The 125,207-nt window shown below is 36.3% G+C and overlaps 5 protein-coding genes, 3 long non-coding RNA genes, 1 other non-coding gene and 1 pseudogene across 16 annotated transcripts; 4 read left to right on the forward strand and 6 right to left on the reverse strand.

Annotated features, from left to right (window-relative positions):
- Positions 1-9,604: 9,604 nt before the first annotated feature.
- LOC114314498 (ethylene-responsive transcription factor 1A-like) lies at positions 9,605-10,871 on the reverse strand. The gene has a single exon (XM_028260982.2). The coding sequence runs from the start codon at positions 10,509-10,511 to the stop codon at positions 9,738-9,740; it is 774 nt and encodes a 257-aa protein (XP_028116783.1). The 5' UTR covers positions 10,512-10,871; the 3' UTR covers positions 9,605-9,737.
- A 4,965-nt stretch (positions 10,872-15,836) lies between these two features.
- Positions 15,837-19,891, reverse strand: LOC145805403 (uncharacterized). The gene is made up of 2 exons (XM_082900534.1): positions 19,736-19,891; positions 15,837-16,283 (listed from the first exon to the last, which is right to left on the reverse strand). Exons 1-2 carry the CDS (start codon positions 19,889-19,891, stop codon positions 15,837-15,839), a joined length of 603 nt encoding a protein of 200 aa, XP_082756660.1.
- Positions 19,892-23,525: 3,634 nt separating this feature from the next.
- On the reverse strand, positions 23,526-24,125 carry LOC145805404 (uncharacterized). Its single transcript, XM_082900535.1, has one exon. The coding sequence runs from the start codon at positions 24,123-24,125 to the stop codon at positions 23,526-23,528; it is 600 nt and encodes a 199-aa protein (XP_082756661.1).
- A 4,006-nt stretch (positions 24,126-28,131) lies between these two features.
- LOC145806164 (uncharacterized) lies at positions 28,132-29,498 on the forward strand. Its single transcript, XR_014348887.1, has 3 exons — positions 28,132-28,251; positions 28,341-28,545; positions 29,141-29,498. It is a non-coding gene; the product is annotated as an uncharacterized LOC145806164 (long non-coding RNA).
- Positions 29,499-32,430: 2,932 nt separating this feature from the next.
- LOC114314536 (ethylene-responsive transcription factor 2 pseudogene) lies at positions 32,431-33,625 on the reverse strand (annotated as a pseudogene). The gene has a single exon (XR_014348886.1). The product of XR_014348886.1 is annotated as an ethylene-responsive transcription factor 2 pseudogene (transcript).
- A 9,262-nt stretch (positions 33,626-42,887) lies between these two features.
- LOC145806166 (uncharacterized) lies at positions 42,888-43,880 on the reverse strand. Its single transcript, XR_014348890.1, has 2 exons — positions 43,702-43,880; positions 42,888-43,253 (listed from the first exon to the last, which is right to left on the reverse strand). It is a non-coding gene; the product is annotated as an uncharacterized LOC145806166 (long non-coding RNA).
- On the forward strand, positions 43,542-50,270 carry LOC145806165 (uncharacterized). Its single transcript, XR_014348889.1, has 4 exons — positions 43,542-44,308; positions 46,591-47,495; positions 47,718-47,780; positions 47,879-50,270. It is a non-coding gene; the product is annotated as an uncharacterized LOC145806165 (long non-coding RNA).
- A 5,863-nt stretch (positions 50,271-56,133) lies between these two features.
- On the forward strand, positions 56,134-79,769 carry LOC114298713 (casein kinase 1-like protein HD16). 7 transcript variants are annotated; one of them, XM_082902271.1, is made up of 16 exons: positions 56,134-59,278; positions 67,822-67,941; positions 68,034-68,105; positions 69,646-69,699; positions 69,821-69,896; positions 74,543-74,677; positions 74,969-75,529; positions 76,074-76,152; positions 77,437-77,505; positions 77,723-77,845; positions 77,924-78,270; positions 78,382-78,487; positions 78,632-78,864; positions 79,062-79,156; positions 79,272-79,331; positions 79,421-79,769. In XM_082902271.1, the coding sequence occupies exons 8-11, from the start codon at positions 76,093-76,095 to the stop codon at positions 78,122-78,124; spliced, it is 453 nt and encodes a 150-aa protein (XP_082758397.1). In that variant the 5' UTR covers positions 56,134-59,278; positions 67,822-67,941; positions 68,034-68,105; positions 69,646-69,699; positions 69,821-69,896; positions 74,543-74,677; positions 74,969-75,529; positions 76,074-76,092; the 3' UTR covers positions 78,125-78,270; positions 78,382-78,487; positions 78,632-78,864; positions 79,062-79,156; positions 79,272-79,331; positions 79,421-79,769. The 7 variants fall into 6 exon arrangements, 6 of the variants coding, with proteins under 6 accessions (XP_082758397.1, XP_082758400.1, XP_082758395.1 ...); XM_082902272.1 differs by having other exon boundaries at positions 56,954-59,278; positions 74,543-75,529; positions 78,793-78,864; XM_082902269.1 differs by having other exon boundaries at positions 56,954-59,278; positions 74,543-75,529.
- Positions 72,791-72,895, forward strand: LOC114279037 (U6 spliceosomal RNA). The gene has a single exon (XR_003635145.1). It is a non-coding gene; the product is annotated as a U6 spliceosomal RNA (small nuclear RNA).
- Positions 79,770-116,851: 37,082 nt separating the features above from the next.
- On the reverse strand, positions 116,852-118,106 carry LOC114278980 (ethylene-responsive transcription factor 2). The gene has a single exon (XM_028221130.2). The coding sequence runs from the start codon at positions 117,834-117,836 to the stop codon at positions 117,054-117,056; it is 783 nt and encodes a 260-aa protein (XP_028076931.2). The 5' UTR covers positions 117,837-118,106; the 3' UTR covers positions 116,852-117,053.
- Positions 118,107-125,207: the final 7,101 nt, after the last annotated feature.

A 125,207-nucleotide genomic window follows, 5' to 3' on the forward strand; every position in this document is an offset into this window, starting at 1 on the left:
CTAGAGTGCTAACTGATCTTGAGCAGTGGCCAAAATTAGCCATTGTTTCCCCACTGGCGGCAAATGAAATGATAATGACAAATAAACTTGGCTCACCTAGTGTTGATCAAAGGAGAGAAGTAATTGGCACCAAGCAACATAAGAGTGTTGAAAATGTGCGAGCTTGCAGAAATGAGGATTTGGTTGAACTACATATGGAAGACACGCAATCTGGCAAGGGTGAATGCCTTGATGGTGATACAGCTGCTATATCAGGTAAGCCTCTACAAGCTTGGAGCTCTTTACTTAAAGAAGAGATTAACAAGGGGTCAAAAATGAAGTATAAAATAGGAGCCCATAAGATTGAAAACCTAGTAGATGGCATGTACAATGTCCCTATAGAGATCTCAAAAAAAGGCTTTTCTCATTGGGAAAATGCCTTGGTTGGATACTTCATTGATAAAAGATTCTCTTTTCATTATGTGAAACCTTGGGCAGAGAAACTTTGGAGAAATTTGCTTGAAGATGTTGTCTCCATTGATAATGGGTTTTTTATTTTTAAAGTAAAAAGTGAAGAGGCTATAGACAAAATTTTGGAAGATGGCCCCTATTACGTTGGGGCTAGATTGATTGTTGTTAAAAAATGACAACCTGGACTAAAACTAACAAAGTGTGAATTTTCGAGTGTGCCGTTGTGGGTGAAGTTGTATAGTGTTCCTTTGGAGCTTTGGACTGAAGAAGGGTTTGGGTTACATTGCTAGTATCATGAGAACTCCTCTTTATTTGGATGAGCCTACGTTCAAGAGAAGCAGACTTATGTTTGCGAGAATATATATTGAAGTGCCAGCAAATAAAGAGATCCCTGAGTCTTTCAAAATAAATCTTGGTTATGGTGACCCATATGAGATTCAAGTTGAAGTTCCATAGAAGCCTCAAAGGTGTGATGTTTATAAGACTTTTGGTCATACCACTAATTTGTGCCCTTAAAAGCCAAAGACTTTGAACCCTCCGTCTTCCAAACAAGAGTGGAGAGTCAAGGAGACTAACATACAAGTTCCAACTGAGTGGGAAGTGGTGAAGAAAAAAGGAAGAGATGATGGGCAAGGTTCAACGACAGTGATAAACAAAGAGGGAGAGATGCAGTGTTTCACTCCATCAACATCTAATACTTTTGATGTCCTTGAATCATGTGATATGGAAGAGTTGGGGAATGGAGAATTAAATCAAGAGTTGTTGTGTCAAACGAAGAGCCGAAAAAGTAGAGAGAGTCCATCTCCAAGTGATCCCATTAATGGGGAGACTCCAAAGGAGGATAACAGAAGAAAACTCAAAGCGAAACTTCATTACTTGAAGAGTGCTAGAGGGAAATTTTGAATCTTTTGTTGTGTATGTTGTGTTTGTCGTCTATAGGCTTAGTTTGTTTCTTTTGATGGAGTAGTTTGTTTTTGTTTATGTTTATTCTCCCTACAAAAGATGTGTATTGAACTTTATTGTATATCTTTCTTTTTGGTTATAATATGACTTGCTTATCCAAAAAAAAAAAAAAAAAAGAAACATTTTTCCACTAATATTGATATTAGGTTTATGTTCAGTCAATTATGGATCACTTGAATGTTTCGCATAATTGATCTGGATATATTATTTATTTTTTTACATTATGTTATTATTTGTGAAAATCATCATAATTCACGATTTTAAATTATGAAGGTTATTATATAAATAATACCATAAATTTTTTACATAACTATCCAAATAAATAAAAAAATTTCCTACTCTTATTATTTTTTTTTTTATTTTCTCACCAAACACTTCCATCCAAAAGAAGTTCAAGTATAATTACCCTTTACAAAAATAATGAAGAGGCATTGAGGATGCTAGCGGACTTGGGGGCATTTTGGAGAGGTTTTGCGGATGCTAGTGTACTTTTTTTTTAGAAAATGATGTGTGACTGCATCAATTATTAGTCTGAGATTAAAATAGTTAAGGTGAGAGGTTGTTTGGAGTGTTCTAAATAAGTATACTTTTTATTTTTTTGAACTAAAAAATTGAGGAGAAAAATATGGATGTTTGGATTTACTTTTTGATTTTTTATGAAAAAATGTATATTAAAAAATTGTATAAATTAGTGTGGGGGAAAATTTTGGATTGGGAGTTGTACAGTCGTAATTTTTTACTTTTGGTGAATAGTGATAACTTTTTAACTTTTTGAGTAACTTTTTGACTTTTTTAATTTTTTTTCAACTTACCAAACTTGACCTAAATTAAATATAGTGTAGTGGTAAAACTCCATATTAAATAAGATTATGATATAGTTAACATAAAAAGTCATGAGGTTGATTGATAAAGAAGCATGCTAGTTTTGTCCATGAATACGTAAATTGCGCAGCACAATATGCAGCAACAAATTGGGGGTGTTTGGTGGAGCTTTTTTAAGTCAATTTATGGCTTCTGACTTTTAAAAAGTTTATTTTAGACTGTTTGGTTAAACTTATTTCAAACAGCGTCTTATTCTAACAACTTATTTTAAGTCAAAAAAGTTGATTCTGAGAAGCTGCTCTCCCCTTACTTCTGATTATCAGTTTCTGCTGTGGACATATTAATTCACGGTTATACTCTTAGTTTTTTTATTTTTTATTTTTTTTAAAATAGAAAAAGACCCAAATGGACAATTAAATATTATTATTATTTTTTATGAAAAATGTAGACAAATAGTGAATAATAAAAAATAAAAATTAATTGAAAAAACTACTTCACAACTTATTTAACAAACACTACTCAGCAACTTAAATCTATAATCCAACAGCTATACCAAACAGATTAATAGCTTCTGATTAAAGTCATAATCTATAATCTGTTAAGTTATAATTTATAATCTGTTTTAACAGCTACACCAAACAGCACCATTGAACATTTTGCGGTAAAAAATCGAGAATTACAATTCAAGAGTAGGACTCACTACAGGAAATATATGATTTTACAGCGTTTATTTAACGGCGTTTTTTTAAACGTCACTATTTCTAACATTTAACGACGTTTTATAAACGTCACATTTTATTTTAATTAAAACGGTACCGTTTAAGTAATCCAAGTCGTTTGACAAGTGCCTCCAAATGTGTTTCTCTCTCTCTCTCTCTCTTCAAACCCTCAAATCTCTCACCAACGTATTTGAATCTGAGAAACCCTAGATTCTTAGAGAAACCGATCCCTCAAATCTCTCACTCCCTCTCTCTCTAAACCCTTCAGCTCCTTCAACTCAATTCAACCTTCTTCACTCGGTGATTCATCATTCGGTCGATCCAATCTCAGAATGATTTTGATTTCGAAGCTCCACAGTCATCGCCACCACCATCTGCATCTGCATCTGCATCGTCTACTAACCATCTGCACGATTTTGATTTCAATCCAATCTCAGTTTCGTCGATTCTTCTCTCTCTCTCTCTCGATCTCTACCTGTCTCTGTCTCCCTCTCTCTCGATCTCTCAATCTCTCTCTCGATCTCGTTCTCTCTCACACAATCTCGTTCTCTGCGTACACATTATCTGTACCTTTTTCTGGATAATTTTTTTGTCCTAAAAATATCTCTATACAAGTATATATATGAATTTTTATATGTATCTCTATGTCTTAATTGAGTAATCATCTTTATTTTGTTTTCAAGCTGTCGAATGATCCAATCGTTGATCGGCAGTGATGGAAAAAATCAACTCCTGTGAGAAAAGAAACCCTAGCTTTCTCATTGGAGGTAAGTTCTAATATATTTGTTTACATGTTTGTTCTTTTTTTTATCTTGTTTAGATTTGTATTGAACAACTCTATTTAGATTTGTTTACTCGATATACTTGTGAGAATCTACTTGAATTTGGTTTCTCTTACTTTTCTGGAGCTATATTCTTTTGTCTATAATGCTTCTAAATATGAGGATACATTCACCATTATCTCAATTTCTATATATCAAAATATATTTTGGTTTATTTAGATGATAAACATTAATTGGAGAACTCAGTAGTGATTAGCAGTCTGTCTATTGGTTAATTTGGGTATTGACTTAAATTTGATTTTTTTTTTTTTTTTCTATCACTCATCTATCTTTCGTTATATTTTTTCACAATATTGTATTGAAGGTCATCAGCCAAAGTTGGGTTTGGCTGGAACATGTTTGTCATTGATTTATTGATTGAAAAGGAATTACATAATAAAATGTTGATCTAGAACCAGGTTCCTCCTTCCCGTTCTCTTAGTAGCATCATAATAGTGCTATTATTTATCTAGCTTGTTTGTGTTTGTATTTTTTCTTTTTTTTTTATTTGTTTTGGAAAATAGATTATGCAAGAATACAAATATGGAGCACAAATACAACACCATCAAGATGATTTAAAAAAATAAATAAATAAAAAATCATGACACTGTCACGAAGATAAATAGGACCTTGGCTTCATTATTCAGTGGTTGCTTCTTTGATCAAATTTTCCCTTAATTTTGTTTTCTCTTCGTGGTTCACTTTAGATGTGAAATTTTCTTAGATCATTATAGTCTTATCAAATGCTATTGGTGTTGGCAGCTTCACAATAAATGTTGGTCCAGTTTCAAGCATAGTCATTTCAAATAAGTTGAATGGCGTAAACATCTTGAAGGTAATGCAGTCATTTTGTTTTAAGAGGAAGTTTACCTTACTGTTTGTATTTTTTAGGTAATTTGTTGGATGTTGTTGTTGAGAAGGTACAGGTACAGGTACTGTTTTAGGTAATTTTCTCTGGTTCTTCCACACTTTTGTCTATGCTCTGAAGTCTTTCATATGTAGGGCTGTGAGAGAGAAGTTGTAGAGTCTGCAAATGGTGTCTCAGAAAGATAGATAAAAAGAACAGAGAAAAAGAAAATGGTTCATCTGACTAGTACCCTTCATATATTGGATTATCGAGAATATGCATAATCACTTAACAATAACTAAATTTGATGACTAGAAGGAAGAAGTTGAGTTAAATGGTGAAATAATAACTGAATGGAGGAAAATGATTTACTTACTTTAACTCAAGTTGTTGGGATATATGATTTGTTGAGTAAATTTGTATACTTAACCTACCAGGTATATGATGGTGCATACAATTGTGTTTATACAGTTGTTTTAGACTAATAGTCATCAATAGATCACTCATTTGGTTTATTATTTTGTAGCCAGCTTCACCTACCACCCTTGGAAAGGAAATTGCAATTTTTGCTGTCAGATTAAGCAGGGAAAGAAGGGATATTTCTCAAGTTGAGATAATGGGGAAGTTTGCCGGTGCAGTTAGAAATTACAATGCACATCTTGTTGCATACCCTGATATTAAATGGCCTCAAATTGCAGAGGAGTTCATGAAATCTCTTGGATTAAGTTTCAATCCCTGTGTGACTCAGGTGTGTTCCATGCACAAGATTTCTTCTCACTTAAGTTTTTATTAGGTTTCTTCGTAATTCTTCACAGATCAGAGTAATTTTTAGAAGTTTATCAACAAGTTCTAAGTTAAATGGAAAATGCCTGCTCTTTAAATTTAAAACAAATTGGATTAGAAAAAGCATGCATTTAATGATGAATCAACTTTGTTCATTTATCTTTCTTCACTTCCTTTGTCCACAGATATGAAACTGGGGACCATGTCGGTGTGTACTGTGTCTGTGAGAATGTGATTGACATTGTGGAGGAAGCTAAAAGGTTAATGGATTTATCACCAGATACAAATTTCTTCATTCACACCGATAAAGAGGATGTCACTCCATTTGGTGGTAGCTCATTGCTGCCTCCTTTCCCTGCATGTACCATAAGAACGACACTGACTCGATATGCGGATCTTTTGAGCTTTCCGAAAAAGGTAGGGCCATTGTTTGTTTAGTTATGTGTTGCTCATAATATTATATATGTGAACTCTCATTAACTAATTTGTTAAATGTATGTGTTTTCCAGTCTGCATTACTTGCCCTGGCAGCTCATGCTTCTGATCCAAGTGAAGCCGAGCGATTGAGGCATGTTGCATCTCCTGCCGGAAAGGTTTGCAATTTTTTGGTTCAGAGTTTTCATAATAAAATGGTTCATCCATCATAGTTTTTAACGTTATCTTTCCTATCTACAGGATGAATATGCACAATGGGCAGTTGCAAGTCAGCGAAGCCTTCTTGAGATTATGGCAGAATTCTCATCAGCCAAGCCTCCACTTGGTGTTTTCTTCGCATCAGTTGCCCCACGCTTGCAGCCTAGATATTACTCAATTTCATCCTTCTCAAGGTGAATAATACCACAGCCTAGATATTACTCAATTCCAATCTGCTAAGCCTTCTTGAGATTTTGGGTCAGTTGCTAGTAGTCCTGATTCAAATGAAGTGAGAGAGAGGGAGGGAATCCCTGATTTGGAACATGAAAGAGAGACTGAGTCTTTTAGAGAAGTTCACTTGGGGAAGAAGTTGAATGAAGAGATGAAGAACTCGGGAGGGTACTTCCTCCAGGGAAGTGTTATCACAGAAATTCACTGCGATTACAAAACAATGAGGGGACTTCAAAAGAAGTACCAGAAGAACAATATTATGAGGCAGCACATTCTGTTGATGTGAAAGAGGATAAAGGAAGTTCCGATACAATCTCACGTGAATTGGCATGACCAAAAATTAAAAAAAATGGTACACCCAACTTATATATTTTTTCCTTTTATTTTTTGGTTGCATTTGTTGTTTGATTTTGGTTTAGAAATAGTCATGTAATGTTTGCTTAAATGTAGTCAATATATTAAAATAGCAGTAAAGTTTTATCCATATTATTGTTATTTTTCAGCTTTATTACAGTTATGTTTTTTAGTTAAACCTAACAAAATTAGCACAATTTAAAAATAAAAAAAATAAAAAAAAAGAAGCTATAACGACGTTTTTCCAAAACGTCACTACAGTGTCAACGGTCATTTTTAAAATAGGAAAAATCTATCACGGCATTTTTTAAACGTCGCTAAATATTGGATGACGTCATTTTTACCATAACTATCACATTTAGCGGCGTTTTTTTAAAAAAACGCCGCTTATACTAATTCTAGCGACGTTTTTAAAGCGTCATAATGCTATAGCGACAGCTACATCTTCGACGTTTAGTACAAAACGTCACAAAAAGAATTAGCGGCGTTTCTTACACCTATAGCGGCATTTTTTAAATGCCACTAAATATAAAATTTCCAGCAGTGACTAATAATATTAACAAAATATGGGATTTTAAGTCATCGTGTGATGGGGTGCAAGTCAAACATTCATTTATGTTTGTGTATTTGTTTTTTTTTTTTTGTTTTTTTTGTTTTTTTTTTTTGTCTCACTATTTTGTAGGTCTCCCTAAATTAAAAAGCTAGTATTATTCAAGGCAAGTATGCTTGGAGTTCTGGTCAAATGATATAGATTTAATTTTAGATAAATTACATCTAGACCTTACAAATATGATTTTTATTTTTCTTGTCACTCGTTAAAACTTATTCTAGTCTACATCCCAAAAAAAGGAAATAGGATCATTCCAACATACCCTATATAGAAATTGAGCTCACTTAGCATACAATTGTGATACGATAAATAAAATTGGGTAAGTTACACTTTATTCTTTTTATGTTTAATTATTTTTTTATTTTGATTCTTTTTTTTTTTTTTCAATTTGGCCCTTGATGTTTCATTTTTTTTAGTTTACTTCTAAAATTAATTTTTGTTCAAAATTAGACAGAAAACGCCATAATAACTGTCACATAACATAAAAAAATATTATTATATTGAAATTTAAGTTTATGTTAGAGATGCAAGTTATATATAATAAAAAAAAATTTATCTCACATGATTGATAATGTGTCATTTTTTGTCTGTTTTTAATAGAAATTTGTTGTAGAAGTAAATTGAGACAAACTTGAAACATGAAGAGCCAAAATAGAAAAATAAAATAAATAAATAAATAAATAAAATTTAAGGGCTAAAGTGAAAAGTGGTCAAATATAAGGAGGCAAAGTGTAATTTACCAAAACAAAATTACTATTCACTTGTATAAGATAATCATCCTTCTATAAAATTTAAGGAAAAATTAAAAATATATTTTCTGAGATTTGTTTAAAATATGAATTATCTCCTATGATTTGAAAAATTACAAATATCCCTTGTAAGAATTTTTTATTTAATAGAATTAACTGAAAAAATGAAATGCTTAACTGCTCTCCTATACAATAACAAAATTGTCTAAATTATTAATTGAAATAGGTTTCTAACATTATTAAAACCTATTATTAATTTGATGATTTATTAATAAAATAGTTATTTGTTCTGAAATTAGAAATTTCAAGGTACGGGATGTAATTTTCAGAATCACAAAGAACAATTTGTATTTTAATCAAATCTCAAGGGGTGTGATTGTAATTTACCCATAATAAAATAAATACTTAAGAATATAATTATTTGGAAAATGATAAATAACCCCATTTTCTAAACCTACCTTTTAGATGAAATGATGTGTTAATAGGATGATTAATTGATGATTAGAGAAGATACGAAAGAAAATATTGTCTTAAATATTCTAATTAATTGCTATATTTTTAAATTTAAAAAACAAATTTAATTTTTGTACTTGAATAATAATATTTAAATCGTTTTACTCCATTATAAATCAAATGGAATTGTAAAGAAAAGCAATGAAAAGATAAAATGATAAGATATGTCGCATTGCAAGAGGCTGAAAAGATCATTCATTTTCATGAGATGAACAAATGTTTTCCATAAGAACAAAACACAAAAAAAAATTATTCTGATCCAAGAAAAGAATCAATTAAACAACAATAGAGACTACTAATTTAGTGACTTTAAACCCACCACTAATAAGATAGTAAAACGAAAAAAAAAAAAAAAAAAACAAACAAACAAACAAACAAACAAACAAACAGACACAATACAAACTGTGGCAGCGAGATCACTGGTGGTAGCTCTAATTAGAGCTCCCACTCATTTTTCAAAACCATAAATGCACAATCCCAAGCAGACATTAGTCAGAACTCAAAAGCCATGAACCAAATTCAGTTTAGAACAGTTGGTATTTAGATAAAATTTTATACTAAATTGATAATATTAGTTTTATTATACTGAGAATCGATACAGACTGATTTTTTTACTAAACCATATCAAATCACACCAATTCAAATGGTTCAATTCAGTACAGTGTAACCGGTTCAAGACATTTTAAATTTGAGTTACTTTTTAAATTTGTAATATAGTAAATAATTAAATAAAAATATTGAAGTAGAATTAGAAACAAATATAATCTGAAAATTAAAGTTTTGACACCAAATAAAAAACTAAGTTTAAAACTATCATCCCATAAGGTTAAATCACAAATCTATCAAGTAGAATTAAAATAAAAAATTAAAAACAACATAAACATCTGCTATGACTACATTTTTTTTGATCAGCATCTGCTATGACTACATAAGCATAATAGTAGCAAAACTTAACTAAAACACATATAATAATTTATCACATTGCCAATATTTATTATCAAACCTGAAATATTTATAAAAAAATAAATAATTAAGCGAATTAATTGAACTTTATACTTAACAGACTATATATTTAGGTCAAGTTTGAGAAGTCTCAAAAAGTCAAAAAGTTACTCAAAAAGTTAAAAAGTTATCACTATTCACCAAAAGTCAACAATTATAGCTGCACAACTCCCAATTCAAATTTTTTCCTACAAACTAATTTTTACAATTTTTTATTACACATTTAAAAAAAAAAAAAAGTCAAATAGGACCGATTTGGTTTGGTTCTGCGCAACCGATTTTGTCCATTTTTTTGATTTTTTTTACCTCTCTAATCTCCAATCGACGCTCTCCTCCTTCTTCCTCCAACTTGGGAACCACCACCACCGGCTCCTCTTTCGCCACCACCTTCTTCCTTCTCCTCTTCCCAGAACATCCATTCTCCGATGACGGCAACGAACTCGCGGGCGACGATGAAGATCGATCTGCCGATGACCTTTTTCCTGTAACCCGCACCGGCTCCGGCTCACCTGAATTAATCCGGAGCGGAAAATTCAGAAGCGCACGTGACCCGCGCATCCTATACGCCGCAATGTCATAGGCCACGGCGGCGTCCTCCGCCGTCTCATACGTCCCCAGCCAAACCCTGGCCCCATTCTTCGCCGGATCCCTAATCTCCGCCGCGTACTTCCCCCACGGCCGCGTTCTCACTCCCCTGTATTGCCTCCCCTTCGACTCCACCGCCGCCGTCACAGGTGGCGCAACAGATTTCGAAAAGTTACTCATTTCGATAGCAGCTGCGGTGGTGGACGCCACCGCCGGAGTTGGAAGCCTGCCAATGTCCTCCGAATGGTTCTCCTTCAGAGGCAGATCTCCCGAGTTTTGGGCCAGACAAGGGAACAAGTTGTTAACCCAACAGTACTCTACGGGGTTATTGCCCGAGTTCATCGCCGGAGCTTCAAACTCTCCCTGCAAGTCACGATGTATCGAGCACAGCAGAGCGAAATTGGCATTGAAATCACCTTCTGCGTACATGATCGTATCAAAAACAAACACGAGTATTATTTATAGAATTAGAAGTGTAATCGTTTGTGTAGAAATTGAGTTGTGTGCGTATAGGATAAGAGATAGAGATAGAGATAGTGAGCTGATATTTGGGAGAGAAGATGCGTGGGAAATTTATATAGGGGTTGATGGGTTGGGTTTGGGAAAGTTGGTTCATGAACTTGGTTTTGATTTTTGGATTTTTATTTCCCAATTGGGAATTCTTTAATTGTTTTTCTGGATTTAGCTTTACTTTTGTTTTTTCAACGCAAAAAGTATGTATAGATTACGAAAAGAAGAGATTACAAGTTAGGAGATAGTAGTATTAAAGAGGAAACGAAAGACATCGTTTAGGATAGGCATTAGCTCCCCCAATGGGCTATCCTATTTGTAGATCTCGTAGACCATGAGAAAGTCCAAGACCAGCTGCGGCCAAACTGATGAACATCCGATACAACCGCCGTAATCTCCCATGCTAAACTATGTCTTCACTTTTTTTTTTTTTTTTTTTGAAAGTTCTTCTGCAATGTCAGAGTATGAGACTCAGTTATTTAAAAAATATTTAATTTAATTTAGAGCAATGGTAGAGGGCTCAAATTCTGTGGCTCAAATGTGGCTCAAATAGCCAAAACGACGTCGTTTTGAGTACAAAACAACATCAAAATGGCCAAAACGACGTCGTTTTGGCCATTTGAGCCACAGAATTAGGACCCCAAACATTATTCTTTAATTTAATGTTAGTTATAATATATCTGTCATATATATGTGACTTTTAAAAACTCAATAAAATATTAAATTCTGTTTGTTGCGGGAGTACAAGGGATATCACTACCACTCCAATAAATTAAACTTTTGACAATTAAATTTGGTAATTAAAAAAATTTTAATCACCAAAAATTATAAAATTAGCAATTCAAAATTATATTTGTCGGCAAAAATATAATATTTAGCGATTAATTTTTTTTAGTCAGGATATATTGATTATTGGCGACTAAAAAAAATTTTTGTCTCTAAAAATGTCACAATTGACTATTGAAAATTTTTTTAGTTGTCGAATGAAAATCAAAATTTTACTTTTTTGATCGTCAAAAAGTTATTTTCAGCGACAAACAAATATTTTAGTCGCTGTATAGTTAGTTTGGGCTATTAACATTATTTAGTTGCCAAATAAAAAACGTTTTGTCTTTGGCAACCAAAAATTTGGTCACAAAAAATTTATTTTCAGCGACTAAAAAATATTTTAGTCGCTGTATAGTTAGTTTTGACTACTAAAATTATTTAGTCGCCAAATGAAAAACTTTTTTATCTTTTGGCCGCCAAAAATTTATTTTCACCGACTACAAAATATTTTAGTCAATGTATAATTAGTTTTGGCTACAAAAACTATTCAGTCGCCGAATGAAAACAAAAATTTACTTTTTATCTTTGACGGCCAAACAAAAATTTATTTTCAACGACTAAAAAATATTTTAGCCGTTGTATAGTTAATTCTGACTATTAAAATTATTTAGTCGCCAAATGAAAAACAAAAATTTACTTTTTATCTTCGGCGACTTAAAGTTTGGTCACCAAAAATTTACTTTCAGCGACTAAAAAAAAATTTCGTCACCAAAGAACTAAAATATTTAAAGAGAGACATTTCAAATTTTGAAGAGATTTATGAAATTAATTGGTGACCAAAATGTTTAGTCACCAAATAACTAGAATAATTATTGCTATTAAATTTTGGTGACCAAACTTTTGGTCGACATATATTTATATTTTGTGACCAAAAAAAAAAATCTAATCGTCATATACCAATTTTTGCCTACTAAAAAATTTAGTTGTCAAATATTAATGAATTTTTTTTTACTTTTAATCTTTGCCAACCAAAAATGTGGTCGGCAAATACTTATTTTCAGTGACAAAAAACAGTTAGTCGGCAATAAAACTAAAAAATTTCATAAAACACATAGATTTATTCTTTGGTGGGAATACTTTCACATTACCGCCCACTTTATTAATTATGATTTATTTTTATTTTTTTTCATATTTTTCTCTGTCTTTACATAACCCAAACAAGTTCTCTCTCTCTCTCTCTCTCTCTCTCTCTCTCTCTCTCTCTCTCTCTCTCACACGGACTCACCATCGCTGATTTACCATTCATAGTCACTGTTGGTCATCCAATGTGAGTATTCCACCGTCGCTCACTGTCGATCTTCCACCGTCAATCTTCCACCGTCGAACATCATTACATCGCCATCGCCGCTCGCATCGCATCATTTCAACATTGAGGTTTTTCTCTTCCTCTCTTTATTTCTCTTCTTCTCTTTATCTTTGTCCCTCTCTCTTTATGTTGCTCCGTTTCCCTATTTTCCTCTAGCTCCAGTATATATATATTTATGTATCTAGAAGGGAAAAAAAGGAAAAAAAAAGAAAAAAAAAATGAGCTGTTCCATGTGTACATATTTGTTAAATAGATTGGGAAATTAAATAAATTCGATTTTAGATTCTTTGGTAAAAATCAGAATAACTTTCCATATGTGTATATATGTATCTGTTTGCAACATTTATGACATTTGTAAAATAAATAGTGTTTGTTTGCAATATCTTGAACATAATTATTGTACGGGGAGCAAATATTCGTCACTGCCCGTATTCCTCATTTCCAAACTTTGTTTTGCTCTGCACAACTTGAGAACACAATGACAGTGAGCTATCCGGTGGGTGTTTTACCAAAAAACCCCTCCGACGGTCAAGTTAGCACCCTTAGAGAGGAGGAGAAAGAGAGAGGGAGAGAAAGAGAGAAAGAGAGAGAGAGATGAGAGAGAGGTGAGCTCTGATCACCAGATTTTCATACCTCTGCATGGAGGCGCAGCATCGTTTATATAGTTTCTATGCACGCTTCTGCGTCCATTCTCCTCTGGACGCATGGACCTACTCTTCTCTTACGTTCCCCCACGTGTTAACGCTAATACAGCTAAATGTCAAATGACAAAACCGCCAAACAGTATTGATGCGTATGGACAACGAAATCTTCTTTTTGTAGTCTTGTCACGCTGCATAATACCTCTCACCGAGCTATACTTAGTGCGGTACCACGCCATCACCATATAACCGTGTTACTTGTCCGGTCCCCTCGGTAATTATTGATCGTGGGCTCAACCGAGCTCCACAGTCACGACCGAGCTTCAATCCAGTCGAACTTGATCTTCCGAGGACTAATCCCGTCCAACTTAACTGAGCACACATCTCCACCAGGCTGGTACTCCAAAGTTGTCCCAACTTGACTGGACTAAGCCCATGGTCCAGCACGCACCCAACGTCTAACCAAGCAAGGACCCTTATTCCAGTCCAAATTAGCTCGGCCCACTATTAGGTCATAAGCCTCCCTCTCAATTGCCTCTTAATTCTGTCCACACTAACATGACCGGGATTACATTCAGCGATCAAACTGGAACCGATTCTTGCTTGGCAGCCGAGGTTGAAATCCTAGGGAGGCCTTATCCCGGCCAATGCTTCTGTGAAGGGGGACAAGGAACATCTCATTGCCTTTGATCTTTCTAAATCCCTGTTTCTGCCAACAGATATGATAGAGACCAAGCACGCTCCAGACACCTGGCTTCTCAGGTCTGTAGTGAAATCGATGGCGAGGGTAAGAGCTTCAAATTTTAAAATCTTCCCAATTGTCTTCCTAGTTTGTTTCTTGCTCGGTCTAAACTTCTTCTGGTTTCCTGCAATCTATTTAGAAGACCCATCTTGTCATGGACCTCATTGTCAACTTGCAGCAAAATGTAACCAAGCTGAACGCTGCCAGGAAGAATGTCTCGGCCGAGTTGGGCCGAGCTAAGGCTTCGCTCGAAATCGCGAATACTGATAATACAAGGCTACGTGGTTAGCTCGAAAAGGCCAAGCAAGAGAGAGATGCCTTGAAAGCCGAGCTCAAGGAGGTGAAAAAGGCAAAGGACAAGACGGTAGATGAAGCCAACAACCTCGGTTTCAAAGAGGCTGATGAGAGCTACACAAAGCAAGTCGAAGCCACCAAGGACATCTTCTTCAAGTCTAGTTGGAAGGTAGCTTGTGAGAAGCTTGGTTAAGGACTTAAGACCGAGGTGTTCACCTCTGTACCCCCCGCCTTCGTACTGGGCTACATGGTGCCTTATGCCAACGACGTCTTCAATTCTTTGCAAGAGGGAGCAGAGGCGGACGCCGAGGCCAAGGAAGAGGGCAGTCTAGATGAAATAGACCAAAGGGAGCGTGGCGATGCAACCGCCGTAGTTGACCTGGAGGCCATGGCTGGGGGCATGGACGAATTTGCTGACCTTTCTTCTTTAGTCTAATCTATTTATTTTCTGTCTTTCTGGGTTGAACTTTTGTAACCGGGCTGCTAGCCCCAACTTTTGTACTTTGTAACCTCAATCAATGAAATTTTTTTACAACTTTAGTCTCTTGCAATTACATTGTATTCCTTCTTTACAACCATGCAATATTCTTGAACAATGCATCTATTCATTTTACCGGACAGAGATCTCGACCATAAATCATAAGTTAAACAAGAAATTTCCTCTTTAGCCAGGCAAAACACCTCGGCTACAACCTGGAGTCGAATTGGTCATCAACTCTTTTAGCCGAGCAAAACACCTCGGCTATGAACTTGGAGTCGAAGAAGTTATTGATTCATTTGGCCAGGTAAAACACCACGACTAAGAATTTGAAGTTGAATAAGTCATCAACTCTTTCAACCGAATAAAACGTCTCGGCTATACACTTGGAGCTGGTCATCAACTCCTTTAGTCGGGCAAAACATCTCGGCTAAAACTTGAAATTGAACAAGTCATCAACCCATTTAGCGAGGCAAAACACCTCGACTAAAGATTTGGAGTTAAACAAGTCATCAACTCTTTTGGCCAGATAAAACATCTCAGCTTAACACTGGAGTTGAACTAGTCATCAACCCCTTTAGCCGGGCAAAAGGCTAAAGATTTGGAGTTAAACAAGTCATCAGCTTTTTTGGCTGGATAAGACATCTCGGCTTAATGCTGGAATTGAACAAGTCATCAACTCCTTTAGCCGGGTAAAATCACCTTGGCTTAGAGACAACTGCCTCTTATTCAGTTCAAACCATCAATCATGACAAAATTTTCAAGTACAGTAATTTGATTTATTTCCACATCTGAAAGAATTTTATTGAAAAATGGAAAGGTATGTCTACTTTCTATAAAAGTAATACAATTTTAAGTTGGCTGCGTTCCACGGCCGAGGTATGACTTGGCCGTCCAAATCTTCCAGACGATATACCACTTTGCCTGCTAAATCGGTTATCTTGTAAGGCCTTTCCTAATTTGCCCCTAGCTTCCCTTCGCCAAGTACCAGAGTATTGTCCATCACCTTCTGTAGAACCCAATCCCTAACTTTGAACTGTCTAGGGTGAACCATCTTGTTATACTTCTTAAACAGTTCTTGTTGGTACGCCGCAACGTAAACCAGGGCTCTTTCTCTACATTCTTCAACGAGGTCTAATTCAAGGGCGATGGCTTCGGTGTTCAGATCTGGCTTAAAATTTTCACTGCGAATGGTGCGCATACCAATCTTCAATGAGATGACCGCCTCCATACCGTATGCCAAAGCGAAAGGCGTCTTCCCAGTTGAGCATCTCGGCGTTATTCGATAGGCCCAAAGGACATTTAGAAGTTCCTCAGTCCACTTGCCTTTAGCTTTCTCTAGCCTTTTCTTCAGTCCATCTAGAACAGTTTTGTTTAAAACTTCGGCTTCGCCATTTTGGGCCTGTTTAGGGTGTCCTAAATAAGTGCACTTTTTGTTCATTTGGACTAAAAAGTTGAGGAAAAAAAGATGGATGTTTGGGTTAACTTTTGATCTTTTTACGAAAATATGTGTAATAAAAAATTGTATAAATAAGTGTATAGGAGAAGTAAGTGTAATAAGCTATACGACACCTTTTTCTGGGCAGAGTGCAGGAGATAATGACTTGATTGCCTCCTTCGGGGGCAACCATTTAAACTATGTTGTTCGGCCCGTGAAGCCCACCACGAGACCCATTTTGATAATTTGAACCATCCAATATGTACAACTCGTCGAGTACTATATGCTTGTAAAAAATCATATTAATCGGATATCAAAATCACATTGATTGGATTAATTTTTGTTCATCAGTTAACTATAACACTATCCGTTTTTTTTATACAAAAATGATTTGATCATATAGTTAGCGATATCCGATCAACGTGATTTTTTACAGACATATAGTACTCAACAAGTTCTACAAATTAATGATTCAGATTATCAAAATGTGACCCATGGTGGCCCCCACGGGCCGAACAACACAGTCTAAATGGTTGCCCGCGAAGGAGGCAATCATTTCTAGACCAGTACAGTAGACCAATCACACGGACAGCCCATCACTTCAGCAAAAAGTTGAGTTGTATTTTTTTATGTGTAATTTTTTTTTGTGAATAGTGATAACTTTTTAGCTTTTTAAGTAATTTTTTGACTTTTTGTCTTTTTCAAGACATGCCAAACCAGGCTTAAGGATAGGCCGGTGTTAAATTGTAAAACTCTATTTTTAGCTCTTCACATAATCCTCTGAACAACCTTCCATCAAATTGGGTGCCATTGTCAGAGATCAAAGCTTTGGGAACTCCAAATTGTGTTGTTACACTCTGCGAGACGAATTTCTTTACGTCATTTTCTTTGATTGTTACCAGGGGCTCAGCTTTGACCCACTTAGTGAAGTAATCTGTCGCCGCGATAAAGAATTTATGGTTGCCTGGTGTAGTTGGGAGTGGGCCCACTATGTCAAGCCCTCACATTGCGAATGACTAAGGACACGTGAGAAGAAGCAGCTCTTTGGCAGATTAATGAATTTGGTGGGCAAATTTCTGGCATTTTTGACACTTTCTCACATACTTCTAGGCGTCGGCCTGTATGTACGACCACTAATATCCTTTAGAGATAGCACAGTAGGCCAGAGATCTTTTCCCAATATGGCTTCCACACATTCCTTTGTGGATTTCAAATAAAAATACTTCAACCTTGTTTGAATGGATACATTTCAAGTAAGGTTTTGTGAAAGACTTTTTATACAAAGCACTAGATGGAGAGAGTCAGAACTGTTCAGACTTCACCTGGACTTTGTATGCCTCTTTTTTGTCAGTTGGCAAGATTCTTTTTTTTCATAAACAAAATGAAGGGGTCCATCTAGGAAGGACTTAGCTCGGCGCAGAGGACTTCAGTCTTCTCTGGTTCTTCTATACTAGGTCTAGGAAGGAATTTAATCAAGAGAGGGCTGGGGGTTGATTTGTCGGCCATGGAAGCCAGACCGGCCAACTTGTCTGCTCGGCTATTGTCTTCTTGGCCTATTTGTTGGACTCTTATGGCTTGAAACTTCTTGATCTACTTTCTCACCAGAGTTTTGTATTTGGCCATTCTGTCATCTTTGGCTTTATATTCTCCAGACACTTGGTTTACAATGAGTTGGGAGTCATTGTAGACCATTAGCTCAGATGCTTGCAATTGGAGCGTGTTTTTCAGTCTGGCTATTTGTATTCAGCCTCATTGTTTGATGCTGAAAACCCAAGCGTGATGGAATGTTCAATGGTTAGTCCTTCTAGTGAGATCAAAACTATGCCTAGCCTGGCTCCATGCCTGTTTGAAGCGCCATGGATAAAAAGTTTCCACATTTCGCCAATAAAAAGCTTCCAACATTCTGGGGGGTCTTGGGACTTTTGGAGGTTCAAGTGTTCTGAGTTGCTCGGCTATTTTAGTGTCAAGCGCGCCAGTGATGATTGCAACTTGCATGCTTTCATTCCTCCCAGGTGATGCGGTGTTAGATCCAATAGGTTGTCTTATTATTTCCAAATCCATCAGCGTATTGCCAAGACGTGGTTATTTTTCAAGTGACTGGTCTCTGCTCGGGCACTTAATTTTTGCATCACCTTCCATATTCAGTTTGTTAGAAGGGTTGATAGAGGCCAGAGTGGGAGTTGGCTGTGCCATTGTCTTGATACTTACCTCTCTCGGCCCGGTTGCGTCGGTAAAGTCCACCAGGTAAATTGAGTGAGTCCTTGGTAAGAATTCTGCAACGAAGTCGGCCAATGCCTGGGCCTTGATGGCAGTTCAGGGTTGAAGCTTGACGTCGAACTGTTTCAACTCTACTACCCACTTCAGGATTCGACCGAAGAAGTCTGCTCGCTCAAACAAGGCTTTCAAAGGGAACTCAGTAAGCACCACAATCGTGTGAGCATGAAAATAATGTGCCAACTTCTTTGAGGCTATCATTAGTGTTAAGGCAAGTTTCTCGAGCGACAAATATCTCGACTCTGCCGGGAGCAAGTTTTTGCTCACATAGAAGACCAATATATGTTGGATGCCTTCTGTCCAAACAAGCACCACGCTTACAGCATGTTGAGAAACAACCAGATAAAGATAAAGTTCCTCGCCGTGCTTCGGCGTAACCAAGAGTGGAGTGGAAGATAGATATGTCTTTAGTTTGGTTAAGGCTCTGTCGCATTCTTCGTCTCATGAAAACTTGGACTTCAAGGCTCGGAAGAAAGGGCGGCAACGATCTGATGATCGGCTTATAAATCGATCAAGCGTGATTGCCATCTCGGCAAGATGTTACACGTCCTTTGTTGAGGTGGGCTGCTTCACTTCTTGTATGGCTTTGATTTAAGAGGGATCTGCTTCAATCCCACGGTTAGTGACCAAAATACCCAATAACTTTCCTGACCCCACGTCGAAGGCGCACTTAGATACGTTCAAATGCAACTTGTGTTGCTTAAGAATGGTAAACATCTCTGCCAAGTCAGCTAAGTGGTCGGTCTCACATTTGCTCTTCACGACCATGTCGTCGATATAGGCTTCTATCGTTCGGCCAAGCAAAAGAGAAAACATCTTCGTGACCATTCTCTGGAAGGTTGCTTCGGCGTTCTTTAGCCAGAAGGGCATAACCTTATAACAGAACAAGCCTTTTAGGGTCGTGAAAGAAATGATCTCTTTGTCGGGCTCGTGCATGGCAATATGGTGGTAGCCGCAATAGGCGTCTAGGAAGCTGAGCCGGTTATGCCCGGCCGTCAAGTCCACCAATTGGTCGATTCTAGGCAAAGGGAAACTGTCTTTAGGGAAAGCTCAGTTAACCGTCTTGTAGTTGACACAAACTTGCCATTTTTCATTCTTTTTCAGACCACGACCGTGTTGGAAACCCACCAAGGGCAGTGTACCTCCTGGATAGCCCTCGCTTCAAGCAAGTTCTTAACCTCCTCCACCATTACCTCGGCATGATGAAGCGCTGATCTCTGCGACCTTTGAATTACAGGCCGGGCATCTAGAAAGACGTTCAATTGGTGGCAGATGAAGTTCGGATCGACGCCAGGCATATCGTAAGGCGTCTATGCGAATACGTCAATGTTTGCAATAAAAAAACCCACCATGTCTAACAGTTCTTGGGCGACTAGGCTAGATCCCAATAGAAAGAACTTCTTAGGATCATTTTTGTTGATCCGCACCTCAAACAAATCCTTGACAGCTTTCTCCTCGGCTTGGGTGCCCACATTGTCTAAGACACTTTAATCTTCTGGTCCTTCGATCATCTGCACGAAGCCTTTGGCAGCCCGGCTCTCGTTCACGGCCACAAAACACTGTTTGGCCATAACTTGATTATCACAGATTTCTTCTAGCATCCCGGTAGCAGATCAAAACCTCATGACTTGGTGGTAAGTCGATGCCACTGCTTGTGTAGCATAAAGCCATCCTCTACCCAAGATAAGGTTGTAGGTAGAGGGCACTTTCAATACCCAAAACTCGACTTGCTTTATAATGGACCCTGCCTTGACTAGTAGGATTATTTTCCCGAATGGCCATTCTGGTTGCGAGTTGAAGCTGACCAGCGGTGATGTTTCTAGGGCCAAATCTTTTTCTTCGAGCTTGAGCTACTTGAAGGCATCGTAATACATTATTTCAACCGAGCTGCCCTGGTCGATGAGAATGCGCTTACATCAAAGTCCTTAATGCGAAGTGTGACCACCAGCACCTCATTTTGCGGTGTTTGAATACGTTCATGATCTCGGCTTGAAAAGCTGAGAACATCATTCATTTCAGTTCTACCCTTTTTGACCGTAGGTTGGACTGATAGAACTTCTCGCATGTGCTCCGCCTTCTTTATTATTACCTGAGCTCACATACCCGCACTGGCTCAACAATTCCATGGATCACGTTGATTACACCTCGCGGGGGCTCGTCTAACGTGGCTATACCATTTGGTTCTGCTGGAGCTTGGGGCGCTGCCTTGACGCCTCCCTCAATGTAACGGTCCAAGTGGCCAGCTACCACCAACTCCTCCAAATGTTGTTTTAGAGGCAAACAGTCCTCGGTACGGTGCCGTCGCTTATCATGAAAGGTACAGCGATACCGCGGATTGAAGCCCCTTTTTGTGTTGCCCAACTTAGCTGGAAACCAGACGTATGTGTCACGACCCAAACCCGCCCCTATAGGTTTAGCATAATGACCGGCCAGTGATCCTTGGATTACCGAAGGCCTCTAAACAGATTAATAAGATTAAGGGGCTAGCGAAAGCACATACATAAATATAGTTGCCTAATGAGTTGTGCTGACTTAAATGAAACAGAATATTTAAAACTTTATATACATAACCGGTAGTCATACATTATACCCACACACATTACAGTATTTTAAGTACAGCCAACGATACCAAATTAAGTCTTAAATAAATAGAACCCACAGAACTTAAACACCAGACGCTTTAGGAACCTCCACGTGAGGTACAATGGTTGGCTGACAATAGAACACAGATCCAGACAAAAGCCTTCAGGCTCAGGCTCCAAAATGCTCACCTATACATATATATACACATAATGAGCTAAAGCCCAATGAATAATATTAAGGTAAAGGGGTTAGTGAACGAAATCCGAATATATCATAAGCAGAAAACAGACCAGAGCATAATCATTCTCATATCAGAACATAATAATTGTACAACCCATAGAACACATCATAGAACGTCTTCCGACTAGAGTAATCGGTTCCGGATACCGATTAAACACATATCACCACAATGAAGTGGCTAACGAGATCTCGTAATTACTTGTATGTCATGGACCCCCATTTTCATGTCGTCCCCCATGACTTGGGACTATCTATGGATGCCATAATAGATTTCAAACTTGGAATATTCGTTCACGAAAACAGATATCATTTCAGAAATCAGAACTTATCATATTTCATTTGAAACGTAATTCATATGAACGTATCTTTACAATAACGTTACTCACAGTGGTTCCCGTAAATGGCCAATCAATCCTCGAACGTTGACCTACAACACAAAGGTACATAACACAAGCATATCTTATCATTACACATTCAAGTGGCCATTAAGACTTAACTTTCATTACATTGGTTCTTATTCTTTCTTATCACATTGCCTAACACACACACACTTGCAGTCTCGGAACTTAGTACATTCATTCCTTAGTGTGTTTCTAATCCATAACCTCATTACTATGCCTTAATTAAGGCTTAGGAATGCCTAAAATGCAATGAGGATGCCAAAACATGCCTTGGAACACTTAGGAAAATTTCTGAAAATAAGGTCCATGCTCAAATGTAGATTTCCTCGCTCGAGCGGACTTGCAAATATGAGAGGGGTCGCTCGAGCGAGACTTCCTTCGCTCGACTGGTCTGCAAACTCGGAGAAAGTACTAGTTGGTCTCAATCTATGCTCGAGCTACAAATTACACGCTCGAGCAGATCAACAATATACAAAGGGTTCGCTCAAGCGTGACTTTGGTTGCTCAAGCAGAGCGCTCATGCCTGCAAAAATACTGAGGGCTCGCATTTTTCGCTCAAGCATAGGTTTCCTCGCTCGAGCGGACTGTGAAATTCTGGGTTTCCAAAAACAGAGTTTTGAGCTTCAAAATGCCATTCAATGGCAAATTCGTGCATGGCTTGTTCATAAACTTGGAAAACTTATTCATAAACATGAATATATGATTTTCACCAATTCTTTTTAGTCAAAACCCAAGAATTTCCCAAAATTAGAACCAAAACTTTAATGCATGTAGAACATACAACTCTTTTCTCCAAAACTCATGAAGTTAGCAAATTGAGCTTCTAAGCTCCATGCATGTAAGAAATTCTTCCCAAAACATGATTTCATGTGATTAAACATGGTAATCCTAACATGCATGTACGTTACAACCTCCAAATTCAACACAATTGATGCAACTCATAGCTAATTTGGTAGGTGTTAGCAATTTAACACCTACATGAGCATGCATGTATGAATTGTAACTCAAATCTTCATTCTAAGCTTAATGTACACATTTAAGCTCATAATCTTCATGTTGGTGACTTAGATTCATAAATTAGGGGTTGAATTCATACCTATAGTCTTGAATTAATCTAGCTCTTGCACAATATTAATGAACTCAAGCAAAATCTTCAACTTCTACATTAAATCTACACTTTCTCTCACTAAAATGGAGTCTCTCTCTCTAGGATGTATGAATTCATGTTTTGGCACTCAAGATGGGCAAGAAATGAGCTCAAATGAGCTTAAGGGCTCCTATTTATACCTATGATGCTATAATACATTAATTAGAACATTTGGCTTGCCAAACGCAACTTAACGAATCAGACTGAATCAATTTTTAATAAAACTTGCCATATGGCTCTAAAAATTCCAATTAACACATCGGTGTAATCAATTTCAGTTTCGGATGCCGATAAGGCTTTCAATTTACATATTAAAGTGGAATTCCAAACAGATATTTCTATAAGTAACAGATAGAAAGCCAAAATCATACAAAGTGCAGAATAAACACATAGTTTATTTTAATCCACTCATTAACATCATTAAATACAAATTAGTGGCTAATTACGGATAGAGGTTGTTGCAGTATGTCTCGTCGCAAATCTCGCTAAGAATGCGGTAGATTGAGATCTTGAAAACAGTGGTGATGCCTGTTTGGGTGTTCAATTTTCTCTTCACATCTTCTACGGCGTCACAGGGATAATCAGCTCAGTCATTGCAACGACCCTTACCCCGGTTGTTACGATTTGCACCGCGGTCTGATTCTCTTTCGCGGTTGTCGGACGGTTTGCCTCATGTCCGACCGCATCAACCTTTTTGGCCACTATTTTGTCTGTTGCCACCAGATTCGCCTTCGCGGTGGCTGCGACAGCATCATCCTCTACTCGAATGTGCTCGTTGATGCGTTGCATTAGTAGCTCTATGGTCATCGGTTGGTTCACGGTGAGCGAGTCTCTCAGTCTATATCTGACCAAGAGACCGCACTTGTATTGGGTGATCGCCAAGTTGGTCGAGCAATCAAGGATTTCATTGAAGGTTTCCCAATATTTGGCGTTGTACGCTTTGAGTGTGTCGCCCGGTTCCATCTTGACGCTCAGAAGGTGGTCGACTTCTTTGGGCGTTTTGGTGTTGGTTTTGAATCGGGTCACAATTGCTTCTGCCAACTGCTGCCACCTTTCGATACTTTCCTCCGGTAGCCTCTCGAACCATATCAGGTCCAACTCACCTAAACTTGACGGGAAAATAAGGTACATAAGTGTGTCGTTCCTCTTGTAGCCAGCCATAACCTATCGGAAGTGGCTCACATGCATGTATGGATCGGTTTTTCCGTCATAGAGCGTGAACTTGGGCTGGTGAAAGCCCGCAGAGAGCGGTGTGGTCTCTATCTCAAGGGAGAAAGGGGTGGCGCTCAGCCTCGCCAAGTCTCTGTCTAAAGGGACATGTATAGCTGGGCGTGGTGGCGGCATTACAACTTTTTCATTGGTGCGACCTCTATGGGACAGCAGCTGTAGTGCCGGCAGCCTTTGTGCCTCCCGCTAGCGTGCTTATTCTTTCAAGACGTCCCTCAAGTCCTTTGAACAGACGGAGTAAAAGTATCTCGACATCGTTGACGGACGTGAGGGACGGTAGCTGTTATCTTGTGTGCACGACTTTTCCACCAACGGGTCAGAGTCACCAACCCCATAGCTCCTAGTGATTGAAAAAAAAGGCGTCATTCGTTGGTTCTGGCTGCCTGAGCGACGGGGTTGGGTGCGTTCACTGTGGTTTCTCACTCCAGTAATACCCTTCCCTTTGACTTGCCACTTCAGGCCTCCATCTCTGCCGCCACCGGCCGAATGATGGCATCTTGGTCTTTCAATTTGTGCTCCAAGCATTGAGCATGCAACTCTCTATGTCGTCGGTGTCTGTCTGGACTCTGAGAGTGATCGATGCTCTTAACGCGCTTATCTCGTGCATCTCTGGGGAGCTCTCTAGATGAAGTCTCCAGGCCTACTATGTTCGGAATGACGGGGGGTTCGTCTCTCTTCCAGACTGACTCTGGGGTGATGTCGCCGACGACAGACAGCGGAGTTTCGTCGTTGTTCGCCATAAGATGATCGGACGAGCTTGGAGGACAAGGTTTTGACTATCAAAACTTCCCACAGATGACGCCAATTGTACAGGAGCAAATATTTGTCGTTGCCCGTATTCATCGTGTCCAAGCTTCCCTTCGCTCCGAATAACCTGAGAACATAAGGACAACGAGCCACTTGGCGAGTGTGCTGCCGGAAAACCCCTCTAACAGTCAAGTTAGCACCCTTAGAGAGGAAGAGAGAGAGAGAGTGGTAGATGAGATCAACAAATTTTTCAGACCTAAGTATGGAGGCACAACATCGTTTATATAGTTTTTGCGCACGCTTCTGCGTCTATTCCCCTTTGGACGTATGGACCTATTGTCCTTTTACGTTCTCCTACGTGTCAGCACTAATATAGCTAAACACCAAATGACGAAACAGCGAAACGGTATTGATGAGTACGGACAGCGGAATCTTCTTCCTGCAATCGCGTCACGCGGCGTAATACCTCCTACCGAGCTATGCTTATTGCGATGCCACGCTATCACCTTATGACCGTGTTACTGGTCCGGTCCCCTCGGTAATTCTTGATCGTGGACTCAGCCGAGCTCTATAGTCAAGATCGAGCTTTAACTTGGTCGAGCCTGATCTTCCGAGAACTAATCCCGTCCAACTTAACTGAGTGCAAATCTCTACCAGGCTGGCAGTCCAAAGTTGTCCCAACTTAACTAGACTGACACGCACCCAACGTCTGACCGAAAAAGGACCCTTACTCCGGCTCAAATTAGCTCGGCGCACTGTTAAGTCATAAACCTCCCTCTTAATTATATTCTTGTATTTGTACCCTATTATTATTTAATGTTTATCCATTAAAAGGATGTAGTTCTTATCTTCAAAGAGATAACTCTGTATATGTAGAACAGTCTATGAGGTTTTGTTTTGTGCAAAAATCATTTTTGTTCAAACCGTTCAACACTTTTAACAACTGGAAATAAAAATATGAAGGGTGGAATGGTTGAATTGTGAGAATAATATCTTATTTGTAGAGATCAATACATGTTTTATGTGTTCAATAATCTGAATTGGGACACAACCATATCTTATAGGTTTTTCTTCATGGTGGGCTAGTTGTATTTTGGAAGAATCAATGCAAGTCGTAATTTTTTGCTTTTACGATTTTCTTTTTTTGTGTGTCGTAAATAATATCCTAACCACGACATGATAATTGTCTATGCCGTTAATGATAATAATAATAATTTTTTTACGACTTATAATATTAGTCGTAAATAGTTAAACTCTCTACGACACGTACGGATGTAAGAAAAATCGAAAAAATCGACTATATTTGGTCTGTTTTTTAACAAGAATCAGTCTGTGCGGTTTTTAAATTTGAATTTTTTTGGTTTTCGGTTTGGTATTGGTTTAAGTACTTTGTGCATCAATCTAAACCGAAACCGACAGTTTCAACATATATTATATTTATAATATATATATATATATATATATATATATATAATCTAATAATCTAATGATATTAATAAGGCCTCGTTTGGCAAGAGGCTATTTTAGCCAATTAGCCAAAAAGTTACTAAATTAGCCAAAAAACCAACAACCCATACCAAAAAGTCAAAGATTCTCTTTTCTCTCTACTTTTTGCACATCTTTTCGTAATTAGCCAAAAAGTCATCCCAAACATACAAGTTTTTTTTACCTACCTTTTTAGCCAAATAGCCAAAAAGTTACTAAATTAGCCTGTTCCCAAACGAGGCCTTATTAATCTTAATTAATTAACCTTATCATCTTTATAATCTAAGTTTGTAAACTCTTATTATATATAATCTTAACTCTAACTCATTATTCTTGAAACTTTAGTATTTTTACACTTTTTTTTTTGTTTTTATTTTTGTTAATTTAGGAATTAAAAAGTATGTATTAAATGGATGGATTGAATATGTTTGAAATGGTAAACAAATAACTAATTTAATATTTTTATATAGATTGATGATTATATTTAAAAATGACTCAAGTTTGAAAAATTCTAAATTGATTAAACCGTACCAAACTGAACCGTTTCAATTGGTTCGGTTTGGTGCAGTTTAATGTGAGAAGCGGTCTGTATTAGTATTCAAAATAATAAAATCGATATTATCAGTTTGGTATAATTTTTTACTTAAATACTGACCATACCAAATTGATTACATCCCTAAATATGAGAGATGGCTTGAAGAAGGATAGTAAAGCAGTAGAGGGTGGAGAGAAAATGCTAGAGTAGCAACAATTTCAACTCTTTTTCAAAACTTCATTACCAAACACAAAGTCCACTAGAAACACAAAGAGTGTTTCTCTCCCTCTTCTTCATGTGACTTTTGATGAACCCTAGCCTCATGTTCCTTTTGATTAGAAAAAGTAAAGAGTTGATGTATTTTGATTTTTTTTTTTCTTAATTTGTGTTTTGGTGTTTGGCATTAGAGTTTTTTTTTATTATTTATTTTGACAATACTTTTTTTTTCGATCATAGATTTTATGGCAGAAATTACATATTGTGTAAAGTGAAATATATTCAACGACAGGTATACACGCGCTGTGTATATTTAAACTATTAACAATATGTCTTACGTGTGTCATTAGGGATGTAATCGGTTCGGTACAGTCAGTATTTAGGTAAAAAATTACATCGAACTGATAATGTCGGTTTTATTATTTTGAATACCGATACAGACCGCTTTTCACATCAAACCGTACTGAATCGAACCAATTAAAACGGTTCGGTTTGGTGTAATTTAATCGGTTTAGAATTTTTCAAACTTGAGCTATTTTTAAATATAATCATTAATCTATATAAAAATATTAAATTAGTTATTTGTCTACCATTTCATACATATTCAATCCATCCATGTAATACATACTTTTTAATTCCTTAATTAACAAAAATAAAAACAAATTTTTTTTTTTAAAAATATTAAAGTTTCAAGAATAATGAGTTAGAGTTAAGATTATATATAATAAGAGTTTATAAACTTAAGTTATAAAGATGGTAAGATTAATTAATTAAAGTTAATAATTTATTATACTTATTAATATCATTAGATTATATATATATATATATATACATTATAAATATACAATATATGTTGAAGCAGTTGGTTTCGATTTGGATCGGTGCACAAAGTGCTTAAACTGATACCGAACCGAAAACTAAGAAAATTCAAATTTAAAAACCGCACATATCGATTCTTTTTAAAAAACAGACCAAATATAACCAATTTAGTCAAATTCAATAGAATTAGTCATTTTTTCCATTTTTCCTACCTCCCTGCTCGTACCCATTCTCAAACCTCCCAAAAAACCCTACCTGGTAAGCTAATCCCTTTCAATCCCTCTCTCTCTCTCTCTCTCTCTCGCTGTCTGTTTTTGTAACCCTAAGTTTTGTGATTTGGAGTATAGAGAAGGACCAGAAATGGAACGTGTTGTAGAGCCGAGTTCTCTCAAGACGTGACATTCACTGTTGTAATCGGCGCTTGCATTCTCAATTCGGTCTTCTTTCCGTTCACTTCCGGTTCTGAAGATGACGACCAAGGCGACTCCTTCATCGATTCTACTGATGCGAGGTTTGCTGTTCATGAGTTTCATTCCTTACTTCAATTGGCCGGTGAGACTTTCTTACACACTATAACTATACACATACATTCATATCTATGAATTTCAAATTTTATTTCTCATTGAAAGGTTAATTTCACTTTTTATCCCCTAAATTATCCCTCCTTTTCTATTTATGCTGCTTTAAAGTTTCTGATTTATGTTATTTTGGTCTAATTGAAGACATTTATTCAAATTAATAATTGTTGAATCCTAATTTGATGGGAAAAGGTTTATTCAGAATGTGAACAACTTGTATGCTACAAAACAACCCATTTTTCGTACTATTTTGAACAAATTATACCTCACAACCAATTTAATGGGTGTTTGATTATGATTTAAATTGTCCAAATTAAAAAATTACCTTTTTAATCATTAAATTGGACTTTAATGGTTACTGATTTGTACAATCATTTCTAATTGGACAAACCTAATGAACAGAGATTATAAAGGACTAAATAAATCAAATCAATAGTTTAGGGATGAAAAAAAAAAAAAAAAGAAAAAAGAAAAAAGAAAAAAAAGAGGTGATAGTTTTGGGGATAAAATAAAAGTGAAATTAACTCATTGAATTTGTTCTTCTTGTTTTGATTTTTTTTTTTGGACAGAGCTGGGTGTTTGCCTAGTTGGATACTGGGAAGTGTATATCGTGTATTCACTTGTATACTTGGCTTCCTACTTGAGGTTTTAATCTCACCTTCCAATGGATTTCACTTGCCATAGTCCAATTACTCCAAACCTATCTTACTTGAATTGAATGTGTTTAAGTTGACTGGGAAATCTTTTTGGCTAGTGATTGTAAGGCAGAGACAATGACTTAGTAATTGGCTCATAAATTAACTTAAAAATGGCGAAGTAGTTTGTGAACTTAGGGGTGTTGATTTGGTGAAATTGATGGTCTGATTCCTGTAAAAAAAAAAGATTTTTTGGGGTTAATTATGATGATTTGGTAAGTATTTATAGTTGCAAGTTATGCTTATTTGGATATTTAATTTAAAATTAGCTGAATTTGCTTATTGAGCTTATAGAATTAAGTTGAAACCTATCTAATTTGGATGCACTATATGCACTTTGTTATGTAACATTATTTTAGTCGTAGTAAATGTTAAATAATTTTTTGGTAGAGTTGAAATAATTTGTGATTCAGAAAAATGAATAAAATTTATGGTTATGACAATTTGTGGTTCAAAATTATTTCAATGAAAAATTATATAACATTACTACACAAAATAGATAACTTTATTTTTATATCACAAACTATCGTAACTTTTCTAAAAAATCATTTGACAAAGTGCATATACATACCAAAGGGGTTCCGTACTATCTTAATAATGTTAATTACGAACCATTGTGGTGTGATTGTAAAAGTTGATTTGATATGGATTTTTCTTTGGAAATGTGGCCCATAACATTATTCTGTTAACAATTGTCCTAGACAGTTATAAACTAATTGGTTTCCCATCTTTGATCATCAGTGAGGACATTCTTTGTGGTTATTAAACCTCCTTGATATGGCATCTTCACTTGTGAAAGATGTCTACAAGTTTCTTGGAAGTATGTAGTCATTTTTTCTCCAATTTGTCTCTTGATAGTTTACACTTGAAAATTATCTTAGTTTAATACTCTTGTGTTAAGGTAAATCAAATTAAAGTCATTGGCTTGAAAATTGAATTATTTATTTATTCTTAAATGATGTCTCGTCAGCTTGTTTAATTTTTAATGTATTTCCTCCTCTATAATATGAAGGTTGTGTTGATAGGACACAGTTAGTTATGTAGACAACAAAATGTTATGAAAAAAGGCGAAAACGGGCTGTTTGGGGGCAAAAATTAGAAATAGCATCGAAACACCCCCGAAATCATAATGGTCACCTCTGCCCAGATTAAAGAAATTGTGAGAGTAAGCAGTGTGTCAATAGGATGCATAGTTAGAGATTTAGACAAAAAAAATTGTGAGGAAAAAATGCAAAAAAGGGCCGTTTGGGGGACCACAAATGAAAAACTCCGAGGATGAGGCCAATGCAGTTGGTATTTAAAGTAGACGACAAACAACATTAGAAATGATTGTATTGATAGAATTGTAATGTTGGTTGGATATATACATATGAATGCTGTTGTTTTATTTATAAAATGGTATTGATAGTCATTTAATTTGTTCATGTTATCTTTATTGAAATTGGACATTTTTCATTTTTTGTCCAATTTTACAATCATTTGATGTGTAAATTTTTTATAAAAAATTACCTGACATTATTTTTTTTTCTTCTTTGGTGTAAATGGATGAACTCGTGCACGAACTTGAATGTATAGGACTAGTTGGCACTTATTACATTTTTGGAAGAATTATATATTTTTGACTAGATGTTTTGGTGGAATATATTTGGGTAGAATAGTAGTTATATTCTTGGATGGATGTGTATGAAAAATATTTGACTAGACTACTAATTATATTTTTTTGATAGATGCGTATGGATAAAAACGTAAAACATAATAATAAGTACTTGTTATGTTTTAAATTTTTATATAGATTACAAGTAGATTTTTAATTGAAGGAATATGTAGTTTGGAATTACTTATGGATGAAAACTTATAATAGTTGTTGACTTTCATTAAACAGGTTCAGGATTAGATGATTTATGTATTTTGTCGAATGTTGATAATTCAGTTGATTTTAATGATTTTTGCAAATTACATATTATATTGAATGAATTGGATGGATTATTATGAATTATAAGTTTATTTTGTTGGATGTTGGTGACTAAATTTTGATTTTGTTTTTCATTTTTTGGCGACCAAGTGATTAGTCGAGAAAAATGAGTAATACTTTTGCTGACTGAATAAGGTAGGCGAGATGGTACATTTGGCGATTAAATATTTAGTCCTTAAAATTGTCAATTTTGGCAACCAAAGGATTTGGTCGCTAATAGGTCTATTGCCAATTAAAGTTTTAGTTGCGTAAATATTCTTTTTGGTGACTAACATGTTTGGTAGTGGAATGTGACAATTGATGACCAAATTTTTTGGTCGTGGAATGTGACAATTGCCAACCAAATGTTTTAGTCGTTTAATGTGACAAATGACGACTAACATGTGTGGAATGTGATAATTGGCAACTGACATGCTTGGTCGGGAAAATATGACTTTTTGCGACCAAAGTATTTTAGCTACTAAATGGATTAGTCGTAGTAATTATATCTTTAGCGACTAAAATTTTGTCGGCAAATAGAACTTTTTTTCAACTAAATTTTTTTTTTGTCGTTAATTACTTTTCACGGCTCTCAATTTGTGACCAAAGTAGCGATCAAAAAAATTAATCACAGATAACTTTTGCATATTCAAAATAAACTTTTACCGACTAAATTTTTAATGGACAAAAATACAAATTCCTCGTGTGCACTTTGCATTGATTAGTGCTACTGATATATCATTTTGGTGGAGTGGCTTGGTGTGTAAATTCCAATTAGGTGAGTTTTGATCAATAGTAGTGCTGTGTGTATTTGTCTTTGTGCTACACTCTTCGGCCCAAAAAAAGTGAGGAAAAATTAGACGACAATGATAAACTTCTACAAACTGAGCAATGGAAAATATTCGAATATTGCTTCTCAAAATTGTTTTCTAAATATACAATGGGAAAGAGATTTTTGGTTTTCAGCGGTGGTTAAATTGGAAAATTGAAGGATTATAATTATTTTATACCATTATAATAAATCAAAATCAATAATTTTACGCATTAACAATCCTACTAAAAATACAAATGGTCAAATGTGATTATTTGTTAAAAATATAATAATGTTTAAAATTTCAATAATATTTAGACATTGATACTTTTAATAAGATCGTTAATAAAATTTTAATTACATGCAACATTGTTCAGGGATAAAATGATGAGAGATATCGCATTTCAAATGCTCAAAAGGATCATTCATTTTCATGAGATGTACAAATGTTTTCCGTAAGAACAAAAAAAAAAAAAACAAAAACAAAAACAAAAAAATTCTGATCCAAGAAAAGGATCAGTTAAACAACAAAAAATCATATATGCACAATCCCAAACAACCCTTGGTCAGAACTCAGAAGCCATGGACCAAGTGGAATAATTGGGGCCAAATTGTATTTGTATAGTCTCCAATCCACTCTCTCTTCCTCCTACTACTACTTCCTTCAACTTAGGAGGTGGAACCACCACCACCGGCTCCACTTTCGCCACCACCTTCTTCCGCCTCCTCTTCCCTGAACAACCATTCTCCGATGACGACGAAGAAGATTGATCCGGCGATGATCTCTTCGATGTCACCCGCACCGGCTCCGGCTCACCCGAATTAATCCGGAGCGGAAAATTCAGAAGCGCACGTGACCCGCGCATCTTATACGCCGCAATGTCATAGGCCACGGCGGCGTCCTCCGCCGTCTCATAGGTCCCCAGCCAAACCCTAGCCCCATTCTTGGCCCGATCCCTAATCTCCGCCGCGTACTTCCCCCACGGCCGCCTCCTCACTCCCCTGTATCGCCACCCCTTCGACTCCACCGCCGTCGTTTCAGGTAGCGCAACAGATTCCGAAAAGTTACTGATTTCGGTAACAGTGGCGGTGGTCGCCACCGCTGGAGTTGGAAGCGAAACTATGTCCTCCGACTGGTTCTCCTTCAGAGGCAGCTCTTCCGAGTTTTGGATCAAACAAGGGAACAAGTCGTTAACCCAGCAGTAGTCTGTGGGGTTATCGCCGGAGTTAATCGACGGAGCTTCAAACTCACCAAGCAAGTGACGACTTATCGACTTCATGAGAGCGAAACTGGCATCAAAATCATCTTCTGCGCACATTATTAGCGTATGTGTATACAAATAGAAGTGTAATCGTGGGTGTATAGAGTTTGAGTTGAGTGAGTGAGTGAGTGTAATAGGAAGATATGATGAGAACGCAAAAGAGAGTGAGTGGTTTGGGGAAAAAAATTGGGGTGGGGAAGTTTATATAGGGGTTGATGGGTTGGTTTTGGAAAAGTTGGTTCATGAACTTGGTTTACATCTTTTGGATTCATGTTTCCCAATTGGGAATTCTTTAACTATTTTTCTGGATTTAGCTTTACTTTCTTGGAAAGTTCCTGTGCAACTTGAGAGAGGAATCGACTTTGAATTTAAAGGAAGTACTGGAACGAGAGTTTTATGTCACGTGTGTAATTATGGGGGGTTTGGATAAAGACGACCTTCAGTCAATATTCTCACCCGCATCAGAATAGTTTGGAAAATAGTTTTTTGTTTTTTTCCATTTTTTAAAATTTTTTTTTTCAAATTCATTCAATAAGTTAAATTAAAAGCTTGATTTAATATAGTTCACTCAAATAGTGAGAATCAAAATTTTTATTTTTATTAAATTGAAAAAACTACTTTATTCTATCCCAAAAACATTCTTTAACAAATTATGGTGCAAAAAAATTAATATGAAATTCTTTATCTTTTAACATTTTGATCATATTTAAGTAAAAAATAGTTGTATGAAATTTAATGAAAGATTTGATTCATTCATGAAAATTTTGGTGAAATTTTAAATGGATTGAAGTTTGATGAATGGATTAAATCTCATATTTATTAAAATTCTCATCAAATTTAATTTGATGAAGGATTTTGTTGAGGATAGGAGATACTCTAATTGTAACGTTTTTAAATTGTAAAACCATGTGTGATAAATTAAAAATATTATGCAAATAAAATCAACAATGTCTACAATATATAATAATTTACAAAAATAAAAATAAAAATAAATAATTGATGCTGGTATCTAATTCAGTTGTGACGGAATTTACAAGTAATAAAACTTTAAACAATATATCAATAAACTTTTTGTGATTTATTTAGTATTTTTATTTTATATTCCTAATATTATTGAAATAAAATAAGTCGATAAAAATTAAGTGCTTATATATGTCACCACATACAATTTAGTGATATTCCTAGTTTTTCATTTTTGAATTTTTCAAATAATAAATTTTCAAAATGAAACCAAAGTAAGGACTGGTTTGGCATTCCCTAAATAATCCATCTTTTTATCTTTTTTCCATCACATCACCTCTCTACTTTTTTGTACATCTTTTTGTAAAAAGACAAAAAGTGTACTTATTTAGATCATCCCAAACAAAGTGAATAAGCCATACACGTGCCTATTTTTTGTGTCCACATATGAGATCAAAAATAGTAAAATTTATTAGGATACAAGCTCAAAATTATTATTTTTTTCTAAAATAATATCGGGATGGCTTTGTTGAAATTATAAATCAAAATTGTTAGTTTTTTTCCTCCCTAGAATGATGAGGCAATTTTGGAACACATCATTTTGTATAAAAATTATATTTTAATAGTAATATGTTGACATATTTTAATAAATAGGAAGTGGTGATTTTATAGTTGCGGTTAGGGGTGTGCGCGGTGCGGGTCGGTGTGATTTAGGAGAAAAATAGAAACCGTATGGCGGGTGGCGGATTGATAAAAATGTCATTAGAATTTGTCATTTTTCTTACCAAAAATCAACGGTTCGGTTGGCAAATAATGATGGATTTGCCTTGGCAGTTCCGGTGGATTGGCAGTTTATAAAAAAATATAATTAAAATTACAAAACTTAAATCAAAGAGTAAAAAGATCTAATTTATAAATTAACTAAAATAGTCAAAATTAAAATTTTCATCTAATATAACATTAAACATTAACAAACTAGTAAACTAAAAATCCAACACTCTACACAAATTATACAATAGCAATTTAACAAGGTAATAAATACTAAAAAACATAACATCATCCAACATTTAATATAGTTTTAAAAAAAGGTTCTGAAAAGTTAATCAAAGTTCACAAACAATCCAAAAGTTCAAAAGTTAAACTAAGTTCAACATCTAACATGGTTCTAAAAAAAATTCTGAAAAATTAATCAAAGTCCACAAACAATCCTAAAGTTCAAAAAGTTAATCTACTTATTAAACTCCACAATAACTTCAATCCTTCACAATTGCTTCAACCAAACTCCAAAAACTTCATTAATTTAGTAGGCATAAGCAAAAAAAACATAAACAAATTTTTGGAACAATCTTCTATGTAAAATAAATAAGTTGAAACCAAATCAAACAAATAAAATAAATTACTTACTGAATTTATTTATCGAAATGAAAAATACAAAATAGATCAAGTTAAGTGTGTGACACTCTGTCCTTAAGACATATTCGCCCCACTACGGTGCTTACGGATAAATGACGTCTATCTCCCAGGATACAATAATCTTCACAAATTGTAGTAGCACTCCAAACAATTTGTACAGCGAACAAAAAACCTGTGTTCTATACTTTCAGAAATTTTCCTAAAATAATATATAGAATATATATGCAAAAGAGCATAAAAGAAGGGAAAAAAAAACAGATTTTCGAAATGTAGAAATCTGCTAGAATATCTTGGTATTTATAGGACTGAACAGGTTTGATTTTCATACCGAACAGATGAGTTTTTGAAATGAACAGGTGCAATTCAAATTTCAATAGATCTGCTAGAATTATTTGATCTGTCTGAACTGTTGGAATTGTATGAATCTGTCCGAACTGTGTAGTTTCAAATCTGTTGGAAATTGGACCGGTGGAGGCTTGTTTTGGATAGAAAAGTTTTGGCGCAAAAATTAAATTAATTTCGTTCTGAAATTTAAATAATTTTTCTCACAAGAATTTGAAAAAATTCAAATAAATTTTGTCCAAAAAATTAATGTTGAAACCAACCCGACCCACAACCCACACCCACGCCCACGTCCGGTCAGACGGTGGCGACGTGCGCGAGTGTGATGGTTTGAGCCAAGGTTCACTTTGTCCATAATTCTTTATTTTTACAAACTTGGGGTGCTCCTTGGGGCCCAACCCAAGTGTTGCCACTTAGAACCTATATACACACATAAGTTCTCTTAAGTTTCCAATGTTGGATAACCATTTCAAAGAAAGCCACATTTTACTTCTTCAATTTCTTATTCTACGAACCCGAAAACGACGTCAACTTCCCATTCACTCATAAATGGTTTTGACGAACCATCTTCACCGTGTGACTTGCTATGAGACAAGGAACACGTCACCTCTATGGACCCACTGTAAAAGATGTGTGGGACCCACTCAATTTTCGGCTCAAAGTTAGCCCAAAATAAGCCTATAAAAACCATAAATTCCAACAATCCCCCGCATGAATGGAATTTGATGGAGAGAAAATGAAATAACATAATCTAATTACAGAGAGTATAGAAATTAGAAATATTCTACAAAGGATAAGTAGGTTTTGGCTTTGAACCTTCCCTTGTGAGACACTATCGGATGTACTAGATAACTAGTGAACATGATGTCTTGAACTGTTCAGCCATTTGTGTAAACCAAGACAATAGAACTCATACAGTATATTACCAAACACAATATAGTTATCACTATTGTGTTCATTTTGGTCTTAAACAACCTGGTCTTTCAAGAGTACTCTAAAGAATTGTAGCCTTTCACAAATCTCATAGAACCGGCTCAGTTCATACTCACATAGGCGAATCTTATGAAGAGTATCCTACCATACTCTACTAGGTAATCCTAGATATAAGAATCATTAAAAGTATTACTTAACCTAAAACGCTGCAAATATCACTATTTCATCAAAGAAATGGGTAGGAGTTTGACTCTCCAGTGATCCTTGTGAGTCATACACAACTTGGTTGTCCCTTTGAACCTAGATCTTGGGATCTCCAGTCAATTAGATTGGGTTTCCATTGTGGTAACTCTTATTTAATAGGCTTAAGTCCCATTTCCCTCGATGAATTCTCAACTAACTTTCTTGCTAACCATTTGGTTTGTGGATTCGCTATGTTATCTTTAGACTTCACATATTCAATGGAAATAATTTCATTAGATAGTAGTTGTGTTACGGTGTTATGTTGACGACGAATGTGTCGCGACTTACCGTCATACATATGACTCTGTGCTCAATCTATTGCTGATTGACATCACAATGTATGTATATAGCATGCACCGATTTTGGCCACATTGAAATATCTTCAAGGAAGTGGCGAAGCCATTCTACTTCTTTTCCAGCTTTATCTAAAACTATAATTTTGATTCCATAGTAGACCTAGCAATGCAAGTCTGTTTGGAAGATTTCCAAGATACAACTGTCCCACCAAGAGTAAAGATACACCCACTGGTGGATTTTGAGTCTCTAGTATTCGATATCCAATTAGCATCATAGTATCCTTCAAGTACTGCTGGATATCTAGTATAATTAAGCTCAATGTTACGAGTAAATTGGAGATATCTTAGAACCCTTATAATAGCTTTCCAGTGTTCTACTCCTAGATTACTCGTATATCTACTTAATTTACTTACTGTATAGGCTATATCTGGGTGAGTATAGTTCATCAAATATATTAAGCTTCCAATAATTTGGATATACTCTAATTGAGAAATACTTTCTTGAACATTCTTAAAAAGAAACAAATTAACATCCACAGGTGTTCTAGCAAGATGACTATCATCTTTGCTGAATTTATCAAGTATTTTCTCAATGCAATGAGATTGTGACAAAGCATAATCTTATGATATTTTGGTAATTTTCATACCAAGAATTACATTAGCAATGCCCATGTCCTTCATGTCAAAATGTTTATTCAATATTTTCTTGGTAGTTTTAATCATGTCATTGTTACCACATATGATGAGGATATCATAAACATAAAGACATACTATAACATAACTGTTGTTTGTATTTTTAATATAAACACATTTGTCACATTCATTAATTTTAATTCATTTGACATCATTGCTTTATCAAATTTCTCATGCCATTGCTTTGGCGTTTGTTTTAAACCATATAATGATTTAACCAATTTACACACTTTTCTTTTCTTTTCCTGGAATAGAAAATCATTCTGGTTGTTCCATGTAAATTTCTTTATCTAACTCACCATTTAAGAAAGCGGTTTTCATATCCATTTGATGAATTTCTAGATTGTACAAAGATGCAATGGCAATTAGCATTCTAATGGATGTTATCCTAGTAACTGATGAGTATGTGTCAAAGTAGTCAAGACCTTCTTTTTGTCTAAAACCTTTGACCACAAGTCTTGCATTGTATTTTTCAATTGATCCATCCGCTTTCATTTTTCTTTTGAAAATCCATTTATATTCAAGAGGTTTACAACCTGGTCGCAAATCCACCAATTTCCAAGTGTGATTTTGCAGGATAGATTCAACTTCGCTAGTTACAACCTCTTTTCATAAAGGAGCTTCAGGACTGGACATAGCTTCTTTGAAAGTTAAAGGCTCATTTTCTAATAAAAATGTAAAAAAATACGAACCAAAAGATTTTGAGGTTCTACCATGTTTACTACGCCTAGGTTCCTCTTCTTCATTTTGATCTATCTCGTGCTCTTGTCCTTGATCATGACTAGTAATAGCATCAAAAGATCTTTTGTTAATACTAGTCTCTTGTCTAGCTTTATTCGGAAATACAAGTTAAAAGAAAGACGCATTCCGATATTCAATAATAGTATTTACATGCATTTCGGAATGTTCTGACTTATGAATCAAAAATCGATATACACTACTATTCATGGCATAACCGATGAAAATGTAATCAACAGCTTTAGGACCTATTTTAGTCTTTTTAGGACTAGGAATAGACACTTTAGCCAAATATTCCCACACTTTTAAGTATTTGTAGGACAGTACTTTCCCATGCCACAATTCATCAGGTGTTTGATTCACTTTTTTTCAGGATACTTTATTTAAAATATAATTAGCAGAAAATATTGTTTCCCTCACATGTTCTGAAGTAATCCAGAACTTATTAACATGGCTTTCATCATTTCTTTTAAACTCCTATTTTTCCTTTCAACAATTCCCTTTTGCTGAGGTAAGTAAGAAGTGGTGGTTTGATGAATTATTTAATGTTCTTTACAAAACTCACCAAAAGGTGATTCATATTCACCACCTCTATCACTTCTAAGTTTTTTTTAATTTTCTTACCATGTTGATTTTTAACTTCATTCTTGTATTCAATGAAAGTTTCCAAAGTTTCATCCTTGGTTCGAATTAAATAAACATAACTATATCTAGTATAGTCATCTATGAAAGTAATAAAATATTTTTTCCTACCTCTAGTTTGAATTGATTTAAAATCACAAATATCACTATGAATTAATTCAAGTGGTTTCGTACTTCTTTTAATTGAATGAAAATGAGTTTTAGATAATTTTGCCTCAACACAAATTTCACATTTATGATTTAAATCAATGTCAAATTTAGATAAACATTCCATATTAATTAATCTACGCAAAGATCCATAATTAACATGTCCAAGTCTACCATGCTATAAATTTGAACACTGAAACAAATAAGAAGAAGATGTACTTTTATTAATAACAGAGGGTACGATAGTCATTGAAAAGGCCATTAGATATGCAACATTTTCCTACATACATCTCGTTTTTGGTATGTACAAACTTGTCACTTTCAAAAACTAGCCTAAACCCATTTTTACTCAACAAAGATTCGGAAACAAGGTTCTTGCGAATGTTCGGTACATGCTGCACATTCTTGAGAGTGAGTTTCTTTCTAGATGTCATCTTTAGAATAATCTTTCCTTGTCCTTCAACTTTAGAAGTTGATGAGTTGCCCATAAAAAGTTGTTCACAGTTGTCTACTATAGAATAAGATGTGAACATTTTTTTGTTGGCACAGATGTGGCGAATAGCACCAGTGTCAACCACCATTGTTTAGGATTTTTGACAAGGATTGCCTCGGAAATAACTGCAGAAAGATTTATGTCATCTACACCATTGGAAATTTTTTCTACTTCGATCATATTGGCTTGAACAGGCTTCTTGCTTGATCTTCATTTGCTTTTGCGTTTGCAATGGAAATCTTTGGCCTGATGTTCCTCTTTGTTACAGATGTAACATTTTTCATTAAACTTGTACTTCTTAGTTTCCCCAATTTTAGAGCCTTGTGAGAAACTTTCTCCAAAAAACTTCTGTTTCTTTGCTTTTGGAGCATATTCCACCACATTTTCCTTAGACTTCATTGGATGCTTACCAACCCGTTTCTCTGATTTACGGTTGTCCTCCTCAAACACACAATCAATTCCTCTAAAGACATTTCTTTGCGCTTGTGTTTGAGGTAGTTCTCGAATTCCTTTCAGCCTTATCGTAATTTTTTAATTAAGGTAGCAACTTGAAAGGAATCACTGAGAGACATGCCTTTTGCATGAATGTCATGTAGAATGAGTTCAAGATCTTGAACTTGGCTGATCACAGTCTTAGAATCAACCATCACAAAATTCAGGAATTTGCCAACCACAAATTTCTTTGAGCTAGCATTTTCTGTTTTGTACTTTTTCTCCAAAGACTCCCAAAGTTAATTTGCCAGTTTGATAGGACTGTTGACGTTGAATAATGTGTTATCAAGTCCGTTCAAGATGTAGTTCCGGCAAAGGAAATCAATATGTTTTTAGGCATCGACCGCAGCAACCACTTGCCGGTCAGTTTCATCCTCGTTCAGAGTAGGAGCACTCTCACGGAGGAAACGTGACAAGTTTAGAGTATTAAGATAGAATAGCATTTTCTACTGCCATATTTTAAAATCAGTTCTTGAGAACTTATCTGGCTTCTCACCGTGATTGACAAGCACAGTCACAACAGAATGAGGGGTTAGCATAATTGTAACCACCGTACTAGTACTTGTTTGAGTATTAATTTGACCAGTTTCAGTAGCCATGAATTCTAAATTATAAAACAAAATTATAATTAAAATTTTACACTAGACAAAAAATTAAACCAAACCTACAGAATTAAATTCTATAAAAATAAAAGAAACAAGAATTGTAACTTTTATTTTCAATTAATTTGAAAATAAAATAAAATTTTATTTAAACAAATTAATTCCACACAGAAAATTAAATTTCTGTAACACTTCATTAATTAAAATACTGAAACAGAATTTTAATTAATGAAAACTCAAAAATTATTTCTGAAAACTAAAATTAATTTCTGACAAACTTCACAAATAAATATTATGAAATGTTAATGACACCAGTATATTACTACTAGTTGTCAAAGAAAATAAACAGTATATTACTACTATTTGTTTTTCCAACCAGAATATTTCTTTGTAAAATCACAGAAAATAATTTCTATAAGAAGAAGAAAAGAAGAAAAGGAAACGAATTAAAAATTATGTATAAATAGATTAATTCGAATATGTCTTAAGATTGTTGAAACAATCTTATGTGTAAAATAAATAAGTTGAAACCAAATCAAACAAATAAAATAAATTATTTACCGAATTTATTTACCGAAATGAAAATACTGAATAGATCAAGTTGAGTGTGTGATGCTCTGTTGTTAAGACATATTTGCCCCGCTACGGTGCTTACAGATAAATGGCGTCTGTCTCTCAGGATACAATGATCTTCACAAATTATAGTAGCACTCCAAACAATTTGTATGGCGAACAAAAAACTTGTGTTCTATACTCTCAGAAATTTTCTTCAAATAATATATAGAATAGATATACAAAAGAGCATAAATGAATGGAAGAAAACAGATTTTCATAATGTAGAAATCTACTCGAATGCCTTGGTATTTATAGGACTGAATATGTTTGATTTTCAAACCGAACATGTGTGTTTTTCAAATGAACAGGTGCAGTTCAAATTTCAACAGATCTGCTGGAATTGTTTGATCTGTCCAAACTGATGGAACTATATGAATCTGTCCAAACTATGCAGTTTCAAATCTGTTGGGAATTGGACCGGTGGAGGCTTGTTTGGACAGAAAAATTTTAGAGCAAAAATTAAGTTAATTTTGTTCTGAAATTTAAATAATTTTTCTCGCAAGAATTTGAAAAAATTCAAATAAATTTTGTCCAAAAAATTAATGTTAAAACAGATTTGACCCATAACCCACACTCGTGCCTGGCACGGCTGGTCAGCGGCGGCGGCGTGCGCTCATTTAGTGGTTTGAGCCAAGGTTCACTTTATCCATAACTCTTCTCTTCTACAAACTTGGGGTGCCCCTTGGGATCCAACCCAAGTGTTGCCACCTAGAACTTATATACACATATAAGTTCTCTTAAGTTTCCAATATAGGATAACCATTTCAAAGAAACTCACATTTTACTTCTTCAATTTCCTATTCCACGAACCTGAAAATGACGTCAACTTTCAATTCGCTCATAAATGGTTTTGACGAACCGTCTTCATCGTGTGACTTGCCATGCGGCAAGGAACACGTCACCTTCTTGGACCCACCCAAAAGACGCGTGGGACCCACTCAATTTTGGGCTCAAAGTTGGCCCAAAATAAGCCTATAAAAACCATAAATTCCAACACAAATAACAAAAACTATCATTAAAATCATTATAAAAAATAATACAACAAAATAATATAACAAAATAATATTCAAGAGTAAGAATTAAGTCCAACCTTAAGAACTTTAAAACCAAACTAACTTAGAGACAAATTAGCCCTCAACAATAGTTGCTTCTTGTGTAGTAGATGAAATGTTCCCAATCCTCAGATTTTTTTTTTATCTAAATTAATACTAGGGCATGGACGAGTTTTACTAAAATTTTTGGCAAGCATTGTGATAGTGGTAGAATTAGCAAAAGTAGTTGATTCTGAAATTAGTGTAGGAGGGTTTCCACCAGCAAAGCAGCCATCATTTGTATTTTCCCCATCATCCATTCTCTATAACAAAATAAAAAATTTACATGATCAGTAAATAAATAAAAATTATCAACATGACTTTGCATATAAATAAAAATTATCAATGATGATAAGTACATATAAATAAAAATTATTAGTAAGTTACTTTTATATATAAATATCAATGATGTAGGAATCCAAAAAAAATTAAGGAATCCAAAAAAATATATATCAATGATGTATACAGAGGCTAATAGTGTGGAAGTAAAGAATAGAGATTATCATTGAGTTGCTGTTAGAGGCTAACAGTGCAGGAGTAAAGAACAGGGAGAGTAAAGAGAGTAAAGAACACAAAGAGAGAGATCAGCAAGACAAAAGAAAAAAGCAGAGAAAGAAATATCAGCAAGAGAGAGAAAAAAACAGCGAGAAAGAGCAGAGAGAGAAAGTAGCGAGAGCGAGCACAGAGAGAGAGAGAGAGAGAGCCATGTACCGACGTGATGAGTCGGCGACGACGAGTAGGCGCCGATCGGCAAAAGAGGAAGATAGTAGCAGCGATAGTGAGGAGAGGCTAACAGCGGCAGTGATGAAAGCCGATCGGCGAGGTAAGGAAGGAGACCAGATGTTTGTGATAGACAGCGACGATGAATCAATATGAATGAGATGAAATGTGGGTGTCAATTAGGTTTAATTAAGGAATTATTGTATCTGTGTGAGTATATGTCCGACAGATGTGTGTGCATGTAATCTATGGCTGGGATTTCTTGCTCTCTGTGTGTGTGTAATAGAGGATGTTTTTTGCATCAGAAAACTGGTTGCGTTGGTTAGAAATGCGGTTTGGCAAAATTCCACCAGCCACCCGCACCGACCCGCCAGAACTGGGACTCCAACCTGCCCAATCTGCCCGCCAAAGTTGAAAAATTGTGTGGTTCGGAGCGATTCGGTACGATTTTGGCAGTATTATGCACATCCCTAGTTGCGGTGAGAGGGCTCTGCTTTTAGTGATGCGGTGTAATTATTTGTCGAACCGGATTGAGCAGATATAGAGGCTTGATGTTAAAGTCGGACCGAATTTGAACAGACACAAAATTCCTTGTGAGGTAATATCAGTTCAATCCGAACCTATCTCGCCCATCTTTGTCCATCCCTAATAATTAGACTTTAAAAAATAATTAAGAGGTGTTGAGGACGATGCTAGTGTACCAGCGATAGTACTTCATTTCTAATGAACATATATCTCAACTATAATTTGCAAAATGATATGTTATTGCATCAAGTATTAGTATGAGATTATAATAGTTAAGGGTGAGTAAATTAAAGATAATGTAGTCGTAAAACTCCATTATTAAATAAAATTATGACATAATTAACATAAAAAAGACATGACGTTGATCGATAAAGGAGCATGCTAGTTGGGTTTGGGGTGGGCGCTGTGTAGCCAATGAGACTTTTTTCGAGCTCATTTCTGACAATTCAAACCATTCACTTTTTAGAAGACATCGAGTAGACACTACAAGAATTTTCACTTTTGGCGATGAAATTTTTAGTCACCAAGAGTCACTATTTGGTCGCAGAATTAGTCGGGGAAGAATTGTCGGGAAAGATCATTGGCGACTAAAATTATTTTTGTCGCTAAGTATACATCATTGCCGAAGTTGCCAAAAGGTTTGAAATAAAATTAAATATCATATTTTTTGCAACTAATTTTTTTGTCGCTAAAAGTTCAGTTATTTTTAACGATTAATCATTTAGTCGCGAAAAAGAGTTTTAGCTACTAAATATATTAGTGGCCTAAAGTAAATAACAATGTTTTGGCTACTAAGATTTTAGTCGCCTAAAGTCAAATTTTTTTTTTTGCCTACTAAAGGTTTAGTCACCTCAAGTCTTATGTTTTTAGCTACTAAGATTTTAGTCGGCAAACATTTTATGTTTTGGCTACTAAACATTTGGTCGCATAAAGTTTCACATTTTTTTTCAACTAAAGTTTTAGTTGCCAAAAGTTTTTTTTTTTTATTTCTTCAGCTTATTTTTTTAGCTACGACATATTTTAGTCGCCATATGTTTGATTGTTTTTTGCTACAAAATATTTTGGTTGCCAAATGTTTGATTGTTTTTTTTGGCTACTAAACTTTTAGTAGCCAAAACTATTTTCTGAATTTTTTTTTAGCTACTAATAATTTAGTCGCCAAAAACATGCTCTTATGTTTCATCGCAAAATTATAATTTATTCACAACCTATCTATAATCCATGCGACCAGTAATACGTATATAAACAAAATAATACATATACTATTCATCATTTCACAATGTAAAATTATCAATCATGCCACAGTCTATATTAGTTCCAACCATCCAAAAATAAATAACTTTAAATGTATATATTCCATACAAACCAACTATTGTCCAAACTAAAATTATATTTCCATACAAAAATCCAACCCGTCATATACAAAAAATATATTTACTACCATGCGATATGGCCATTTGGCATGGTACAACTTACCATCGTAATCTGTACCACGACAAAAGGTGATCTATATGCCACATCAGCAACTATCAGTTGGATTACAAAAGTTATATGTATCAGTAATGCTAATATTCACAAAAGCAGAGGAAGACGTAGTTAGCAGAATTATATAAAAGTGTCAAGTGTCCTCCATAAACAAAAATGTAGACTATCCATAAGTCCACGCCAAAAGCCATCTACAAAAAATAAAAAAATAATTGCACCTATTACAAAATATCAATTCATTCAGACATAGGAAAAAGGTTGTAATAACATGCATTTAAGGTAGAACAATCTATAAAAACCTTTTTTCGAAATACAATCATATGTATGTATCATGAAAGATTTATTCCAAACTTGATTTCAATTTACAAATAATACAATTTTTAGGAGCATACCTCTTCATAAAATAAATTTTTATGAGTAGAATGTTTTGGTGGTAAATTTACTTTAACTCTTCTTCATTCTCATTTTCCTAGTCAAAGTAAAATGATTGAGTAATCTACGGGGTTATCTCCATAACCATATCATGCTTTATTAATACGTTTACCACCCAAATGACCACCGTGTGTGATGAAACAATGGCATCATTTACAATGAAAATGTTAAAAATTTATTAGATGCCAAACTCTCCCTTTTTCGAATAAGTTTAAGTCATTTCTGGCTCTAACTTCCAAACTACGTGTGCTAATGACATTCCGTCTATTGTCACAAGTCCTATATGTCACGGGGAAGTTGGCCTTGACATCCCTACAGTGGTTCCGGGGTTGTTTCTCTTTTTTGCTCCCTTAACATCCTTTTTTAGTTAAGCTTAAGACGTTTTTGGCTCTAACTCTCAACCTACACATGCTAATTACATTTCATCTATTGTCACAGGTCCTATTTGTCACAGGAAAGGTGGCCATCACATCCGTACGGTGGTTCAGGGGCTGATTTGCATTTTCGCCCCTTTAATGCCCTTTTTCGGTTAAGTTTAAGGCGTTTTCGGCTCTAACTCTCAACCTAAACATGCTAATTACATTTTGCCCATTGTCACAAGTCCTATTTTCCACGGGGAAGGTGGTCGTGACATCTGTACACTGGTTCAGAAGTTGTTTCGTATTTTTGCCCCTTTAACGCCCTTTTCCGGTTAAGTTTAAGGCGTATTTGGCTCTAACTCCTAACCTACTTGTGTTAATTACATTCTGTCTATTGTCACAGGTCCTATTTGTCACGGGGAAGGTGTCCGTGACATCCATATGGTGGTTCGGGGGCTGATTCACATTGTTGCCCCCTTAATGCCCTTTTTCGGTTAAGTTTAATGCATTTTCAGCTCTAACTCCCAAACTATGTGTGCTAATTACATTCTGCCTATTGTCACAGGTCCTATTTGTGATGAGGAAGGTGTCCATGACATCTGTACACTGGTTCAAGGGCTGTTTCGCATTTTCGCCCCCTTAACGCCCTTTTTCAGTTTTGTTTAAGGCGTTTTCAGCTCTAACTCCCAACCAACACATGCTAATTACATTTCACCTATTGTCACAAGTCCTATTCATCACAGGGAAGGTGGCCGTGACATCCGTATGATGGATCGGGGGCTGATTCGCATTTTCGCCCCCATAACACCCTTTTTTCGGTTAAGTTTAATGCATTTTCAGCTCTAACTCCCAAACTATGTGTGATAATTACATTCCGTATATTGTCACAGGTTCTATTTGTGATGGGGAAGGTGACCGTGACATCCGTACGGTGATTCAGAGGCTTTTTCGCCCCTTTATCGTCTTTTTTCGGTTAAGTTTAAGGTATTTTTGGCTCTAACTCCCAAACTACGTGTGCTAATAACATTCCATCTATTGTGAGAGGTTCTATTTGTCATAGGGTAGGTTTCCATGACATTCGTTCGGTGGTTCGGGGGCTGTTTCCCATTTTCGCCCCCTTATCGCTCTTTTTCGGTTATGTTTAAGGCGTTTAAGGCTCTAACTCCCAACCTACACGTGCTAATTACATTCCGTCTATTGTCACAGGTCTTATTTTTCATGGGGAAGGTGGATGTGACATCCGTATGGTGGTTCGGGGCTATTTCGCATGTTTGCCCTCTTAACGCCTTTTTTCAATTAAATTCAATGTGTTTTCGGCTCTAACTGCCAAACTATGTGTGCTAATGACATTTCATATGTTGTGATAGGTCCTATTTGTCACAAGAAAGGTGGCCGTGACATCCGTACGGTGGTTCGGGGGCTGTTTTGCATTTTCGCCCCCTTAATGCCCTTTTTCAGTTAAGTTTAATGTGTTTTTGGTTCTTACTGCCAAACTACGTGTGCTAATGACATTTCATCTGTCGTGGCAGGTCCTATTTGTCACAGGGAAGTTGGTCGTGACATCCGTACGGTGGTTCAGGAGCTGTTTCGTATTGTCGCCCCCTTATCGCCTTTTTTTTTTTTTTAGTTTAAGGCACGCTAACTACCCATCTCTTTACCAACCTCATCATTGACCTAAGACTATCACACTCCCATAAATTTACTTAATTCTACATCTAGAATCTGACTTGAGACTGGTTTGATCACTACATCTATAACAGTTGAAATGATCAATTAAGTAAACGTATGTGGGGGCCGAATAATGGAAAGATCAGATGGTGTGTATCTTTGGAAGACTGATATTAATCGACTATATCCTACGAGAGCGGGGAGCTGAATAGAATATATGTGCCGAATAAAGTATAAGTACTTAGAGCCGAATAAAGGAAAGGACAATGATTAAAAAGTAGGCCCTGGCCCCGAGGATCAAGAAGAACAGGTATAAATACAGGAACAACGGTTATAGAAATGTATGTAAGAATCACTTCACAAAACTGGTAAATAGGCTATCCTGAGCGTCTGAACTAACTTGTCCGTCGGAGTGCTAATTCCGGCACCCCCAACAGGAGTGTTTATTTCTTTTCAGGTGACTAGTTGAGGATCACTAGTGTCTCCCAAGATCCGAAGAGTATTTCCAAACCACTTCCCCACAATTGGCGCCGTCTGTGGGAATACTCAAATACATCCATGGCAGGCGTGACTGAAGATCCTCCGGTAGCCATTGACGAGACCGCACAGGGAGATGACCTCACTCCAGCAAATATGCTTAGAAAAGAAACCATCGCTGCAAGATGCGCCTTGAACTTCGACTCACCAACGACCTCAACGCAAGAGACAATGCAAGCAATCATCGAACAAACAAAGCAGAGCGAACAAAGGCTGGAGAACATGATCGCTGAAAAACGAACGTCTCCATTAAGATTTGGCCCTCGAAGTCGCAAAATCGAGAGAAGCCATGCGCCAAGATCCCGAACGACCTCTGAGGGCCGGTGGACAACGACCTCGAGCCCGACCAAAGGATATCGATAGCGACTGCAACTCATTAACCGCATAGCTCAACAAGAAAGGACGATCCGAAACTTCCAGCTCCTCCGAAAAGAGTCCGTATACAAGGAACAAGCGTAGGAGGAGCAGTTCAGATGAAGAGGACCAGCACGATCCTTTTGTTCGATGGATTGCAAGGGCAACCCTGCCTAAGAAGTTCAAAGCTCCGTCATTCACTCTTTACGATGGAAAATCAGACCCCACTGATGATATCCATCACTACAAGCAGGCCATGACATTGCATGCAGACAACAAAGCCCTCATGTGCCAAATATTCCCTAGCAGCCTGGGGTCGTTAGCTGTCAGGTGGTATTACAAGTTGGAGCCGGCCTCGATCAAAAGCTTCCATCAATTACAGAAATCCTTCAGGGCCAGGTTCATCACCAATGAGGTGCAGCCGAAACAGGCCGACTCTCTCTGGGCTATGTAGATTCAGTCAGGAGAAACGCTCAGAGCGTATTCAGCGTGCTATTGGGAGTGCTTTAACCTCGTCGACGACGCTTGTAACGACTCCATGGCCATCACTGCCTTCAAAATGGGACTACATCCTGATAGTCCCCTTCGCAGTTCCTTGACCAGAAGACCCCCCAAAACAGTATGGGCGTTGATGAAGAAAGTTGAAGAGTATTGCAAAATGGAAGACGATGCCTTGAGAATAAAAGCTGGCCAAATGTCCAACAAAACGACCCCCCTTGAAATTGCACAACCAATAAGTTTCATGCCACCTCTTAGCCCAAAGCCTTGGCAACGCGCTAAACGAGACAAAAGAAGGGATACTCGTCGATCAAGTGATCAATGCTCCCATCGGACGAATGAATTACTGCAAGTCGACAGCAGGCGTTCGAGACATGCCGACAAGAAGTACACAGAGTTGTTAGAACCGATCGCTGCAATAATGACCAAAGTCCAACACCTTCCATTCTTCAAATGGCCGTCAAAGATGGTGGGGCCGCCCGACATGCGAAGAAGGGATAGGTAGTGCGAATATCACAAAGATCACGGCCACGAAACGGAAAGTTGTTACGCATTAAAAGATCACCTGGAAGAACTGGTGCAAGACGGCCGACTGCAACAGTACGTGAGAAAGGGAAAGCCAGCCACGGCACTGGCCTTGAGGCAGGACTCACCTCCACTTGACGTGATCCATATGATCTACAGCCTACCTGAACCCCCAGCCATGCAAACAATTCAATTGCATCTAATCCCCCAAAAGCAACGTATTCCAATTGAATGGCCCAAAGAAGCTCCAACAATTACTTACAATGACTCCGATCTTAGCGGCACAACAGCTTCCCACATCGATCCGTTGGTCATTAAATTACGCATAAATCGGTTCACCATCGAACGCATTCTCATAGACCCGGGGAGTACTTCAGAGGTTATGTACTACCAAACTTTCATCAAACTCGGCCTCAACAAGTCAGATCTGTCTCCGTCGCCTTACCCATTGTTCGGCTTTAATATGAATCCCGAATATCCGTTAGGGAAGATCATACTACCTGTTCGAGTGGGTTCCAGAACGGTCGAAGTAGAATTCCTGGTCGTAAAGCTCCCTTTGCCGTATAATGTCATCATGGGGCGAACCTAGATACATATGATGAAGGCTATTCCAAGCACTTATCATCAACTTGTGCGCTTCCCGACAACCCATGGCATTGAAGAAATCCGTGGCTCCCCCCAATCGGCACAAACAGAGACTTAATGAAAACCCTATCACTGACCCGATCTGTGGGCTTTGATACTTGTATATGTATCGCTTCTGCAATGTAAATCATTTTTTTTCGTGGCTCCATTCATCTCTCAAAGTCTCCGGATTCGGAGCCCCTTTTGGTGCATGACACCTTAGGGCCGAACAAAATCTCCGAATTCGGAGCCCCCTTTGGTGCATGACACCTTAGGGCCGATTAAAGTCTCCGGATTCGGAGCGCCTTTCGTGGATATCACGATTGGCCAAATAGAGTCTCCGGATTCGGAGCCCCCTTTGATGCATGACACCTTAGGGCCGAACAAAGTCTCCATATTCGGAGCCCCCTTTGGTGCATGACATCTTAGGGCTGAACAAAGTCTCCAGATTCGGAGCCCCCTTTGGTGCATGACACCTTAGGGCCAATTAAAGTCTCCGGATTCGGAGCGCCCTTCGTGGATATCACGATTGGCCAAATAGTCTACGAATTCGGAGCCTTCTTTGGTGCATGACACCTTAGGGCCAAACAAAGTCTCTGGATTCGGAGCCCCCTTTGGTGCATGACACCTTAGGGCCGATTAAAGTCTCCGGATTCGGAGCGCCCTTCGTGGATATCACGATTGGCCAAACAAAGTCTCTGGATTCAGAGCCCCCTTTAGTGCATGACACCTTAGGGCCGATTAAAGTCTCCCGATTCAGAGCGCCCTTCGTGGATATCACGATTGGCCAAACAGTCTCCGGATTCGGAGCCCCCTTTGGTGCATGACACCTTAGGGCCGAACAAAGTCTCCGGATTTGGAGCCCCTTTGGTGCATGACACCTTAGGGCCGATTAAAGTCTCCGGATTCGGAGCACCCTTCATGGATATCACGATTGGCCAAACAAAGTTTTCAGATTCGGAGCCCCCTTTGGTGCATGACACCTTAGGGCCGATTAAAGTCTCCGGATTCGGAGTGCCCTTCGTGAATATCACGATTGGCCAAACAGTCTCCGGATTCGGAGCCCCCTTTGGTGCATAACACCTTAGGGCCGAACAAAGTCTCCGGATTTGGAGCCCCCTTTGGTGCATGACACTTTAGGGCCGATTAAAGTCTCCAGATTTGGAGCGCCCTTTGGTGGACGACACCTTAGGGCTGATTAAAGTCTCCAGATTCGGAGCGCCCTTCATGGATATTACGATTGGCCAAACAAAGTCTCCGGATTCAGAGCCCCATTTGGTGCATGACACCTTAGGGCCGATTAAAGTCTCCAGATTCGGAGTGCCCTTCGTGGATATCACGATTGGCCAAATAGTCTCTGGATTCGGAGCCCCCTTTGGTGCATGACACCTTAGGGCCGAACAAAGTCTCCGGATTCGGAGCCCCCTTTGGTGCATGACACCTTTAGGCCGACTTAGTCTCCGGATTCGGAGCGTCTTTTGTGGATATCACGATTGGCCAAACAGTCTTCGGATTTGGAGCCCCCTTTGGTACATAACACCTTAGGGCCGAACAAAGTCTCTGGATTCGGAGCCCCCTTTGGTGTATGACACCTTAGGGCCGATTAAAGTCTCCCGATTCGGAGCGCCCTTTGGTGGACAACACCTTAGGGCCGATTAAAGTCTCCGAATTCGGAGCGCCCTTCGTGGATATCACGGTTGGCCAAACAAAGTCTCCGGATTCGGAGCTCCCTTTGGTGCATGACACCTTAGGGCCGATTAAAGTCTCCGGATTCGGAGCACCCTTCGTGGATATCACGATTGGCCAAATAGTCTCCGGATTCGGAGCCCCCTTTGGTGCGTGACACCTTAGGGCAGAACAAAGGCTCCGGATTTAGAGCCCCCTTTGGTGCATGACACCTTAGGGCTGACTTAATCTCCGGATTAGGAGCGCCCTTCGTGGATATCACGATTGGCCAAACAAAGTCTCCGGATTCGGAGCCCCCCTTTGGTGCATAACACCTTAGGGCCGATCAAAGTCTCCGGATTCAGAGCCCCCTTTGGTGCATAACACCTTAGGGCCGATTAAAGTCTCCGGATTCGGAACCCCCCCTTTTTTTCGGTGCATGACACCTTAGGGCCGACTAAGACTCCGGATTCGGAGCGCCCTTCGTGGATATCACGATTGGCCAAACTAAGTCTCCGGATTTGGAGCAACCTTTGGCACGAACAAAACAAAACTCGCCAACATCGCAAATAAGGTGCTTAACTAAGCATATAAAAAAAAATTCAGAATAAGACGCAAATGTTCAAAATAAAGCTTTTTGTTCAATCAAGCAGTTGTTACATAAACACAACCCGCATTTGAGCGTTACAATTTTTATTTAATCACACAGTTGTTACATAAACGCAACTTGCATTTGAGCATTACAATACCCATCTCCAAACTTAAAAGCTAAAAAAGGGAGAAGACGCATTAGTAAAGCGGCAGCGCCGAATCACCTCCCGTCACCCGGAAGTCCTCCGTGGTTTGCAATGCCTTGAGCCAACTGTGCCCAAGTCCTCCACTGATACCATTGACAATGTCAAGGCAAAGATCCAGGACAAGGAAGGATAAAAACCCGACGGTCGTTGCTTTTCCTTTCGGGGTGATCTACTTCGATGACTCGAAGATTCATGCCAACATTTGGACGCCCTACTTCCCATATGGATGGGTCCTCTGCCGCACTCCATGGCAACACCAAGATCGGCTGAACTCCAGTCTCTCTAACTAACATCCCCACTTATTCCACCACACATGAGTGATTGTTTATCTGCGCGAAGCGCCCACTCCTTTTATTTTCAATACTGGCAGCGATCTCGAGGCCCCAATCCCGAGGCGATTTCACTAACTCTAAACTCCACGAGAAAAGCGTAGGTTGACATTCGCCACAACGTAGTTATCCAAACTACTTTTTGAAGCACGTGCACCGTCTGAAAATCTAGGCCCCGAGCCGAGTTGAATTTGCCGCAGCCACCTTACCCGCTGGCTTTTGGCTTCCTCAAGTTACAATAGCCTCATTCAGGGATAAACGGCTATCACGTATGGGTCGACCCTGCCGATCAACGTTTATACATCCATTCAAACATATACAGAAACGAAACGCATACATACCAAATACGAACTGCAACAAAATATTTATCATAAAACGCTTTTTATTTGATAAAACAGGCAATATATTACATAGTTTTCAACGTGATCTGCGTTTCAACCTTACAACAAGTACACTTATACAGCGTCACCCTTATGCTCACTCTTCTCAACCTCAAAAGAAGAAAATGAAAATGTTTACTATGGTAGAATGGCGATGCCGAATCAATGCCCGACGCTCGAAGAGCTTCTGCGGCTTGAGATGCCATGATCCAACCGTGCCTAAATCCATGATTTTCACATCGGCAAACTTCTTCGACAAGTTTTTCCTTCGTCTTTTTGATTCCAACTTTTTGGCCGTCATGAAAGCCTTTCTCATAGGCCCTCCCCTTCGCGTTCTCCAGTGCGAACATACTCGCCATCTCACGATCGGCAAGCGCAGAACTGATGAACCGACTGGTAACCCTTTCTTCGATGATTGGGTTTCCGTGCCCGGCAGTTTGTGCCTGGGCCGCCTTGGTCTTCCCTAACTCGCGCTTAGCCGCCTTCGCCCGAGCCTCCAAACTTCGAATACGTTCCTCTTTCTTCTCCATCTCTCGGCGGGCAGCGCGTAACCGCATGCCGATTTCATAAGCAGTGTAAAGCCCCTTCACTGCCCCGTGAATGCCTTCGTGAAATACTTTGTAGTCCTGACAACCTACCATCGATTGCTGAACCTTAGGAGGAAAAATTTATCGAGCAAACTCGACCGCTACATTTGGGTCTCGCACGATCGAATCTGCCTCTGTCATGGGTCTGTTCCCCATAAACGCCGTAAAGCTTAATGGGCACGGATTCGAGTCAGATCCCTTCTCAACTCGAGGTTGAGAAGACCTGCCCTGCGACTGCTTGTCCCGCCTAGGCGACCTGCTCCGACATCGGGGAGACTGACGCCTCTCTCGATCCCTGGAACTCTTACCCCTGGTGTGCGAAGGGTCACCACCTCGATGCATGTCTCCACCCAGCCCAGCTAGCGTCTTCGCTTCCCCTCTGCTATTAAAGAAAAGTCTGTTCGACATTCACACGATTCCTTCAAAAGCTGGAGTCAATTGTTTACTGTATTCATAAAAGTTGTACCCATAATCATTTATCCTTCACAAAGGCAGCACCTTCGAGGCAATTTCATTAATTGTGAAAACCTCAATCACCCAGCGCCGACTGGATAGACCCGCCGGCACCTGAATGATCATGCCCACCTGGGGCAAGGGCGGGATAGATTAATGAATCCATTCGGCTTAGGTGCCCTAGTCGGCTCATGAATCGACTTCAGAATGATCATGCCCAGCCTGGGGCAATAGCGTGATAGATTAATTAATCTATTCGGCTTAGGTGCCCCAGCCGGCTCACGAATCGATTTTAGAATGATCATGCCCAGCCTGGGGCAAGGGCGTGATAGATTAATCAATCTATTCGGCTTATGCACCCCAGCCGGCTCACGAATCGACTTCAGAAGGATCATGCCTGCCTGGGGCAAGGGCGGGATAGATTAATGAATCCATTCAGCTTAGGTGCCCCAGCCGGCTCACGAATCGACTTTAGAATGATCATGTCTAGCCTGGGGCAAGGGCGTGATAGATTAATGAATCCATTTGGCTTAGGTGCCCCAGCCGGCTCACGAATCGACTTCAGAACGATCATGCCCAGCCTGGGGCAAGGGCGGGATAGATTAATCAATCCATTCGGCTTATGTGCCCCAGTCGGCTCACGAATCGACTTCAGAATAATCATGCCCAGCCTGGGGCAAGGGCAGGATAGATTAATGAATCCATTCGGCTTAGGTGCCCCAACCGGCTCACGAATCGACTTTAGAACGATCATGCCCAACCTGGGGCGAGGGCGGGATAGATTAATGAATCCATTCAGCTTATGTGCCCCAGCCGGCTCACGAATCGACTTCAGAAGGATCATGCCCGCCTGGGGCGAGAGCGGGATAGATTAATGAATCCATTCGGCTTATGTGCCCCAGTTGGCTCACGAATCGACTTTAGAAGGATCATGCCCAGCCTGGGGCAAGGGCGTAATAGATTAATCAATCTATTTGGCTTATGTGCCCCAGCCGGCTCATGAATCGACTTCAGAATGATCATGCCCCGCCTGGGGCAAGGGCGTGATAGATTAATCAATATATTCGGCTTATGTGCCCCAGTCGGCTCACGAATCGACAACAAAACTAAGTTTGCCTCCTCAGGCGCACGAATGATCATGCACCGCCTGGGGCAAGGGTAGATTAATCATGATATTCAATCATAGAAAGGTCAACAGAGTAGTCATTCTAACTAAAGTAGTGAAAGGCAAACATTCTACACCAACATAACATCACAAACTGCGCATTAGTAGGGACGCGAGAAGATAATTTTCATTAATAAATGGAGCACAGACAATAGCCAATTTATACATGAAAACTACTCGGAACCAACAAAAGTCCTAAAAACAAAAACATACATTAAAAGGGAAAGTATTTCATAAAATTCGACTGACTCCCAGATCAATCCTCGGGGTCAGACTCAAGTGGCTCAACGTCCACCTGCTCATAAGGAATTGGCAAGGCCAATGTAACCCCAGCGGCACCAAGGGCCTTGAGCCACCCGTGTTTGAACCCCCGATTCTCAAACCTGGGGACTTCATCTACGTATTCTTTGAAGGCGACGCCTTTTCCTGCTTCGAATGCGGCAGAAGCCTCGGATTCTGCCTTTTCCTTGGCCGCCTTCAACTCTGCTAACTCAATCTCCATCCTGGTAAGCGCCTCCTCGACTAGCCTAAGCAATTCTTTGCTCACGTTCGCCCTATCTTCGGCTTCAGAACGGTGCTGATCGGCAGCTCGAGCCCTTTCCGCTTCGGCTTCGGCTTTGGCTCGCGCAGCTTCCATAGCGGCCCTCATTATCTTAAACTCGGCCCTGCTCTTTTGATCGACCACTTCCGACTACAAACGGTCAATCCTCTCAAGGGCGTCATGTAGGCGGCGGCCTAAGTCGGCGATCCTGCCAATCGTCTGCAAAACGACTTGCGATCGTTAGATGCCATAGGCAATCAAATCAAAACAAGTCAAAGTTCACCTACCAAAAGGGCCGACTGCGCAGATAGGGCTATGGCCACCAAATTCGGCACGGCATGAAAGGACGCCTTATCAGCTGGTAAGGAGACTGACGCTGCCAGGCTCAAGGCTACCGCCGGGTCGGTAATGATGGATGCATCAGAAGGAATCGGCATGCCTCTAATCTTTGGCTGAACAATAAAAGGGACAACCACGTCCGATTCTTCTAAGCAAGGCCTTTTGTCGGCAAGACTATCTTTTGAACCCGCCTCTCCCTCGGTGCTACGCTTCTTGCCCCGCTCTTCTGGAATCAACCGTTCATCAATGACCAGTTGTTCGACCTCTTTCGCCTTTTCGGCCTCAACAATCTTAGCAGACTCTTCAATAATGGGTTCGGAAGACTCAACCAAGGCAGGTCCAGAACGAGCAGCCTCGACCTTTTTTCAGGCGGCCATACGTTCGGCATTTTTCTTTCGAGCCATTTGCGTGAGGCTTTCCCCAGCCATACCTTCAAAAAAATCACCGGGTAAATCTTCCAAACCTCCAAAAATATCTCCAAAAGAAAACTCAGCCCGACTCGAAGTGGACGGCGAGGTAGGCTGACTACGTGTGGCTGCCTCAAACGCTGAGTTTAGGGCCTCGCCAACCTCTTCGACCTCCTCAGCGAACTCTCTGTCTAGTTCGGCGACTTCCTCTACCACGGGCTTGACGTCTTGCCCCGAGTTAGAGGCCTCGAGGCCAACTTGTCTGAGACTCTTGAAGCTAGGGAAAATAAGAGCCGCAAGCTATCGATCGCCGGATAGAATTGGAATATTGTCAACGGCCGAAAAAGTAGTGTAAGTAGGCTCGTATCGAAGAAGTATGTGGGCCGCTCTCCCTTGCTTCTGTAAGTTCGGACGACCGAAGTATCCGAGTGCAGTCGCAACCTGCGAAAGGACCGCGTCGTCGGCAGAAACCAGAATCTTCTTCAAATTACTGCCTGCAAAGGCAAGGGGTTAGACACAGAGGGAAAGCCGAGTAAAAGAAAAGTTCAGTAAAACACGACAACCTGGTTCACCTCTTCGTCTGGGAATAGGGTCTAGGTGATCCTCGCCTTCACCAAATTCCCAGTTCCCTTGGATATTGACCATTACGTCATCCACACGCTTGCCAGAACTGGCGAGCATGGTTACCAAATGATGGTCAGTATCCTTGGCCCTAAGAAAGTACTGCCCAAGCCGACCGGAGGATTTGGCTAAAGCATAGCAGTGCCGAATGGCCGGAACCCCAAGGTCGATCTTGAGGTGCCGGTTCAACTCTACGATCCCCATTATGATCCGAAAAAAGTTCACGTTGGGCTGAGAAGGAATTAGACCCCAATAGCGGAGGACGGCCCTAAGGAACGGATGTAGGGGAAAGCGAACCCCGCCCTCTGCAATGGATAGGAGAGGAAAGACGATTGAATTTTGATCCTCTCTCTCCATATCCAGACTGTTGTCCGTCACTAGAGATAGATGAACATCGTCGTGGATGGAAAAGTGTCGCTGGAATCCGGAGACACGACCCTCAGAAAGGAGGTCTTTCAAGTGTTTGGCCATTTTCACGGGGAATAAAGGGTTCACCAAAATGAAAGCGATAAACAAAAAGTAAGATTGCAAAGAAAAGAGAAGAAGACTTACGAGGAACAAGGGAGACGAGGGTAGATGGAGATGAGTTGCAGAGAATGCGAGTCAGAGAAGGGATATCTGCTGGCGGTCTAAGAGTCTTGAATACTCGATGAACTGTGCATTCGAAAGGATTGAAATTTCAAATCACAATAAATGCGAGATGCAAGGTTGAGGCGGGAAAGCGTAATGATGAACGAAAAGGTGTGCGCATCCTGACATATATATTGGGGTACGCAAAGCTGCCTGACCTATTTTAACCTTTCCAATTCAAAACCGAACACGCCGATTAACATCCGTCAATGGGGAGTTCGGGGGGGCAATTGTGGGGGCTGAATAATGGAAAGATCAGATGGTGTGTATCTTTGGAAGACTGATATTAATCGGCTATATCCTACGAGAGTGGGGAGCCGAATAGAATATATGTGCTGAATAAAGTATAAGTACTTAGAGCCGAATAAAGGAAAGGACAATGATTAAAAAGTAGGTCCTGGCCCCGAGGATCAAGAAGAATAGGTATAAATACAGGAACAACGGTTATAGAAAAGTATGTAAGAATCACTTCACAAAACTGGTAAATAGGCTATCCTGATCGTCTGAACTAACTTGTCCGTCGGAGTGCTAATTCCGGCACCCCCGACCGGAGTGTTTATTTCTTTTCAGGTGACTAGCTGAGGATCACTAGCGTCTCCCAGGATCCGAAGAGTATTTCCAAACCACTTCCTCACAACGTACATGAGGTGAGGATCACATGCATATTTTTCCTGTACGTGCAATGCTGCACCATTGATAAAAGCGTTGAACCAAAGTCCAAACAGAGTTTTATAAGCTAGAAAGTGTCATTTCATCAACTCTAAGCACTAGAAATGCAAATAGACTCAAACCTTGACGGCCAAAGTAATTTGTCCACAAATTTTTTTAGTAATTTTCAAATAATGTTTGACAACCAAGAGTAGAGTCACAAGTTCATATAATTAATTTGATATAAACATTTAAGTATTGAGAAAAATGAAGAAAATGAGGACATGTTGTCCCGACCCAAATCCACCCCTATAGGTTTAGCGTCGTAACTGGCCCGTAATCCGAGATTACCAAAGGCCTTCCTGAACAATCAAAAATAATCGGGGCTAACAGAAGCGATATTCAAAAATACACCAATAGTCCAATGAGCTGTGCATCTGTATGAACAAATTTTTATCATGCAAAAACGTTAATTTACCCACATTCAGTACATAACTTATAACTTAACATTTTATACATAACGTAAGCACATAACAAAAGTGTACTTCACGATCAAAAGCTTGACAACGGCCTTTCAGGCCTAGCCCCAACTCAGAGGCACACAAAACAACTCAGTAGGCTTTAAAAGAGTAGCTTGGCTAAAGACCTCTTCTAGACTTGACTTCCAGAACGCTCACCTATACATACATACATATATATATATATATATATATATATAAATAGCGAGCTAAAACCCAGTGAATAACATTAACGTAAAGGGGTTAGTGAACGAATTCCAAATATATCTTATCCGTAAAACAAATCATGACACAGTCATTCATATCAGTCTCATATCAGAACATAAAATAATGGTACATCTCACAGAACATATCACATATCGTCTTTCGACTAGAGTAATCGGTTCTGGATACCGATTAAACACATATCACCACAATGATGTGGCTAACGAGATCTCGTATCACATATGTGTCATGGACCCGCATTAACATGTTGTCCCCCACGACTTGGGACTATCTATGGATGCCATAATAGATTCACAAATAGGACATTCGTTCACATAATTAAAATAACATTTCAGAAGTTATAACTTATCACATAACAGTTGAAACATAGTTCATATCAACATATCTTTACAGAAATATTACTCACAGTGGGCTCCTGAAAAACACATCTATTCATTCGGCGTCCGACCTAAACAAATAAGTCAAGCACAACATGATTACAAGTACACTCTTACAATCTATTTAATTCGGTTACTTGTTTGTCTTTCGGTTTCTCTCATTTAATTCTAATTTTTCATTCGGTTATTCCTATTTATTTTTCTTCCATTCCTTTTAAATATGGATGACTAGTATTAGGAATAAATTAAATTATTAACCTTCAATTAAAATATGTTTAGCTATGTATTAACCAAACTAATTAAATATAAATAATTTAATTATAAACCAATCCTTATTAAGTTCAGTAATTATACAATTAAACTTAAATTAGGCTCATACACATTAAATTACAATTATTTAGTCATGTTTAAATTACTGAATTAGAAACTCATACACATATTGTTAGGTTTTTATTCTTGGCAACTCCATTTGACAAAACTCCTTTCAGTTGTATTTGTTTTCGCACTTTTTATTTCAGTGAGGCTATGAGTTTTTAGATGTGAATCCAACTCGAATTGTGCCTTGCAGAGAAGTTTTGTGATGTTAATTCTTTCAGGATTGTCACTTTGCTGATTATGATGGGGATCGAGCTGCCTGGTCAGGTCGCGGGGGCCCAGGGAGCAGTGCCCCTTAGCGGGTCCGGGGCAGCGCCCAGGCGGGGTCGAGGGGCAGCGCCCCCGAAGCAAAATACAAAAATACATTCAAAGTTGCCTGTCCGTTCGACTGGACATTCCCCCGCTCAAGCGGAGATTGGTGAGTTCTAGAAGTATGTGTGTTTGCAAAAATACTGTGATCCGTGTTTTCACGCCCGAGCGTCAAAATCCCCGCTCGAGCGTACATCCTGGTTTGGAACACATCATATAGTGTCCCCGCTCGAGCATCCATTCCCAAGCTCGAGCGGACCTCGCGATTTCAGATTCTATAAATTCGCATGTTGCTCCAAATCTAGGGTTACGCCTCCAGATCTTTTTCTTGGGTTCTAGGTTTTATATCTGGGGCTATTTTGCTAGTTTTCTTTGATGTTTCATTAAGTATTCAACTCATGGTTTAAGGAGGATACATCAAAGGATTGTTTGTTCATTCTATACAAAAGAGAGAGTTATTTTTCGGTGGATTCTGAAGAATTTGAGCCTGAAGCTTTGGTGGATTCTAGAGTGGCTCATTGTCAAGACAATTCCGAGGTGAAGACTGGGTTGGAAAAGGCACATAGGGGTTGGTTCAATTCGGGCATGGATTCGCTAGGTAATTGAGAGTATACTTGTGTAATTCCTTTATATCTTCTTAGTGGATTGTTTTGTGGCTGTTGCCTGTGATTTTTTTCTTTCACAATTGGAGGTGCTCCAATTGTGATTTTTTCACGTTAAAATCGTTGTGTCGATTTGTCTTGATTGTTTGATTGGGATTGTTTTATTGCTTGAAATTGATACATAATCATGAATCAATATCTAGCGGATTTCTAGATTTTTCAATTGGTATCAGAGCGGGTCGCTCTTTTGTTTTTTTAAAACTTTTGAGTGAGATATTGTTTGATTTGTGACAATGGATTCAATACGTGAGGGAAATTCATTGGTTCGACCACCCCTACTTGACGGATCCAATTATTCTTTTTGGAAAGCTCGAATGAGATTGTTTTTGAAATCTATTAATAAAAAAGTTTGGCAATCTGTCATGTATGGGTGGACCGAACCAACGATTATCGTTGATGGAGTAACTTTTCCCAAACCAATTGATAAGTGGGACACAATTGATTACCAAAATAGTAGCTAGAATAGTAAAGCTATCAATTCTCTTTTTTATGCTGTCACACCTGAAAAGTTTAGTCGCATTTGCAATTGTGAAGTCGCAAAAGAGGCTTGGGATATCTTACAAACTATTCATGAGGGCACTCATTTTGTTAAACGCTCAAAACTTCAAAGGCTCACGTCTAGTTTCGAAAACCTTCCAATGAAAAATAGTGAGACCTTTGATGAATTTTATGCGAAGTTGAGTGACATTGTAAATTCCAGCTTCAATTTAGGTGAAAAAATACCAGAATCCAAGATTGTAGGAAAAATTTTGAGGTCCTTGCCCGATCGGTTCCAACCAAAAGTTACGGCTATTGAGGAGGCTCAAGATGTTGATAACCTCAAGCTAGATCATTTGGTTAGAAATCTCCAAACTTATGAGGCACATAGGAATTTCAATAAGAAACAAAAAGATGTTATTGTTTTTAGTAGTGCTTACAGAGTTGGAGTAGATTCTGATGAGGACTGTGAGATAGATTCCAAGATTACGAATGCTTTTGTAAAACAATTTAAAAAAATCTTTTTTGAAAAAGAATCCTAATCTTTTGGACTCTACTCATACTCATAATTCCAAAGGCAAAGATAAACTCAAAATGAATTCTATAGCCAAGAAGGAGAAAAGAAAGATACAAGGGAACTCTGAAAGAATCCAAAGCTATGAATGCCAAGGATTTGGCCACTTTGCTCAAGAATGCCCCACTCGTTTGAGGAAGAAGAAAGCCCTCGCTATCACTTGGGATGATGAATCAGAATCTGATAAAGATGAAAGTGACAACGAAGGCGAAGAGGGATACAAACAATTCCTTGCCTTCATGGCAGCTTCTGAAACTGATAGACGAATAGAGTATCCAAAGAGCCCGATTAAGAATGCCACTGCTGATGAATCCTCGGGGAGTGAAGATGAAGAACTTCAGCAAGCATATCAAAAGTTGTATAAGGAATCTCTTAACTTATCCAAATTGAATGACAAACTACTACAAAACTCAAAGCATGTGAAAGCGAGAATGTCAAATTAAAGAAAAAGATTTCCGAGGCTAGGAATGATGCCTTTAAGATTTCTAATGATCGACAAGCTCTTTGTACAAAACTCTTGACTTGTGAGACAGAGAGGAATGAGCTACAACAAATCTATGCAACATATGAAGAAAAAATTGAAACTCTCGAGATGTCTCAAGTTGCTTTGGAAGAACTAATGATCAAGAAAGAGGAAGAATTCAAGTGTGCTATGGCTACCATTGGTCTTTGGAACAGAGGATCAAAGACTTTGGAAAATATCATTGGGTCTCAACAAATTTGTTCTGACAAGAGTGGCATTGGCTTTGGTGGTAAGAAAGAGCAAAAACAGAGTGCTTCCACATCTCATGATATAAGAACTCAAGGAACGGGAGAACAAAAAATTCAACATGAGGATGGACTTCTCAATCTTCCTAGAGTTGGTAAGGTCAAAGAAAAGAAGGTACATCCTGTACACCCTGTTTTTATTTGTCATCATTGTGGTTTGGCTAGTCATGTTCGCCCTTATTGTTATGAGTTGCATGGGAGAATGTCTCATAGAGATGGAAGAAATTCCAACATCTCGTTGGGTAAGGGACTTCATTGGTGGTAATGAGGTTAAGGGTCATATTAGACCTTGTTATTTTGATTTGCTTGAGACCAAACATGGAGCGAGTTTGTATTTGCCTAGACCTAGAAATGGGAAGTTGGAAACCATGTCGAGACAGGTTCCCATTGAAAGGGAAGGGAACCCCACAATGTCAAGACACCACCCAAGAACCGTCATTCTCACAACTTTGTTCATACTAAAACAATTTGGGTGAGAAAACTTGACTTGTGTTAATTTGTTTCTTAGTTTTAGTTTTTGGGTTTCTGTATGTTTTTTTTTAGTCATTTAGTGTGTGCGTGTTCGCTCTCTGACTTGCTTTGTTTAGGAAAAAAAAAATGTGTGCATGTTCGTTTTATGTCTTGCTTTAGAAAAAGAAAAAAAAAATCCAAAAAGATTTTCTTAGTATGGTTTTGCAAGCTTGAAATTTTTGAGTTGTCCTTGGTGCATATTGGAATTGATGAGAATATCCATTACATGTTAATATATGTGTGCTTTCTATGGTCATTACTCATTTCAGAGTGTGTGTTCTTTCATTAGTATGTCTCATTTTGTACACACTCTTGGATTAGCAAATTTTGGAGTCTTCCGCCTTAGTGATCATTTTTCTCTATGGACTTCTGGCATTATATCTTTTGCTTTTCTAGAGGAATTGACCTATACTAGAACATCATGGGTGATGTTGAGTCTCTTAGCCACCTTCCATCTTTTTGCATCTCCATGACTTTCCCCTCTATTCTTTGTAATCCAGCCATAAGGAAAAGACCACCTCAGAGTCACCAACCAGGCTATCTTTATTATATCCATGCTTCTCTGGTTCGGTTTCTATATTCTTGAGCGTGTTAGCCACCAATGAGTGTGCACAAGAAAAAGAAAAATAAAAAGAAAAATAAAAAAAGAAGAAAAAAAAAATGTGCAGAAGAAAGGAAGAAAAAAAGAAGAAGAATAGATTCATTGATTGAGGGGGAGCCTCCGCTATTACTCAACAAATACCCCTTGATTCCTAGTGGTTTGACTTTCCTAAGTTGTGCTTAGATTCTCTTGTCAGAGGTCCAGCTTACTAGGATTTGAATCTAGTGTTTGTCGATCTCCAAGAGTCACACACCCACTTTTCTCATGGGATCTATGCTTTTCACATAATGCATCACTTTCTTTTATGAGGAATTTTCTAGAAGCTGTGCACATTGTGTTTTCAAGTGATTGTGCTTCTTGGATAGTCTTGTGTGTTTTAAGGTACAAATCTGAAATTTCCTGCTTGCTCCACCATATTATTTTTGTCGTTTTCTTCTTGTTCATTTTTTTTAATTTGTGTGTTGCTATCCACTACTTGTTTATTGCTTACATCTCGAAGGTTATTAATTTTTCCATCATCTTGTCCCTGTTTGTGTGGTGTTTGATCTTGCTTTAGTTGATTGAGGTTCCTTTGTCAATTCATGACAAAAAGGGGGAGAAAGTTGTTGTTTATGTTTTCATGCATATGTGTCGTAGTTTGATTTCATCCATTCATGTGTCGGGTGCATGTGTCTTAGTTTTCATGTTTTCATGCTACATGTTCTTAAGATCTCTAATTTCCTTCTATTCATTTTTTTATCTCATGCTTCAAGGTAATCTAGTCATGTGTTTATTGTTTTTTCATATACTCTTATGGCACTAATAGTTGTTTTGGAAATTGTGGCACTAATAGCTGTTTTGCAGGTCATGACCTTGAGAAAGAAGTTTGTGTTTGTTGGCTGTATTGGGTTGGGGTGATTAGGATTTTATTTGTTAGGTATGTTTTGTCACGGCATTGCCAAAGGGGGAGATTGTTAGGTTTTTATTCTTGGCAACCCCGTTTTACAAAACTCCTTTCAGTTGTATTTATTTTTGCACTTTTTTATTTCAGTGAGGCTATGAGTTTTTAGATGCGAATCCAACCCGAATTGTGCCTTGCAGAGAAGTTTTGTGATGTTAATTCTTTCAAGATTGCCACTTCGCTGATTATGACGGGGATTGAGCTGCCTGGTCAGCTCGCGGGGGTCCAGGGGGCAGCGCCCCTTGACGGGTCCAGGGCAGCGCCCCCGAAGCAAAATGCAAAAATACATTCAAAGTTGCATGTCCGCTCAAGAGGACATTCCCCTGCTCGAGTGGAGATTGGTGAGTTCCAGAAGTATGCGTGCCTGCAAAAATACTCTGATCCGTGTTTTCACGCTCAAGCGTCGAAATCCCCGCTTGAGCGCACATCCTGGTTTGGAACACGTCATATAGTGTCCCCGCTCGAGCATCCATTCCCACGCTCAAGCGGACCTTGCGATTTCAGATTCTATAAATTTGCATGTTGCTCCAAATCTAGGGTTACGCCTCCAAATCTTCTTCTTGGGTTCTAGGGTTTATATCTAGGGCTATTTTGCTAGTTTTCTTTGATGTTTCATTGAGTATTCAACTCATGGTTTAAGGAGGATACATCAAAGGATTGTTTGTTTGTTCTATACAAAAGAGAGAGTTATTCTTTGGTGGGTTCTGAAGAATTCGAGCTTGAAGTTTTGGTGGATTCTGGAGTGGCTCATCGTCAAGACAATTCCGAGGTGAAGACGGGGATGGAAGAGGCACATAGGGTTGGTTCAATTCGGGCGTGAATTCACTAGGTAATTGAGAGTATACCTGTGTAATTCTTTTATATCTTCTTAGTGGATTGTTTTATGGCTGTTGCCCGTGGTTTTTTTTTATCACAATTGGAGGTGCTCCAATTGTGGTTTTTCCACGTTAAAATCGTTGTGTCGATTTGTCTTGATTGTTTGATTGGGATTGTTTTATTGCTTGAAATTGATACATAATCACAAATCAATATCTAGCGGATTTCTAGATTTTTCACATATAAATTTCGCAATTCAACTTCAATTTCAAGGCCCGAAACTTCTTCAAAAACACTTTGAATTCACAATTTCCAACTTCAAACAAAAATCATGAGTTTAAAACAACCTCAAATTGCCATGAAGAAATCAAACCCTCACTTTATTATGTACATGTATGTAAATGTATAAAACATACAAGTGTGTGCTCTAAAACTCAAGCTTCCATGGAATTCCCTCTCAATTGAAGACCCATGCAAGAATTCAAATGGATAAAAACAAATTTCCATAAAAATCATGCCATGCATGTAGAATTTGGGAGCTAAAACACTCATTCTTCACATATGAACTCATGCATGTAACAAGCTTTTCATTACACAAACCCACTTCAAATAAGTTCATATTTTCTTGCCTAATCTTAAATTCTTTAACTTAAGGGCATAATTCTTCAACTACATTCTAATTCATGAAATTAAGGAGAAGAATCCTTACCAAAAGGGAGTGAATTGTGAGGGGTAGAGTGTAGCAGCAATGGTTTCTTCACTTCACCTTCTTTTCTTCTTTCTTCCTGGGTTGAGTTTACACTCTCAAGTCTCTCTTCCTCTGTCTCTACGTGTATAGCGTGAAGCCATCCAATAAGACCCACTAGCTATCTCATCTAATTTCATTTGATGAGTATGAAAGACACTAGGCTCAAATTAAATAGATTAATAAATTAAGTAAAATTACCTAAGGCTAAGAGATTAATTAAGATTAATTTGACTCAAAGTAAATTAGTCTCAACATCTTAAAATCTTAATTACACTAAATTAAATTATACTCATGTGTATTAAGCTCTAATTCCTATTCAATTATTTAATTCCAACCTATTAAAATTAGCAATGTGAGGCTTTGGAAAGGCTAAATTAAATTATACTCATGTGTATTAAGCACTAATTGCATTTGTAACATAGCATAGTTTCATTCTTCCTGACACTTCATTTAAATCAAGAAATTAGAGTGAAGCAACTAATTTTAGGACTATGCATATTTATTATACTTCTTAATTGTTAATTGAAGTCCCTATGTGACCATCCGGTACATTTTCTGAGAAGATCTTGATCTAAAATTTCAATTGAGATGAATTTGTCCCATTTGCATGCTTTGTTACAAGTTCACAATCTCTTATTTCAGGGAGATTGTGGTGCAGTTCAATGCTGATGTGGCTGATGGAATGCAATGGAACCTATTGGTTATGTGCCGGCGTTGGTGGATGAGGACATTGTGCTTTCTGACTCTTTTGCAATCTTAATGGTGAGTGGTTGGACCTTTATTGTCTTCACCCCATTGGATTTGATTTTATTAAAAAATTTCAACATTTCTAACATGTGCTTAGTAATTTACAGTATTTGGAAGAGAAGTATCCTTAACATCCATTGTTGCCTCGTGATCTTCAAAGAAGAGGCATCAACTACCAGGTATAATGCATGTAATCTCTTATTTTCTTGATCAATTGATATGAGTTGTTTATTATTTACAACAACATTTTTTAGCTCTTTTCCATTCACCAGTATGATATTTATTGGATTCAATGTGTTTGAACCTAAGCATCTCTGGAAAGGCTAGTATTTCACTGCTTGCATAATTTTTATGTTGTCATATTTTCTACGAGTTCACACTAAAATTAGCACACTTTATTTAAACCAAATATAGTTACAACTAATATTAGCAAACTTTATTCAAACCGAATATAGTAACAAATCAATTTTTATGAGGAATAAGCTAGAAAATTCAGGCCTGGTGAAGAAACGCTAGTTGACTTAAAATTGATTATGTGACAACAGAGTTAACATTATATTGTTATGGAGTTGTACTATATGCATCTTATTACTCTCACAGTTGAAGGTGTTTAAACTAGGAAAATTTAATTAAAATATCCTACAAATGTTGGGTTGCTATATTGCTTGATGAAGGTCTTGTCAATTATATGGAGGTGATTACTATCTTGGTATTGGTCAATGACATGCCTAAAGAGTCATATACACATCATAAGCTCAAATGTTCTCTTCACAAGCCCACTCATTTTTTAGCAAATTTAGTTGAATTGGGCTAACCAGCATGTACGCATGTTAATTGCTTCAAATGCTAATAGCCTCTCTTTATATAAATCATAATAAGGGTAGAAATCTCTTCTTTCGACAGAATCCGACACCTCATGCATGGGTGTGGTTGCCTCCACGGACACTATGAAAAGTTATTGGCCAAATTAATCACCAATGGTAGTCATTTTCCACAAGGATATTCCTCATACCAAGTTCGCTTGTATTGTTTTGAATAGGTTACCCATTGTTGTCAAATTGCGAATCAAATCATGAATCATATCGAATCATGAATTGTACGATTCTAACAACCATACCAATATAACTATCGTCAAAGTTAAACTTTCAAACGACTTGATTATATTCATGTGAGGAGTACAATGAGATCAAATGGTTCTCAATCACAAAATAATGAACACAGGAATTCTTTGGACTGCTTGGCAACAGAAAATCGGTGATCTAAGCTTAGTGGTATCTGTTTGACCTCTCATCTTTGATGTTCGGTGCTCAAATCCACTTGTTGGTATATATGTGATTTTTTGTGATCAAGAAATGCACCTTCTGTGGTATTTTCATTTCTTAGATAAGATAAGGATCTTATTGAAAGATAAGGGAATTCTTGGGAGGATGGAGTATAGGTTATAGCAATGCTACTGAAAGTCTGAAAATGGACCTTAGCGGGTCCAACACGTACATGCAACTGTCATTTTACATGGAAAATGATATCATTAGAACACCCTTGCTCTAGTTGAAGTGCTTTATGTGGCTTTAAGGGAATAACATGTTAAAGTAATAAAACTTTAGGTTAGCAGAACTATTCATTCATTCCTTCTACTTTCTCAATTTTTTTTGTTTTTTTTTTCCATCCTGTTCTGTTCTGATTAACTAATCCTCAATGTATTTATTATTTGATTTATAGGCTGCAAATATTGTTTCCTCAAGCATACAACCGCTTCAGAATATAGGTGTACTGGTGAGTATTGGAGTGAGATCACTGCTTTAAAATTTCTGTTTCATTGCTAAAATTCATATAATGCTATCACAACATTTTTTTTAGCATAGTGATGGGTATTTCCCTGCTTTTTAATGTACAGAAGTATATTGGGGAAAAAGTTCATCCTGATGAGAAGCTTGTTTGGGTTCAGTATCATATTGGCAAAGGCTTTGCAAGTAAGCTTTACCTAATGAACTACAGATTATGGATTTTTATTTTATTTTTTCATTTAAAGAAATCTGTCATACCAGTTTGAATACACAAGTTGGTTGTGTGTAGCTTGCTAGTGCTGACTACTTGACGTTTCACCTTCTTAACCTGTTGCCTTCAATCATCCAAGCAATACTTTGTTTCCTTGTTCCTATCAAAGAGCAAATGTGTGCAACCCATGGACATCACAGTTTGATCCAAACTCCTTTATGATAATTTTGTTTTAATAATGTATTTTAATTGTTTTGCTAGTATCAACCAAATAATAGCTGGATCATTGTTAAGAAGAAGACTTTATGAAGTGACTGGAACCTTTTTCCTCATGCCAATTACTTAATTAATTTATTAGTAATTGATGTTAGCTTACTTTTAAAACATGTCTTGTGTTAGGATCATCAAATAAATACATAAAAAGTAGAAGATATGATCTTGTTATCTATTCAAATCTTCACTTTGTCCTCTACCAAAAACCCTATAATCTAGTAAGCATGGACATGGACACCGATACAACAGTTTTCAAAAAAAATGCAGGACATTACGTGGGGACATGAGTAAAATATAATTTTTTTATATTTATCATATGTTATATATATAAATATTTCAGTCAAAGTTAATAAAAATACACAACATAACACGCATTTCCAAAGTTCAAATGAGAATGGATTAATGGGTATAAATTTACATTTTTTTTATAATTATTAGTTTCTAATTTATTTTGTTCAAATTTGTAATGTTTTGTGTCCCTCAAATTTCCAAAGTGTGTCTGAGTTTAAATTTTAGTTGATAATAATAATCATCATAATAATAATAACTGGACGTGTTTGACACGTGTCAGAAGTGTCTAAAGACAAGTGCTGGAGTCCAACAAATGAAAATGGGCATGTCATTAATATACCTTGTTTTAGTATGCCTTATATTGAAAAGATGGAACTTTTTTAATACAACCTATGGTTCAGTCCAATGGAAACATGTTCTATCCTTTTTTCTTTTTTCTTTTTTTCAAGCCGGACAACTTATGTGCAATGCAAGTTAAATTTGAGGCAACTTTATATTTTATGCCATGAGGATCTACAAACCATTCAAATGATCTTAGTATTGTATCAAATATAGGACTTTGCACAGAAGTTCTGGTGCTTTAAAAGGATTAATCAACGCATTCAATAAGAATGCATCAATTTATCTGATTGAACATACATAATTAGGATTAGCATATTCAATAGGTAATCATCTCCATGAATGTGGGGAGTGGATTGAAAGTGCATCATGGCTTCCTATTGGTTTAAGTTTCAATTACCATGAAGTTAGGTGAGAATTTGATCTTGTACTAAGCATTAGGAAAAAAATCACTGCTGATTTAAATTCATCATCGATAGGAGTTTCTTTTTGTAGAATTCCTCTGAAAAAATCCTAACCTATTTTAACTTTTAAGTTGGGAAATTTTCCATTAGAGTTTGGTAATTTCTGGGCAAACAGTGACCAAAAATCAAGTTTGCTATGATATGATTAAGGTTGCTTTGAAAATTGAGTGTTGAATTTGAGTTGATTTCTATGTACACACATTGTAGCTCTTGAGAAGCTATTAAAAGATTATGCTAGGAAATATGCCACTGGAGATGAAGTCTGTCTGGTTTGTTTTTTCCCTCCCTGCTCTCTGTGTTCAAGCCTATATGCGTACTTTATGTTTAGGGGGAATCCATTGCAGAGTGTGAATATCTAAGCCCTAATGAAATTTTAAAATATGAGACCACGCTGGCTGTGTAACCTGAATAGATAGTTTTTTTTTTTTTATACCAAACACACGTCATTTCGAAACAAATTTCCCAAACTCGAGCCGTTGTGAAATTATATACCAAACCAAGTTTGTTTTTGAAATCATGTTTTCAAAACATGACTTTAAGATAAAAACGTTTTTTGAAAATATGATTTTAAAAGCAATGGAGAGTTAATATGTGTATCGATTTCACGATTTCATTGAAATCGTGTGATCAATGCACGACTTCCATGGCTAAAACCCTTCCCTAACATAAAAGCCTTATTTCAATCAATGTTAGTTAACCAAATAGACAGAAAAAAAATTAGTCATTAAAGGGGAAATTTTAGTCGACAAATGTGTGAATTCTTGTAGTCGACTAAAAATTTTAATTCTTGTAGTGGAAGGGTTTTAGCGACCAAAAAATTAGTCGCTATATATTTGAGATTTTGCGACAAAAAAAGAATTTAGTCGTTAAAGGCAAAATTTTTTTAGAGGGAAATCACGCGCCCACCCCTGTTCTACCTTGTTTCTTAAACTATTTTAGCAGCGATTTGTTCTACCCTGTTTCTTAAACTATTTTATCTTTCATAAAAGATTTAGTAGAAAATAAGAGAGAATAGAATTTTGAAAGCAGTATGAGGCCTTCAACTACGGCTTTTTTTTTTTTTTTTCTGTTGAATGATTGAATCAACATTTCACTTTAGCATTGCATTTCCTCTCCTAGTATATTGATGTTCAATCTTATTGCCCTTGATTGGAATGGTCCAACCCCAGGCCAAAAACATCTCCTTAACTATTCTGTCATCTTGCCACTCTTAAGTCCATTTCTAGAATGGACTCTGCTAGCCACAGCCCAATGGGGTGTTGGTTATGGATCAAATAATGTAAAAAATAAAATAAAATAAAAAATAGAATGGTAATACACATCTTACATGTTTTATATATTGTTAAATATTTTTATACATTTTTTACATATTTCAATACATTTTTTACATATATTCCAACTTTAGCATTTCCCTTCTAGTATTCATACTGGCATCCTATTTTTGACTTGCCTTGACACTTGTTTGTCCTGAAATTATCACTTGAATACTGCTTGTTTCATACTCATGATGTTTTTTGGATAATCAACATTTCAAAGCATAAAGAGAAGATTAGCACTGATCATGCGCAAGAATGACACAAGCATATTGAGATAAAGCATCTATATTCCAATGTATTTTGACTTTTCCTGCCACTTATCTGTTGTGAAATTATCAACTTAATAGTGCTCGTTTCATACAAATGATATTTCTTGGATATTCATCGTTTGAAGAGTAAAAACATGTTTCCTCGCATATGCAATCTTAAATCTCTCTCCTTCATTTTAATCAGCATACATCAATTGCACATAGCATGCTTCACAAGTTTGATAGTCTGATAGTTGGTCCAAATATATTGCATCCTAAGAGTGCCTGTAATGCTTCTCCGATACACTTTTCGATCTAATAAAAATAATAACTAATACTAATAATTTTTGCATCCTACTTCCCTAAAGTTTCTCTTACTCGAAATAATATAATTATGTGAAGTTATCCATGACATCTAAGCTCAGTAGTATCACTTAGCCACCTTGTACCCAAATCCCCTAGTCTCTATTGTCTAAATTTTTAAAATCAAATCTCCACATTTCTCTAAGGGGATTATCTCTTACTGGATCTGAAGTCGGAGTACCAGTCCAATGATTAAATTCCAGCTTCATCATCAAACATAAGATTATAATTAGTAGGAACCCTTCAAGAAATTAGGAGGCTAATGAGTATGATCATCAATGGCATCTAGTCTGATCAAACCTAAAACAAAATAGATTATTTATGACATGAAAAGGAGGTTTAACGGCCCATGTAAATTTACCCTTCAGCATCTTTTCCATGCTCTTAATTTACAACGTTGCCGCAGATGCCCCTGATTAGAGTAACCGGACCTGCGAACCCAATTAGTATTGTGTGTTGGGCGTGAAGTGTTTGAAGAAAGGGATGAAAATGGGATGTATAAATTACAGTTGATGATTATTTTGAACATAGTTTAATGGGTTGATTCTTGATACTGTAATTAATGGGTTATAGAATGGAAATAAGTTATTTTTCTCTAGCTTAAGTACTTAACTATAACTGTGTCGGGCATTGTAAACAGAATTGTGATGTCTTCTCTTTTAAGTAATACATCTAATCTTTTCCCCCAAGAAAGATCTTCATGAATCTCATTTACTGGGGAGTTTGGACATCCAACAAAACTGCTACCAAGGCCCAATTCTTCAAATAAGATCCATTGCATAACAAATTAGAGGCGCAGCAAATAACCAGAGTGACTTAGATGATCTCAGCACTTTATTTCATAAATTTTAGTCATACCTACTTACTTTTCCTTAGGAAATTCTGGGGGCATGAAGTATTGGTTTTAGTCAAAACTTGTATTCCTTCCTGGGATCCTGCACTTGGAAGGTGGCACTTCATAATGTTCTAATGGTTACCCATTGCCTGAAAAGCTATCATTGTAACTAGCACATATTGTTTGATGAAACTTGTATCCTTCTTGAGATCCTTCATGGACCATAGGCTTGTGTGTTCATTTATCTGCCTTGGGGCTGCTATCCATTTGGTTTTGAAGGCATGTCTAGAAGAGTTTTAGATGCATAGATTATTGTTATTATTTTTCTATCTAGCTTTATTTGACTACAACTTTTTGAAAATTTTAAAATTTAATAAAAATTCAATTTATTTGGACCTTATTTTGCAAAATATGGTTGAACAGAAGTATATTGTTGCGTGCCATTATCTGTTTAGTAACTTATTGACAGTGTTGTGTTCTTTTGATATGTAGGAATTGATTGTGATTGATGATCTTCTGTCTTCTTTGGTTGGAATTGGAGGACGATACACTTCAATCAAAAGAGTCCGAGGGAAGGATGTTAATTTTGCCTTCCAACTTGATGCATCTATGGATTTAGCACTTCAGGTTAGAATGCTTTCTTTGTGGTCTTCAGATCTGGTGGTTTAAGTAAATTGACACTTTTGTAAAAATTGATCTGGTTTAAGTAAAAATTGATGTTCATTTTGATGTTTAAGTAAAAACAAGATCAAAAATTGACACTTCAGGTTAGAAATATTTTATTTGTAATTTGTGATGTTTATTTTGAACTTCCTTGCTTTATATCATGGACTGGAATAAAGATTTTGGGTTTTACCGTTTCATTGTTGAATTTCAAAGTTTAAGGGAATATCTATTATTATGTATATATTGGTGCAGTGGTGTGGTGTGGTGTGGTGATGGACTACACAATGGTCCCGTAACTCCCCCAATTGGATAAAGCTGGATTCAATGGCAGACTTGTAGTATCACATTAAGAGACTTGCTATTGGATTTTCACTAAGAGTGTGATTGGGTATGAAAATAGGTGTTCAATCTACCAGTCATAAAAAATAAAATAATTAAAACAAAATCATTTGAGATGCTTATTTTCTACATATGTAGTTACTGATATTTGCTCCATTCATAACTCTAAAGTTAGGTGATCATAATGTCATTACTTCTATCAAGTTTCCTTGTAAGTACTACAGGTTTTGACCTAGGTAAAGGGCAAATTTGAAATGTGGTCTCATAAGTACTACAGGTTCAAGTAATTTTAATTATTATGGTGTGTTCCCGTTGAGAGGTAAATTGCCTAATGTGAGGGAAGCAAGCCATAAACAGATCATGGAGAACGCTGAAATTCAGAGCATCAAGCAGATTCTTGGACTTCAGCATGGAAAACAGTATGACAGTGTGAAGACTTTGAGATACGGTCATTTGATGATCATGGCTGATCAGGTTTAAAACATTTAACTTCTTGTTTTGTTTTTTCTTTTGGTTCTCGAAAACCCATGTACTGCACACTGTTTGTTTCAATAAGTCTTTATCAATGACTTTGGATTGAAGGCCTAATTTTAATAACATACAGTTTCTCCATATATATATATATATATATATATTTTTCCGACGTGGTATGTGCACTGTGTAAATGGGATCTATTCTTGGCTTCCATTTCATTAAACTTCTTTTACTGTCTGCTTCATTACTCAAGATTTACATTAGATACTAAGTATTGAAAAAATTCATTTAAATGTCAAAAACAACGAGTATTTTACATTTAAATGTCATCAAGAATTCAATTTAGCAAATTCACTTCACTTCGATTGCTCAAGTATTGTTTCACACTATGTTATGTATGAACCATGATTTCTTTTTGGTCATTTTTTAGTTATTTTTTCCATCCACACCCTCTATACTTTGAATTAAGATTATTTGTTCTATGCTTATACAAAAAGCTTTATGCAGTCATATGTGATCCAAGTGGACCGCTTTATTTTTGCAGCCAGGGATATGCATATGGTATGAGAAGTTTCCAGCTCTCAAAATCAGAGATTTGTTTCTTACATGAGAAAGTTGTGCAGGTAACAAAATAGAGAATACAGTCCCTAGTCTAGTGGTGGACTTCTTCAATGAAAAGTGTGCAAGACCGAGGAATTAGTGACTATTTAGGTTGCGTTTGATGTTTGGGATATGTAGAATTAGTGACTAATTTGTTTCTACATTATATCCCAAATTTGTTCAACTTGTAGTCTTTGGACCTTGTCTTTTTAAGGAATCAACTTCTTTTTATATTAGATATACAGCTTTATTAGCTCTGTTCTTTTTCAGATACTCTTTGGTTGATGTAGGGTCAACAATTGATATACAAGTAAGTTTAGGAATACAAAAATTGATATATGAATAAGTTTTGGTGTGAGTGCAATGCTTGCCAATTTAATGGGTCAACGGGATACATTTATTGGGACTTACAACTACATGTTGGTAAGTGGAGTTATTGTCCTTGTATTTGCAGCAGAATTTAGCTGGTCTAGTTATTTAGGTGGTTATCATTCTTCTCTTGTTTTGTAGTTTAAGAATATTTTGGTTTTCTCCAAACTTTTTATGCAAACTAGTATGCATTTCGTAATTTGAAGAATGCCACTAGTGATAATGTTTTTCCTATCTTTTGTCAGCCCGAAAGAATTAGTGGAAGAACTTATGACTATAAGAGTGATATTTGGAGTTTGGGCATGGTAATTCTAGAAGTTTAGAGAAGTGTTTTTCCTATCTTTTCCACATAGGTTGCATCCATGAAGTTCAGAGAAGTGTTTGCGAAATGTTTGGAGTGCGCAAGTTGCATTTAGAAGAATGCCAAACATTGTTACTATTAAGAGATTCACCGATTAAATTGCGTCCATGAAGTTTAGAGAAGTGTTGCTGCAGTATTGGCAAAGTGTTTGAAATTAGGAAATTGATTGTGTGAAATTTTATTATTACTAATGAATTTATTATTACTAATTGAAAAATTGATTGTGTGAAATTTTACTTCGCTACATGTGTTTTAGGAAAAATAACATGGGTGTTTATGGAATAATATAATAAATATAACATAGGTTTGGCTATAAATAGTTGAATTCTTTTTGTCCTTTTTAAAAAGTGAAAATAAAAAGCATTTTGATGTTTCTCTTTATTTATTAGGAGCTTTTTAGAGTAGTGTAGATTAGCTTGTCATGCACTCATATATACTTGGAGCTGATACTAGATCCTTGACTAGCCTTTATTTTTTTTGTGGGTTTATGCTGATCAGTTGATACTTTCAATTTCTTTTAGGCTTTAGTCAAAGATAATATGTCTAAAAGCCATTGTAATAACCATTGACTTTGCAGGATACGAATCCATTGCTACCTGTGAAAATGGTTGAACATCTCAAAAAGGGCATTGGAGCTTACGGACAGGTTTCTTCATTTGTCTCTTCCTTTGTGGTTATTCTCTCTTTTTCTTTCATCTTGTCTGGGGAGGAGCTTGGGATTGGAGGTTAGGAATAGCTAACTGAAAAACATTAAACTAAGAAGACCTCTTTGGCCTGGGGACCTTCGATGCGGATATAAAAACCACCTTCTATTTAAATCTTATGTGGGATGTTGTGCTGAGTGCTGGACTATTCTGATGTAGATGGTGCATGTTGAAAAAATTAGTGCCAGGGTTGCCTGCCATGTTGAAATCCCAAATGAACTGTTAGAGAAAATGAAATTTGCTCTGAAATGTATTGGAATTACTAGGTTGTATAGCCACCAGGTATGGATGTTATCTTGAACTGCAATTCTTTTCTGAGCCAAAATTTTGAATGAACTTTAATTCTTCTGGTATCTGCAGGCGGAGTCTGTTCGGGCTTCCCTTGCTGGCAAGCATGTAGTTGTGGCAACAATGACATCCAGTGGGAAATCTCTTTGCTACAATCTGCCAGTACTAGAAGTATTGTCCCAGAATTTGTTAGCGTGTGCTCTGTACCTCTTTCCGACAAAGGTTCACAGGAATAGATCTCATGCTTTAATTTTATTGTATTATTCTTGGTGATGTGCCTTGGTTCTATTGAATAAAATTGAATTACAAAATGCCTTGGTTCTACTGAATAAAATTGAATAAAATTGGGTGTCAATAAGAAAGGAGATGCTGTTGGACAGTTAAAAACATCCAATCCAACTGAACCTGAAGACGTTGAGGTAAATCTTTGATAATTTTATTTTAGCTATTTGATGTTTATCCTTTTCCTTGTTTGTTCTTATCAACCTAGCACTGAATGTTACACTATTGCGTGTGCTTAATACTTGCAGCCGGCTGATATGAGTCTTGAAGAGATTGAAAGCAAAATAGGTTCTCTTATAAATGCTGATAGTGTTTCACAATTGAAGAGTGCTGTATGGAAAGAACGGCTGGAAGGTTATTCTCTCTCCATGTCCAATGTTTATACTTAGTTTTTCTGATTTCTCTTGAACATGTACCATGAGTTTTGGTGATCATGAAGGGAAGAATGAAAGAGCGTCAGTATAAGTAAGCTATAATGAAAAACCACTATAATTGCAGGTGATGGATATGCTTGGACCTAGTTTATGGGATGTTTGGAATAACGACTCCCACGCGCAGGCTTCTTCTCAAATTTAATTTCTGAAGAACATACCTTTTATCATAGTTTCTTGTTCCAATTGGCACATCTATGAATCTTCTGTTATGTTTTCCAACTTCAGGATGTCCATTGAAATGGTTGCCTACATTGCCATTGAAGCAATCTCTATATTAGAGAAGATGCACTCCAGAGGGTGACTTTTTTTACCCCATTTACTTTTGAATTTTGCTTATATTCTTTTTTATTTCCCTTGATGTGAGGAGAGGTTTTTCTTTCTTCCCCTTTCTATGTTTGTAAATAAACTTAGAATCCAATTATTATTATTTAGCTGTAGCGATTTCCACTTGTTAAAGTATATGGTCTGTATATGACTGCTACAACTTTATGCAGATATGTGCATGGAGATATAAAGCCTGAGAACTTTTTGCTTGGTCCGCCAGGGACACCTGATGAGAAAAAACTGTTCCTTGTTGACCTTGGATTGGGTAGATTTTACCATATACATTTGTTCTCTGCTATACAAATATAAGACACAGTACGATACTGAATTATGCCAGTTTTTCATTATTCTGACAATACATTTTGACATGCAACAACCAGGTGGCGTGATGGTTCTACTGGTCTACATGTTGATTATGATCAACGGCCAGATGTTTTTAGGTAAGCTAATGTTTCAATAATTTATTTTAGTTCTTTTCTACTAATGTTTCACTTACTATTGTTCTCACTTTCACTACTTTAAAACCTAGGTACCTAGTATTTACAGCAATCCTATAAAGTGAGCGAGTCATTTCCATTCAAGTGGATAAATAAAAAATGGAGGGAAGGATTCTATGTAACTGCCATGGCTACTGCAGGAAGTAGATGGCCAATTGTCATGTCTCGTAGAGCAGGATTTTTTGATCAGGTTCAGTTATAATTTTTGGAGCTTTGCTCAGTTAGAAAGCCAATTTTCTGGTGAAGAAAACTCATGGTAAATTGTACAAGACTACTTGGCAGTATAAGCATTTTTGGGAGGATTAAATATTTTTGGATGGATGTGTATGGATAACAAATATTAATAGTTTTATTTATTGATAGCTGTGCATGGATAACAAATAGTTATGTTTCAAATTGTTATGCTAGATGAATGTGACTTGTGAATGAAAACTTAGAATAGTTGTATTGTGTCGAATGTTAATGAATTATGTATTGTGTCGAATGTTAATGATTCAGTTAATTTGAATGATGCTTTAAAATTATAGGTTTATTATGGATTGAATGAATTATTAGGAATTACAGGTGTATTGTTTTTCTGTTTTGGCGACCAATTTATTAGTCGCGACATCCAAAATAATTTTTTTTTGCAAAAAATGACAATTGCCGACCAAGAGTTTTGGTCGCAAAAAATACATCTATTGCCAACCAAAACAGCTCTTGGTCGTGGAAACTCACTTTTGCTGACCAAAAGTTTTGGTCGCGAAAAGTAACAAAAGGCGACCAAATTTTTTGGTCATGGAATGTTACAATTGGCGACCAAACTTTTTGGTCATTGAATGTGATAATTGGCGACCAAACTTTTTGGTCGCGAAATGTGTCAATTGGCGACTAAGATATTTGGTCGGGAAAATATCACTTTTTGCGACCAAAGTGTTTTCGTGACAAAATGAATTAGTCGCGGTAATTAAATATTTAGCGACCAAAAATTTGGTCGGCAAATCCAACTTTTGCCGACCCTCAATTAGCGACCAAAGTAGCGACCAAAAAAATTGGTCGTGGATAACTTTTGCCGACCAAAAATAGACTTTTAGCGACCAATTTTTTTGTTGCCAAAAGTGTTAATTCTTGTAGTGAGAGTGAGTGGTTTGGGGAAAAAGATTCGGGTGGGGAAGTTTATATAGGGGTTGATGGGTTGGTTTTGGAAAAGTTGGTTCAGGAACTTGGTTTACATCTTTTGGATTCATGTTTCCCAATTGGGAATTCTTTAACTATTTTTCTGGATTTAGCTTTACTTTCTTGGAAAGTTCGTGTGCAACTTGAGAGAGGAATCGACTTTGAATTTAAAGGGAAGTACTGGAATGAGAGTTTATGTCACGTGTGTAATTATGGGGGGTTTGGATAAAGACGACCTTCAGTCAATATTCTCACCCGCATCAGAATAGTTTGGAAAATGGTTTTTTTTTTTTTCCATTTTTAAATTTTTTTTTTCAAATTCATTCAATAAGTTAAATTAAAAGCTTGATTTAATATAGTTCACTCAAATAGTGAGAATCAAAATTTTTATTTTTATTAAATTGAAAAAACTACTTTATTCTATCCCAAAAACATTCTTTAACAAATTATGGTGCAAAAAAATTCATATGAAATTCTTTATCTTTTAACATTTTGATCAGATTTAAGTAAAAAATAGTTGTATGAAATTTAATCAAAGATTTGAATCATTCAGGAAAATTTTGGTGAAATTTTAAATGGATAGAAGTTTGATGAATGGATTAAATCTCATATTTATTAAATTCTCATCAAATTTAATTTGATGAAGGATTTTGTTGAGGACAGGAGATACTCTTATTGTAACGTTTTTCAATTGTAAAACCATATGGGATAAATTAAAAATATTATGCAAATAAAATCAACAATGTCTAGAATATATGATAATTTACAAAAATAAAAATAAAAATAAATAATTGATGCTGGTATCTAATTCAGTTGCAACGGAATTAACAACTAATATAAACTTTAAACAACATATCAATAAACTTTTTGTGATTTATTTAGTATTTTTATTTTATATTCCTAATATTATTGAAATAAAACAAGTCGATAAAAATTAAGTGCTTATATATGTTACCGCATACAATTTAGTGATATTCCTAGTTTTTCATTTTTGAATATTTTAAATAATAAATTTTCAAAATGAAACCAAAGTAAGTGAATAAGCCATACACGTGCCTATTTTTTGTGTCCACATATGAGATCAAAAATAGTAAAATTTATTAGGATACAAACTCAAAATTAATTTTTTTTTTCTAAAATAATATTGGGACGGCTTTGTTGAAATTATAAATCAAAATTGTTAGTTTTTTTCCTCCCTAAAATGATGAGGCAATTTTGGAACACATCATTTTGTATGAAAATTATATTTTAATAGTAATATGTTGACATATTTTAATATATAGGAAGTGATGATTTTATAGTTGCGGTTAGGGGTGTTCGCGGTGCGGGTCGGTGCGGTTTAGGAGAAAAATAGAAACCGTATGGCGAGTGGCGGATTGATAAAAATGTCATTAGAATTTGCCATTTTTCTTACCAAAAATCAACGGTTCGGTTGGCAAATAATGATGGATTTGCCTTGGCGGTTCCGGTGGATTGGCAGTTTATAAAAAAATATAATTAAAATTACAAAACTTAAATCAAATATCTAATTTATAAATTAACTGAAATAGTCAATTAAAATTTTCATCTAATATAATATTAAACATTAACAAACTAGTAAACTAAAAATCCAACACTCTAAACAAATTATACAATAACAATTTAACAAGATAATAAATACTAAAAAACATAACATCATCCAACATCCAATATAGTTCTAAAAAAAGGTTCTGAAAAGTTAATCAAAGTTCACAAACAATCCAAAAGTTCAAAAGTTAAACTAAGTCCAACATCTAACATGGTTCTAAAAAAAAAAATTTGAAAAATTAATCAAAATCCACAAACAATCCAAAAGTTCAAAAGTTGATCTACTCATTAAACTCCACAATAACTTCAATCCTTCACAATTGCTTCAACCAAACTCCAAAAACTTCATTAATTTAGTAGACATAAGCAAAAAAAACATAAACAAATTATTGGAACAATCTTCTATGTAAAATAAATAAGTTGAAAGCAAATCAAACAAATAAAATAAATTGCTTACCGAATTTATTTATCGAAATGAAAAATACAAAATAGATCCAGTCAAATGTGTGACACTCTGTCCTTAAGACAGATTCGCCCCACCACGGTGCTTACGGATAAATGACGTCTATCTCCTAGGATACAACGATCTTCACAAATTGTAGTAGCACTCTAAAAAATTTGTATGGCGAACAAAAAACCTGTGTTCTATACTTTCAGAAATTTTCCTAAAATAATATATAGAATATATATGAAAAGAGCATAAAAGAAGGGAAAAAAAAAAGATTTTCGGAATGTAGAAATCTGCTAGAATATCTTGGTATTTATAGCACTGAACAGGTTTGATTTTCAAACCGAACATGTGTGTTTTTGAAATGAACAAGTGCAGTTCAAATTTCAATAGATCTGCTGGAATTATTTGATTTGTCCGAACGGCTGGAATTGTATGAATCTGTCCGAACTGTGCAGTTTCAAATCTGTTGGAAATTGGACCGGTGGAGGCTTGTTTGGACAGAAAAGTTTTGGCGCAAAAATTAAATTAATTTCGTTCTGAAATTTAAATAATTTTTCTCACAAGAATTTGAAAAAATTCAAATAAATTTTGTCCAAAAAATTAATGTTAGAACCGACCCGACCCACAACCTACACCCACGCCCACGTCCGGTCAGACGGTGGCGACGTGCGTGTGTGTGGTGGTTTGAGCCAAGGTTCACTTTGTCTATAACTTCTCATTTTTACAAACTTGGGGTGCCCCTTGGGGCCCAACCCAAGTGTTGCCACCTAGAACCTATATACACACATAAGTTCTCTTAAGTTTCCAATGTGGGATAACCATTTCAAAGAAACCCACATTTACTTCTTCAATTTCTTATTCCACGAACCCGAAAACGACGCCAACTTCTCATTCACTCATAAATGGTTTTGACGAACCATCTTCACCGTGTGACTTGCTATGAAACAAGCAACACGTCACTTCTTTGGACCCACTCTAAAAGATGTGTGGGACCCACTCAATTTTGGGCTCAAAGTTGGCCCAAAATAAGCCTATAAAAATCATAAATTCCAACAATCTTCCCCATGAATGGAATTTGATGGAGAGAAAATGTAATAACATAATCTAATTACAGAGAGTATAGAAATTGAAATATTCTACAAAGGATAAGTAGGTTTTGGCTTTGAACCTTCCCTTGTGAGACACTATCGGATTTACTAACTAACTAGTAAACATGATGTCTTGAACTATTCAGCCATTTGTGTAAACCAAGACAATAGAACTCACACAGTATATTACTAAACACAATATAGTTCTCACTATTGTGTTCGTTTTGGTCTTAAACAACCTGGTCTTTCATGAGTACTCTAGAGAATTGTAGCCTTTCACAAATCTCATAGAACCGACTCAGTTCACACTTACATAGGTGAATCTTATGAAGAGTATCCTACCATACTCCACTAGGTAATCCTAGATATAAGAATCATTAAAAGTATTACTTAACCTAAAACGCTACAAACATCACTATTTCATTAAAGAAATGGGTAGGAGTTTGACTCTCCAGTGATCCTTGTGAGTCATACACAACTTGGTTGTCCCTTTGAGCCTAAATCTTGGGATCTCCAGTCAACTAGATTGGGTTTCCATTGTGGTAACTCTTATTTAATAGGCTTAATTCCCATTTCCCTCAATGAATTCTCAACTAACTTTCTTGCTAACCATTTGGTTTGTGGATTCGCTATGTTATCTTTAGACTTCACATATTCAATGGAAATAATTCCATTAGATAGTAATTGTCTTACAGTGTTATGTCAACGACGAATGTGTTGCGACTTACTGTTATACATATGATTCTGTGCTCTACCTATTGCTGATTGACATCACAATGTATGCATATAGTGGGCACCAGTTTTGGCCACATTGGAATATCTTCAAGGAAATGGCGAAGCCATTCTACTTCTTTTCCAGCTTTATCTAAAACTATAATTTTGATTCCATAGTAGACCTAGCAATGCAAGTCTGCTTGGAAGATTTCCAAGATACAACTGCCCCACCAAGAGTAAAGACACACCCACTGGTGGATTTTGAGTCTCTAGTATCTAATATCCAATTAGCATCACAGTATCCTTCAAGTACTGCTGGATATCTAGTATAATTAAGCCCAATGTTACGAGTAAATCGGAGATATCTTAGAACCCTTATAATAGCTTTTCAGTGTTCTACTCCTAGATTACTCGTATATCTACTTAATTTACTTGCTGTATAGGCTATATCTGGGTAAGTATAGTTCATCAAATATATTAAGCTTCCAATAATTTGGACATACTCTAATTGAGAAATACTTTCCTGAACATTCTTAAAAAGAAACAAATTAACATCCACAGGTGTTCTAACAAGATGACTATCATCTTTGCTGAATTTATCATGTATTTTCTCAATGTAATGAGATTGTGACAAAGCATAACCTTCTGATATTTTGGTAATTTTCATACCAAGAATTACATCAGCAATGCCCATGTCCTTCATGTCAAAATATTTATTCAATATTTTCTTGGTAGTTTTTATCATGTCATTGTTACTACCTATGATGAGGATATCATAAACATAAAGACATACTATAACATAACCATTGTTTGTATTTTTAATATAAACACATTTGTCACATTCATTAATTTTAAATCCATTTGACATCATTGCTTTGTGAAATTTTTCATGCCATTGCTTTGGCGCTTGTTTTAAACCATATAATGATTTAACCAATTTACACACTTTTCTTTTCTTTTCTTGGGACAGAAAATCCTTCTGGTTGTTCCATGTAAATTTCTTCATCTAACTCACTATTTAAGAAAGCGATTTTCACATCTATTTGATGAATTTTCAGATTGTACAAAGATGCAATGGTAATTAGCATTCTAATGGATGTTATCCTAGTAACTGATGAGTATGTGTCAAAGTAGTCATGACCTTCTTTTTGTCTAAAACCTTTGACCACAAGTCTTGCCTTGTATTTGTCAATTGATCCATCCGCTTTCATTTTTCTTTTGAAAATCCATTTATATCCAAGAGGTTTACAACCTGGTCGTAAATCCACCAATTCCCAAGTGTGATTTTGCAGAATAGATTCAACTTCGCTATTTACAGCCTCTTTCCATAAAGGAGCTTCAGGACTGGACATAGCTTCTTTGAAAGTTAAAGGCTCATTTTCTAATAAAAATGTAAAAAAAATATGGACCAAAAGATTTTGAGGTTCTACCATGTTTACTACACCTAGGTTCCTCTTTTTCATTTTGATCTATCTCTTGCTCTTGTCCTTGATCATGACTAGTAATAGCATCAAAATATCTTTTGTTAATACTAGTCTCTTGTCCAGCTTTATTCAGAAATACATGTTCAAAGAAAGACGCATTCCGATATTCAATAATAGCATTTACATACATTTCAGAATGTTCTGACTTATGAATCAAAAATCGATATACACTACTATTTATGGCATAACCGATGAAAATGTAATCAACAGCTTTAGGACCTATCTTAATCTTTTTAGAACTAGGAATAGACACTTTAGTCATACACTCCCACACTTTTAAGTATTTGTAGGATAGTGCTTTTCCATGTCATAATTCATAAGGTGTTTGATTCACTTTTTTTTTGGGGTACTTTATTTAAAATATGATTAGCAAAAAGTATTGCTTCCCTCCACATGTTCTGAAGTTATCCAGAACTTATTAACATGTCTTTCATCATTTCTTTTAAACTCCTATTTTTCCTTTCAACATTTCCATTTTGTTGAGGTAAGTAAGGAGTGGTGGTTTGATGAATTATTCAATGTTCTTTACAAAACTCACCAAAAGGTGATTCATATTCACCACCTCTATCACTTCTAAGTTTTTTTTTTAATTTTCTTACGATGTTGATTTTTAACTTCATTCTTGTATTCAATAAAAGTTTCCAAAGCTTCATCCTTGGTTCGAATTAAATAAACATAACTATATCTAGTATAGTCATCTATGAAAGTGATAAAATATTTTTTCCTACCTCTAGTTTGAATTGATTTAAAATCACAAATGTCACTATGAATTAATTCAAGTGCTTTCGTACTTCTTTTAATTGAATGAAAATGAGTTTTAGATATTTTTGCCTCAACACAAATTTCACATTTATGATTTAAATCAATGTCAAATTTAGATAAACATTCCATATTAATTAATCTACGCAAAGATCCATAATTAACATGTCCAAGTCTACCATGCTATAAATTTGAAGACTCAAGCAAATAAGAAGAAGATGTATTTTTATTAATAACAGAGGGTACAACAGTCATTGAAAAGGCCATTAGACATGTAACATTTTCCTACATACATCCCGTTTTTGGTATGTACAAACTTGTCACTTTCAAAAACTAGCATAAACCCATTTTTACTCAACAAAGATTCGAAAACAAGATTCTTGCGAATGTTCGGTACATGCTGCACATTGTTGAGTGTGAGTTCCTTTCCAGATGTCATCTTTAGAATAATCTTTCCTTGTCCTACAACTTTAGAAGTTGATGAGTTGCCCATAAAAAGTTGTCCACAGTTGTCCACTATAGAATAAGATGTGAACATCTTTTTGTTGGCACAGATGTGGCGAATAGCACTAGTGTCCACCACCATTGTTTAGGATTTCTGACAAGGTTTGCCTCGGAAATAACTGCAGAAAGATTTATGTCATCTATACCATTGGAAATTTTTTCCACTTCGATCATATTAGCTTGAACAGGCTTCTAGCTTGATCTTCATTTGCTTTTGTGTTTGCAATGGAAATATTTGGCCCGATGTCCCTCTTTGTTACAGATGTAACATTTTCCATTGAACTTGTACTTCTTAGTTTCCCAAATTTTAGAGCCTTGTGAGAAACTTTCTCTGAAAAACTTCTGTTTCTTTGCTTTTGGAGCATATTCCACCACATTTTCCTTAGACTTCAATGAATGCTTACCAACCCGCTTCTCTGAGTTACGGTTGTCCTCCTCAATCCTCAATCCTCAAACACATAATCAATTCCTCTAAAGACATTTCTTTGCGCTTGTGTTTGAGGTAGTTTTCGAATTCCTTCCAGCCTTGTGGTAATTTTTCAATTAAGGTAGCAACTTGAAAGGATTCACTGAGAGGCATGCCTTTTGGATGAATGTCATGCAGAATGAGTTCAAGATCTTGAACTTGGCTGGTCACAGTCTTAGAATCAACCATCACAAAATCCAGGAATTTGCCAACCACAAATTTCTTTGAGCTAGCATCTTCTGTTTTGTACTTTTTCTCCAAAGACTCCCAAAGTTAATTTGCCAGTTTGATAGGACTGTTGACGTTGAATAATATGTTATTAAGTCCGTTCAAGATGTAGTTCCGGCAAAGGAAATCAATATGTTTTCAAGCATCGACCGCAGCAACCACTTGGCGGCCAGTTTCATCCTCGTTCAGAGTAGGAGCATTCTCACGGAGGAAACGCGACAAGTTTAGAGTAGTAAGATAGAATAGCATTTCCTGCTGCCATCTTTTAAAATCAGTTCTTGAGAACTTATCTGGCTTCTCACCGTGATTGACAAGCACAGTCACAATAGAATGAGGGGTTGGCATAATTGTAACCACCGTACTAGTACTTGTTTGAGTATTAATTTGACCAGTTTCAGTAGCCATGAATTCTAAATTATAAAACTAAATTATAATTAGAATTTTACACTACACAAAAAATTAAACCAAACCTACAGAATTAAATTCTATAAAAATAAAAGAAACAAGAATTGTAACTTTTATTTTCAATTAATTTGAAAATAAAATAAAATTTTATTTAAACAAATGAATTTCACACAGAAAATTAAATTTCTGTAACACTTCAATAATTAAAATATTGAAACAGAATTTTAATTAATGAAAACTCAAAAATTATTTCTAAAAACTAAAATTAATTTCTGACAAACTTCACAAATAAATATTCTGAAATGTTAATGGCACCAATATATTACTAATAGTTGTCAAAGAAAATAAGCAGTATATTACTATTATTTGTTTTTCCAACCAGAATATTTCTTTGTAAAACCACATAAAATAATTTCTATAAGAAAAAGAAAAGAAGAAAAGGAAACAAATGAAAAATTATGTATAAACAGATTAATTTGAATCTTTCTTAAGATTGTTGGAACAATCTTATGTGTAAAATAAATAAGTTGAAACCAAATCAAACAAATAAAATAAATTACTTACCGAATTTATTTACCGAAATGAAAAATACAGAATAGATCAAGTTGAGTGTGTGACACTCTGTCCTTAAGACATATTTGCCCCACTACGGTGCTTAAGGATAAATGGCGGCTATCTCGCAGGATACAATGATCTTCACAAATTGTAGTAGCACTCCAAACAATTAGTATGGTGAACAAAAAACCTGTGTTCTATACTCTCAGAAATTTTTTTAAAATAATATATAGAATAGAGATACAAAAGAGCATAAAGGAATAGAAGAAAACAGATTTTCAGAATGTAGAAATCTACTTGAATGCCTTGGTATTTATAGGACTGGATATGTTTGATTTTCAAACCGAACAGGTGTGTTTTTCAAATGAACAGGTGTAGTTCAAATTTCAACAGATCTGCTGGAATTGTTTGATTTGTCCGAACTGCTGGAACTATATGAATCTGTCCAAACTATGCAGTTTCAAATCTGTTGGGAATTGGACCGGTGGAGGCTTGTTTGGACAGAAAAATTTTAGAGCAAAAATTAAGTTAATTTCGTTCTGAAATTTAAATAATTTTTCCCGTAATAATTTGAAAAAATTGAAATAAATTGTCCAAAAAATTAATGTTAGAACAGATCCGACACACAACCCACACTCGTGCCCGGCACGGCTGGTCGGCGGCAGCAGCGCCCGTTCATTTAGTGGTTTGAGCCAAGGTTCACTTTGTCCATAACTTCTCCCAACTACAAACTTGGGGTGCCCCTTGGGACCCAACCCAAGTGTTGCCACCTAGAACTTATATACACACATAAGTTCTCTTAAGTTTCCAATATAGGATAACCATTTCAAAGAAACCCACATTTTACTTCTTCAATTTCCTATTCCACGAACCTGAAAACAACGTCAACTTCCAATTCGCTCATAAATGGTTTTGACGAACCGTCTTCATCGTGTGACTTGCCATGCGGCAAGGAACACGTCACCTTCTTGGACCCACCCAAAAGACGCATGCGACCCACTCAATTTTGGGCTCAAATTTGGCCCAAAATAAGCCTATAAAAACCATAAATTCCAACACAAATAACAAAAACTATCATCAAAATCATTATAAAAAATAATACAACAAAATAATACAACAAAATAATATTCAAGAGTAAGAATTAAGTCTAACCTGAAGAACTTTAAAACCAAACTAACTTAGAGACAAATTAGCCCTCAACAATAGTTGCTTCTTGCGTAGTAGATGAAGTGTTCCTAAATCTGAGATTTCTTTTTATCTAAATTAATACTAGGGCATGGACGAGTTTTACCAAAATTTTTGGCAGGCATTGTGGTAGTGGTAGAATTAGCAACAGTAGTTGATTCTGCAGGTGGTGTAGGAGGGTTTCCACCAGCAAAGCAGTCATCATTTGTATTTCCCCCATCATCCATTCTCTATTACAAAATAAAAAATTTACATGATCAGTAAATAAATAAAAATTATCAACATGACTTTATATATAAATAAAAATTATTAGTGAGTTACTTTTATATAAATATCAATGATGTAGGAATCCAAAAATAATTAAGGAATCCAAAAAAAAAAATATCAATGATGTATACAGAGGCTAACAGTGCGGAAGTAAAGAACAAAGATTATTAGTGAGTTGCTGTTAGAGGCTAACAGTGTAGGAGCAAAGAACAGGGAGAGCAAAGGGAGTAAAGGACAAGAGAGTAAAGAACACAAAGAGAGAGATCAGCGAGACAAAAGAAAAAAGCAGAGAAACAAATATCAACGAGAGAGAGAAAAAAACAGCGAGAAAGAGCAGAGAGAGAAAGCAGCGAGAGCGAGCACACACACACAGAGAGAGAGAGAGAGAGAGAGAGAGAGAGAGAGAGAGAGAGACATGTACCGACGCGATGAGTCGGCGACGACGAGTAGGCACCGATCGGCAAAAGAGGAAGATAGTAGCAGCGACAGTGAGGAGTGGCTAACAGCGGCAGTGATGACAGCCGATCGGCGAGGTAAGGAAGGAGACCAGATGTTTGTGATAGACAGCGACGATGAATCAATATGAATGAGATGAAATGTGGGTGCCAATTAGGTTTAATTGCGGAATTATTGTATCTGTGTGAGTATATGTCTGACAGATGTGTATGCGTGTAATCTATGGCTGGAATTTCTTGCTCTGTGTGTGTGTAACAGAGGATGTTTTTTGCATCAAAAAACTGGTTGGGTTGGTTAGAAATGCGGTTTGGCAAAATTCCACCCGCCACCCGCACCGACGCACCAGAATTGGGACTCCAACCTGCCCAATCCGCTCGCCAAAGTTGAAAAATTGTGTGGTTCAGATCGATTCGGTGCGATTTTGGCAGTATTATGCACATCTCTAGTTGTGGTGAGAGGGCTTTGCTTTTAGTGATGTGGTGTAATTATTTTTCAAACCGGATTGAGCAGATATAGAGGCTTGATGTTAAAGTCGGACCGAATTTGAACAAACACAAAATTCCTTGTAAGGTAATATCAATTCAATTCGAACCTATCTCGCCCATCTTTGTCCATCCCTAATAATTAGACTTTAAAAAATAATTAAGAGGTGTTGATGACGATGCTAGTGTACCAGCGATACTACTTCTCCTTTCTAATGAACATATATCTAAACTATAATTTGAAAAATGATATGTGATTGCATCAAGTATTAGTATGAGATTCTAATAGTTAAGGGTGAGTAAATTAAAGATAATGTAGTCATAAAGCTCCATTATTAAATAAAATTATGACATAATTAACATAAAAAGACATGACGTTGATCGATAAAGGAGCATGCTAGTTGGGTTTGGGGTGGGCGCTGCGTAGCCAATGAGACTTTTTGCGGGCTCATTTCTGACAATTCGAACCATTCACTTTTTAGAAGACATCGAGTAGACACTACAAGAATTTTCACTTTTGGCGACTAAATTTTTAGTCGCCAAAAGTCACTATTTGGTCGCAGAATTAGTCGGGAAAGAATTGTCAGGAAAGATCATTGGCGACTAAAATTATTTTAGTCGCTAAGTATACATCATTGCCGACTAAATTTTCAGTCGCCAAAAGGTTTGAAATAAAATTAAATATCATATTTTTGGCAACTAATTTTTTTGTCGCTAAAAGTTCAATTATTTTTAACGACTAATCATTTAGTCGTGAAAAAGAGTTTTAGCTACTAAATATATTAGTGGCGTAAAGTAAATAACAATGTTTTGGCTACTAAGATTTTAGTCGCCTAAAATCAATTTTTTTTTTTGCCTACTAAAGGTTTAGTCACATAAAGTCTTATGTTTTTAGCTATTAAGATTTTAGTCGGCAAACATTTTGTGTTTTGGCTACTAAACATTTGGTCGCCTAAAGTTTCACATTTTTTTCCTACTAAAGTTTTAGTTGTCAAAAGTTTTTTTTTATTTCTTCAGCTTATTTTTTTAGCTACGACATATTTTAGTCGCCATATGTTTGATTGTTTTTTGCTACAAAATATTTTAGTTGCCAAATGTTTAATTGTTTTTTTTTGGCTACTATACTTTTAGTAGCCAAAACTATTTTCTGAAATTTTTTTTAGCTACTAACAATTTAGTCGCCAAAAACATGCTCTTATGTTTCATTGCAAAATTATAATATATTCACAACCTGTCTATATTCCATGTGACCAGTAATACGTATATAAACAAAACAATACATATACTATTCATCATTTCACAATGTAAAATTATCAATCATGCCACAGTCTATATTAGTTCCAACCATCCAAAAATAAATAACTTTATATGTATATATTCCATACAAACCAACTATTGTCCAAACTAAAATTATATTTCCATACAAAAATCCAACCCGCCATATACAAAAAATATATTTACTACCATACGATATGGCCATTTGGCGTGGTACAACTTACCATCGTAATCTGTACCACGTCAAAAGGTGATCTATATGCCACACCAACAACTATCAGTTGGATTACAAAAGTTATATGTATCAGTAGTGCTAATATTCACAAAAGCAGAGGAAGACGTAGTTAGCAAGATTATACAAAAGTGTCAAGTGTCCCCCATAAACAAAAATGTAGACTATCCATAAGTCAACGCCAAAAGCCATCTACAAAAAATAAAAAAACAATTGCACCTATTACAAAATATCAATTCATTCAGACATAGGAAAAAGGTTGTAATAACATGCATTTAAGGTAGAACAATCTATAAAAACCTTTTTTCGAAATACAATCATATGTATGTGTCATGAAAGATTTATTCCAAACTTGATTTCAATTTACCAATAATACAATTTTTAGGAGCATACCTCTTCATAAAATAAATTTTTATGAGTAGAATGTTTTGGTGGAAAATTTATTTTAACTCTTCTTCATTCTCATTTCCCTAGTCAAAGTAAAATGATTGAGTAATCTACGGGGTTATCTCCGTAACCATATCATGCTTTCTTAATACATTTACCACCCAAATGACCACCGTGTATGATGAAACAATGGCATCATTTACAATGAAAATGTTGAAAATTTATTGGATGTCAAACTCTCCCTTTTTCGAATAAGTTTAAGTCCTTTCCGGCTCTAACTTCCAAACTACGTGTGCTAATGACATTCCGTCTATTGTCACAAGTCCTATATGTCACGGGGAAGCTAGCTGTGACATCCCTACAGTGGTTCCGTGGTTGTTTCTCTTTTTTGCTCCCTTAACATCCTTTTTTAGTTAAGCTTAAGGTGTTTTTGGCTCTAACTCTCAACCTACACATGCTAATTACATTCCATCTATTGTCACAGGTCCTATTTGTCACAGGAAAGGTGGCCGTCACATCTGTATGGTGGTTCAGGGGCTGATTCACATTTTCGCCCCTTTAATGCCCTTTTCGGTTAAGTTTAAGGCATTTTCGGCTCTAACTTCCAACCTAAACATGCTAATTACATTCCGCCTATTATCACAAGTCCTATTTTTCACAGGGAAGGTGGTCGTGACATCTGTACACTAGTTCAGAAGTTGTTTCGCATTTTTGCACCTCTAATGCCATTTTTCAGTTAAGTTTAAGGTGTATTTGGCTCTAACTCCTAACCTACACATGCTAATTACATTCTATCTATTGTCACAGGTCCTATTTGTCATGGGGAAGGTGTCCGCGACATCCGTATGGTGGTTCGGGGGCTGATTTGCATTATCGCCTTCTTAACGTCCTTTTTCGGTTAAGTTTAATGCATTTTCAGCTCTAACTCCTAAACTACGTGTGCTAATTACATTCCACCTATTGTCATAGGTCCTATTTGTGATGGGGAAGGTGTCCATGACATCTGTACACTGGTTCAGGGGCTGTTTTGCATTTTCGCCCCCTTAACGCCCTTTTTCAGTTTAGTTTAAGGCGTTTTTAGCTCTAACTCCCAACCAACACATGCTAATTATATTTCACCTATTGTCACAAGTCCTATTCATCACAGGGAAGGTGGCCGTGACATCCGTACGATGGATCGGGGGCTGATTCGCATTTTCGCCCCCATAACACCCTTTTCCGATTAAGTTTAATGCATTTTCAGCTCTAACTCCCAAACTACGTGTGATAATTACATTCCGTATTTTGTCACAGGTCCTATTTGTGATGGGGAAGGTGGCCGTGACATCCGTACGGTGGTTCGGGGGCTGTTTCGCATTTTCGCCCCCTTAACGTCTTTTTTCGATTAAGTTTAAGGTATTTTTGGCTCTAACTCCCAAACTACGTGTGCTAATAACATTCCATCTATTGTGAGAGGTCCTATTTGTCATAGGGTAGGTTGCCGTGACATTTGTTCGGTGGTTTGGGGGCTGTTTCTCATTTTCGCCCCCTTATCGCTCTTTTTCAGTTATGTTTAAGGCATTTAAGGCTCTAACTCCCAACCTACACGTGCTAATTACATTCTGTCTATTGTCACAGGTCTTATTTTTCATGGGGAAGGTGGATGTGACATCCGTATGGTGGTTCGGGGGCTATTTCGCATTCTTGCCCCTTTAACAGCTTTTTTCGGTTAAGTTCAATGTGTTTTCGGTTCTAACTGCCAAACTACGTGTGCTAATGACATTTCATATGTTGTGATAGGTCCTATTTGTCACAACAAAGGTGGCCATGACATCCGTACGGTGGTTCGGGGGCTGTTTTTGAATTTTCGCCCCCTTAACGCCCTTTTTCGGTTAAGTTTAATGTGTTTTTGGCTCTTATTGCCAAACTACGTGTGCTAATGACTTTTCATCTACTGTGATAGGTCCTATTTGTCACAGGGAAGTTGGCTGTGACATCCGTACGGTGGTTCAGGAGCTGTTTCGTATTTTCGCCCCCTTATCGCCCTTTTTTTTTTTTTTTTTTAAGTTTAAGGCACTCTAACTACCCATCTCTTCACCAACCACATCATTGATCTAAGACTATCACACTCCCATAAATTTACTTAATTCTACATCTAGAATCTGACTTGAGACTGGTTTGATCACTACATCTATAACAGTTGAAATGATCAATTAAGTAAACGTACATGAGGTGAGGATCACATGCATATTTTTTTCTGTACGTGCAATGCTGCACCATTGATAAAAGCGTTAAACCAAAGTCCAAACAGAGTTTTATAAGCTAGAAAGTGTCATTTCATCAACTCTAAGCACTAGAAATGCAAATAGACTCAAACCTTGACGGCCAAAGTAATTTGTCCACAAATGTTTTTAGTAATTTTCAAATAATGTTTGACAGCCAAGAGTAGAGTCACAAATTCATATAATTAATTTGATATAAACATTCAAGTATTGAGAAAAATGAAGAAAATGAGGACATGTTGTCACGACCCAAACCCGCCCCTATAGGTTTAGCGTCGTAACTGGCTCGTAATCCGAGATTACCAAAGGCCTTCCTGTACAATAAAAAATAATCAGGGCTAATGGAAGCGATATTCAAAAATACACCAATAGTCCAATGAGCTGTGCATCTGTATGAACAAACTTTTATCATGCAAAAACGTTAATTTACCCACATTCAATACATAACTTATAACTTAACATTTTATACATAATGTAAACACATAACAAAAGTGTACTTCACGATCAAAAGCTTGACAATGGTCTTCCAGGCCTAGCCCCAACTCAGAGGCACACAAAACAACTCAGTAGGCTTTAAAAGAGTAGCTCGGCTAAAGACCGCTTCTGGACTTGACCTCCAGAACGCTCACCTATACATATATATATATAAACAGTGAGCTAAAGCCCAATGAATAACATTAACGTAAAGGGGTTAGTGAACGAATTCCAAATATATCTTATCCGTAAAACAAATCACGACAATCATTCATATCAATCTCATATCAGTACATAACATAATGGTACATCTCACAGAACATATCACATATCGTCTTCCGACTAGAGTAATCGGTTCTGGATACCGATTAAACACATATCACCACAATGATGTGGCTAACAAGATCTCGTATCACATATGTGTCATGGACCCGCATTAACATGTCGTCCCCCGTGACTTGGGACTATCTATGGATGCCATAATAGATCCACAGATAGGACATTCATTCACATAATTAAAATAACATTTCAAAAGTTATAACTTATCGCATAACAGTTGAAACATAGTTCATATCAACATATCTTTACAGAAATGTTACTCATAGTGGGCTCTTGAAAAACACGTGCTATTCGTTTGGCGTCCGACCCAAACAAATAAGTCAAGCACAACATGATTACAATTACACTCTTACAATCTCTTTAATTCGGTTACTTGTTTGTCTTTCGGTTTCTCTCATTTGATTCTAATTTTTCATTTGGTTATTCCTATTTATTTTTCTTCCATTCCTTTTAAATATGGATGACTAGTATTAGGAATAAATTAGATTATTAACCTTCAATTAAAATATGTTTAGCTATGTATTAACCAAACTAATTAAATATAAATAATTTAATTATAAACCAATCCTTATTAAGTTTAGTAATTACACAATTAAACTTAAATTAGGCTCATACACATTAAATTACAATTATTCAGTCATGTTTAAATTACTGAATTAGAAACTCATACACATATTGTTAGGTTTTTATTCTTGGAAACCCCATTTGACAAAACTCCTTTCAGTTGTATTTGTTTTCGCACTTTTTATTTCAGTGAGGCTATGAGTTTTTAGATGTGAATCCAAGCCGAATAGTGCCTTGCAGAGAAGTTTTGTGATGTTAATTCTTTCAAGATTGCCACATCACTGATTATGACGAGGATTGAGCTGCCCGGTCAGCTCGCGGGGGTCTAGGGGGCAGCGCCCCTTAGCGGGTTCGGGGCAGTGCCCAGGCGGGCTCAAGGGGCAGCACCCTCGAAGCAAAATGCAAAAATGCATTCAAAGTTGCCTGTCCGCTCGAGCGGACATTCCCCCGCTCGAGCGGAGATTGGTGAGTTCTAGAAGTATGCGTGTCTGCAAAAATACTGTGATCCGTGTTTTCACGCTCGAGCGTCGAAATCCCCGCTCGAGTGTACATCCTAGTTTGGAACACATCACATAGTGTCCCCGCTCGACCGTCCATTCCCACGCTCGAGCAGACCTCGCGATTTCAGATTCTATAAATTCGCATGTTGCTCCAAATCTAAGGTTACGCCTCCAAATCTTCTTATTGGGTTCTAGGTTTTATATCTGGGGCTATTTTGCTAGTTTTTTTTGATGTTTCATTGAGTATTCAACTCATGGTTTAAGGAGGATACATCAAAGGATTGTTTGTTCATTCTATACAAAAGAGAGAGTTGTTCTTCGGTGGATTCTGAAGAATTCGAGCCTGAAGCTTTGGTGGATTCTGGAGTGGCTCATTGTGAAGACAATTCCGAGGTGAAGACGGGGCTAGAAGAGGCACATAGGGTTGGTTCAATTCGGGCGTAGATTCGCTAGGTAATTGAGAGTATACCTGTGTAATTCCTTTATTCTTAGTGGATTGTTTTGTGGCTGTTGCCTGTGATTTTTTTTTATCACAATTGGAGGTGCTCCAATTGTGGTTTTTCCATGTTAAAATCGTTGTGTCGATTTGTCTTGATTGTTTGATTGGAATTGTTTTATTGATTGAAATTGATACATAATCACAAATCAATATTTAGCGGATTTCTAGATTTTTCAATTGGTATCAGAGCGGGTCGCTCTTTTGTTTTTTTAAAACTTTTGAGCGAGATCTTGTTTGATTTGTGATAATGGATTCAATACGTGAGGGAAATTCTATGGTTCGACCACCCCTACTTGACGGATCCAATTATTCTTTTTGGAAAGCTCGAATGAGATCGTTTTTGAAATCTATTGATGAAAAAGTTTGGCAATCTGTCATGTATGGGTGGACCGAACCAATGATTACCGTTGATGGAGTAACTTTCCCCAAACCAATTGATAAGTGGGACACAATTGATTACCAAAATAGTAGCTGGAATAGTAAAGCTATCAATTCTCTTTTTTGCACTGTCACACCAGAAGAGTTTAGTCGCATTTGCAATTGTGAAGTCGCAAAAGAGGCTTGGGATATCTTACAAACTATTCATGAGGGCACTCCTTCTGTTAAACGCTCAAAACTTCAAAGGCTCACGTTTAGTTTCGAAAACCTTTCAATGAAAGATAGTGAGACCTTTGATGAATTTTATGCGAAGTTGAGTAACATTGTAAATTCCAGCTTCAATTTAGGTGAAAAAAAATACCAGAATCCAAGATTGTAGGAAAAATTTTGAGGTCCTTGCCCGATCGGTTCCAACCAAAAGTTGCGGCTATTGAGGAGTCTCAAGATATTAATAACCTCAAGCTAGATCATTTGGTTGGAAATCTCCAAACTTATGAGGCACATAGAAATTTCAATAAGAAACAAAAAGATTTATTGCTTTTAGTAGTGCTTATAGAGTTGGAGTAGATTCTGATGAGGACTGTGAGATAGATTCCAAGATTACGGATGCTTTTGTAAAACAATTTTAAAAAATTTTTTTGAAAAAGAATCCTAATCTTTTGGACTCTACTCATACTCATAATTCCAAAGGCAAAGATAAACTCAAAATTAATTCTATAGCCAAGAAGGAGAAAGGAAAGATACAAGGGAACTCTGAAAGAATCCAATGTCATGAATGCCACGGATTTGGCCACTTTGCTCAAGAATGCCCCACTCGTTTGAAGAAGAAGAAAGCCCTCGCTATCACTTGGGATGATGAATCAGAATCTGATAAAGATGAAAGTGACAACGAAGATCAAGGCGAAAAGGGACACAAACAATTCCTTGCCTTCATGGTAGCTTCTGAAACTAATGGACGAATAGAGTATCCGAAAAGCCCGATTGAGAATGCCACTGATGATGAATCCTCGGGGAGTGAAGATGAAGAACTTCAGCAAGCATATCAAAAGTTGTATAAGGAATCTCTTAACTTATCCAAATTGAATGATAAACTCACTACGAAACTCAAAGCATGTGAAAGCGAGAATGTCAAATTAAAGAAAAAGATTTCCAAGGCTAGGAATGATGCCCTTAAGATTTCTAATGATTGACAAGCTCTTTGTGCAAAACTCTTGACTTGTGAGACAGAGAGGAATGAGCTACAACAAATCTATGCAACATATGAAGAAAAAATTGAAACTCTCGAGATGTCTCAAGTTGCTTTGGAAGAACTAATGATCAAGAAAGAGGAAGAACTCAAGTGTGCTATGGCTACCATTGGTCTTTGGAACAGAGGATCAAAGACTTTGGACAATATCATTGGGTTTCAACAAATTTGTTCTGACAAGAGTGGCATTGGCTTTGGTGGTAAGAAAGAGCAAAAACAGAGTGCTTCCACATCTCATGATACAAGAACTCAAGGAAAGGGAGAACAAAAAATTCAACACGAGGATGGACTTCTCAATCTTCCTAGAGTTGGTAAGGTCAAAGAAAAGAAAGTACATCCTATACACCCTGTTTTTATTTGTCATCATTGTGGTTTGGCTGGTCATATTCGCCCTTATTGTTATGAGTTGCATGGGAGAATGTCTCATAGAGATGGAAGAAATTCCAACATCTCATGGGGTAAGAGACACTTCATTGGTGGTAATGAGGTTAAGGGTCATATTAGACCTTGTTATTTTGATTTGCTTGAGACCAAACATGGAGCGAGTTTGTATTAGCCTAGACCTAGAAATAGGAAGTTGGAAACCATGTCGAGACAGGTTCCCATTGAAAGGGAAGAGAACCGCAATGTCAAGTCACCACCCAAGAATTGCCATTCTCACAACTTTGTTCATACTAAAACGGTTTGTGTGAGAAAACTTGACTTGTGTTAATTTGTTTCTTAGTTTTAGTTTTTGGGTTTCTGTATGTTTTTTTTGAGTCATTTAGTGTGTGCGTGTTCGTTCTCTAACTTGCTTTGTTTAGGAAAAAAAAATGTGCGCATGTTCGTTTTATGTCTTGCTTTAGAAAAAAAAAATCCAAAAAGATTTTCTTAGTATGGTTTTGCAAGCTTGAAATTTTTGAGTTGTCCTTGGTGCATATTGGAATTGATGAGAATATCCATTACATGTTAATATATGTGTGTTTTCTATGGTCATTACTCATTTCGGAGTGTGTGTTCTTTGATTAGTATGTCTCATTCTGTACACACTCTTGGATTAGGAAATTTTTGAGTCTTCCGCCTTAGTGATCATTTTTCTCTATGGACTTCTGGGATTATATATTTTGCTTTTCTAGAGGAATTGACATATACTAGCACATCATGGGTGATGTTGAGTCTCTTAACCACCTTCCATCTTTTTGCATCTCCACGGCTTTCCCCTCTATTCTTTGTAGTCCAGCCATGAGGAAAATGCTACCTCAGAATCACCAACCAGGCTATCTTTATTATATCCATGCTTCTCTGGTTCGGTTTCCATACTCTTGAGCGTATCAGCCGCCAATGAGTGTGCACAAGAAAAAGAAAAATAAAAATAAAAAAAGAAGAAAAAAAAATGTGCAAAAGAAAGGAAGAAAAAAAAGGAATAGATTCATTGATTGAGGGGGAGCCTCCGCTATTACTCAACAAATACCTCTTGATTCCTACTAGTTTGACTTTCCTTAGTTGTGCTTGGATTCTCTTGTCAGAGGTCCAACTTACTAGGATTTGAATCTAGTGTTTGTTGAACTCCAAGAGTCACACACCCACTTTTCTCATGGGGTCTGTGCTTTTCACATAATGCATCACTTTCTTTTATGAGGAATTTTCTAGAGGCTGTGCACATTGTGTTTTCAAGTAATTGTGCTTCTTGGATAGTCTTGTGTGTTTTAAGGTACAAATCTGAAATTCCCTGCTTGCTCCACCATATTATTTTTGTCGTTTTCTTCTTGTTCATTTTTTTTAATTTGTTTGTTGCTATCCACTACTTGTTTATTGCTTAAATCTTGAAGGTTATTAATTTCTCCATCATCTTGCCCTTGTTTATGTGGTGTTTGATCTTGCTTTAGTTGATTGAGCTTCCTTTGTCAATTCATGACAAAAAGGGAGAGAAAGTTGTTGTTCATGTTTTCATGCATATGTGTCGTAGTTTGATTTCATCCATTCATGTGTCGGGTGCATATGTCTTAGTTTTCATGTTTTCATGCTACATGTTCTTAAAATCTCCAATTTCCTTCTATTCATTTTTTTATCTCATGCTTCAAGATAATCTAGTCATATATTTATTGTTTTTTCATATACTCTGTGGCATTAATAGTTGTTTTAGACATTGTGGCACTAATAGCTGTTTTGCAGATCATGACATTGAGAAAGAAGTTTGCGTTTGTTGGCTGTATTGGGTTGGGGTGAGTAGGATTTTACTTGTTAGGTTTTTATTCTTGGCAACCCCGTTTGACAAAACTCCTTTCAGTTGTATTTGTTTTCGCACTTTTCATTTCAGTGAGGCTATGAGTTTTTAGATGCGAATCTAAACCGAATTTTGCCTTGCAGAGAAGTTTTGTGATGTTAATTCTTTCAAGATTGCCACTTCGCTGATTATGACGGGGATCGAGTTGCCCGGTCAGCTCGCAGGGGTCCAGGGGGCAGCGTCCCTTGACGGGTTCAGGGCAGCGCCCAGGCAAGGTTGAGGGGCAGCGCCCCCGAAGCAAAATGCAAAAATGCATTCAAAGTTGCCTGTCCGCTTGAGCGGACATTCCCTCGCTCGAGCGGAGATTGGTGAGTTCCAGAAGTATGCGTGTCTGCAAAAATACTGTGATCTGTGTTTTCACGCTCGAGCATCGAAATCCCCGCTCGAGCATACATCCTGGTTTGGAACACGTCATATAATGTCCCCGCTCGAGCGTCCATTCCCACGCTCAAGTGGACTTCGCGATTTCAAATTCTATAAATTCGCATATCTCTAAATCTAGGGTTACGCCTCCAGATCTTCTTCTTGGGTTCTAGGGTTTATATCTGGGGCTATTTTGCTAGTTTTCTTTGATGTTTCATTGAGTATTCAACTCATGGTTTAAGGAGGATACATCAAATGATTGTTTTTTTTGTTCTATATAAAAGAGAGAGTTGTTCTTCGGTGGATTCTGAAGAATTCGAGCCTGAAGCTTTGGTGGATTCTGGAGTGGCTCATCGTTAAGACAATTCCGAGGTTAAGACGGGGCTGGAAGAGGCACATCGGGTTGGTTCAATTCGGGCGTGGATTCGCTAGGTAATTGAGAGTATACCTGTGTAATTCATTTATATCTTCTTAGTGGATTGTTTTGTGGCTGTTGCCCATGCTTTTTTTTTATCACAATTGGAGGTTCTCCAATTGTGGTTTTTCCACGTTAAAATCGTTGTGTCGATTTGTCTTGATTGTTTGATTGGGATTGCTTTATTGCTTGAAATTGATACATAATCACAAATCAATATCTAGCGGATTTCTAGATTTTTCACATATAAATTTCGCAATTCAACTTCAATTTCAAGGCCCGAAACTTCTTCAAAAACACTTTGAATTCACAATTTCCAACTTCAAACAAAAATCATGAGTTTAAAACAACCTCAAATTGCCATGAAGAAATCAAACCCTCACTTTATTATGTACATGTATGTAAATGTATAAAACATACAAGTGTGTGCTCTAAAACTCAAGCTTCCATGGAATTCCCTCTCAATTGAAGACCCATGCAAGAATTCAAATGGATAAAAACAAATTTCCATAAAAATCATGCCATGCATGTAGAATTTGGGAGCTAAAACACTCATTCTTCACATATGAACTCATGCATGTAACGAGCTTTTCATTACATGAACCCACTTCAAAGAAGTTCATATTTTCTTGCCTAATCTTAAATTCTTTAACTTAAGGGCATAATTCTTCAACTACATTCTAATTCATGAAATTAAGGAGAATAATCCTTACCAAAAGGGAGTGAATTGTGAGGGGTAGAGTGTAGGAGCAATGGCTTCTTCACTTCACCTTATTTTCTTCTTTCTTCCTGGGTTGAGTTTACACTGTCAAGTCTCTCTTCCTCTCTCTTTACGTGTATAGTGTGAAGCCATCCAATAAGACCCACTAGCTATCTCATCTAATTTCATTTGATGAGTATGAAAGACACTAGGCTCAAATTAAATAGATTAATAAATTAAGTAAAATTACCTAAGGCTAAGAGATTAATTAAGATTAATTTGACTCAAAGTAAATTAGTCTCAACATCTTAAAATCTTAATTACACTAAATTAAATTATACTCATGTGTATTAAGCTCTAATTCCTATTCAATTATTTAATTCCAACCTATTAAAATTAACAAATCAGACGGAATCAATTTTTAATTAAACTTCCCAGATAACTCTAAAAATTCCAATTAACATATCCTTGTACTCAATTTTGATTTCTGAACCTATTTATGTCATCAATTTCAATTCCAAAGTTGTATTCTCAACAAATAATTTCCCAATTTGGACAAATATACACAAATTAAATCATATAATCCGCAATTAACACATGTATAATTCAGATAATTATAATTTACATTTTTGGGGTGTTACACATGTTTACCATGAAAAGGCAAAACACATGCATTGCATTATCATCGTTTGGAGAGTTCTTATCTTTATTAGTCAGAAGGGTTTGGTTTATTTTATTTTCTTGAACATAGTTAACTTAGTTTGGACTACAGACTAGGTTTGCTATTGGGCTTGACTTATAGTACCCAAAGACTTGTTAACTAGGCCTTGTGCATTACATGCAATAAGTGGGTACACAAACACAAACCTATGTGGCATCGACCCATGAAGGAAGAAGTCTACAACCACAGTAAGGGAGATGACAAGCAGCAGCAGTAGTAGCTGTGAAAAGATGATGAAGAAATAGAGGAGAAGAAAATGCAGAGAAAAATGCATAAAGACGTGTGTGGGCAGTCTCAATCAGTCATCCCTAAAATGAGAAAGGATTCATGGTTAAGAAACTTAAATTAAACCCTAGTTCCTTGAAGTGTGTACTCCTGAAGAATATGAAGACCATTTAGCATGCCTTTTAAAATTACTAAAAATTGAAGTTTATTTTTTTCTATAAATGTCACCAAGAACATGATTACAGGAATGCAAATGAATTATTATGAGGTTCATAGATAATATACATAACCACAAACTTACTTTGAGAATTTAACAGTGTTGGCAGAGCCACCATTAGATATTGATAGGCTGGTCCCAAAGAAGGAGAAATTTTCTGTCCCACAATTTGGACAAGGGCCCTGAAAATTAATGGCATTTGTTAGTTTACAATGCACACCAAACATGGCACAGTTGTTAGATATAGAACCTCCTACATGATGACATCAAGGTTCCTACCCTCAAGATCAAAGAGTCTTTTACAAAGAAGTTTGTAATTGATAGAGCTAACCACAATATGAGTGGCAACGCAGCAAACCATTTGAAAATGAAACTGAATGGCTCTGGAAGCTACAAAATAATAATTGAAATAATTAAGAAAAAAATAAAATCAAAGCCAAGAAGCAAAAACCAAAAATTTATTCGTGAGAAAAGGAGAAAATACTTCATATAATGTTGAACAAGCTTTGTCTCACACCATCATATCAACTTTGCTTTCAAGTTGTAACTTACTTCAATTGAGTTCCCCAGCCCTAGAAAAACTGTAGATGATAATATCTAGCCATTACTTGCCATTGTAATGACCAGAAATTCATAATTTAACCAAGAGTAATGATTCGGAATTGTACACATGCATGGTAATGATAAGGAATAGTTGAACTACTAATGTATTTGAAAGAGTAAAACTCATTTTAGCCAAGAACTGACAGCAGAAACCATTCTTTTTGGACGACTACTAAAAAAATCCCAACCTAATCAATTGAACCCTCACTTTCCCATTAAGTAAATGTGGAAGAACTTGCTGTCCAAATAAGGTTCTCAGCAAACTGAGATGGTAACTTTACTGGGAGATCAATAGCCCACTCTTATCCCTATTCTTGAAGGAAAATAGTCAACTCACTCCTCTTTCTTCCAAAAAGAGAACCAAAAGCTTTTACAAATACAGAATCACAAAAGCTGTTACAATGTGTCAACGTGTTTAACTTAAAAACCATTCAGTGTGTTTGGTTTGAGTTTTTTGAATTAAGTTTTTTAAAAACTGAGTTTTTTGGTTTTCTTTTTTGTTTTTAGTGAATATTTTTAAAATTTTATACATTTTTTTTTTACTTTTTTAGATGCACCTTACTTAGATGTATCTAAAAAGTAAAAAAATTGTGAAAAAATATTTTTAAAAAATTAATAAATACATAAAAATACAAAAAAATGTACTGAATTCTTGTATGTTTTGTATTTAGTGAATTTTTAAAAGATTTTTTTACAATTTTTTTACTTTTTAGGTGTATTTATGTTATGTGTGTCTAAAAAGTAAAAAAATTGCTTAAAATATTTAAAAAATTCAGTAAAAACAAAAAAACACGGAAAATAAGAAAGTAGAATTTTCTGAAAAGTGTTTTTGAAAAAATGGAACCAAGCAAGCTGAATTCATTTTTTTTTTCCCTGTTCACAAAGCATAATTAATCTCTAATAAACTTTGGTTGTAACAAGGCCAATTATCATCCTATGAAGAACTAACTTTGTTTTTATAGTATTTAGAGATGCTGAGAAACTTCAATCTACAATGAAATTAAATTCTGTAGAAAGTTATGACTAGTTGCCTAGAGAATTGGTCGAGCAAACTTGTTTAGCTGTGATTTGACTTGATATAATCCTATTGATGAACAGGTTTCATCATGTATCAAAATTGTGGTCACTCAGAAAGGCCAAAGTACATCTCAAAACTGTCAGCCAACTGTGTATTTCAAACAATTTGCATCTTACCACCTCAGTGTTCCATACAATTCCATTTGAGAACGAGAAAAAGCTATAAAAATAAAAATTTACTTCCAAAAGATATGTGATCTTAAATCCAATCGAATTATCTAGAAAGAAAAACCTGTTAAAACAAGAAAGATGACAAAAACCTTCTTGAACATCAAAAAATGCTGTAAATTCAGATCCACAAAAATAGCCTTCTGCCATCACTACTAGATGAATCTTCATTAGTGAAGAAAATTACAAAAATAAAATAAAATAAAATATAGAAGTGTGCACATTTTTTAACCTCCAACAAATGTACAGTATGCTTGTTATTTATAAATGTCGGCAAACAACGACCTTTAGAAAATTAAATTCAAGAAAATTAGTTCCCTAGAACCTTCGAAAAGAGATCAGATCTCAGTCTCATACCTTGCCACTGATAACACTTATATTTGATCATTTCTATTTTTGAATACATGAGATTACATACAATGGATTAGAGCTTTGAAACTAATGAGAGAGAAAGGAAAAATAGGGGCAAAGGTATCAAACCCTAAAATCAAACCTATTTACAACATTAAACCCATAAAACTCTAGTAATGAAATCACTTCAAACAAACCCATTTAAAAAATAAAGACAATTAAATTGAATGGGCATATTAAACAACCCTAGAGTAAGAGTTCACAGTTGGGGAAATAGAAGAAGTGAGTGTGTGTGAGAGAGAGAGAGAGAGACCAAAAGCGAGAGAGCAACAAAGTGAAATGGAGTGAGAGAGCGAACCAATTAGCGACGGTGGCGATGCTGATTTGCGGCGTACGAGGACCGACGGTGCTGAGGATGCGCGGTCGTGAGGTTTGTTGATTTGTGGTGGTGAGGTTTGCTGAGAGAGAGGTTCTGTGGCTATGGTATATACACAGAGAGGGTAAAAGTGTGAGATAGGGGCGCGAATTTGAAATTATTCCCTCTATAAAATTTTGAGCTTCCACGACTAAATGATTTCTTTGTCGGGAAATGTATATAAGGAGTAAATAATTTCATGTCATTTGGCGACTAAATATTATTTTGGTCGCTAAAAAGAGTGTGAAAAATCTAATTAATAAATATTATTTTAGCCTAAATTATATATTATTGGCGACTAAAATTGTTTTAGTCGCTAAAGGTAGTAATTTGGCAACTAAATATTTTGGTCGCCAATTAATTTTATAAATCCCTCCAAAATTCGAAATTTTCCCTCCAAATATGTTAATTCTTTGGCGACTATAGACACCCCATTTTTGACCGATCTTGAGACTCAGACGTCACCAGTTGAGCATTTGGTGATATTGCATAATGTGCTCGTTCAGAAGTTTCAGAGTCGCGGCCGTGAGCCCTGCCTCCGGACTTCCGAACCTTCTTCTGTGCCTTGTCTCGGTTTGCGAACCAGACTCGGTTTTCTCTGTTTCTTTTCCTGAGGGGAGGGAGAGGTCCCGTAGACCATCTCTCAATGTTCGTAGGCTACATTTGGTGGTCGTAGGCCATTTTGCCCATTTCGGAGTCCGGTTTCCGGTTTTCGGAGCCGTCAGGCCGTGTGCCTCGGTTCGGGACCGCTTAACCATCTCTTATTGTTCCATTTTTTGGCATACTTCCTATTTGATCCCTTTTTAGGGACACTGGGGTTTCGGAAACCCACTTCGTGGTCGAACGCCACTTTCGGTGCTTAACAGCCCATTTTTGGGATCCCGAACTGCGTGTTTTGGCTCCCGGACATTCGTTTTGCAACGGTTTTCATTCATTTTTGGCAGGTACCTCTGTTTTATCACGGGGAAGGTCACTGAAGGGTGGGAGGCCAGCAATTGTTGCAGCAACCAGTTATCTCTCCTCCGGAGCCTCCCGGCGCCCGTTTTTCCAACTTCCGGGCTAATGTTGAACACCTTGGAGTTAATGTTGCCAACTTTCAACCACATATCTGTGATCTACACACATGAGAGGCCCCTAAAAGTTGGTGGCCGGCCATTAAGGTTACCTGACCCTTTTGACCCATTTCTTCCGGGCTAATGTTGAACCCCTTGGGCCCACATTCTTGAACTTTCAACCACATATCTGTGATCTACACACATGAGAGGCCCCTAAAGTTCATGGCCGGCCAGTAATTCAACTTGACCCTTTTGACCCCCTCTTTCCGAGCCAATGTTGAACCCCTTGGACCCACTTTCTCTAACTTTCAACCACATGGTTGTGTTGTACACACATAGGAGTACCTCCCCAGTTACTGGCCGGCCAGAAAATATGATTGAACCTTTTGACCCCTAGCCGGCCGGCTAGGGGGTGTGGCCGGCCGGCCACCTGCAACAAAAGTGATAGGCCGGCCGTGTTCCTTGCACTGTGCACTTTACAGCTGTGGGGCAATATCCCCCAGATATTATCTGTATCCGGGGGATATTTTGTGGGGGAGTTTTGCTCTCCTTTTCCCCCACCTTTACACCCCCTTTTGGACCCTTATAACCAGCTGGTGGCCTCCTTTGTTGGGGTTAGAAGACTTCATCTTCAAGCTTCCATACTCAACTCCATCTTCATCCCTCTCAATTCTTCAAAAAACCCTAAGTCCTTAACTATCATTCCTTCTACACCACCAAGCTCTACCACCACCATCTCATTTCCAGCAACAAGGAAAGATTCTTGAAGGCCAAAGCAGCTGCAAATTCATCCAAGAAGCAACAAAAGTTTGAGTCTTCAAGGGTAAGTAATACTTTTACCCTTTTGACCCTTTTTCTTGATCTATTTGTAAGCCCCACTTGCTTTTTGTTTCAAGCTCCGGCCCTAACTGAAAAGGCCCCTATTTTGAGCTCATCTTCACCTTTCATTAAGGGCTCAACCCTGTTTGAGCCCTCCATGACACACTTGCTTCATTGATCCTCTTGTATGTCACAATCTTGCATGCTATGTTTGACCCATGAGAAATTTATTTTCGATCATGTTGTAAACTGATATTAGGCTTATTTTGAGCCCCTCTTCAACATTGAAGAAGGGCTCAACACCATTTGGGATTTCCATGTTATACCTACCTTTATACTCCTCTTTTCTTCCCCATTCTTGCATGCAATGGCAGCCTACCATGCTTTTGTTTTTGGCCATTTTACAGTTCTGAAAAAGTGCTTATTTTGGTCCATACTTCATGTTTCATTTAGGTCCTTTCATGGTTTGGGGCCTCCATAGGTCACTTCATGTTATATCCCTCTTTTCTTCCCCATTCTTGCAAGCAATGGCAGCCTACCATTCTTTTGTTTTTGGCCATTTTACAGTTCTAGAAAAGTTCTTATTTTTGTCCATTCTACATGTTTTATTAAGGGTCTTTGGCTGTTTGGTGATTATTTTGTATACCTCATGTTATAGCCATTTTTGAGCCTTATTTTGCATCACATTTCTATCATGTTTTTATACTGATTTTGAGGCTGCCATATACTGTAAATATTCATATTTTTGGTCCCTCTTCAGTGTTGTAGAAGGAAATTTTTCAGTTTGGGTTTTGCTTGTATCACTTGCTTCATTACCCCTCTTTTGGCCCCTATTCTTGCATGCTATTTTTACCATACCTATGCTTGCTGTTTGGCCATGTTTATAACTGTGAAAGTGCATTTTTTGGGACTGTCTAGCTTCTGTCTTTGCATTGCATGTCCATATTGTGCATATTTAGCATAGCTATAGGTCATTTCGGGTGCCTAAATTCACATTTCGGGACAATTCCATGCATTTCATGTCATTTCGCCTCATTTCGGGACTGTTTTCCCCTATATTTTAGTGCTGAAATTCCATTAGAATGTTTGCATATCATGTTTCCATGTCATTTCATCACATTTTGCCATCGCCTCGGTTTGCGTGCCCGTGTGCACGCATTTCGAGGCACCTCATTTTTTTATCCGACGGCATCCTATGTGAGTGTGGCTGAGGCTCACTCATGTTGGTATAAGCCCATTTGTCATTTCCATGTCATTTCATCGCATTTTTGCATCGCCTCGATTTGCGTGCCCGTGTGCACGCATTTCGAGGCACCTCATTTTTATCCGCCGGCTTCTTATGTGAGAGTGGCTGAGGCTCTCTCATGTTGGTATAAGCCCATTTGTCATTTTCATGACATTACATAACATTTTACCATTGCCTCGGTTTGCGTGCCCGTGTGCACGCATTTCGAGGCATCTCATTTTCATTACATAACATTTTACCATTGCCTCGGTTTGCGTGCCCGTGTGCATGCATTTCGAGGCATCTCATTTTCATTACATAACATTTTGTCATCGCCTCGGTTTGCGTGCCCGTGTGCACGCATTTCGAGGCATCTCATTTTCATTACATAACATTCTATCATTGCCTCGATTTGCGTGCCTATGTGCACGCACTTCGAGACATCTCTTTTTTCATGTCATCCGCATTGTTTCTGTCATTTTCTCGGTTTGCGTGCCTGTGTGCACGCATTTCGAGGCATCTCGGTTTGCGCGCCCGAGGGTACGCATTTCGAGACATATCATTTTCATAGCATAGTGCATACTAGGTTGTATCTTAGATTGCATTCCGTCATTTTCTCGGTTTGCGTGCCCGTGTGCACGCATTTCGAGACATATCATTTTCATAGCATTGTGCATGCTAGGCTGTATCTTAGTCGCATTTCATCCATATCATGCATATTGCATCATGTTCGGAATAGGAGTTAGCCCGGGCACGGGAAACGAGGTACATTTCGTACTCCGAGTGACGGAATGTGTCTCAATTCCCCAGTCACTGACACTCCGGATTACCCATGATGGAGTTAGGTTTTAGCTGTAGTTTCATGTGCATTCATCCTATATTGAATTGTGCATTTCGACTCCTCGGCCATCATGCCTCGGTACGCGTGATTGGTGGCACGAGGATCGAGACATGCATATATCTGTGCAAATACATTGCTATGCCCCTTTCCTGCTCTCTGTTGCAGCAAAACGAAGAATCAGCGACCTTTTGGGGCTTGGCACGCATTTCAAGAACAGGTGTAAACAGAGGCTAATTGGGGCATTCCGGTGGATTTCCGCGCAAGACAGTCCGGACATGCATCATCCACCAGAAGCAAGGCAGTCCCTGGCTTGCACGTCAGTTTTACTTGCTTTCTAGTTAATTCATTAATTAATTAGGATTTTGTAATATTTTGGACTGTAATATTCTTTTATTCGGGACTGTAATATTTGGACTGTATATTTATTTGGACCCTCTGCACGAGGGCCACAACTGTAATAAGTGTGCGTGAGTGTGATGTATGTCTTCCAACCCCACGTCTTTCTCCCTTTTATTTATCCGCTTATAATGGTTAGATTAGGGCATATTTCAATTAGCATACAGTATGACAGCATGTTTGCATTCATTCATCTGTATTGCATGCACCGGGCTCGGCGCATCATACTAACTGCATTGTACTTTCAATTCCAAATTGAATACATGATAGTTGTAGCATTTCATATACCATCTTAGAATAGCCGAGCCTGCTATAGTTGCATTTTGCATGTGTTGCATTAGGCATTTTTGTATACTTAAAATTCATGCATGATTTCTAATGAAGTTTCTATTTTGGCTTGGAGTACTCGGTAAGCTTTATGCTTTAGCATCCTTGCATGCGTGTGAGTGAATGCCATGATAGCATGCTTACCATGAGGCTATGTGCTTATGTGATATAACTGCCTGAATGCCTGTGGGTGAAGGTTGGGTTATCTGAATTGGAATAAATCATCAAATGTTTCAAGCCTACCTGCGGGTAGCAAACCCTTTTCAAAAACAAGTATGAAATGTTTTGTTCCAATTTGGGCGACTCGGTCTATACTTATATGTTGTGAGCATCACATAGTAACCTAGGCTAATAAACCGGAATAAGAACACACAAAGTTTTCAAAAATTGATATCATGGTTAGTAGAGGCCGGTCTATGACCGGGCGAGCGGGGGTGCTCACGAAGTGACCTTCCCTAATCGTACCCAAGTTCCCGAGCCGAGGCAACTTTGGTGATGACGGACACGTGGCCTTTTGGCACTGAGTCAGGGTTTCCTAAATTTCCCAAAATAAAATATTTAGGTGGCGACTCTGTATCTGGCAAAGCAGTCCATGTTTGGCACTACTTTTTCAAAAATCTGTTTCTCAAAACGATTTGCCGGATTTGGACTCTTTAGTTCAGATTAGGAACCGTGACATTTTAAGAGTCCGAGCTGTAGTGACCCCAAAATGAACAGAACGGGAGCTTAACCCTCCCGGGGCGTTCGGGGGACATCTACAGCGACCAAAATATTTTTTAGTCGCTAAAAATAAATTTTTGGCCACCAAAGATAAAAAGTAAATTTTTATTTTTTATTCGGCGACAAAAAAATTTTAGCAGCCAAAACTAGCTATGTAGCGAATAAAAAAATGTTTTAGTCGCTGAAAATATATTTGGTCATCAAAAGTCTGAAACTAAATTTTTATTTTTCATTCAGCGACTAAAAAACCTTAGTAGCCAAAACTATCTATACAGTGACTAAAACATTTTTTAGTGGCCAATTGTGGAATTTGTAGCGACTAAAATATTTTTTAGTCGCCAATAATCAATATTTCCCGACTAAAAAAAATTAGTAGCTAAATATTGTACTTTTGCCGACTAAAAAAATTTTTGGCCGCCGATTCCACAAGTTTTGGCAACTAAATTTTTTTTAGTCGCCAAATTTAGTCTCCAAAAATGCATTTTGTTGTAGTAAGAGTATACTTGAAAAAATTCAAGTTAATCGAAAATGGATAGAAGTTTTGGTGAAATTTTAATTGGATAGAAGTTTAACGAAAGGATTGAATCTCATATTCATTAAAATTTTCATCAAATTTAATTTGACGAAGGATTTTGTTAAGGACGGAAGATACTCTAATTGTAGCATTTTAGATTGTTAAGCCATGTGTGACAAATTAAAAAAATTATGCAAATAAAATCAACAATGTTAAGAATATATAATAATTTACAAAAATAAATAATTGATGCTGGTATCAAATTCAATTACAATGGAATTTACAACTAATATAAATTTTTACCAATATATCAATAAAATTTTTGGGATTTATTTAGTATTTTTATTTTATATTCCTAATATTATTGAAATAAAATAAGTCGATAAAAATTAAGGGGCTTATATATGTTACCACATACAATTTAGTGATACCCCTAGTTTTTTTTGTTTTTTTATTTTTCAAATAATAAATTTTGAAAATGAAACCAAAGTAAGTGAACAAATCATACAAGTGCCTACACTACAAGAAAAAGCACCTTTGGCGACTAAATTTTTAGTCGCCAAAAGTCTGTTTTTAGTCGCCGAAAGTCGAGTTTTTACTTTCAGCGACTAATTTTTTTAGTCGCCCGTTTTGTCGTATGTATATATGGTCGCTGGAGGTATTGGCAACTAAAATTTTTTTAGTCGGCAAAAAATAGCTCTTTAGCGACCAACGATTTAGTCGCCAATAGTGATTTATACTTTTTAAAATCACACATTTAGCGACTAATCTTTTAGTCGCCCATAGTCTATGAATCGCCGACTAAACCGTTTAGTCGCCCAAAATAAACAGGTGCTTCCGTGAAAACAAAAAAAAACCAACTTTTTTGCTTTTTCTGAGATTCGAACCGCCAACCTCTCCCACATTTTAAACCTTTAGCAACACACTCTCTCCACTATGCCATTACAACACCACATGAATATATATGCAACATATATTATTTATATACTATATTGACCCGTATTAATATCTAGCTATATATATAAAAATAATTATTTTTATTCAATATAATTTATGTAAAAAATAAATTATTTACTAAAAAAAATTAGATCACTTTTGGCGACTAAATCTATTTTTTAGTCGCCAATTGTATAGTTTTGGCTACTAATTATATTTTAGTCGCTAAAAAAATTCATTCCCACTGAAAAACCTCCACTTTTGGCGACTAAACTGAAATTTAGTCGCCAAAACCTCTACTTTGGGCGATTAAACTGCATTTTAGTCGGCAATTCTTGACTTTTAGCTACTAAATTTTTTTTAGCAGCCAAAAAGCTTCACTATTGGCTACGAAATTGATTTTTGTCGGTAAAACACGTATCATCAGCGACCAAACTATTTTTTAGTCGCCAAAACCTATACTTTTGGCTACTAAATGTTTTTAGTCACCAAAAACCTTCTCTTTTGGCTACTAAAATTTTTTTAGTCGCTAAAACCCCTATATTCGGCGACTAAACTGAGTTTTAGTCGCTAAAACCCCTACATTTGGCTACTAAACTGTTTTAGTCGCCAAAAGTGTTCACTTTTGGTGACTAATTCTATTTTAGTCGCCAATTCTGTTACTTTCAGCGTTGAAAAATTCATTTTTAGTCGCGAAATCTGCTTTTTCTTGTAGTGCTATTTTGTGTCCACATTGAGATCAAAAATAGTAAAATACAAACACAAAATTATTTTTCTTTTCTAAAATAATATTGGGATGACTTTGTTGAATTTATAAATCAAAATCGTGTTTTTTCCTCCCTAAAATGATGAGGCGATTTTGGAACCCATCATTTTGTGTTCTAATAGTAATATGTTGACATATTTTAGTAGATAGGAAGTGGTGATTTTATAGCTGCGGTGGTAGGGCTCTACTTTTGGTGATAAGGTGTAATTTATGTTTTAGATCTGGTTAGATAAATAAAGAGGTCTGATGCTAGGATCAAATCGAGTTTGAACCGATACAAAATCTCTTATTATGCCTTTGTTCACCTCTAATAATTAGCTTTTAAAAAATAATCAAGAGGTGTTGGTGAGATACTAGCGTATCAACGAGAATACTTCATTTCTAATTAACATATATCTAAACTGTAATTTGAAAAATGATGTGACTGCAAAATGCATTAGTATGAGATTATAATAGTTAAGGGTGAGAAAATTAAAGATACTGTAGTCATAAAACTCCATTATTAAATAAAATTATGATATAATTAACATAAAAAGACATGACGTTAATGGATAAAGGAACATGCTAGTTTTGTCCATAAATACATAAATCGAGCAGCACAACATATAGCAATGTAATATTGAACGTTTTAGGGTAAATTAAAGGAGGAATTACAATTCATGAGTAGGAGAAAAAAAATACGATATATTAGACTGACAACCCTTGAGGTTTATATTTATTATAGTTCTCTTTTTTATCTTTTGAAAATTATATCTCTTTCCTTGAGGTTTAAAGTTTCATTACAGATTCTTCCCCTCAGTAATTTAATTTTTTTAAATACCAATTTTTTCCTCATTAGGTAAATTACATAGACACCCCTCACATTTTAGAAATTTCAATCCCCTCCCTAAAGTTTAAAGTAGCATTACCAATTGCTCCCTCGGTTAGTATTAGTTGGGGGAAAAAAAATTCATTAAAAAAAAATTCATTGAAAAAAAATTAATTGAAAAAAAAATTGTTAATAAAATTTTTAAATTTCTATTTAAAAACCAACGTAGACTCATTTTTTGAATTTATGTTTTTTTCTCAAATTAACAAACTGAGATAACAATTTATAAACCAAAAAAAATTATCAAACAAGTTTTTATGACAATTTTTAAAATTTTTGTAAATATAAATTAAAAACTGAAAACGAAATGGTTACCAAACAGGCCTCAGATGGTAAATATGTCATAAAATTAACAAATAATTAAATAAGTTACTAATGTAAGAAATGACTTATCAAAAGATTCTTAAGCTATGTATGGTTTGATTTTTTAAAAAAAAAATTTAAAAATTAAAAATTAAGAGGCCTAAATTCAAAAAATGAGTTTACGTTGGTTTTTAAATAGAAATTTAAAAATTTTACTAACAAATTTTTTTTTTCAATTAATTTTTTTTTCAAATAATTTTTTTTTTCAATTGCTTTTTTTTTCAATTAATTTTTTTTCAATTAATTTTTTTTTAAATGAATTTTTTTTTCAACTAATACTAACCGAGGGGGCAAATTAGTAATGCTATTTTAAACCTTAAGGAGGGGATTGTAATTTTTAAAATGTGAAGGGTGTCAACGTAATTCACCCAGTGAGGGCAAAATTGGTATTTAAAAAAATTAAATTGCTGAGGGGGGAAATCTGTAATGAAACTTTAAACCTTAAAGAGAAAGATGTAATTTTCAAAAGATGAAGGAGGAACTGTAACAAACATAATCCTCAGAGGGTGTCAGTGTAATTTACCCAAAAAAATATTTGACAAAACATGCCGATACAATTCATCTTGTGATTGAATAAAATTCATCTTGCGATGGAATGCAACGGATATAGTCATTGTTGTGCAGTTTTATGGGCTCATTTTGGAGCCTGTTCTGATAATTCAAACCGTTCAATTTCTAGAATATATCGAGTAAAACATAATTACAAAAAATAAAATTGATTGAATATTGATAAATATTTTATTCACACATATTTGTATTCAATTTTATACTTCAAAACTTATTTGTCATTTATTTTTATAGATACATATACAATTCGATAAAATAATAAATAATGTTAATTAACTTGATTTTTTGATTATATATATATTCTATTTAATATATTTTAAAAAATAAATAATTTAAATTATTAAAACGGATTCCAAAATTAACACAGAACAATAGCTGCTGTGTGGCCCAATCAGCCACCTCATTTGCTTTTTTTCCTGTCTTATTATTTAGTGATTCCTCCTAAATTAAAAGGCTAGTATTATTCAAGGCGAGTTGGCTTGAAATTGTCCAATATTAACTGGTGAAATAATATAAATTTTGGATAAATTATACCTAGTCCTTACAAATGACAAATAGATTGAGCTCACCTCTGTTATGCAACTTGATGAGCATACAATTGTGATGCAAAACCATAGGTAAAAAAAAATAAAAAATAAATAAATAAATTACTATTAACTGGTATGAGTTAAATAGTGAGATACAACGCATTGGAAGACTCGCAAAACATCATTCATTTTCATGATATGAACAAATGTCTTCCATAAGAACAAAAAAAACAAAAAAATTCTGATCCAAGAAAAGAATCAATTAAACAACAAAAATCATATATGCACAATCCCAAACAGCCCTTAATCAGAGAACTCAGAAGCCATGAACCAAGTGGAATAATTGGGGTCAAATTGTATTTGCATAGTCTCCAATCCACTCTCCGCTCCTCCTACTTCCTCCATCTTAGGCTGAACCACCACCACCACCGCCACCGCCGGCTCCGCTTTCACAACCACTTTCTTCCTCCTCTTCTGTGAAGAACCATTCTCCGACGACGACGAAGATCGATCCAGCGACGACCTCTTTGACGTTATCCGCACCGGCTCCGGCTCACCGGAATTAATCCGGAGCGGAAAATTGAGAAGCGCACGTGACCCGCGCATGCGATACGCTGCAATGTCATAGGCCACGGCGGCGTCCTCCGCCGTCTCATACGTCCCCAGCCAAACCCTAGCCCCATTCTTCGCCGGATCCCTAATCTCCGCCGCGTACTTCCCCCACGGCCGCCGCCTCACTCCCCTGTAATGCCTCCCCTTCGATTCCGCCGCCGCTGGTGGCGCATCCGGAAAAGATACTTTTTCCGGAAAATTACCAATTTCGGGCTCCAGCTTCACATCAGAGGTGGTTTCCGCCGCCGTAGACGAGGGAAGGCATCCTATGTTCTCCGGCAGCATGCCCTCCGAATGGTTCTCTTTCAGAGTGAGGTCTCCCGAGTTGGCATTGAAGGAAGGGAACAAGTTGTTAACCCAGCAGTAGTCTGCGGAGTTTAACGCCGGAGCTTCAAACTCACCCAGCAAGTGACGACGTATCGACTCGAGAAGAGCGAAATCAGCATCCAAATCATTGTCTGCGTACATCATCATATCAGAATCAAACACAATTAAATATGTAGAATGGAATTACAAGTGTAATGGTGTGTCTATAGAGATTGACTTGAGTTGAGTGTGTATAGGATAAGAGATGGAGATGGAGACAAAATGAGAGGATGGGTGGGAAGTTTATAAAGGGATTGGTGGGTTGGGTTTGAGAAAGTGGGTTCATGAACTTGGATGATCCCAGTTGGGAATTGTTTAATTGATTTTTTTTGGGGCATTTAGCTTTACTTACTTTATTCTTGTTTCTTGGAAAGTTCTTCTGCAAGTAGAGGAGAGAGAGGGCTCGAGTTTGGAGGAGGAAAAGAGAGTATTACGTCACGTGTGCAATTAAGAGGGTTGGATGGAGACGGCTACTCATTAAAACGTCCCGTCAATACTCTTTCCGGTCGCAGCAAACGTGGCCTTCCTGGTCCAACTATTGGTTGTTTTGAGAAGATGGTAAAAAGTGATTTTTTGGTTTTTAATTAAGGCCCCGTTTGGAAATAGGTTAATTTAGTAATTTTTTGGCTATTTGGCTAAAAAGGTAGGTAAAAAAAAATTGTATGCTTGGAATGATTTTTTGGCTAATTACGAAAAGATGTGCAAAAAGTAGAGAGAAAAGAGAATCTTTGACTTTTTGGTATGAATTGTTGACTTTTTGGCTAATCTAGTAACTTTCTGACTAATTGGCTAAAATAACCTCTTGCCAAACGAGGCCTAATTTTTTGACTTTTTTAAACAAATGATTTGAAAAGTTGGTAAAAAGTGACTTTTGACTTTTTTTATTAATATTTATTTATGATGTCAAATCATAATAAAATGACCAAACTACCCCCATTTATTTAAAATATTTATAACTTTATCTATGTAACACATTTTGACCCATGAGTGGTAAAATTGTAATTTCACCGTTGACTAAAAACCAACATCCCAAATGAAAAAAAAAAAGACAAAAAAACCAATTTTTGACTTTTACTACTAATCAAAAAAAGTTAGGGCAAATTACATATACACCCCTCCAGGTTTGGTTAAATTACAGATACCCCCCTGAGGTTTCGGAAATTACATCCCGCCCCCTGAGGTTTGTATTTTCATAACAATTTACCCCCTGAGGTTTATATTTCATAACAAATTACCCCCTAATTTCTTATGCAAATATAGCATTCAGGGGGGAATTCGTAATTTCTCAAACCTCAGGGGGGTATCTGTAATTTTGTCAAACCTGGAGGGGTGTATATGTAATTTGCCCAAAAAGTTACTACAAACTATGTTGCCAAAATAGGCCTATGCCAACAAAAAGTACGGCTTGTTTAGTTTGTATTTTAATATGTAATTTTGAAAAAAGAATTTTAAAATTTTATTTGATTTAAATTTTTTTAAAAAAAATATTTAAAAATTACTTTATCTCTTATACATTAATTAATTACTTTTTCTTTCTCCTCCTCATTTTTAATCACTTTTTTTCTCACACACATCTATTCAACTATAAGAAAATATCAAATCATCTCAAATTCTCAAATTATTTTCAAAATATATAACCAAACAAATCAAAAAAAATTCTAAACTATCTCTCTAAATTTAAAAAAAAAAATTTATCTCAAAATACAAACCAAACACACTCGTAGTATCACTACAACATATAAGAGTTTTAGAAATTAAATTTTTTAGTCTTTAAAAGTGAAAATTTTGTTACAAAAGACATTTAGGAATTAATTTCTATCGTCGTGAGGATAGCCTCTAAAAGATCATCCTGAAAAGTCAAAAATAAGGCTTTTGGCAACAAAATTTTGAAAATGTCACTAATAAATATACTTTTACGGACAAAATAATTTGGTCTTAAAATGATTTATTTTTGTAGACAAAACATTTTGTCCTAAAAAAATAATAATTCATTACTAATGTCCAATTTTTATTGCTAAAAATATAATAACGATTCTTTTCGCAACAAAAATAATTTTGTCCATAAATTTTAATCCTTAAAATCTTAATTTTTTTTGTAGTGTATTCTAATTGTCGCTGGGAGTCATTGATTTTATCGGTGATGTGATGTGATGTGATTTGATTTTTTTTTTCTACTAAGGAAAAATGTTTGGGACTCATAAAGGAGGATCCCTATTGATGTATTGATCATTGATGTGTTTAAATTTTTTTAGGAAGTTGTGTGTGACAGTAACAAAAATAATTCAGATCATTTTGAAAGTTTTGGAGGTTGTTTTTTGTGGAGATTTCTACTATTACTATTTAACTAATAGGTGGTATGACGAAGTTATTTGATGGTTATAGGACACGGTTACATGACATCTCAGATATATTGTGATTGATAGAAGAGATGAAATGTATAATTTTGTGTTAGGTAATTTAAAAATAGCAGGATAGGATAATTTGCGATTGATATGGGGTATAGTCACGTGACATCCCTAAATCAATAAATAATTTTTCAGTGATATGATATTTATATAATGTTTCACTTTAAATAGTAGTGTATATCAATACTTATGTTTAGTATTTATAAATTTAATCAGAATTAATTAAGTTTTATATTACTTAAATTTTTTTTTAAATTTTAGTTTACATTGTAAGAGACACTTAAATTTTTAAGTGATATGAATTATGGTTATCAAACGGACTTAATTGATTATCACTTAATCAATTTAGTTTTAAGTATTAAATCATATTATTAAACACCGTAAACTTCTTTATTAGGGGTGAGTATGATTTGATTTGGTTTGTTTAAGAATAAACTAATGACTAAACAATTACCTACAAATTTCTGAAATTTAGAATCAAACTGTAAAAATCTTAAAATCAAATCAAATTAAAGGAGTAATTTTATAGCGTGATCGCAAAATATTATTTATAACTTACTTGAACATCAAGCAATGTACTATCATTTTACAAATAAAAATAATTTACATGAACATTTAAAGAAAAAATTAGTAAAACATCTCTCTCTAATGGTAACTATGATTTTAAAAATAAGTTACTAATATAAATTTGATCTGATCAAGTAACTATCAATATCTAATTAATATAATTTTTTATAAAAATAAAATAATTAATAAATTTTACCTATAAAACGATTCGAATAATAAATATGGGCTATGTGATCGGCCTCGTATTGAATCCACGAAAGCACAATAATACACTCCAAATTAAAAACCCAACTAGAGAGGAGGGTGAGCCTTTTCGTTTCCTCATAACTTAGGAACCAATACCAACATCATTAGCGAGTAGGTGAGAGTATGACAATAAGGGCAAGTTGGCAATTCATTTTTCATTATCAATCTTTAACTTATGCTGCTTTACAACCTGTACAAGGAAAGTATTAAACTATTATCAAGTGGGGATTTAGCAAAATTTGGAAATGAGAAAAACATGGGAAGAGATATTAGGTGCCTTGTTTCAAAATAGAGAAGTGTCAAATTGTACAGATCATTCAAACTATAGATGAAGAGTTTGAAAGTTGAAACTTGGCTCATAATTCACATTTATTTCTGCTCGTCAGTGATTAAGATTTTTCTTTTGTCACTCAAACTATACTTTTCTTGCACAATATCTACACCCTACTCAATATAAATAATTACAGTTAAAAATTTCTTTCAAATTGAAATATAAACTACGATATTAAAATTTTTTTATGAGAAATTGATCATGAATTCGTGTAAAGAGAGCAAAGAACGAAACTATTTGGGATAGCATGGTTGACTAGAATTCCTATTTTCAATTAAAAGTTAAGAAATATTAATTTTGTCACATGCAAGATTCACCATAGCCTATAATGTATCCCAAAAATAAATAAATAATTAAGTGAGAAGTCACCACAAGAAATCAATTTTTTAGAGACAAATTTATTTCGTTCCTAAAAGTGTAATATTTGTTGGGAAAAACTTTAGCCAACTAATTTTATCCATCGGGAAGTTTGTCCCAAATGGTCTATCCGGAAAAGCCAAAAATTGACTTTTTAGAGTGAAAATTTTGCATTTGTCACTATATATAAACTTTTAGAGACAAAAAATTTATGGTTGCAAAAAGTTTTGATTTTGAAATAACCAAAATTTATCTCTAAAAGTCTAATTACAACCCCAGGGCCAAAGAAGTAGTCATGGAGAAAAAAATTTAGTTTTTGAGATAACACAAATTGGTCTCTAAAAATTTTAATTTTTGAGACAACACAAATTGGTCTTTAAAAGTTTTAGTCTTTGAGACAAGTAAAATTGATGTCTAAAAGTTTTAGTATGGTCGGTAAAAGTTATAATTTTTTTGAGACAAATAAAATTGGTCTCTAAAAGTTTGATAATATTTTTTATTTTTGCCTTTTGATTTTGTAACAACTACTCTAAAAATACTAACTTGATTTCTCAACAGCCAAACATAAAATATCAATCATATCTCCAAACTATTTGTTCATCTCCAAATTAAAATTCAACAACACTAAAAAATCAACAAAAAAATGCTAGCAAGAGTACATATATTAGGCTGTATCAACAAAACATTGCAATGGCCTCACAAAAAATCTCATTCTTAGAATCCCATTCTCAGAATAACCAGTTATCAGAGAATTCCAAGAAACAGAATCTCTACAATCTCATCAAAGACCCTTGGCAAAACCCATCAGTTCACATAATTCCAATAATTTCAATGTACATTTCTCATACAATGAAATTATTGCATTACAAACAGAGACAACAAACAATTGTCCAGCCTTGTAACAAAGGGCATGAATTTGCTCTTCAAGATTCAACAACTTTGGCCTCGCAATGGCAGACAAAACATTACTCAACAAATTTTGCTGTTAAATGGTCCAAAATGTCCAAAAGGAAAGTAAGGAGTTTCATCGCATTCTAAAGGGTCCCAAGCAACCAACAGTTTGGGTGGATATATAGCAAGCATTCCATCCTTCAAAACATTTTTGCAAAAACAATCCATACTTCCAAAAACAAGATAGTAACAACCAATACATTGTGATCAGGGATGGCTTTAATTCACATAACATGCATCTAGGAAATCAAAAACAAGATCTAGTGGCAGAGAACTTCATTTCAAGTTAACAATAGAAAACAAATTTAGAACTCAACTATTTTAATTTTCCCCCCTAAATGTATTCAATTTTGCTTCTTTAGAGATGCAGAGTACTTGCAATTAAGGCTTAATGGCCCACTAGTAAACTACAATTATTGATGCTAAGCTATGAATTCATGCTCAACAAAGTGCATACTCATTAAACTAGTATAGAAACCCACAAAGGAAATTGAATGTAGATCTTAAAAGATGACTTACTAAGAAGAAAAATCAGTAGAGGGTTCTCTACGACTGATCTGCTGCATCAAAAAGTCAGTTTGGCATTCTATTTTGTGCGATTGGACTCCAAGATTTGAATTCTTTCCACCAGCTCCTCATTGATTCTTCGTTGCTCTTCAGCCTCTCTTATAGCAGCCTCATGTCCCTCTCGAGTTGGGCACATTTACTTTTGGCACCATAAAATATTCTTATTATTGTTATTATTAGTATTATTATTGTTATTATTTTCAAGACACGTGGCATCCTCTTATTCATTTAGAAGTTAAAAGAAGTTATAGAGATGATGGAGAACATGAAGGACATAGTGGATGCACTACAAGAAAACTGGGTATATGAGACGGAACTTTTTGCGACGGCACACTTGCCGTCTCAAAAAGTCACTTTTTGCGACGGCAAAAAATGCCGTCTCAAAAAAGCAGAGTATTTGCGACGGCACAATTTGCCGTCTCAAAAAAGCAGAGCATTTGCGACGGCACTAAATACCGTCGCAAATACTCTCATTTTTTGAGACGGCAAATAGTGCCGTCGCAAATGCTCTGCTTTTTTGAGACGGTAAATGGTGCCGTCGCAAATACTCTACTTTTTTGAGACGGCATTTTCTGCCGTCGCAAAAAGTGACTTTCGTGTTTTTTTTTAGTGAATATTTTTAAAATTTTAAATATTTTTTTAGATATACCTTACTTAGATGTATCTACAAAATAAAAAAATTATGAAAAAATATTTTTAAAAATTAATAAATACAAAAAAATGTATTGAATTATTGTATTTTTGGTATTTAGTGAATTTTTAAAAGATTTTTTTTACAATTTTTTAAATTTTTAAGTGTATTTATGTTAGGTGTGTCTAAAAATTTTAAAAAATACTTAAAATATTTAAAAAATTCAGTAAAAACAATATAACACGAAAAACAATAAAGTTTAATTTTCTCAAAAGAGTTTTTGAAAATCTCTAACCTAGCATAGTGATTGTGGTTTTGAGATAGCTTCATATATATACAGTCACAAAATGGTTTGAATAAATTCAACGGTATTTTTCTGTCACAAAAAAAATAAAAAAAACAATGTCGTCTTACTCTTTTGATATACCATTTCTCTTTTCATTCATTTTTTCATCTTCCCGTCTCTCTGTCTCTATCTCTCTCTCTCTTCTCTTTATCTCTTTCACTTATCACTCTTCTTTCTATGTCTGCCTGTTTCTCTCTCTCATTCTCTCTGTGTCTCTCGCCTATCTCTCTTCTCTCTATCTCTCTCATTTCTTTTTTTTCTCTCTCTCTCTCTCTATCTCTCTCGCTCATTTCTCTTCTCTTTCTGTCTCTCTCTTTTTCTGTGTCTCTCTCTCGTTCATCTCTTTTCGCTCTATTTCTCTTTCTTTTTGTCTATCTCTCGCTTATCTCTTGTTTCTCTCTCTTTTTCTATCTCTCCATCTCTCTCTCTCTCTATCTCTTTTTCTGTCTATCTCTCTCTTCCTGTCTCTCTCTCACTCATCACTCTTCTCTCACTCTCTCTCTGTCTACTTGTCTATTTGTCTATTTCTCCCTCACTATGTTCGCCTTGTTCACTCTCTTACTCTCATCTTCTCTATTTATCGAGCTCCTTCTCGATTTATCGATCCACTATAAGAAAATACACTTTTAGCAACCACTTTGTCTATCTCTCTCTCTCTCGCTCATCACTCTATCTCTGTCTCTGTCTCTCTCTCTCTATCTCTCTTCTTTATCTGTCTCTCACAAAATTAAAATATTTTTAAAATATTTAAAAAATTGATTTGAATTAAGTTTTGAAAAGAGTTTTGAATTATCTGTCTTCTTTATTTATTGAGCTCCCTTTCGATTTATCGATCCACTACAAGAAAATGTATTTTTAGCGACCACTTTGTCTCTTTCTCACTCATCATTCTGTCTCTTTCTCTGTCTCTCTATCTCTTTTCTCTATTCGTCTCTCACTCATCTCTCTTTCTCACCACCCATCTTCTCTACCACATTTACCACTACTGCAAATGCCATTTAACTACCACCACTCTTCTCTTTCTCTCTTTCACTCATCACTCTTCTTTCTTTGTCTGTTTGTCTATCTGTCTGTTTGT

The sequence above is a fragment of the Camellia sinensis genome, chromosome 13 (genome assembly GCF_055761805.1).
Source record: "Camellia sinensis isolate YWXY chromosome 13, ASM5576180v1, whole genome shotgun sequence".
Lineage (NCBI taxonomy): Eukaryota > Viridiplantae > Streptophyta > Magnoliopsida > Ericales > Theaceae > Camellia > Camellia sinensis.

What these genes read in the sequence shown, in the direction of transcription:
- LOC114314498 (XM_028260982.2), bottom strand. Translation starts at nt 10,511, where the DNA reads ATGTACGCAGAAGGTGATTTCAATGCCAATTTCGCTCTGCTGTGCTCG.
- LOC145805403 (XM_082900534.1), bottom strand. Translation starts at nt 19,891, where the DNA reads ATGCCTGGCGTCGATCCGAACTTCATCTGCCACCAATTGAACGTCTTT. An exon ending in AAGCGAGGGCTATCCAGGAG is followed by an intron (nt 16,284 to 19,735) that starts GTACACTGCCCT and finishes CACCCTAAACAG; the next exon opens with GCCCAAAATGGCGAAGCCGA.
- LOC145805404 (XM_082900535.1), bottom strand. Translation starts at nt 24,125, where the DNA reads ATGGCTGGCTACAAGAGGAACGACACACTTATGTACCTTATTTTCCCG.
- LOC114298713 (XM_082902268.1), top strand. Translation starts at nt 76,093, where the DNA reads ATGAGAAGTTTCCAGCTCTCAAAATCAGAGATTTGTTTCTTACATGAG. An exon ending in TACATGAGAAAGTTGTGCAG is followed by an intron (nt 76,153 to 77,436) that starts GTAACAAAATAG and finishes TTGACTTTGCAG; the next exon opens with GATACGAATCCATTGCTACC. An exon ending in TGTACCTCTTTCCGACAAAG is followed by an intron (nt 78,074 to 78,631) that starts GTTCACAGGAAT and finishes CTATAATTGCAG; the next exon opens with GTGATGGATATGCTTGGACC.
- LOC114278980 (XM_028221130.2), bottom strand. Translation starts at nt 117,836, where the DNA reads ATGATGATGTACGCAGACAATGATTTGGATGCTGATTTCGCTCTTCTC.